The sequence below is a fragment of the Peromyscus californicus genome, unplaced genomic scaffold, assembly GCF_007827085.1.
Source record: "Peromyscus californicus insignis strain IS unplaced genomic scaffold, ASM782708v3 Scaffold_3__1_contigs__length_106647218, whole genome shotgun sequence".
In the NCBI taxonomy this organism is placed as follows: domain Eukaryota; kingdom Metazoa; phylum Chordata; class Mammalia; order Rodentia; family Cricetidae; genus Peromyscus; species Peromyscus californicus.
In genome coordinates, this window is record NW_026294551.1 from 58,408,659 (window position 1) to 58,552,837 (window position 144,179).

The window sequence follows — 144,179 nt, forward strand, 5'->3', positions numbered from 1 at the left end:
CTACTTGGAAGTTCTTTAAAAAGTCAGAGTCACCACATGATCCAGCAAATTTCACTCATAGCGTGTGCTCAGAAAAACTGAAGCCAGACTGTCCAGTAGGTAACTATGTACCATGTTCACAGAAGCCTTACTCATAATAGTCAAAGAGTAGAAGCAGGCCTACTGTGTGCTGGTCGATGAATGAACAAATAAGATGTGGTATATTTGCTTCTCTTTGTGTTTGTGTTATGAAATATTATTCTTCTGTAAAGAGCAAAGGAATCCTGAGATGAGTCACAATGTGAATAAAGCTTAAAATGGCTGTACTAGGGAAATAAACCAGTTATAAAACATTGCCTATCACAACACTCTACTTGTACAAGTGTTTCGAGTTGCCGTTCATAGAGACTTAGAGTAGGATATGGTCACCAGGGAAAGACAGTGGGGAAAGTGGAAAGTTAATATTTAATGAGTAAGGAGTTTCTGTTTGGGGTAATAGGTTCAGACTAGAAGTGAATGGAAATGATGGTTCTAAGACAACCTAGTCAGTGCAGATAGCACACTGAATTATATACTTAGTGGTTAAGACAGTGAGGTTTTTTTTTTTTTTTGTGTGTGTGTGTGTGTGTGTGTGTGTGTGTGTGTGTGTGTGTATGTTCATTAAATTTTTTTGATGGAGATGAAAGGGAATTGAGAAAACGCCCCCAGAATCAGAATGAATTCCCACAATCCCAGACTGATCTGGTTTCCTGCTCAGAAAGCAGCCTTTCCTGCCCTCCCCACCACCTGTCAGCAAACCCTAGATTCAAAAGGCACAGGAGCGGCTGATCACAGGCAAGAAGCACAGTCCCCCTTCCTGAATGGCTGCAAGTTCTTTGTGGCCTGCGAACATGGCTGCTTCTGGCCTCCTTCTTCTGTAAAAGTAGGAAGAGCACAAGAGGCAGAAGATTGGGAGCTTGAGAAGTTACAGAAAACAGCACGTCAAAGCAGCCTGTCTGGACCAGTTCAAAGAGAGGGGAGAGCAGTGACAGTTAACACAGGAAGGAGGGAGTTTCCTTATTGCTATATTTTACTATCCAAGGTGGGAGGCAGCCTGTAAATTAAAGGGACTGAATGAATGGATCAGGAGAGCCTCCGTTTAAAGCTAGTATTAAGAGCTTCCTTGCTGAGTCTTTCTTGCAAAACTATTCCAGAAGCAGGGAAAGAAAAATACAAGATAACGGCCCCAGAGCTCAGGGCTGGGGGACTGTCAGGACATCCGGGAACAAGGGAAGAGACACACAGTGGCACAATTCAAAGGCAGGAGCATTTCCTCCTACACTGACAACTGTGACTGCTTTGGAGAAGAAAGAAGGATTTGGTGACCATGTGGCATAGACAATTTGGTGACCTTGGGGGTGAAGGAGTAGATTTGCTGTTTCTCCTGAGACGGGTTCTTACTTTGCAGCCTAGGCTGGCTTTGAATTTGTGGTTGTTTCTGCTCTGGTCTCACAAGTTCGGTGATCACAGCTGTGCATGGCAATGCCTGGCACCGGTATCCATGAATAACTGCAATCTCTGGCCATAGTCTCCAGTGTCTATGAGGAACAAAGTGAGAGACTGAATGGTGATCATTTTTTAAAGTTGACTCCAAGTAGTACTGCTGACAGCCCCATTCAAATGGCTCCAGAAGCTAGATTGATGGCTCAGCCACTCAGAGCACTGACTGCTCTGATATAGGGCCCTGGTTTGATTCTCAGCACCCACAAGCCCGCTTCTGGCACCCTGGGTACACACATGATGCACCTTTATGCATATAGGCAAAACACCCACACATATAAGATTAAAAATTATTGAAAAGCAAAGGAACATGCAATGTCTCCAGACATGTCTTGGGGATGGAAAAGACCCTGACAGTAGTGTTGGTCATCATTGTTGCTTTGATTCATAAGTAAGAAATGGAGACTCTACATACTGAGTTGACTTCACCATCAATGGCTAACCAAATGTACTATAAAGATTGTTCACAGGGCACAGGGTTTCATCATTAGGGTAGAAGGTGCTGGAAGAGTCTACACCACATCATTAAAAAGAAGTGGGAGCAGGCATGGCATGCATGCTCAAAATCTTAGCTCTTGTAAGGCTGAGACAGGTGGATTGCTGCAAGTTTAAGGGCATTCTAGGCTACAGCGTGAAACTCTACCTGAGTGACACTTCTTTACCCAAAGAGGTATAATCAAAACATGATTCTCAGATAAGCAATGCCACATAAGTTAAGGGATATAGTTACATTGTTCACAATCATTCTCATCCCGAGACTCGAACAGCACACGGGAAGCAATATCTCTGGTGGAGATGATGGACTGACAGGGACACACAGACCCAGAGCAGCTTCGGCTTCCTAGAAAACATCATAGGAGCAGCAGCTTAGACAAAGGATTGAGAAGTAAAACTGACAAAGCAGATTGGGTGGGAGAAAATGGGCCCAGAGCAGAGCAGTTAAGAGGGACGTCATAGACACAGTGGGGAGAACCGGGGGAGAGCAGTTTGGTAAGACACTGAGGGGTAAACACTGAAAACGTGGTGAGGGAAACTGACAGTGGGTACCATGACTGTGTGGTGGAGATTTGCAACCTCGGTGGGAAAAACCCAGATAAGGCCGGACATCCACAACACCCAGATGAGGCTAATGGAAGAGACACACTTCCAATTCTCTGTGCACTCACTGCATGTAGCTAGGGCTAATCAACCATTATCCTCTTGATATTGAGCTTTTAATTAACCACCTCATCAAGTGACAGGGGACAAGGACTCTGAAAGGGATCAGGATTTATGTGTAGATGCAGAAGGGCCAGCTCTGCTCTTGGCAGACCCTATACAGTTAAGGCCAAGGCTGTTCAGTATTCTTGGATTTTGCATTAACAGAAGGAAGCTTCAAACCAACCCAATTGAAGGTTGGCGGGAAGGGGATTTCTTCCTTGAGAAAACTTACCTGTGAATGAAGATTCACATTCTTAGAGAGGTAAGGAAGCCCCGAATGTACAAGATAAAGGCTGAGCAGTTTGAATGAAAAGTGAAGTATGATATTGGAGCAAAACCATTACCTGAAGGGGGAGATGATAACGGGGAGTCTTGTTGAAAAGAAAAGAGGAATACAAATATATGCACAAACTTTGACAGAACAGTTTCAACACAACACTTTAAGACTGAAGTGTATAAGAGAAGTGGAATGAAATCAAGATAGTTTCTGTAAAAGATTCTGTAAATAATTTGGTTGTGGGCAGGAGTGTACTGTGGGATGTCATTCTGTATGCTGTGAACATGTGTTGCTCTGATTGGTTGATAAATAAAATGCTGATTGACCAGTAGCCAGACAGAAAGTATAGGCAGGGCAAGCAGAGAGGAGAATTTTAGGAAGAGGAGGTCTGAGTCAGGAGTTGCCTGCCAGACACAGAGGAAGTAAGATGACAAGGCAGAACTGAGAAAAGGTACCAAGCCACATGGCTAAACATAGATAAGAATTATGGGTTAATTTAAGTGTAAGAGCTAGTCAGTAATAAGCCTGAGCAAATGGCCAAGCAGTTATAATTAATACAAGTTTCTGGGTGATTATTGTATAAGCGGGCCACAGGACAGCAGGGGCTTGGCGGGACCCAGAGAAAACTTCAGGCTACATTTGGCATACCAAGGCAGGGCTCTTGAATTTCCATAAAGCCTAAAGTAGTTTAAAAAGGGCTTCTAAACACACAAAAATGGAGCCAAAAACAGCTTTCTACTTCATGTCTCATGCAGGTCAAGATATAGAGATGCCAAGGTACAGAGACACTGTGGCACTCAGATGTAAGCTACAGTATATCGGCTTGATTGCAGCATGGCAGATTCCTGCCACTGTACACAGAGGCATCTGCAAGCTGTGCAGCATAGTGCGTGATGGATATAGCTTTTATTAGTACAGCTACACTCCACCATTCAGGATATTGCAAGGTCTCCTAATTTCCCCGGATCCATCTTTTGACAGGTCTTAAAAGGTAGGCCTGCCATCCCAGCCCTCCATTATCTAAGGAACAGGTCCATAATTTCTCTATTCATGTTCTCCTCCCACAGGACTGAGGCTTCATACACATGCGTCTGCATGTTGATGACAATGTTTCAAGGGCCAGGGATACTGCAGTAACACTGATGTTTCCAAAAGGGGCTCCAGGTTCAGAATGGCGAAGTCCTTTGTTTTCTTTGATGCTACAGAATTTGAGTGAATTTTTACAGAGCGGTTTGCATGGAATTGAGTATCAGTGACACTTGCCCTAGGTTTAGAGCCACGGCTGCTTTCCCCTCATTCTACAAGAAGAAAACACAAGGGTTTCTGTACTTTGGAGCAACAGGAATTTCTTCACCTTTGCTACTCTTTAGCAGCCTGAGGACATTGGTAACTGTACCACATCCATCTGAATTGAGTCATCTAGGAGAAACGGAGGTATTTACTTCTCTCTAGTCACACTGTTTTGTCATATGACAAGAAATACTATCATGGTATTATGGTCACAAATTGAAACTTCAATATTTGACCTTGAGAGTGCCTGTTTTGTTGGGTCATTATTTTCCCACCTAAAGTTTACTGATCCTGCTTCACAGAAATGTGCTTATCCATCCATTAGGAGCTGCTCCCGAAACTGTAACTAGAAAAGCCTGATACTTTTCTCTTTAGTACTTCTCTTGGCACAGGACATCAAATGTGGATGTCTTCACTACAAGTTCCAACGGAAATGTTGGAATGGTGGCTGAGAGGATATTAGCCAAGCGTCAATACAAGTGTACCTTTTATTCGTAGATACACACTGGCCTTACGACTGATTGATTTCATTTTAAGCCAGGAACTTCAGCATGATCGACATCTTGACTGACACTATTTTTTGTCTTGGAGGTTCATCTGGGTAGTACAGAATATTTGGTAGCAGACGGGGCATTGGCCTTTAAGATATCATAGCTCTTATCACTGGGGACACCAAAAAGGGCGTCTCGACATTTCCGTGAGATGGAAAGTTATCTTTTATTAAGGACCACACTCTTAAATCTTAACTTCCTCCACCTGTAAGGCAATGTGAATGGGAGTGGAAAGCTGCTATTGACGTGAGATGGTAGGTTACCTTATTTTGTAAAAATTTTTTCAATCGTGTGTGTGTGTGTGTGTGTGTGTGTGTGTGTGCACGTGCATGTGCACTTGTAGTGCTTCCAAAGGCTAGAAGAAATCATTGGATCACCAGGACTGGATTCATGGGCAGTTATGATTTTCCAATGTGAGTGCTAAGAACTGAGCTCGGTTCCTCGGGAAGAGCAGTGATTGATCTCAACTGCTGACGGGGGAGTCTGCTCTGTGACTATAAAGCATGACTATTTTACAGACCCATTTGTGGGTGACAGGTTTGGTATGGCTCAGCTGGCAGAACAGACGAGGATGCTAGTAGAAACTCCCCCCATTTGCAGCTGTAAAATGGGGGGTTGGGCCTTTACCGGCGTGTCTATGTTTTTAAGCCCTCCAGTGGAATGCAAGCTGGAGATTCAAGCCACACTGTCATTGAAGTTTATTTTATAGTTGAAGATGCTACAAACATAAGAAAATTAGAGTGGGATTAATCCTTGTAAAATAATAGACATCTATTTTCTAGAAGCCTATTAATGCCCAGATACTGGAATAAGATCAATGGATCTCAGGTGCTGAGTGATACTCTCAGATGCTGTACCCATGGTCCAGAAGCTAAGGGTTCATCCTGAAGCTGCTGTCCCTGATAATGTCCCAGCCCAAAGAAAAGCACAGGGGTGGTGAACATGGCTTCACAGAAGACAGCTTAAGGAAGGAGGGCCCTCCTGTTCCACCTGAGATCAAAGCCTATTGTTTGGTGTAGCTAAATGGACAGCATAAATGGGAGCCAATTCCATTCACAGCAGGAGTGCGCTCTCCACTGAAGGCAGAAGCATTCTGCCCCATGTCTTCAGTGAAACTGAGAGAACCCCAGTCTTGTTCATCATCCATTAGCCCAAGATTCAAAACTTCAGACACCTTTAGGGACACTCACAAGTTTGAAAGTTTGCCTGGACGACTCTTTTTTCATTGATTCCTATCTTAAATTATCCGAACAAAACCAGCTACAAGCCAGAGATCCTTCACACTCAGATTTTGTTCTTTTATTATCCCTTCCCTGGGAAAAGAGGAAGGTTACTGAGTGCAGCTGTTAGATACAATTCTGGTTTTGTGCAAGCCGCTTTTGCATAATGGCAGGCAGGGAGAGGAATACAAAAGATTCAGAAGCACAAACATAACAAATTCAAAGATGAGCAGAGCTTAACATGAGTCTCTTGTGGCTGCTGGTGAGGACGCACGTCCACTGAAAATAGACTGTGCCACTGAAGGCTGAGGGCACTGAAGTGAAGGAGACCAAGCGGAAAAAGTGACCTGAGTTTGGGGCTTACATCCCATAAACGGGACATTAACAAATGAACCTGAAGATGACAAAACACGTAGAAAGTTAAAAGAACGTCCTCACTTCCTTTCAACCCCATATTCCTTTTCTTAAGAGACATGGACATCCCTGATGGGGCACTATGACAAACTTACAGTCACCCAGCGTATTGTAAAACAACTTAGCTTCTCTTGATTGACAGCAGAGAAGAGCAGACTATTGCTTTCGTAGACTAGAGTATCCGGCCCTTTAAATTTTAGTAGATGAAATATTGATAGAACAGCAGGTATTTTCTTCTTGATCTTAAACCTGTAATAGGATGCTGCTGACGGAGTAATTATGAATGCTTTATATGTTCAGTGTGTATGTGCTCCTCGCTAAAGCAATTTAATTCCCATTAATGCTAATCTCGTTAATACCCACTCAGAGAGCAAGGAGTCCTCTCAATACACTATTGATTCATTTGAGCCATTTAGACAGGGGGTGGGCAAGAAGGGGTGGGGTCGCGTCCGCAACTGTGTTTCTTAGAATGTTTTCCAATCATGAATGAGCATTAGGTTATAACCCATGTGAGTAGGAAATGAGGAGGCGGGTAAAGTGACTGAGTGACAGGTCTCAGTCTGTGAAAACTGGGGGAAGCCAGAAAGGCTTCTTAACCGAGGTCGGAGATGAGATACTACAAAGACAGGGAGATTTTCTTTCAAAAACAAGGAGAGTGGCACTCTGCTACCCTCCTAGTTGTTTCTGCCCCTCTTCCCTCAATAGAAGAATTCGGTGATTTCTCTGGAACTCAGATGACCACCCATGGGTCAGATTTCCTTGTCTCAGCATGCTTTGATCAGCCAAGAGGCAAGAGGGGCTCCCCAGAGGGCTTGTGTCCCCATCTCAGTGACTTCCATGAATACAGCTATGTAATGAGGCTGTGTGTTCCATAGGGCAGCCTGGAACTCAGATGGCAGTAACAAACCCTCTCTGCCCTTTTGGGGTCACCCCAGAGCTTCTAAAGCCCCAGGTGTCTCAACCCCACCCCCTACCCCAGTCATAAAATAGAGAAAAAGTGGCAGACAGGATCCACCATCCGGCTGGCTTTAAGATAAGTCATTCAACCTCCCTGAGACTGTTTCCCTTACCTCTAAAATAGAAAATGGTGATCTCTATAAATGCACCACAAGCTTGCCACAGTAGTGTAAGGATCAAAGCTACAATTGAAAACTGCCCTGTGCATACACAGAGTGTCATTAACTGAGAAATGACTTATGAGAAAAAGTGGCACAGGAGAAAGAGAGAGAAATGGAAAGCCAGGTCTCAATTCTGTCAGGTTTCTGTACCTAACAGAAGGGAGGTTTACCCTGGGGATTTTCTTAAAAGGTTTAGTGGGGATCGGTGCTTATCCTTTGCGAATGAGTGAGTGTTCAGAACATAAACAAACTGAAGATGGGAGGGGCTTAGATACATGAAATCTCCTTTTCTGCCATGCGCAAGTTTGATGCAGGTTATCCATGGGGACAGGAGAAAAAAAAACTACTGCAACACAAACTTAACACACAAATATTAAAATGTCTTTCCTCTACCGAATGGTAAAAAAATATATTATATTTTGATATTTTTTTTTCTTTTTAAATTATATCTGCTATCCATCCCAGCCGAAGTCGCGGCCGGTCATCTGGTAGAACTTGCGGTTGAAGGGCCGGTAAAAGTCACGCAGCTGCCGCAGCACCTCGCGCGCGATGGCGGGGTGCGCGCGACCCTTGGTCTTGCCCAGGCAGTGCGGCTTGCCGCTGCCCTCCGCCTTCTTGAGGCACGGGAAGCCCTTGGTCTGGTTGAAGTAGAAGTGCTTGTCGGTGATGATGCGCTTGAGGCCCAGGAAATCCTGCACGCGGCGCAGCTCCCCAGCCGGGTCGCTGACCAGCCGCTCCCCGCTCACGAAGAGCATCTGGCCGAGCGGGAAGTGGCGCAGCCAGGGCTCCAGGTGCTTGGCGTACAGGCCGATCTGGATGGCGCTCCAGGACGTGTCGATGAGGCCCGCGCTGCGGTTGCGGAAAGTCAGGCTCTCGAAGCTGGGGATGTCCGGCCGCTTGGACAGCGTCTGCGTGTAGTCCGAGATGGCCCTGGTCACCGGGTCGCGCACCACCACGATGAGCTTGGTGTCCTTGGACATGGCCGAGATGCGCGCGGGTGCCTCCCGGGTCACAAAGTAGCTGGGCGTCTTCTCCATGGTAATCTGTCCCTCCAGGGTTCTGGGCATCAGGTCCCTGCGGAAAGCAGAAATTGTTGAATCTGGGGAGAGTAAAGAAGCCAGGTCCCCTTCTGGACCCCAAGAACTGAAGAAGCACCCAATCAGGGTTCTGACTTCCCTGGCTGGTTGCAGTTCCAGCTCCCTGACTTCCGGAAAGCCTGTTGGCAGTTGCATTCCTTGAGTATGGACCTCAGAATAATCATTGCCCCTGTCATACAGTTTTTGTGGCAATTAACACACCTCAAGAGCTCTGAAATGCTCCCAACACAAAATAAAGGCTCTGTTAGCTACTGTCATCCATCTACACTACTCAACATCAGTGGTAGTTGGAGCTCCTGGAACTGGAGTTAAAGATGACTGTGAGCCTCCTGAGGATGGAAGCGATGGGAACTGAACTCTGGTCCTCTGAAAGAGCAGCAAGTACTCAGAACCACTTAGCCATCTCTCCAGCCCCTCCTTCTAAGTGTAATCTCAAAATGTACAATTGTTCCTCCCCTTTCGGTGATTGACTTCACCCTAGTTTTGGTTACTTGTCTCCAACAACAGCCCCAAAAATAATGCACAAACCTTTCAGGAACAAACAATCCGACACTTTTACATTGCATGCCATCCCAAACAGCACAGTGGAATCTCCCAGAGTCCCTTCTGTCTCTCCAGGACCCGAATCAGCATATCCATGTTGTATAGCCTGCCTGTCCATTAGTCACTGAATCAAACTGGTTGGTACATTATCAAAGGTCCTGTGCAATGGAGGCCCCCAAAGGAAAAACACAGCGACAAGGACACCAGAGCCCGGCACACAGAAGCACACTTTAATGCTGTAGCTGCATGCACAGGTACAGGGCATGGGGGGAAACAAAGGCAGCATGGTGGGTCTGGTATTAGCCTGGATTTCAGACTCCCCACTGGGGGTCTTTGTAGGGCAGGGTAGGCCTCCTGAGTACAGAGAAAATGACTTTATATAACACAAAATGCTTGTCTTCACAACTCCTCAGGGTTCCATCTTGTATGTAATGGTTTGAAAAGTCCTGATTGTCGTGTTCTAAATACCTTAGTTTCTTTTCTATTCCTTTGGCATTTGATGGGAGTCACTTCCATTCAGGGCTGATAATGCATGTGCAGGGGGCAAGAAGGAGCATGTGATCTCTGGGTGTTTTCTCTTTCCTGGATAGGCACTGGCTTGCTCTAATACTCTATCTTGTCTTCTGTAGGTTTGGGACAATTAAATTTTTCTAAAAAACCATCTAATGAGTACTCACAGCTCTATCTCCATTCTCGGCCATAGTTTGTGTATTCTGCCTTTCTTTATTCCTTCTTGGCTAGGACCCCCACCCCTTTCTAATTCACTCATTTGCATTTTACCTTTTTAAAAATTGCTCCCTCTGTTTTTTAAGCTGTGCTTTGTTGGCCTCTTCCTATGGGTTTAACTACATGCTTCCCCCCCCCCCATCTGTCTTTTCAGGTCATAAAGGCACTTTATTTTTCAAATGGGGACTTGATCAACTTTCTTAAGTACCAGCATTCTAGTCATTACCTGTCAATACCTATCAGTTAAACAGAAGAGTTCTGAGTTCCCACTTGAAGCAAGTACCATCCATGGCAGCTATATTTAGGTTCTAATTCTAATGATTGTTTTGCTCTCGAAATTCTGTAATATCTAGTTTGCTTTTGTACTAAAAGCATCTGCTTTGTGCTGGGTGCTTCTCTTTGCTGTTATCTTATCACCTTCCCCACCCACAATGTTTGCTCCATATACACGACTTGGAAAATGTCAAAGGTAAAAAGTGAAAACACATCCCGTGAATCTCATTCACCTTGCATCTCCTTCAAGACCTCATCACGATGGCCAAGTTCATTTATGAGCTCCTCCACCTCTATCCTGCCCCATCTACTCACTAACCATGCCAACTGAATTGTCTTAAGGCCAATTGGCAGACGTCCTCTCAATTACTTTGCAAGTATTCGTTCTCCCCTGTGGGTTATTTCTGGCACACATTGCTCAGCCTTTGTGGTGTCTAGTGCTAACAATGCCTCGGCTTATACGATGGAGACTTCAGCCTTATATTTGTTACTTTGGCAATTTTAATCAAGTGATTCTCTTCTTCTGTGAGGGAGAGTGCTAGTTGTATGTTTGACTGAGGGTACTCAACTTTTATTTTTAATTTTAGAAGAATTTTGTAATTTATTTTATAAAATGATACATCACATGAACCATTTCTTAAATATACCTCAAGGGCTGGGTATAGGTGAGCACAGCCTGAAGTACATGACACAAAACTGAGATGCCCCCCCATTGCCCTTCCTCATCTGTGCATGACAAATTCCTTGTGGAGTCAGCTAGACTAAGCTGCTTCCGGGACTGAGGATGCCCTTGTAGATGACAAGCCGGGAAATCTGTCCTGAGATGGTGGAATTTCCCAGTGAAAGACATTTGATCAAACTTATGGAAAAGTGTTGGGCTCTAAGCAAACACCAAATACTCTGGAAGGGAAAGGGATGTGGGGTGACTTAAGGACACAGAAGCGGATCCTTGCCTCCTTGTCTAGTCTTTGAGTTATAACTACTTTACTTCACATTTTGCCCCGAATCTTTTTTTTTTCATTTTTATTTCTTTATTTATTTTTCTATTATCAGCTTGATACGGTATAAATTCTTATCTTAATAGTGAAATGTTTCATTGAGGCTTGCCCAGTAATTGAGTAAAACCACAACTTACTATAAGCCACAGTTATCCTAGAGTCCCCCCTGCTATATAGCCTCCCTGGCTCCCTACCCTACACTAACTGGGAACAGGTAAGCCCCCATCTCTGGACCGGCAGATCAGGTCTCTAGCCCCTAGGCCCTACCCATTGGAGTCCCAGGGACCAAACAGCTACCTTTCCCTGCTCCCCCACCAAAAAACAAAACAACAACAACCAGAACCCGAATCTTAAAGAGAGAACAAACTACTAGCAGGAGTTCCTGGCTGGCTTGTTTCTAGGAGCAGAGAGACCCCTGGGAACCTTTCTCAGAGACTGAAGCTGCAGACTGCTTGGCCAAAACAAATGCTACTAAACCTCAGAAAATGATCCATGTTTTAAAAAGCCTCTCCCAAATAGGTGCTTGAAAAGAGACAGCCCAAACAGGACTTCCCAAGACAGTTAGCCTCATCAGCTCTTGTCGCTCATAGGATGGGAAAACACAACTGGTCAGAGTGGGAGTAGAGAATTGCTGCATCATGGAGAGCAGTTCAAAGCCATCAAGCTTTCTGGAGACTGACTGCACTATGCGTATGTGGTTAACACTCCTGGACCTGAGGACACAGAGACAGTAAACTTCATGCTAAGCAGAGTTCACAATAAGCTTTTTTAAGCACTCAAGAAGGAACACAGGCTTTGAAGGATGGATCTAGCTAGATTACATCTTTCAGCTTAAAGATTACTAAACACAGGGGCTATGTACTCAAAGGGTCTGTGGTTTTGTTTCCATCTTGCTAGAACAAAGGGAAATAAAATAATTTTTGACAGTTTGTCAAGTTGATCTGAAATCAGAAAATGGGTTTTGTGGCTTATCCATTCTAAGGGCTGACAGGGCTCAGGGGAGACACGCTGTGACTTAACTTGCCTAAGCTGAGCTTATGCATCTCAACAGAAAAGCCAAGCCTAATGCCTCAGGAATCTGGCCCATAGAGGACTGCCAGTGTGACTGTTGTAGAGATCATACCAAGTATCACTCTGAAGGGGGTGATGACCCTGATTCTCTCAGTCCAGATAACAGGACTCCAGATAAAACCAGAAATGCCTTCTCTGCCATGGCCCTGGGATATCTAGCATTGGCACAGACATTGGAGGTCATGAGCTGGTCACCATCTTTGGAGAGACAGAAGTGGACTGGTTGTGTTGGAGAGGTGAGTACATTCTGTAAGCAGATTCAGTTATCTCCCACAAGGGGCCATCATACCAGAAAGAACTGTTGTTCATTAGAGCTTAGGTCTGCTTCAGAGATCACTCCACCCTCACTTTGGAGCTGGTCCGTTACTGGGTAATCTCTATGGGACTAGGATTGTGCCTGTAGCTGTCTACAGTGTAGGAAACGTTGGAGCCAAGCAGGCACCATGGCAGACAGGCTAAGTCGATTGTTCTTTTCTACCAAAGCCAGAGGTCAAGACAGTAGTGGATGGCAGGAGTACTAGAATGACCTGGAGGGCTTTCCCTCTCCACACTGGGCAGGGGACACAGCCACCTTTGTGGTTGGGCCTCATAGACAGTCTGAGCAGGATGCCCCTAGGATTGGGTGACCAGTGCTTCATCATAGTCTGCATACAGACACCTCAGTTACCATGAGAACCATCTAAAAAGAGCCATCCAGGCCACTCAGCAACTTCATTTGGTATGCATCTAATATCCACAAGATGATACAAAAGGGACCCATGTGTTCAGTCATTCTTAGCAATTTGGGCCCTTTCTTCTGTGTAGCATGAAACTTAAAAGATCTTATTAACAAGAACAAATCCGGAGCCAGGTATTGGGGTGAATGCTGAAAGATCAGAGAGACAGAACAAGCCACAGCCACCTTACCTTGCCAACTTCTCAGCCGATCTTGCTTCCTCAAACTGGAAGCCTCTAAGTCCTCACCTGAATAAATCTCAGCTGAATTGCTGCTAAAAGCCTAAAAGATTAACCAGGCTAGTTCCTGGTTTTCACACCTTATATATCTTTCTGCTTTCTGCCATCACTTCCTGGGATTAAAGGCGTGAGTCACCAGGCCTGGCTGTTTCCAGTGTGGCTTTGAACTCACAGAGATCCAGATGGATCTCTGCCTTTGGAATGCTAGGATTAAAGGTGTGTGTGCCACCATTTTCTGGCCTCTGTATCTAGTGGCTGTTCTGTTCTCTGACCCCAGATGAGTTCATTAGGGTGCACAATATTTTGGGGAACACAATATTACCACACTCCTGGATTCCCAAGGCCCTCACACTGTCTTCTCAACCCCTACCTTCCCTGTATAATTGCTACCAGCCATCTTTGGAAGTAGCTTTAAATGAATAAATAAATGGATGGATGGATGAATGAATGGACAAATAGATGGATAAATATTCCATTCTAATTTGTTTTTAATAATTTCATTTAATCAATCAACCTCTTATCAAACATGAAAATCAATTCCATATTGCTTATAGATATACGTAGGACAGAAATTTATAAGAGCAGTTTCATGATTCGGATGGAGGGAAAATGTTTAGAATGAATTGAAGAAATAAATGTAATAAAATGATAAGTTGAAATAAATGAAAAGCAAAGATGTTTATTCATCAAATGATACCATCAAGTGGGTAAAGAGGCAAACCTCAGAATGAAAGAAAATGTTTACACAATGTGTATCTGTCACAAGCCATATCTGTAAAATATAAAGGAGTCAATAAGTTAAAGAAAAATAAACAGATTGAAAGAAAAATGAGAAAAAACCTTGAGTAACCATTTTATACAAAACACAATATCCAAATGTTCAATTAATTTCTGAGAAGTCATTGGATTAGGGAAGTGGAAATTAAAATCCTGTATCAATACCATAACATGACTCATCCACTCAGACAACTGGAATAGAAGCGATGAGGTTTCCAAGTGTGTGTGAGGATGAGCAATAACTGGCATCTTGCTGGTGGAGAGCAAGCTGACACAGTGATTCTAGAGCTGCTTAGCACCATTTACCAAAGCTGAGCACATGTCCCCGGCAATTCCGTGCCTAGTGATTTTGCACAGCTGTTCATCCATGTTCACATAACAATGATGGTCCCACATTCAAGGGTCCCAAATGCTCATCAAAACCCAGAAGTAAATATATACCCAACACAGGGCCTCAGAACACAGGGCAGTCAGGATGGATGACTTCACTTCCGCCAGACACACCTGCTTGTTGATGAGTTTCACAAACAACGCTAATAAACACAGCCAGTCCACACAGGCAGTCCTGCAATGCATCTGCTGTATGACTGTTGTGGTGGTTTGAATGACATGTCATCAGAGTCTCTGGCATTTGAATACTTGGTCCTCAGCTGGTGTTCCTACTTGGGGGGCAGGGGTTGGAGGTGTGGCTTGGTGGAGGAAGTATGTCACAAGGGTGGGTTTTGAGAGTTTAAAGACCTGCTTCCATTTCAAGTTTGGTCTCTCTGTTCCCTGACGGTTTGAGATGTGAGCTCTCAGCTGTTCCTGCCACCATGCACAGTGCTTGTGGCCCTGCTTCCTCTCTGTGATGGTGGTGATGGACTCTTATCTATCCCTATGGATCTGTCAGCCCAGAATTACACCCCCCCCCTTTTTTCTATAAATTGCCTTGGCCATGGCATTTTATCACAGCAACAGAAAAGGAGCTAATATGACTTCCTCCATGAAAACTTGATGATCAGAGCTGGGAAGAAGGCTCAAGTGGTAAAGTGCTTGCTATGTAGGCATGACAACCTGAGCTCAGATTCCCAGAACATATATAAAAAGTCAGACACAGCACTGTGTGTCTGTAATCCTGGCACTGGGGCTCGATGGCTAGCCTGGTTGGCCAAATCAGTGAACTCCAAGTTCAGTGAGAGACTCTGTCTCAAAATAATAATAATAATAATAATAATAATAATAATGAGGTGGAGAAGCAATTGGAGACAACAGAAGATACCTGACAGTACCTCTGGTGTCCACATGCATGAGTGTGCCTCCCCCATGACTGCTCACATGCACACACACACACACACACACACACACACACACACACACACACACACACCCCTATAAAACACAAAACAAAACAAACAAGAAACTCCTGAACTGACTAGATGTCGAAACAGTTGTTGCCCATGGGGGAATCCATGTGGGGAAGGAAGAAGAAAAGCTTTCAAAGTGATGGAGCACACCTGTCTGGACACTCCTCACACAACATATCCACTTTGTGGAAATCGGCAGTGGAGCTGTACTTTCTGATTTGTGTGTCTTTATGTATTTAAGTTAAAGCTGGATAAATATTTTACTATGCTCATAAAAAATAGATGACCAGTTTCCCATAAGGCTCCAAGAAAAACACATAGTTCGTAAAACCCAAACAAAACAAACAAAAAAAAAAAATCACATTTGCCAAAACAGGCACATCTCCAATTTGTGGAAATGTAGATGACAGAGGGAAAGGAGTGGACTTGGCTACCTAGGCCACGCAGGACCACTTCTCTTTCCCCAGATAAACCAGAAGAACAGGAACTGCATAACATCTGTCCTACACATGGATGCCTATTCCCACAGCTGGGGCAAAGCGGTGGGCATCGCCATAGAGAAGACGCTCAAGAATCTGGCCTGAAGGAAGGAATTATCTGAAGACAACTTTGCAAGTGGTCCTTGCAAGATATTTTGGAAATAACATTCTCAGTTTATTGTTGCAACTCTGTAAGAGAGATTTAATGGGCCTAGGATCTCCTCATATACATATGAATTAATAATAATATAATAAAAATATAATATATATAATATATTTATATTTTAAATGTATATTATATATTTAGTTTATATATATAATATATATAAAAATATATAATAATTAATATCACCTAATACAGCAGTTCTCAACCTGTGTGCTGCAATCCCTTTGGGGGTCACATATCAGATACCCTGCATATCAAATATTTACATTACAATTCATAACAGTCATAAAATTATAGTTATGAAGTAGCAACAAAAATAATTTTTTGGCTGGGGGTTGCCACACCATGAGGCCCCACAAAAAGAGTCAGAGCATTAGGAAGGTTGAGAAGCGCTAACCCAGACAGTCATTGGTGCTCTCCCCTGCGCTTTTGACTTGATTATAATGCATCCGATTGTGGTGATATTGTGTTCCCCAAAATATTGTGCACACTAATAAACTTATCTGGGGTCAGAGAACAGAACAGCCACTAGATATAGAGGCCAGAAAATGGTGGTACACACGCCTTTAATCCTCTCACTTGGGAGGCAGAGATCCATCTGGATCTCTGTGAGTTCAAAGCCACACTGGAAACAGCCAGGCATGGTGACTCACGCCTTTAACCCCAGGAAGTGAGCCTTTAATCCCAGGAAGTGATGGCAAAAAGCAGAAAGGTATATAAGGCGTGAGGACCAGGAACTAGATAGAGCTGGTTAAGCATTCAGGCTTTCAAGAAACAGTTCAGCTGAGATCTATTTGGATAAGGACTCAGCGGCTTCCAGTCTGAGAAAACAGGATCAGCTGAGGATTTCGCAAGGTGAGGTGGATGTGGCTTGTTCTGCTTCTCTGATCTTCCAGCATTCACCCCAATACCTGGCTCCAGGTTTGTTTTTTATTAATAAGACCATTTAAGATTCCTGCTACATCCGATAAGAAGCCATCAATTATAGGGGCTGAGAAAAGGAATCCACAAACACGGAACCTAAAACAAGAGCTTGGCCAACTGCTGGAGAAAATGAGAACCCGAGAGAGTGACTCAGACCATGGAAGATGCAGAAAGGCCTGGACTCTGGACTGAAGACAGATGGGGTGAAGGACTCGGCTGCGTACAGGAACGGGGGAGTCATGTGTCTGGAGACTGGCAGAGGAGTACATAATCAGACATGGAAATGACTGGAAGCATGTGCAGGTTAGACAAGAACGTTGGTGGCTGAGTGCTTTAGAAAGCTCTCCCAATGTAATCCACGTGTGTGGAACTTGGTGTTGATGGTGGGAATGACAGAGGAGAGGGAGAATAAGAGTCATGTGTAGAGCAGGGAGATGAGGATGCCCTGGGTGGTTTATATAGGGGTGGCAGAGGTATTCCCAAAGAGGATTACAAAGGTGTAATGGAAGAAAATGATGAATACTTTACAAACTAGTAAGTTGTTTGGGGTAAGGGTATTCCTGTTCCCACCACAAAATAGAAACACGTGTGTAGTTTTCTGTTCACTAGGGTTAGAATTACTTGCAAAAAAGGAGTTATTTCTTCCCAACAACCCAGAAGGAGACACAGCATTGGTGTTGTTCTAAAATATGGCTGTTTCACAGCCCTGTGAAGTCCGGCAGAAAGTCCAGCTTCTGAGGAAACTCAGAACTGAGAGAAATAATACAGATGTCAGCCACTTTCTGCTATTAATAAGCTGTATGACCTTAGGCAAGTCACTGTGGTACTTTGGGCCTCCATTTCCTCATCAGCAAAACACGATTGATTCCGTGTATGGTTTGGGACACTAATGTGTCCAATTCTCTGAAGAGTGGCAACAGAAAGACCAGGGTGTCTGGAGCTGAGTACCTGACTGCATTTGATAAAAGCAAGTTCCTGACAGAGGAGACCAGCATCTACCCCTTACTTCCTTGAAATAGGATGACATGGTTACAAGATGAACTTCAGAGACCAGGCTTTCTTAAAAGTAATAGATCCAGGGGAGTCAGGAGTTCAAGCCCAGGCCTTGGGAAGAACCTTGTAAGAAAGTAGACAATAGACACTTGGGAAGCATTTACCACAGACTGAGGCACACGAATAATGTCCTCTGGTCTCACCACTACCAGAGAAGCTACTGAGAATTTGAATTTTAGTTTCAGAAGACAGAGGGATAACATGGTTTGCCCTAGCGACAGTTGTGACTAATAGGAACAGAATAAAATTCTAGGTCTTTCTCATGTTAGAGTGCATGTTCTTTCAACCCTTCCAAATGCCCAGGCAATGTCAGTGTGACGACTCCTATCAGCATCACTCGCCATCTTGGACATTGTGACTAAACGTTTAACTGTTAAATGTATTCCTTGCCCCATTCATCTTGGCATGTAGATTGCCTGTCCCTGAATCTTGAAGCAGGAAGTAGCCTGTTATCCTGTTTTCCAAAAGCTCTCTTCTCCAAGGGAAACATGGCTGCAAGGGGAAATCCTGGGTTGCAGCACAAGGACGATTTACCTTGAGGGATCGATAAATCTTGCCAATTTGCATGTGCATACTCTCGGTCTGTCATCTCTGCAAGCCTCCAGCTACAGCTTGCGCCAGGAAGGACTTTCTCTCTGGATGGCCAATGTCGGCAGGTAGTCCCTGGAGAACCCTAAGCGTGTGTGTCTGAGAAGGGAGGAAACCACACTGAGTCAGGAGCTGTCAGCTTACTGTCCCTGGGGCCAAGGCGCACTCAGGCTAATATTTCTTTTCCTGCTGTTGTGATGTGAGACCCCACTCAAAACGTGACTTGTGAAGCTGGAAAAGAAACTCCCTTCTGCTGATGTTTGAGTTGGCTTCTGAGGGAGAAGGAGACTGATGTTACAAACCAGCTCCCACACTGAGCAAACTTGTATGGGCCATTCTAATAATCGTACCATCAGTGGGAGAAGTTAAATGTTAGATTGAGTGGCTGGAATGCTTTCCCATGCTGTGGACGGTCACTGCCTTCCAAGATTCTAAATGGTCAAGGAGCAGGAGGGAATGGAAGCCATTCTGACTGTTCCAGGATCCAGGATTCAACACGTACCAAGGTTTATTTCAACAATGAAACCCCAGGGGAGTACAGAAAGTCAAGGATTCTTGATTGCTCATTGAGAAACTTAGGAAAGGCAGAAAATACATCTGTGGTCATTGAATACTGAAGAGCCACCTTGAACAGGGAGGACAAGAGGTATCTTTGATCCCAAGTGTAGAGTGGCCATGCCTGTGGATGCTGAGAGTCTCCCAGTCAGCCCCCTTCATCACATCATTCACTGATGAGCTAAAGCAATGGTTCTCAACCTGTGGGTCATGACCCTCACAGGGGTCACATATCAGATACTTACACTGTGATTCACAACAGTAGCAAAATTGCAGTTATGAAGTAGCATAGCAACAGAATAATTTGATGGTTGGGGGTCACCACAACATGAGGTTGCAGCGTTAGGAAGGTTGTAAACAAATGGTCTAAACTACAGCCGTGTCCCACAAGTTTTGCTGTCCCCTCTGAACTTCAGTCTCCTTCACCCAGGAACTGATATAGTCATAAGCTTAAGGTGACATTTCCACATCTGACTGTGTTGTCTCAAAGTCTGCTCCAAGGTGGGATCACGTGCTCCCTTGTTTGTCTGGCAGACAATCAGAACCAGAGAAACCACTCTGGGGTTAGGGCTATCCTAGGCCCCTCCACAGAGGGTTGAGGCTATCTCTGGGACTAAGAGGTTCCTTCCACTGCTCTATGCTGTCTGCAGGCCCTGCTCCTTGCCATTGGCACTCACCCCTAGCACAGATCCACATGGGCAAGTGCCAGCGAGGGTGATAGGGCTTGGGAACAGAGAGTCTCACAGGCATGCACACAGAAAAGTAACATAATACAGTTGGGCTACCACAGAGGGAGAGATCGGGGAATGTAGCCTTAGACTTTATTTAGTGTAAGTGCCCAATGGTAGCAAAAGTTTAAAAGAAAAAAAAAACACCTTTATACCTAACTAAGCTTTATTTCATCTGATGTAGTATCTCAAAGTGCGGAAGTGCAAAGAGTCAGGAAAATTCACACCCGCCCCTGTCTTTGGAAAGAAACTTGCATGTTCCTTTTAGCCAAATGACTGAACAAGCAAAGTGAAATGGTCTTGAATGAGTCTGTGTATTTCTTGAATGAAGTCTGTGTGTTTTAAAAAAAAAAGTTAGGAACATCTAAAATCAGAACAGCATAAAAGTCTTACAAAACCGCATTTAATGTAGTTAGAAAGGCCACATGTAGCAGAAATAAAACAGCACCACATTACATGGTCTCTAGAACCAAAGCTGGGAATTCACAAGCCCTGAGGGGTGTGAGTATTTACAGACAACTAACAGACAGACAGACTGACCAACAGACAGACAGACAGGGAAACAAACTAGGAGATTATAGATAGACCTCAGAGACTACAGATAGACCATAAAAATAAGGGTGTGGTGGACAAATTGTTCAAAGATGGGAACATTCCTCACTGCTGTTCCCTGAGAAGCTCCCTGGTATTGTAGGCCTGGGGTGGGGGAGAAGTCTCCTGAGCCCTCCAGTGCCTTCCTGTCAACACCCAGTTCTTCAGTTTCCATGACACAGGGCTGGCTGAGATCCTGTGTCTCTCAACCCATAGTCCACTACTCTATCTTACTTCATTTGGCCTTATTTCTAAAATTTACTGTGCCCAGAGTACACATGGCTACTCTGATGTTGGTTCCTGAAGAGTAAAATTTGTGGTTATGTGCCACCAGCATATGCCAGCATAAGATAACTATAAATAAAGCACAGCCCAACCACAGAGGAGACATACCCTGAATGACTTGGAACCAGGAAGACTCTGTTAAACGTGGGCCCTCAGTTAAGGTAAAAGCTGCTTTCTTCTGCTTACCTGGTGCTTTAACCACGTCTTAAGCCACCTATTTAGAAGAGAGAAGTAGAATTTTTAATGAAAACGTGGAGACCATAGGCCAAGGGCAGGTGAGCTCTTGGGTCCTCAGCGGCGGCCTCATCAAGTCCCCACCTGAGCTCACCCTGGCTCCTGACAGGAGTTTCACGAAGGATGGGTTTGAGAACCTCTATGGGAGCTGTGTTACTGTGGGCAGGGGCGTCAGCGAGGCGCTGTCTCAGCAGCCTGAAATTATCGGGCCTGAGCACGTATACAGCTGGAGATAAGGCAGACTGTGCTCCCTGACTTGGCAAGCAACACGCAAAGATTGTAGGAAAAAAAAAAAAAAAAGCTGTGAGGACAGGAGCCGAGTAAATCTGAGACTGCAGGGCGAATTTGCTCCATTTTGGCGGTGCTGGGCTTTGGTTCCGTCACTCCTCCCCTTCCACTCCCTGCATTTTGTTTTCCTTCTTCCTGTTTCTTGGTCCTAAACACAGAGTAGGAACAAAATCAAAGGCCTTTTCAGTTTGGGACGGAAGAAGAGCTTGAAGCTTCAGTGGCAGCAGTGGTTGGAAGCCCGGATGCTCTGGATGTTCTTTTTCAAATTTATCTTCAGCATCCTGGGCGAGTCTTGAGACTTCCCAGCAGTAGAAAACCATACTAATGTAATACCGAAACCATACCAAAAATAATGCCAGACATTCATCATAAGCCTCACTCTACAACATGACAGGGCGAAGTGGTAGCATAATAACATCCTGAAATGAAGCTGCCATCAAACTTCAGGAATGCAAGGAGTGAGTGTCCATCAGCACGGCAGGCCTCTTGCCGCTGGGAAGGGGTAAGGTCATTTATAGAAAGGGACACTGACAGAGGGCTCTGGTGTTCGCCCCTACAGTTCAGAAAGGCCCATGAACTGCACATTCACATGCACACACACACACACACACACACACACACACACACACACACACACACACTTACTATAGCAGCCATCTCGCCAGTAAGCAATATAGTGCAACCCATAGACCTGAGCACACTCTCTTCGCAAACCTCATCCAGGCTCCAGGAAAATGCTTCTCCAAATCTCTTTCTCTAATGTTTTGAAACAAAATCCCTGGATGCTAAGAGCACACAAGGGATGCTCTGGTGCCAACACTGGAGATGAACATGCTTCACTAATTTGGGGAAGGATTTGAGTAAGAGAAGAAGTCAGCTAAGAGAAAGGACTAACTCAGTACTAAGCAAAGGCTTCCTGTTCGTTAACACCAAAGAGCTTTCTCCTGGTAATGCTCTGTGTGCGTGCGTGCGAGCCTCGTGCATGCGTGCCTGAGTGCGTGCGTGCATCTCCTTTGCCTCTCCTGATCCAGTCCAAGACTGAAGGAGATCCCACACACTGAACTCACCGCAGTGCTACTCTGAACAGGTATCTACTGTAGCAAAGCAGGGCCCTCATGACATGGACTCTAGGAGCAAGTAGGAGGTGTCCTAAGCGGGTTCTGAGAACTCATTAACCCAAACAGGGCTTGATAAAACTAAATTACACATTTTTTTAAATGAATGCGTCAACTTTAAAGAAGTTGCATTTTCAAAGTTTTACTGAGATTAACGCAATCGTCTGGCACATGCCCAACTGAGCTATTAATAACTTGATTTCTTAAGTTTCACGTTTGATCTTAATTTACATTTTTTATCAGAGTATCTTACAATTTCCACATCTCAAAATTCTTTATATCTGTGATCACCAAACGCAATTCTGTACTCCAAGCCTGTGTTATTTTCTTTAACTTTCTGGTTCTACCTGTATGCAACACTAATAAGAAGCATCCCCCCCCCCCCAAAAAAAAAAGCATCCCACAGTGCCAGGGGCTGAGTGGAGAGAGTGGTAAGTGATTGCTTAACCGATACGGGGTTTCCTTCTGAGGAATTCCTTCACGGAATCAGAGGATGCTGATAATTAGCTTTTTTTTTTTTTTCTAATCCACAAACGTTTGTGGAAATGTCCATACCTATTTGCTTGCACACTGTCTATTCAGCTTTTGAACTGTAAGTACACAAAAAGGGGGAGGAACAGAAGACATATGGCATGCAGGTCTAAACTATTTACGATCTGGATCTTTTCAGAAAACATTTCTCAGTCTGTGATTGAGACCATCACTGTCAATAGAATAAAATTAATATGAGGAATATTGATTGCAACATAATTAGTATTTACTGAAAGTTTAGGGCTGAAAAATAAATCTTACTGTGTGAGTGCCATAGGTCATGATTTGTGTATATCTTTATTTTATGGCTCATCCAAACACTGCTGGCCCATCTACAGAAAATCCCAAATGAGAAATAATAATTAAATTGAGTCATCTTTGGTGTTTTGCCAACTTTCAGACATACAAAAACAATAGATTTAAGCTTATTTTTCTGTTTTATTGTTACCAAGGAATATCTGTCAAAGCGAGACATTTCATCTAACAGTGTATTGGCTTGATTTATAACTTTTAAAATGTTTAGACACATGGTATGTGAGCCTTCAGCGGTACCCTTGTCCAGGGACTTGGAAATGTGAAGGGTGGGCCCAGAGAACGTGCAGAGGACCCGGGGAAGTCATTAGGAAGAAAAACGAGGCAGCCAGACAGGACCCTTGGTGCCAAATAAACCCGAGGGCTGTCAGGCACAGACCCTGCAGACGAAGCGGCTCACATGTGATAGGTGTCTCCACCACAGCAGAGATGTGGCAGATGCCTTGCATCTGTGCACTGGACCTGGACCCTTCCTTCTGCACAGAAACAAAGCCTCATAGGTGCTGTGCTGAGGTCGTGGGAACACAACTGCTTCCCAAGTGGCCTTTTAAACATTTCTCAACGTTATTGATTTTTATTTAATTTTTGATGATTTTATACATGCAAACAATATATTATGAACATACTTCATCTCTGATTTCCCTCTCATATAATGCACCCACTCTGAAGACTCCTGCTACCTCTCAATTAGACTACCTCCTACTTCCATGTCTTAATACTTTTCTTTTAAAAATTTTACATGTAAGATTGTTTTGTTGCATGTGTATGTATCTATGTGCATGCCTAGTGCCTGCAAAGGCCAGAAGAGGGTGTCAGATACCCCTGGGACGGTAGTTGTAAATGGTTGTGGGCTACTATGTGGGTGCTGGGAACCAAACTTCCATCCTCTTTACGAGAAACTAGCGATCTCAAAAGTTGAGCTATCTCTCCAACCCTTGACGCCCGCCCCCCCCCCGTGTGTGTGTGTGTGTGTGTGTGTGTGTGTGTGTGTGTGTGTGTGTGTGTGTACATGCACTTGCACAGGTAGCCACAGCTGGTGTGTGTTCTTGATTACATGGGCCATGCCACTTCTAAAAGTGTTTCACAGCAGTCCTCCACATCTCTTACAATCTTTCTGGCCCTCTTTCCGTGGTTGAATAAAGATTCGAAATCTTTTTTTTTTTTTAATTTTTAAATTAAGCAGGCAACTATTTTACCCAGCCCCTATGTGCCATTGGAGTCATATACCGAATTGCTCTCTAATCCTTTTCAGTCTGTCAGATTTCTTCTATTTTACATTTACTCTGTTCCCTGCAGAGTGTTGTTATTATTTCCATAGTCTCACATCTCACATGAATTTTCCTACTTATTTTACTCTTGCACATACTCTATTGAGTGTGGTCTCCTCCACACGGACTGGAGAATTGGAAAAATATTTATATAAAATACATTTCCCCTCTTCCTGGACAATGACACTAGGATTTCATAAAATGCAGTGATGGGTTTAGAAAGCAAAGCCATCCTCTCCACCCTAAGTCCACCAATCTGGAGAAATGCAGCAGCTTTCACCTATACAAATTTTCTTTTATGTCCCCAAGCAAAGTTTTGTTTTATATTAAACTCATGCATAAGAGAATCAACTTTGTGGGGAGGGTTCAACTCTTTGTGCATGCTATGGTATAGGTTTGCATAACTACCTGTGATCAGAACATAAGACTGTCTCATCATTCCATTCTCATGAATTGCTTTATAGCCCTACTCTCCCCTCACCCTGCAACCATTTGTCTAGATCTGGTCTCTGTTGCTGTTGTTTGTCCTTTTAAGAATGACACACAACTGGGATCACGTGGCCTACGGCTCTCTGTGATTGGCTCATTTCACACTGCCTCCATGTGGTGGAGATCCAGTTCAAGCTGCCATGGGCACGAATAGCTCAGTCCTTTTTACGGCTGAGTAGTGTTCTGTTGTATAGATGCAGGGCAGTATGTTTGTCTATTGACCTGTCAGAGGACATCTGACTTGGTTCCAGTTTTTAGCAATCACAAACATAACAGCCCCAAACTTTTGTTTCCAGTTATCGTGAACACAAACTTTTTTTTTCTCTAAGTAGCAAGGAGGAAGAATGCCGGTTCACTGAACAGTTCTATGTTTAACATTATGAAATTGCTGGGGTCCTGTGGAGTGTGTTGCTTTCCCCAGTGCAGTGTGTGAGTCTTTCCATTTGCCCCTCATTTCAGCACTCATCTTTACCAGAGGCTTCTCAGTCTTGTGGATGGCTGGGAGCTGTGGTCCAGGGCTCATGCCGCCCAGCATCATCAGAGTGCTTTATGAACATCTCTAGACCAGGAAAAATACCAAAACTCCAAATTCAAAATACAGTTTTTACTGAAAAAGTCTTTCTTTCCAATCACCATAAAGTCAGAAACTCTTAAGTAGGACCAATGTAAGTTGGGGAGTGTGTTATGTAATTTGCTGTACATGTCTAACAGGTACATTCTGAATGACTAAGAAGGTCAATATGTGTTGAATTATTACTGTTTGAACAATGACAGGTTTGTTCTCAACCAAGATCTTGACTTAGCAAACATTCATGGAGTGTCTACTTGGGCCAAATATCCTATTAGAAAATAGAGCTGCTTGGATTACAATGTTCTTGCCTTCAAAGAGCTTGCCACCTAGAGGGGGTAGGCATTGGGATCAACACATTTCAGTAGCAGAACCACCATACTGAGCAGGTTTTTACATTCAAAGAATGTTGATCCTGACTAAGGGGTTTAGAGAAGGCTGACCAAACCAAGCTGTGCGAGCAGAGAGTGAGGGGCTGATGCCAAAGGCACCACAAGTGGCCTTCACATGATCTGCATGGACAACAAAGTGGAGGGGCTGCAGACACAAGCAAGGTGCCCTCTTCAGCTACTTTATATGCAAATTCATTTTATCACGGTGGCTCATTAGAATCAAGTGAGAAATGGAGGATTTTGAAGAAAGTATTTGAAAACATGGAGGTGGAAGAGAACAAAGCATTCCCTGCTGGGGGATGAATAATTTAAAGAAATACAAGTTCAAATACACTCATCTTCCTCGTGTAGCAGACCATCCAAAATAGCATCAGTACTACTACATTCCCTAACACAGGAAACATACTAATCCTTACTAAGACTACAGTTAAGAAATCGGCTTTAAAAAAAATCAACACATTATAGTAAATATATATAAAAGAACATTTCCGGTGATAAAAAGATGGAGCTCCATCTATTTACAATGACTTAGACAGACCTACAGATAATACCAGGTTACTTCTTGGGCGTTTAATTTGTGTAGTTCTTTGTACATTCTGGATATTAGCTCCCTGTCTAAAGTATAGCTGACAGAGATTTCCCCTCACTCTGTGACCCATCTGTTTTCTCTGCTAAGACTTTCTTTGCTGTGCAGAATTTTAAAAAAAAAAAAGCTATATATTTTATGTAGTCCAGTTGGAGTCTTGTTTAGAAAGTTCTTGCAAATAGTTACATATTAGTGTGTGCCCCCTTAGTTTGTCTCTAGAAGTTTCAATGTTTCAGCGTCTAAGTTAAGGTCTTCAATCCACTTTGGCTTCATTTTGTGCAGGGTGACAGATGGGGATCTGATTTCATCTTTCTGTGGTTGCTACCTAGGTTTGCCAACACCATTTGTTGACTCCACGTCTTTTGTTCAGTGCGTGTTTTTGATACCTTTACCAGAAATTAGGTGGTCCTAGCTGTGTAGGTTTATTCCACTTCTATGTCTTCTATTCTCTTCTATTGGTCTGTAAGCCTGTTGTTGTTGTTGTTGTTTGTTGATGGGTTTGTTTGTTTGTTTGTACCCAGACTGTCTTTGTCACTATAGTCCTGTAGTATAATTTGAGGTCAGATATTGTAAAATCTCCAAGTATTGCTCTTTCTTCTTAGGATTGCTTAGGCTATTCATGGCCTGTTGTTTTCTATTTGAATTCTTGGAATCTTTTTTTCTAGTTCTGTGAGGAATAGTATGCTGGGAAAGAGACCCTCAACTGAGGAATTGCCTTCATAAGATTGGCCTATAAGCATATCTGTGGGCATTTTCTTAATTAATGATTGATGTGGGAGGGCTCAGCCCGCTGTGGACAGTGCCACCTCTGGGCAGGTAGTCCTGGGTTGTATAAAAAAGCAGACTGAGTAAGCTAGTAAACAGTTTTCTCTGTATGGTCTCTGCTTCAGTCCTTGCCTTGAGCTCCTGTGCTGGCCTCCCCTGATGATGAACTATAACTTATAAGCTAAATAAACTTTCTCTTCCCAAGTTGCCTTTTGGTCATAGTGTTTACCATAACAACAGAAAATCAAACTAAGACAAATGTATTTGGAACTTTCCTAGGGATTGTCTTGAATCTGTAGATTACTTCTGGTAGCATAGACATTTCTACAATAAACAAAACTGCCTATCAACACATAGGCTAATGAAATGAAGAACTACCAATGACCAACAAACATTTTAAAAGTGTTCAACACCTCTAGTCACCAGCAAATTGCAAATTAAAATCAGAGATACCACCTTACGCCAGTCACAAAGGCTATCATCAAGGAATATGACAACAAATGTTGGAGAGGGTGTGGAAATAGCCGAACACCTGCTAGTTGGGGCACAAATAAATACAACAATTATGGAAATCCCTTTGGAGTTTCTTCAAAATATTAAAAATAGACCCAGCTATACCACTCCTGGGGGTATGCCCCAAGAGTAAGGCTCTGAATTCTACTACAAAGATAGTCGCAGATCCATGTTTATTGCTATACTATTCACAATAGTAAGGAAATAGAATCAGCCTAGTTGCACACAAAAACTTCGAAGAAGCATGTAGTACTTTCCAGCTCTACCCCATTTCCCTGCAAATTCCTGTGCTCTGCCATCACTGTTAGGGCATGCCTAGACTAGCTTCTTAGAGGATGAAAGATGAAGTGAAGTTGAGTGAACTCTGCTACATCAGCCAAAGCCTCTTTAGATCATCCTTTAGCAGTTAATGCCCCAGACATGTAAGCGAGTGCAACCCAACTCATTCAAGTCATCTGGTTGACCCATCAGTGACCACATGAGCCAGACTAGTTAAGATTCCAAGGTAACATGCATCAGCTAAATGCTGCAGATCTGCTTAATGAGTAGCTGCTGCATGCCTGAGGTTTTTGATGATACTAGGAAGCATTGTTTTAGCCATAGGTAATGATATACTGAGTTTTTATTAATATAAGCTTAACAAAATATGGGCAGAGGCATCCCGCACTACTAACAATGTGTGCCTCTAGAGACTGCAACTGCTGGCCAACACTCTACCTCCAAAGAATGTAAGCACTGAGAAACAGAATTGCTTCTACCTCTGGCTTGATCCATTCTTTTTCCTTAACTCTTTTTAAAATGCCAAAAATATGTAAGATAAGATAAGAAAATAAGTCCTAATCCTTGTGGCTACCCTGGTTGTAAAAGAGTCTGAAGGAGCATAGTACTGATATTGTTTGTCAAAAGCTTTAGAGTAGCCAGGTTTTACTCTTGTCTCAACTCTGATAGGCTAACTATTCATCAACGAGCCACTGCATCACTATTTTATTCCAGTTCTCCTTTGTGGAGGTACAAGTGGCTCCAGCTGGGAGCAGAGTCAGTTAGTTCCTGACTATGCCTGTTACAAACGGGAAAAGCCATGGTGAGAAACTGTGACAATACCAAGCTCGTCCAAACAAAAGTTAGCAGGGTTTCAGATAGTGAAGACGATGGTGGTGGTGGTATTAGTAATGGTGCTGAAGATGAAGACAGTGAGTTTAGCCACAGTAACAGCAGGTTGTCATAAGGTCCGTAAACGCCTTGATGCTGGCCTTTCAGATGACTCAGACAGATGAGCCATGCTACACACCCCCAAGTACCAATATGGACAGCTATCCCATTCACTCATGCCAACTGTCTGAGAGAAGATATGGCTATTGTTCAACTCTTGCCAAGAACAGAAGTATAATGAAAATTATTGGTTTACCTGATTTGGTTGGTTGCCCTACATAAAATTTTAACAAATACTTTTAACCAGCTGGAAGCCATTTAAAATGAGGGTACACATATAAAGTGTCTCAGGGCCATATCCTGGTGTAGGGCACAGGGAGCTTTAGGGGGAGTAGGATGGGGACACAGCAGGAAAACAGGTAAGATCAGACGAGCTTCACTGTGGACAGCTCCAGCATTCCCAGTGCTCTTAAATATGTGATGTGTTTGGGGGGAAAACAAATCTAGGGGTTCTACTAGCCCTACCGCACATTGACATATTAGAAGACCAGAGCTGAGTAATGTAAAATAGCTGGCCTGCTGTGCTGGGTAGTGTTCTGTCAACTTGACACACGTTAAGTCTTCAGAGGAGAGAACCTCAATTAAGAAAATATCTTCAGATTGATAGCACGCCTGTAAGGCATTTTCCTAATTAGTAATTGGTGGGGGAGGGTCCAGCCCGTGGTGGGTGGTCCCATCCCTGGGCTGGTGGCCTGGGGTTCTCTAAGAAAGCACGCTGAGCAAGCCATGGGGAGCAAGCCAGTAAGCAGCATCCCTCCATGACCTCTGCATCAGCTCCTGCCTCCAAGTTTCTGCCCTGTTTGAGTTTCTGTCCTGACTTCCTTTAGTGATGAACGACAATGTGGAAGTGTAAGCCAAATAAACCCTTTCCTCCTCAACTTACTTTTTGTCATGGTGTTTCATCACAGCAACAGAAACTCTACTTAAGAAGCCTGCCATTAAGCCAATCAAACGGGATCACAAATCTATGACCCTACCCACTAGGTTACTACAGACTTTGAAATTTTTCCTAACTTGTACAAGTCTGGAGAACCAACCTATAGTGACTACTGCCAACATCATGGAAGATGACACATATATACATGTGTCCACCTGGCTTAAAAAAAAAAAAAAAAAAAAAAAAAAAACCTCTCTTGCTCATAAAACCAGCCCATCATTGCCATTGCTACATGCCATTGTGATGATCTCAAACCTTGCATCTCAAAGCAGATTCGCCCATTGCAAGATCTTTATCACTTAGGAGAGTTGTCAGTGACCCACTCTTGGCCTTTCTTTTCACATGGCATGCCCCCAACTCCTGCCTCTCCATTTTACTCAGAACCTGCCTCTTGGCTGGCCTGACCTACAGATGGCCTTAGAAGTCCTTCCATTGTGTAGTCTGCTTTCCCGTTCTTTCTAATAGCCCATTTCTTTTGAGGCATACAAAAGCAGCCTGCACTTCTCTGCCCCAGTGAGCAGGATGTTCTGTGCTTTCTGATGCCCCAGCCGTTCCCAATATAGACTTCATCTTGGGAAAATAAGTAATTAGCCTGATGGGAACTAAACAGCCATTTCAGCAGTTTCCTCACTGCTGGGTTTTGAAGCAACAGAGGTCCAGGCAGGTCAGAAAGAAGTTGAGTGTGCTGGAGTCTCAATGCCCCACTAAGCTCAAATACCAGCCACTGGCACCCGAAGCTCATTAGTTCTGACCAACACTGCTAATCACCCAAGTGATGAATCAGCTTTCATGAGCACCCAGGGAAGCAGTCACTAATGTTTTAACCTCAAAATACCCTGGATGGCCTGGAAGACCCAAGTCTCAAGCACTGTTATAACTTTGAAAAACCGTGGATCAAGTTCTGTGATGTGGAAAACCAAGTTCACTTGGTAAAGTCCTTATAAATACTAATACTGCTCCTGGAAGAACCTTGGCATGCCATTATAGGCAAGGTTCCGTGCTTCTTGGTAATCAAGAGAAGTGTTTTATGATTTGTGCATGCCACCATTCTGATCCGTTTCTCTACTTCAACACAGCTGGCATTACGGCATGGATGACTTCTTATTGTAGGGCTGTCCTGTGCATTGTGGGGCTTGAGCGGATGTTTATATCTACCCTATGGATGTTAGCTGCACCCTCTCTTCCCTAGTCCTCCTCCAAAGTGTGACAAGATCCAGAAATGTCTCCAGACATGGCCAAAGGTCCTCAGGAGTCAAAATTGCCTCTTGGTTGAGAATAACTGCTTTAAAACATTGTAACCAACCATTTCACAAGACTAGACATGCTGGACATGGTGATGCATACTTTTAATCCCTGTACTCATAAGACAGAGGCAGGGTGGATCTCTGTGAGTAAAACCCTATCTCAAAAAGAAAAAAAAGTTGAGACTATAATAAAATAGGACAAGATATAAAATAGACACCACCAGGCAAGACAAGAGAAAGCATTGTTCATAACCATTTGTTTATGCTTATTGGTTCTTTTGTACATTTGCATATAAGTGATACTGATAAGAGCATCTAATCTCTAAAAGGCTGATGGTTTGTGTATATTATTACTAAGGTGCTGACTTTGTTACCCACTTAGAAATTGCTATTTTGGATTAGTTTTAATTTGATGTAGTTTTCCTTCAAAATGCTGGGCAAGTGGATTATTGATTTACTTTACCTCATTGAGGCAAGTATGACATTTAACATCTACCTTAGATATTATAAGATTGTCAAAACAGAACACCTTGGGTCATCTAGGAAATCAATGAGTCTTTACCACACACTGAAGGAAAGAATAAAACAAAACTCCATATCAGGCCTTGGTGCCTATTTCAAGACACACTATATTGAACAATGTCTATTTAAGTTTTACTTTAATGGACAGATGACACAAGGTTAGTTGATGGACACCAGGTGCCCTTGGTTAGTTTTTACTCTCAATTTAACACGATCTAGAGTCACTCAGAAAAGGGGTACCTCTGTAGAATTGTCTTGGTCAGATCAGCCTGTGTCTGTATCTGTGAGAGATTTTCTTGATTGGTTATTAATGCAGAAAGGCCCAGCCCATTGTGGGTAGCACCATCCCTAGGCAGGTGGGTCTGGACTATGTGAGAAAGCTAGCTGAGGGAGTCAGAGAGGGATCTAGTCAGCAGTGTTCCTCCATGGTTTCAATTTCAGTTCTTACTGGAGCTCCTGCCCTGACTGCCCTCAGTGATGGACTGTGTGGGACCAGGAAGTGAAACCATATAAACTCTTTCCTCCCCCTAAATTGCTTTCTGTTATGATGTTTAGCACAGCCACAGAAAAGGAAGTGGAACTCTGGTCACATGAGGAATGGCATCTCTTGTCAGTTGAGAACATGTGACATAAACATATTGAAAATTTGAGCAAATATGTAGTGGTAAGATAAAGTATGTTAGTTAGCATTCCAGCAATGAGATAAAATATCTGGGGCAAAGAGCATATGAGAAGAAAGCTTTGTGGTTTCAGAAGTTTAGAGCCATGGTCAGTCGACCCACTGATTTGGAGCTTGTCCATCAAATGGGCAGTGCCTGGAAGAAAACCAATAGCTTCATCATATCTGAGAAGTGAAAAGGATAAGAAATAAAACAGAAATGACCACCATAAGAACCAGGGGCAGACTCCGGCCAGAAAGGCTCTCACCAAGAAAATAGACAACAATAAATGCTGGCGAGGATGTGGGGAGAGGGAAGCCCTTACTCACTGCTAGCAGTACTGTGGGCTGACAGTTATGGAAATTAGTGTGACAATTCCTCAAAAAATTAAAAACAGAATTCCCATACTACCCAGCTATACCACTCCCCAGCATAAGGACTCTCGCAAAGACACCTGTTCATACATCCATATTCACTGCCACTCTGTTCACAGCAGCAAGGAAATGGAACCAGTCTAGATGTCCATCAACAGAAGGATGGGTAATAATGAAATTTCATTCAGCTATAAAAGTATGAAATGTACAGGAAAAACGGATGCATTTGTAAAGTATTGCATTAGATGAAGGTGACCCAGAAAGACGAGAATAACTTATTCTCTCTCATGTACATAGGTCAGCATCATGTCTAACCATATGTACATCAGTGGGGGTGAGGGCAGGTCGAAGTCACAGGACAGGAAGGAGACAACGGAGCGGAAAGAGAAGTGCTGGGGAGGGGGGCTATGGGACGGACACACACACACACACACACACACACACACACACACACACACACACACGACATGAATCAGAAAGGAGGATGGGAGGGTGAGGAGGGAGAGTAGGGAGAGGTCAGGGGAATAGGGGGATGGAAAAGGAAAATCAACAAAAATAAACTTTGTTTGAGAAACATCTCAATGAAACCTAGTGTTGTATGTGCTTATGTTGAAAGTTTTTAGATTAAAAATGAAAGGATCAGAAGTAGGAAGAACAGCCAAAGAGGAGCAGTCATACCAACTAGGACATTCACAAAAGGCAGAAGGAACTAGAGCCCGAGTCCAGCACCTAAGGCTCAAGAGCCTTTCAAAAGACCAAATGAAGCCGAACCCATATTCTTCTTACATTATTTCCTTTCTGTAAATAAAGTGACCTAGCCTTCTGTCCCTGTGGTTCTGTGGACCGCGGTGAAATAGTAAGAAAGACATAAAATAATTTGGTTCGTGTAGTTTATTCCTCAAGAAGGAAACAGGATCAGTTAACTAAGACAGAACAAAGGCTGGACAAGGGCTGCACACTGGGGCTCCCACATAACCGTTGAGCTTAAGAACAAAGAAAATGAAGAACGAGAAGGGGACACACAGACAAACCCAACGGACACAGGGAATCATTGTAAGAACTGTCCACAAAGGACAACGTCAAATCTCTAAGTCTGCAAAGACAGAAATAAAGACCCTGAGCCATCAGAAGACATGGTCACTGGCAAGCAAAGACCAAATTCCCAGATCTACGCCCATACCCCAAAGATGAGGCTTCATCTTCACTGGAATATTTTAACTGTCTTCACCACGATCATTTGAGATACTCTGTGCATGCACACATGCGTGGAAGCCAGAGGTCCAGATTGGGTCTCTTCCTCGAGCGCTTTCTGCCTTGCCTTTGGAGACAGTCCCTCACTAGACCTGGAGCTCCTAGATTGGTCTAGACTGCCTGACAGCAAGCACAGAAACGCCTCTTTCTCCCCATCACGCTGTGCTGGCGTTACGGGAGTGCACCACCATCCCTGGCTTTTACATGACTGAGGTCTGGACACGGGGTCCTCATGTTTGCCCCCCCGAAAGCACTCTGCCCACTGAACTGTCTCCCCAACACTGGGGATGATGCTTAAGAACCCCCAAGTCACCAACGTGTCTTCCTTGAGACCATTCTCTGAGGCCAGTGTTTTCTCGTGTATTATTTGTGGGAAGACATGTACTGCCTACTTCCTGTTTCTTCTTTGAGGCAGCCTGTTTGCCCTCTAGACCACTGTGGGGGTGGGTTCTGGTTTCTGCTTATTTGTTTCCTCTATGTCTTTTGATTAAATGTTTCCTTTTCGAACCAGGAGACTTGCAGGTCATTTTCATTATTTCTCCCCTATGTTCAGTAAGTCTTTCAAATTGCCGCTTGAACTCTAGAGAAAACAAATTGGATATTTTCTCACTCATTTTATGCTTTAATTGTACATCAGAGGAGGATGGAAGAGGAGGATGTTCTCACTCTGTCTCCTCCAACTGAGCCTGTCCTTTTAATGACACAGCCTTATGTCTGATCAGGTTTCTCCCTGCTGACCCCGAAGATCATCAGAGGTGAATTTGTATTTGCCAGTATTTAGGGCTAAACAGTCTTATTTTCCCCTTGAGTTCTTGTAGAAATCTGTCCAGGGATGAAGAAAAGAGAAATACTATTTTCTTCTCAGTGATTTCCTTTGTCAAGGTGAAAGTCAAATAAATATCCCTTGGGGAGGAAGCAGGGAGTGGGTGCAGGAAATAGCATGCCATGAAGGATGTTAGAGCAGAGAAGGCTGTGCTGAGCTTGCCTGGCCCCATTGTGACCTCCATCAAGGGCCTAAGGTTGTGGACCCTGACCTTGCCATCTGCAGGCCTGAATGCTGCTGACTTGCCCTGGCCCTTCTGTCTCCACAGGGTCATCACAGATCTGTCCTGGTCACTGCACTGCAGTCTGCTGTCCCTTGGGCCCTGGTGTGTGAGTTCCTGATGGCTCCTCACCTTCCTTCCTAGGACAGGCTTCGCATTCTTGGCTCCCGGTTTGATTGAGATGTCTCAGGACAGCCTTCCCTGAATGCTGACATAGGGGGGTCTTTGGCATGTGGACAGTGACAGGCCTTGCTTCATCAGTACATTTTTCTTCGTTGCTAACCATTGGATCAGCCTTTACCCTGGGATCTTAGAGAAGACCAGACACACAGACTGTAAAGTTCAAAGTAGTACACTGAGCTGGGAGGCATCACCAATTCTCATATTTTTCATATTTGAGGTTGAATCATGCTATAGATTGGAAGTGTTTACGCCCAGTTATTCACACACTAGCAGCTTGATCCCCAGTGTGGTGGCTTCGGTAAGAGGTGGGGCCTAATGAGTGGTTAAGGTGTCTCGAATCTTAGGACTGCATCCGTGTTGGTCAAATGGAGTCTTAAAGAAGTGAGAGTTCTTTCTAGAAGAGTTGCTGTAAAGCCAGGTCACCCATGTGGTTGGCTTCTTCCGCACATGGCAGTTTCTCTGCCATGTTGTGAAACAACCTGTATAGCCCTTACCACAAAGCCAGGCTTGCTGATTGCATCTGAAGCCCCCAGAACCACCCAAATAAAACTCTCGGTTTACAAACCCAGCCTCTGGGATTCTGTGATAGCAGCAAAAAAAACAGGCTAAGACAACTCGCAACTAATTTTCCTTTCCTTTAGCTTGAAATAAAAAAACAAAACAAAACAAAAAAAAAAAAACAAAAAAAAAAAAAAAAAAAAAAAAAAAAAAACGGATTTTCTCCAGCAGAGGGTACAGATAAGTTCTGGGAAGTGGGTGGGAGAGGCTCACATATCTTTGTCCTGTGGTCTTCCTTCAGGAACTCACACATTGTATTTGGCACCATCCCAGGGACAGAGAACCCTAGGCCAGAGACCCCTTGACCCACTGCAGGTGCCAGCACCATAGACACCCCCATGTCCCTTCTTGTACCCCACGAACAGAGGTTGTTTGTCTGTGTGTCAGAAACAGCATGTCAAGGACAGAAAGCAGATGGTCTGGGTCCGTCCTTATCTTCCGTTCCTTGCCTTCATGCTTGTAAATGGACTTTCCCCCTGTCCCAGTGGGCTTTAAAGATTCAAAGCAGAGGCCTGCTAGATCCCCCAAATGATGCTTTAAAGAAAGGCGAGCGAGGGAGAGCGGGCAGGAAACATGATGAAGGGAGGGAATGCTCCGGGGACACAGAGTTGATTCTGCCTAATTATACTTTTTAAATTGCCTTAATTGTTCTGTTTAATTATTGATGTGGAAAGTGTTTCCTTGTAGAGGGGGAGCTGAGTAATCAAGAGCCCTGAGGACCGGCAGCCAGACATCACCTGCTCTGGGCTTGGTAATTAAAGCATTATCAGTCGCCACTCAAGTGGGCCAGGCCCCTGTGGGGCAGCTCCCTCCCCCCATGAGCAAGAAGATGGCTCCAGCACAGGGCACACACAGGGACTTGGGAAATGCCCCGAAGTTTCCTCGCCGAGAGCAGAGAGGGAGACAAACTTTTTGATTTCCTTCCATTCTGCTCACCGATTTTCTTTCTTTTACCAAAACATCTTCAGAGAACACCACCTACTTGCTGCAGATGAGCTGGGTCGTAGGTTCCAGTTCCCTTTCGCTATCTATAACTGTGTGAAGATTTCAAGTGACAAAAGCCAAATCGTTCCTGTCAATAAATACTGCTTTTAGGATCTAATAGAACCTCAATGACCTAGCACAGGTTTTAATGGTTTTTCTCACTTTCTTACCAGTACCTATGTGCCTTGGTCTCCCTGGAAGAGGCAGCACCTCTGTGGTAGTTAGAAAAGTGGACACTGATATATGCTATTGGTAACAAAGTAGACATGGAGATGGTTGGGTCAGCTGCTGGACTCTGATTTGAGCTTCCGTTTAGTCTGGATCAGATACTACAAAACAAGGAGCTTATGTCCCAGCGCAAAGTCTCTGTTTCCACATCTGCAAAACAAGGAACCTCCCGGACAACAGTGCAGCCAAATCCCTTCTTCATCTAACATTCTGAACCTGTGGACCACAAAATCAATGAGGAAGACCTAGTGATACACCCATTCTGCTCATCCTTTGAGAAAGCACTTGCTGTATTCCTGGTTGAAAGGTGGTCAGTTGACAGGCCCCTGCCATTGGAGCCCTTGGGGTCATCTCAGCAAATGCTTGACTCCAGGTGGGTGTTGATCAAGGCTGCGGCATCCAAGATGAGCACAATGCTAATCTATGACGAGGCATCTTTACTGCAGAGCATTCCACGTGGGGCTGGCAGGAACTGTCTGAGTGGCAATGGGTCAGACCTGTCCATCTTACCTTCCTCCTTTATGAATGCCCCTCTCTGAGTCACATTTTGTTCTTGCTCTATCACGAGATTTGTTTCTCAGAGAAAACCAAATAGTAAAAGAATGAGTTGAGAGGTGGGGATGAATCCAACCACTGGGAAAACAGGAATCAAGATCATGAATAAAGTGGTGTGGAGTTTAGCTTTGAAGGATGAATGAGAGTTTGAGAGCAGAAAACCCGAAGCAGGCATTTCAAGCACAAAGACGTGCACAAAAGAGTGGTCATGGGGAGAAACAGGCTGGGGGCCATGGTAGAGGGTCGACACAGGGCTTCATCATGGAGGTGGCCTGGGAGGAAAGCTGCAAAGTACAGGATCCAGTATAAACAGCCACAGCCATCGTAGATGCCCCACCTGTACACTCCTATTGGCTTGCACACTCCAATAAAGAAAAATGGTAATCCTGAGAGAATCACGAGTTACCCAGAGCAATAAAGTATATAGAATTCCATAACACAGTACTCTTGACAGCCCCTCTAAAAGATATTTTACTTCTATGTAGGTGGTTTCCTTGAGCAAGTAGCACCTGCTATTTGTTAGGCAGAGAATGAATTGCTTGTCCCATGGTACGGCAAAATCAATCATATCATAACGTCAATCTATCACGTAAAATTCACTCTCTAGGCTTGCGTTTTCAGGAGAGAAATTGGCAGCCTTCTCATTCAGGATAGAAAAAAAGCTTGCTCATGGGGCCCTAAAATAATTTCCTTAAGACCAAATTCTAACAATAAGGACCACCCATCCTAAAGGAGACCTCATTTTATAGACAGCAATTTACATGAATTAGACAAACAACAATAGCCAAAGTCCATCTTCAGCCAGACTTCAAGCCTATGGACACTGTGCTGTGACTTTTCTTGATAAATGCTCTCTAGCCACTGCAGTGTGGGAAATGCTGTAGGTCATACAGCCTGCTTGGCTCTGCACGATGATCTCTAGAAACACAGCCCTTGAAAGACCACTGCAAAATTCCATTGACATTTGTTGAATTCAGTTCCCATTTGTACTTGATCACAAAAACCTCTTGCTTTCTTCCCACTCCCATGGACACCGTGCAAAAAAAAAAAACACTCCGGGGAATATATTTCGTGAGCCAACTTTTAGCAGGTCAGAAGCATTTCACATCGAACTTTGAGGGTAGGAAAGGAAGGAGTTGCCTTCTAGCTTTATCTCTTGCTCTTGAACATGATGTGTCTGTCCTGGAACACAGGGTTAAAGATAGAGTTTGGTCCCAATCCAGCACATAAACAGTCTTAGCAAACTAATTATGGAATAGAGATTCCCATTAACAGTGGGAGCTGAGAATACTCAGTCCACTGTTTGGGAGGGAAAAGCTCCCAGTTGGAAACACACATTTGACTATATAAATAGGAAGTTCAAAGTTTACAGTTTTCCAGATTGCCAAACAATTATACACCAAAGAGTGGAGTTGAAAGAATCTGGTATAGAATATTCTTACTATGTGTGGCCATAATACAATATTCTATTCTTTTTTCTTGTTTTTTTCAAGACAGGATTTTTCTGTGTAGCCCTGGCTGTCCTGGAACTTGCTCTGTAGATCAGGCTAGCCTCAAAGTCATAAAAAAAAATCTGCCTGCCTCTGCCTCCCAAGTGCTGAGATTAAAGGTATGCACCACCACTGCCTGGCTACAATATTCTATTCTTAACTACCTTTGACCTTAATGCCATATTCTTTTTTGAAGTTTTCAGAAAGAAACTAAAGTTGTTCATAAGAAAAGTTACTCAAACTCATCCAACATAGCTAGAGGAAAATGCAATCTAGCAACATCTGCTTTTCAATGAGGCTGAACTAAATTGTAGCGGTTCCTTGGAACTGTTTGAGAGTCACTCAGGAGGTAAGAGGGTGTCTAAGCAGGTGGGTGCTAGAGGGCCAGCCTCATCTTGTCTGCATTGATTGTCTACTATATCGAGTTGACAGTAGACATGCTTTTGAGAAGGAGTTGTAGTAGTACAGACATTTGAATTCACTCCTTTATCTACCTATTTATCAGTCAGTCATCTCTACACGTGCACCGAGGGCAGAAAACCAGCCATCAGGACAGAGGGTAGGACCAGGAGCTTGTTCTCAAAAAAAAAAAAAAAAAAAAAAAAAAAACACCTACCGTCTCTCACTCTGGATAGATGCAACATGAAGTCCCACAAAGACCCTCATGCTCAGACTTACATAGTCCCAGCTGAAATCTACTTCTGACTTTTAGCTTTAAATCAAATGGAGAAGAAACTCCAGGGATCACTGTCTCTAACCATGGCTTTGGGTAAAGGATATCTACAGATATCAAGTCCAAAGCAGATGACTTCAAGAAGTCATGGGTTGAGGACAAAATTCTCCAAAACAATGTAGCTTACATATACCGTCTCCAACTGTGACAAACGTCAAACAAGAATGTCATTGTTATCTCTACTTTCCAGACAACAAAACAGAGTCAATCTGTCCAGAGTTGCTTCAACAGTAAGGAAAAGTGGTGGAACTTGAATTCACGACAGATTTCTGAGACAGTGCCATTAGAAGGGCAATGGGTCACAGTAGTTTTTATAATACTGTTCAGACAACCTGCTGGGATGTGGGATAAAGCAGGCTGTTCTCAGTGCTTTGTACAGTAGCTTCTACTGTAGAAATCAGAGAGACTTGCTATCCCACAAAATTAAAATTAAATTATCTTCCTAAATCATGGGCTTTCTCTGCCTAATCCCCTCCACCAGTCAGAGTCGGTAAAATATGCAGTCAGAACAAGTGTAGGCCACTGAGTTGTTCCATTTGTTTGCATGGCTTTCACTTTGGGCATGACAACCAGCACAAGGCAGGCATTTTCCCTGGACTGGTCAGTGGTTTCATAGCGTCAACTCAACTCCCTGCTAACCCCAGCTCTGAGAACTCATTTGGGTGGGCAAGTGAGAGTCCTGCTTGTTCCACTCCTTCTGGGAATGAACCCAATGGATTTCACATTCTGAGAAGCAGAGTCAAGACGCTTCTCAGTTTCCAGCTGGCCAGCTAAGATGACCATCCTCAGGGTCATCCCCAAATCATCCAGAATCCAAGAGGATTTATCTTGTGCAAGTGCCTGGCTTCTTGATTAATTTCACCCAATGCTTGAAGAATAAAACACCAAGTGAGTTCAGTGTCAACCGTGGATTGAGTTCGTTCCAGGAGCTGCTGATTCTTTAGACAAACTCATGGGTAAAGAGCTCACTCTTCAACATCCAGGACTTCGGGTGAGATGGAACACTTTTTCTTGCAGAGCAATCTCTGGGTGACCAGCCATCCTGGCATGTCACCTCCCCTCACATCAGAGCAGGGGTTGTAAATGGCTGTTGTATTTGTGGGAGATGTGAGGGGCACTGATTCTAGTTCCATCCCAATATCTGCAAAAACAAAACTGACTCGGTTTTATCCCCTTTAAAAGTGTTGCAGCCAGGGAAGAGCTCCTTGCATGTTAGAAGCTTGAATAGAGAAAAATGTCCACGCCTCTTCCCCACCCCCACCCCGTTCCCAGCATCTTTGTTTGAACGAGTCTCAAAAAACATGTAAATCTTGGGCCAGACTAAGCAAATCACCTTAAAAAGGAAGGTTAGAGAACTGTTTATTATTTGAAATGTCTCTCCCCAGACCTTGTTTTTGATGAATTGCCTTCAGCTTCATTACTTCATGATATATCTCCCTTGACATTTAATTATACTTACTCCAAACACATTAAGCGAATCAGTCTGAACAGCTTCTTATTAATATGCAAATTTCTCCTTTGAAAACCCATGAATCTGTGAAAAATCTCTTTAGGCTTCCATTAAACCCACTCAGGAAGTTGTATACCTCACACAGACACTTGCCCCATTCACTGACTCAATGATTCAGCATTTACTAATTGTCCAAGTTAACTATTCTGGCCACATCAAGGGGAGGAGGTAGGGATGCGAGGGAGGACAGGGAACCAAATGGGATTCAGAAGCAGAACACTTAAAAGATGAATGATCAGAAGACCAGCCTTGAATTAGAGGCTGGTAATTAGAGTCGAAAAATCAAGCTGCTTTGGAGACTCTGTCAGCCAGATGAGCTGAAGCAGCCTGCTCGCGCAGGGAGAGAGTCCCGATGCCTCTTGTCACTGACTTCTCTGGCAATTGGTGTTAAAGCTTCAGAGGGGGCTGTAAAGGAGGATGAGGGGTTCCCTGCACACGGAGAGATTGCCGGAGCCCTCCAGAGTGCTGGCCCCACACATGCTTATTTCTGCTTGCATTTTACAAATGGTCTGATTGTTATCTGCAGCACGTGGGGATGCAGATAGAGGCATTCTAGTTAGCACCGGCGCAGGGAGATAACCGGGGAAAGAGCTTGGAGTTCAGATTGGTGAACAGCATCCTGAGGCTGACAAGGGTCAGAAGCACATTAGAAAGAAGAAAGGGGAGTTTCAGCCACTGGGAAATGGAGCCCAGCACTTCAGGGGCAAGCTGAGTGCTTGGCAACAGGGAGATCAAGGCAATAGGGTGAAAAAACCGATTTTCCAAGAGACTCCAAGAGCTGAAAGAAAGGCGAACACAGTGGATACCAAGACAGAAAGGGGGTCTGGGCTTAGGAGTGTGTGAGAAAAGCAGTTCTTCAATCTCTTTGACAGGACTCTGAAGATGGGGTTGGAAGGCAACCATTCCACACAGGGCAGCAGAGGGAAGCTTGAGCCGGAGACTTCTGGGCAGAAGGAGGGAGAGGCATCTGAGGACCGCGTGTAGCAGGCAGAACCTGCTGAGATTTTAGGAAGTCTGTGGGGTAGTTCCAGTACACATGAAACCAGTAATCAGTATAGCACTTTGTAGATGCTTTTATATGTATATAAGGTAATATAAACATATATATGTCACTGTGTCATTGAAAATAATACAATATATTCCTCTTACTTTAGTGAGTCAAAGTACACATGTATTCCTTATATACAGCACATATAAAATCTTTATGCTTCATATTAGAGCATATATATGTTTATATATAGCATGCTACTTTGTATTTCATTGTATCTGTATAAACATGTGTTTGCGTGTGCATGTACACATGCACACACACACACACACACACACACACACACACACACACACACCAAGGATTCAAGAGAATCCATCCAGTGCATGTAATAGCCTTTTTTTGTAGTTCTGAGGCTCAAATCCAGGGCCTCACACATGCTAGGCAAATCTTCCACTGAGCTTGTTCCTGGTCCCAAAGTGCAGCCCAAGCTGACCTCAAATTCACAATCCTGCTTTATCCCTTTCATTTCCACCATAGCCTGCTTGACTTCTTGATTAATTATTAAATAATCACACCTTCTCTAGACCCCAGTCTCATCATTCCACCTTTAGGGGTTAGTAGCATGTGCTCAGGAGGGCTAAAACTGAGTATGAGAGGTGGAGTCAAGGAAGGCACTGAGTAAACAACAAGGAATTCCACGCATGCGTAGTAACACCTGAGAAAACTTTCTTGTTCACATGCCAAGTGTATAAATGCCCTCAAATGCCTCACGGAAACGAAGCTCCTAAGTAATGCTCATGTCTATGACTTGCTCTTATCCAGATATAGCAGAAGGTGATTTTATATTATCTCATTTCTGTCCTCACAGCTCCCAGAAGGAACGGAGGAACAAGAGAGCATTGTACTGAGTTCTCTCTGAAAGAAAATGGTCTAAGACACAGATCCTGCTTTAGAAGACTCCCCAGACCTTTGAAGAGAAGACAAGATCAGCAACAAGCGCAAAGAGTTGTCATAGTGTGGTTATTTTTACATTAACCTTGTGTGTGTGTGTGTCATTTAAGAGAGGCAGCATCCTTGGCAAAGAGTTCAGATCACAATAACAAAAACTAAGAGAAATCTGAATGGGCCAGGATAGAAGATGTTACTTCCATGGCTATCACTATGGCAACCACTTCCTTGAGCTCTGGGCAGGGTTGCAGGTTGATCAAATGGAATAGCAATAGCCCAAAGGGAAAAAACAAATGAAAACGGAAGTGGCGTTTACTACAGTTCAGGATGGCAATCTGCAGGTTTTTCAAGCTCCACCCCCGTGTTCCAGGGACCTGGAGGCAAGTACAGTCTTTTGTTTGGTGATAAAGTGACTGACTCAAGGTTCCCCCTTAACGCTGTAGACAGAAGAGCATGAGAGGAGGGTGGTGATGGAGAATTCAGGGATTGAGTTCCAATCCTGACCGTTCTATTCAGCAGCTATGCTGACCTGAATCTTTCTTTCTGCAGGTGGATTTAATGACTACCTTCAGTGTTGTTGGGAGAAGTAGAGAAGACACAGTAAGAAGGTGTTGGGGTAACTACAAGAGCAGCTACTGCTGTTAAACACACTTGGCAGAACTTGCCTCTTCGGTGCCTTTGACCTGCAGAGCCTTAGAACACACAGTCAGTACTTCTTGATCCAGGAGGCTCATCTGTAATGCCACTACAAAACTTGAGTTATTCAATACTGATCCATTGCTCCCAGAACAAATACATGGAGTTCCTGGTCTTAATATTAAGGCTATCCAATTCACAACCTTTTCAATTCATAGACGTTGAGCAGTAACCCCTAGCATTGTAACATAGGCCTGCAGAATGCTGAGGCAGCACATGCATTTTCTCCATAAGACACTAGACACTGGAGAGCACTTCAGCTGTGTGCATGGAGCCATTTTCAATGGTGAGATCACCGAGAAAGAGTGTGAAAATGTGAAAAGTAGCCCCTGCACAGATATCCTAGGACAATCTGCCACGTGCAATCTGAAGCACGAGGCTAAAGTCGCTTGGTTCAGCACAGCTGTAATGTTTAGGGACTCAAAAGCTTAGCAGATGTGTGCATGTACAGGTTCCTAGAACATGGTTCAAGCTTTGATTCTGGAGTTGGGGATATATTTTAGTGAGTGGTGCCAATCTGTAAATCAGAGATTAGATTGTACTTAATGAGTGGATAGATGGAAAGGGTAAGTGCTGTGGGATGTTCTGTATGGCAAATGTGTTGCTAATTAGTCAATAAATAAAGCACTGATTGGCCATTGGCTAGGCAGGAAGTGTAGGCGGGACAAGGAGGAGAATAAAGCTGGGAAGTGGAAGGCTGAGTCAGAGAGACACTGCCAGCCGCCATGATGAGAGACAGCATGTGAAGATGCCGGTAAGCCACGAGCCATGTGGCAAGGTATAGATTAATGGAGATGGATTAATTTAAGCTGAAAGAACAGTTAGCAAGAAGCCTGCCATGGCCATACAGTTTGAAACCAATACAAGTCTCTGTGTTTACTTGGTCAGGTCTGACGGCTGTGGGACTGGCAGGTGAGAGAGATTTGCCCTGACTGTGGGCCAGGCAGGAAAACTCTACCTACAAATGGCGTCCAACGTGGTGGCAAGAGTTTCCACCTAAAAACCTGAGAAAAGATTCTAAAACAGAGCTAAAAACAGTTCCTAATTGTCTCTCTCAAATGAGTGGCAGCTGCTGGTTTGAGCTACTGGTGGGTTCCTAGCGTGCGTGCTCGACCTGCCTATGGCGGGAATGAGGCCTTTGCAAGTGGCACTTTGAGCTGCATAGTGGATTTAGCCTTTGCTGGTGCAGAGCAAAAGGGGAGGTTTCTGGGCTACACGCTGCTTGGCTAAAAGCATAGACCCCCGATAGCTCCCAGAGCTGGCGGTAAACCATGGCCATGTTGGGAAGCTGAGGTGGGTGGATCCAGCAGCCACAGCTGCTGCAGTTTAAGGCAATAGATTCACAATAAGACAGATTCAGATGTAATAGTTTACAATGTGTGTAAAAGATACGTAGGCTTGAAAGAGACAAAAAAGATGATATATAGAGTTATAGAAATAAATACATAGTTTTAAAAAATAAAGTCTTTAAAGAGACAGTAAAGGTAGTATAAAAAATAAGCCACGTAAAAATGGATATTACACAGAGAATCTGCATTGTGTTGTCTTTGGGACTTTTAACTGCAGAAAAATATTTGATTGTAAAAGCTGTTGAGTTATGCCAAAATGTATATTTTAAAGGTGCCTTGACTTCAAAATTTGGATATAAGGATATGTTACTTTGGAAAGGAGACTCTGCTTTTGTTCCCACAGAAAGCCAAAGGCTATGGATTTGTTCCAGATTAAGATACATCAGGTTTGACCAGCCAAGACCCCCTGAAAGGTCTCCGATGACACCATGGCCCAGATGATCCAACATCCAGAATGGTTTGAAGGCAACTGGCTCAGACGATACACCCTCATGGACTTTTCCATAATCCTAAAATTTCCTTTGTATCCCCATAAGATACAGCGCCCCCCTCCAGCAGGAAGTAGTAAGAGAAGCTACGCCCAAATTCCCAAATTATATGTAATTTTACTTTGTTAAGGTTAAAACCTTCCTTTTTTTTTTTTAAAAAAAAGGGGGGAAGTGCTGTGGGATGTTCTGTATGGCAAATGTGTTGCTAATTAGTCAATAAATAAAGCACTGATTGGCCATTGGCTAGGCAGGAAGTGTAGGCGGGACAAGGAGGAGAATAAAGCTGGGAAGTGGAAGGCTGAGTCAGAGAGACACTGCCAGCCGCCATGATGAGAGACAGCATGTGAAGATGCCGGTAAGCCACGAGCCATGTGGCAAGGTATAGATTAATGGAGATGGATTAATTTAAGCTGAAAGAACAGTTAGCAAGAAGCCTGCCATGGCCATACAGTTTGAAACCAATACAAGTCTCTGTGTTTACTTGGTCAGGTCTGACGGCTGTGGGACTGGCAGGTGAGAGAGATTTGCCCTGACTGTGGGCCAGGCAGGAAAACTCTACCTACAGGTAAGATTTAAAACCTGTAAAAGATGGCTAGCTAAACTGTGGTATGTCTGTACTCCTAGGGGTGTGTGTGTGTGTGTGTGTGTGTGTGTGTGTGTGTGTGTGTGTGTGCAAAGCTTGCCCAGTTCGATGAAGAATGGAAAATTGATGTCAAATTGCTTTGACTGTGCCAGTCTATAGCATCTAGACTTTTCCTGACCAGGAAAAAAGAACACCCACAGAATTATTCCAGATTCTCTCATGGGTACCAGATCAGCAAGTTTTTCTGGTGACTTCAGGATCTTGGGGAATGGCTCAGAAGCTCCTCTTCAAATGAAGGCTATTTCTCAGCATTCACTTGGCTTCAGGGATACTGTCATCGTTTACATAGGAGACCTTACTATTCATCTTACCCCCATTCATTCTCTCAGCTGTTTAACTTGAAAGATACTTAGGTTTCAAAGTTTCTTTTAAAATAAGTGTGAGCCACCACACCCACCCACAACTAATTTTTAATTCACTAATTGGACTTGATTTTCTTTCACAAATAGGATGGAATATGTTCTTTTTGTTAAAATAAATCTCCCTTTGTTCTTTTTGTTAAAAGAAATCTTCCTTTGCATAAAACAGAAGCCACTACCTCTCTCCTCCCTACTTCCTGCATACCGGAGAAGGCACGGTAGCCTTCTCATATCTCTGTACAAATGCATGAGGTTACACACATAAGCGGAGAAGTTCTTTGGAATTCAGACTCAAATTCCCTAAAGTAAACTCCACCTTTACCAATAACATAGCTGTCTGGACCCGCTCATACCCTCAGGGTGAGGTGACACCCAGAGAGCTAGCCTTAACACAGGGGAGAGATCTTGTTGTATAGTCATGAAGTCAGGATCTTCACGGTCATGGTCACATGACCCACACCCACACAGACAAGGGCCCTTGCTGAGAATGGCTTTGCCCTGGCTGGTGTGATCTAGTGTTACAGTCTTGAGTCTCCCATTTACTGTGAGTGTCCCTCTTTGTGTATGTCTGCACATGTCTCTGTGTGTTCCATCTAGGCACGTATGTGTGTTCCTATGGAGACCAAGGAACAACCTGAGGTATCACTCCTTTGGCATAATTCACCATTTTTTTTCCCAATTTGAGACAGAGCCACTCCCTGGCTTGGAACTCACCCCGTAGGCTAGGCTGGCCGGCAGGCTTTCCGCAGGAACTTGCCTGTTTCCCGCGGCCCACTGGTGGGATGACAAGTGCAGATCAGCATGCTGGCTTTCTTAGGTGAATTCTAGGGATCAAACCCAGCTCTTCACGCTTGCGAGACAAGGAGTTTACCAACTGAGCCATCTGCCCAGCCCTCTTATATAATCACCTGTATTTCCCCAGCTAGCTTTTCCAACCATCTAACCAGAACTCCTAATTTCCCCTTGTACTGATCTTACAATGAGCTTCTTAACCATATGAGAGTGACTACACAGAATTCTGGCCCAGAGCTTTTCAGCCTGTCACTCATCAATCTGGCTGTAAACCTTCAAGGGACAGGAGCTTCCCTGGAACTATGACAACTCATATACACAGACTTCTGTGTGGCATCATCATCCTGCCTCCACACCTAGCTGTCTGCCCAAGTGGGCCATGAGCCAATCTCTCTCGTTACCAGAACCTAGCACACAGGAGTCACAGCTACAGATCCACTCTTCACAGGCTCAGTTTACCTTTACTGACAGAATTAGCTAGCAAACACGGCGGTGATGGATGTTGCCCTTTCCTGAGTGACACAAGGTTCTTCACTCATCCTGGCTGCAACATGTCACATTTTTATGCATGTGCATCTTTATACAGCAGCTAGAGACACAGAAGCATCTTATATCATCGAAGGCCAACAGTCTGACTTGGAGTCTGGCAGGTCCTGCAATCCATCCTTCCACAGTTCCTTCATCTCCCCCCATCCCCACCCCTGGGCAGTTTCCGCCTGCCCCCATTACATAGCACAAAGGTGAATAAATCAACATGAATCTCTTATTATCTTATTTTCTCTCTGTTCCCTCCTACCTTGCCCTCCCAATCCTGAATGGGCTGAGAGAAATTAATGCCCGTGTCTCCAGCAAATGGATTGCACCTATAATTCAGTTTTAAAACAAGCCGACTAGCAGGGGCTAAACCTTGGGTAGAAGGTTCATTTTTCACATGTGTAATTGAATCCTTCCATTCAATTTTCCTCTCGGTATTAAAGACAACTGATGCCTCGCTGAGAACTCTTATAAAATATCTACCAGACACTTGTCAGTGGAGGGCAGAGTAGGATGTGAGATGGAAGTGGCCAAGTGTTAGCCTGTGGCGCATAGGTCAAAGGTCACTGTGAAGTTCTGAAAGTCATAAGAATGTTGTACTTCCCCAGTGCCCATTTAATGCCATCAACATTTGTGTGATCTGGGATTAGGTATCATTATCAGGGAATTTAACTGACTTTTTTAAACTCATACAGCAAGCATTCTAGCAGACTGCTTTGCCCTGCCAAGGTTTTAGAGATGCTTTCTATGAACAAAAAGGCTAAAGTCTTTCTGTTCCATTCCACACTTGGAATGACACACTGTGTTTCAATCCAACAGAAGTGGGTGTAATCCAGCAACTGCCCAGGGATGATGATCACAGTGGTCCTGGGTGGATAAGACACTTCTGGTGTTTACACATAATTATTTATTTTTCAGGATAAATCCATTTTGTATTTGACTTACATCATTCTATTACTAACTGACTTTCGGCCACATCTCAGAAAGTCCCTGATGTTTTATCTGGGGGTTTGATTTCTTTTCCCACTAACTGTCTATGTAACATCAGGGTGTGCCGAGACAGAGGTACCTCTGTGCAGGAAGGAAAATGACCCAGGGGGAGTGCACAGAAAAAAATCTATCATGTTTTTCTTGTTGAATGGCAGTTATATCTCGCTCTACAAGAAAGCACCACAGAAAATAGGGCTTAAAAGAATCCAGAAGCAATCATTTGCTCCTGACTCTGAAATGTTGGGAGAATGTGGCTGAACATCTGAAGTTCAGTCAATCATTCACTTTAACTTGGCTGAGCGCTAGCATGGCCGCCATGGCTTGACTTCACACCTGGGTCCTAGGCTGAAGAGCTGAGGACAGGTGAGGCCTCTCTCTGTGGCAGGACTGTGGCCTCCGTATTTGCCAAGTGAGTCAGAAAGGAAGCTGCCTGGACCCTGCACAGCATTGTTTCTGCCAAACGGCAATGCAATCATAAGACTAGTTCAATACAACTCAAGATGAAATAATTAGATTCCAGGTCCTGATGGGAAAGCTGGAATGCATGGTAGATCTTGGAGACAGTTAACTAAACTAGTCCTTGGGGTTCTTCTACACTTATATTCTAGGAAGAATAGGGCTTAAAGGTCACGGGTACTAAAGACCCCTGGCAGTTAGCATCCCCTCCAAAACTTTTACTTCACAGCTTGGGGCATTGCAAAGAACATCTTTTTCTTTTAATGTCACCTAATAATTGCCCTTCCATCCTTACTTTAATTTTGTTGGGGACTGAAGCCCACTAGTTGATCTGTGGCCAAAACGGTAAACTTGTATAGGAATTTGATCACATGCAATTTCTTAACAAAGTCAATCACTCAGAGTAGAGAATTCCTCCTTTATTTATGATGCTTTCTTGATACAGAAGGGATCTTAGCTTCTAGTATCACAGGAGAACAAACATGTCAGTGAGATTTTCACTTATAAACAATGGGCAATTTCTCATTGAGCTTCTAGGAGTCTGAAGAACTCTTGGGAGAATTGTAATGTTGTACAAGCTTAACTGTCCATTTGATTTTAAAGTCAGTACCAACTATGCAGAATTAGATTACCTTAGAGGGTTACAAATTTGGCATTGTAGGCCTATAAGGAGATTGTGGCCACTGTTCCCCAGTTTGAACTTAGTAAACTAATCTAATTACTCTTCATTCAACATGTCTGAGACTTAAAATACAGCCTGAGAGTCACAGCCTTTGTGCCAAGAAAAGCTAGTTCACCAGGATCTACCCTAGGTATAAATGAAATGTCTTTGCATATGAAAAAGTAAAGTATTACTTTTTATTTTTAAGTGACTGTACTGTCATAACTTATCACAATGTCCTTGGGTGACAATCTTGAATGATCTAGTGCTTTGTGTCCCTAAGTGCTTACTACTAAACAGGAGAACCTTTTCTGAGTTCCCATTGAGGATTCAAGGTTGAATGGGGAAGGAGAATTCAATAGAGTCTAGTTGGCAGAGGGGGTTGAGTAGCATGACTAAAAGCAGTTATGCTTGCAAAATGTTCACCATCAAATAACCCAGTTCCCCAAACTTGCATTTTTTAGTATCATCCTATGGTTTGGCACACCTGTAAAAAGAAAAAATATGCTCAATTGATAAAAATATATTTATTTCTTCAGCAACTCTCTGAAGGTAGTCTGAGTTTCAAAATTCCCTGTAATGAGGGAAGCCTACCTCCTTCCATCTCTGCCTTTATTCTGGAAGACCATGTATCATTTTTCAAACTTGAGAGATGTAACTTCCTACTTAAGGGTCAATTTCATTCATGCATTTCTATGGCTCACTGAGATAGTTTCACAGTAGAAGGTCACACTCCCACAGACAAAATCTTCAGTCTGTCCTCTCGGACAGTCTCAGCACTCATCCCCCAAGGGTTGCTCAGAAGAGATAAATAGGAAGAAAGGGGTCTGAGGCCCGACATTCTTATTTAAACAGAGATTTAAAAAATCCACTTTTATCGGATGTGTTCATTTTCCGTTAAGTATGAAATTCCACTTGAACTAAGAGTTCTCAGGTCATCAAGTGTTTGAACGCAACCAAGAAAGGGAACACGTGTGGGTTTGTAAATCCTGGTAAATCCATTTATTCGTTGTGATACGATTCTCCCTACTGCTGCTATGAAAGACTTTTTTAAACTGAAAGCTATGATGTAAGCTCCGGACTGACCTGTGTATCCCCAAAGGCCTCCTTGAAGGTTCTACCCTGTGGTTTGAATGAGTTTTGAGTGGATGCCAAAGATTTCCAATCTTCTCAGTTCAAGGGGCTAAGAAGCCAGGCCAAGGGGGAAATCCCAGCTGTAAAATTTGAAAAAGTCTCAGATGTTAATTCCGTCCAATGTGCCAGCATGCTTGCCTGGCAGGTGACGCCAAGTAATCTTGCTTTAGACTTCTTAATCCATGTTCTACTAATGGATTTTATCCATAGCTCCAAAGGTTACAAATTAAAGACCCCATTTCCACCTCTTTTCATTAAATTATTCTAACCTCATCCTGGGCAATTCATCACTGTCTCACCAGCTCTTGGTGGAACATGTTGGGCCTGGAAGGACCAGCCTACATACTCATCGTCGTCTCCACCTTCCATACACATCCTAAGAACATAGGCCTTGAGTCCAGCTTCTCAGAGGAGAGTGGGGTTTCTCCTGGTGTTTTATCCTGTGCTGCAACGGTCAGTTCCCAGAGTCCTGTGGCCCATGAGAACTCCCTTTTTAATGGCATTGGACACCTTGCTTTTTTCTTGACAGTTTTCCATGTCGTTTGAGGTTGTACCTTTGGACGTCTCGGCCAGAGGATCATCTGTTGGTTGTTTACATAGCATTCTCTCTGTGCACACAAATCCTGACTGGCTACTCAGAGAAAGGAAATGGAGGCCAGAAAGTTCACCTGGCCGTAAACTCTCTGCACCTGTGAATGGTGTTGACTTCTCTGGTTTCTGTGCATTTAATAAACTCTGCTGATGAAATGGAGGACTTGACTTCACTGATACTTGCCATGAACCCAGGTTTGTCCCTAAGAAAATGGAAGCATTGAAACCCTAACTCCCAATGTGACTATATTTGATATAGGACTTTAATAGAGAGTTAGCAGAACAATGAAAACATAAGAATGAGGTCCAGTCCAAGGGAATCTCGGTCTTTATACAGGAATGGTCACCAGAAGCAGGCTTACATAAGGTGAAGGAATAAAAAGCCACGCCCAGATACCAAATGGAAGATTCAGGAGAGATTGACCCTGCCAATACCTTGATCTAGACTTCCTGCCCTGAGAATTAGATCAAAATAAATTTCTATTGTGTGGACCAAGAATGAGGCTCAACAGTAAAGGTATTTGTTATACAAGTCCAATGACATGAGTTCCTTTGATTCCCATAACCTGTGGTAGGAGAAAATAGAGTCCAAAGAGCTGTCCTATGACCTCCACATGCACACTGTGGCAACACACGTGCGCGCGCGCACACACACACACACACACACCCATCACCACCACCATCATCAACAACAACAACAAAAAGGCTAACAAAAATGCTAATAATAATAACAATAATACTAGCCACCAAGCCTACAGTACTTTGTTATTGAAACACATAGTTTGCCTTCTTCTTGAAACACTCACAAGATGACTGATGGCTGGTGCTCCATGGCAGATAGGAACTGGCTACCAGGGCAGCACTCTGGTAGCATTAGAATTTTCATCCTCCTCTGAGCACTTGGCACACTAGGGAGTTGAGATAGGACAAAGATGCGGTGGTTCACTAATGGGTGGTAATGGAATCAGTCACACTTATCTATAAAGAAGCATCCATGAACCTCCAAAGGAATCACTGGAGAGAGCTCCTAGAGAGCTGAGCACACAGGACGCCCAGGGGTGCTGCTGGTGACAGTATCTTCCCACATGCCTTGACCTGTGCATCTTAACCCACTTCTTGTCTTAACATCTTTAGTAACAACCTTCCCAGCAATGAGTAAATATAAGCAAAGATTTGCTGATATTCCATGAGCAAATAATTGAATTCCGGGGGGAAACTGCTCTAGCTTTTTGACAGGAGTGTAGGTGACATCCTCCCACTTAAGTCTAACATCTGAAGTAAGTAGCCATCTAGTGATACTAAGCCTGTGACCTGTGGGGTCTTTCACTATCTCTAGGCTCATAGTGTGGAAACCGAAGTTCATGGTCAGCTGGTATCTGTTGGAGAATCCACTGCCAGGAGTGCTGTGCTCAGTGATGTGTGAAAACGGAGAGAGAAAAGTTTGTTTTCCCTTCTGCCGTAGCCAGAGTAGACGAATGAAGGGTCATGTGGCTTGTACCCCTGAGATCAGCCTGGACAGACACTTTCCTAGGGCATGCTATCCTTATCTGAAGATGAGGCTTCAATGTAGACAATCACAAAGAAATCTAGGAATGTTTGGAAATTTTAAGAACAAAAGCTTGGGGGCTGGAGGAATGACTCAGTGGTTAAGTGTGTGTAATTCTCTTGAAGAGGATCTGCATTTGGTTCCTAGCACCTACATCAGGCAACTTACAACTGCTTATAAGTCCAACTCTGGGGAATCTGATGCACCCTCCTGGACTTGGTGGGCATTTGCACTCACATGTAGAAATCCACAGACATACACACATACACATAATTAAAATAAAGTCAATCATCATCATTAACTCCACCAGTATCGCCATCCTCATCATCAACATCTCTGTCATCGCCTTCATAATCATCACCGACACCATCATCATGACCATTTGTGGAATCAGATGAAAATAATTTAAGGAGGGGACACACACACACACACACATGCATATTTAAAATAGGATGCATTCCATCTATACAATGAAAATACACAAATAATATTTTCTTCACTCAGATTTGCTTAAGAAAACATAAATGTGAATGTGTGCCCACTGAAAAGGCAATGAAACAAAACCATTTACAAATCCCAGTGCTCGAAGTCTGTGTGACATCAAAAGGACGACAACAAAAAGCTGAAGTGACGGTGGACAGAGGGTTCCCCGTTCTAAAACAGGTAAGACACGTCGGGACAAGTTATGGGAATAGAGAAAAACGAACTAAACCAGTCTCCAATGGTAAGAGTCTGAGATGCTCCTTCTAAATTAAAGCAAAACTGCCTTTTCTGTGTGTCACCAGTTGAAGGTCCTCTATTTGGAACAATGAGTGAAGCCCCCTATTAATCTTTTAACCATCACCCAGAACTGTCTGGACCAGCCCAGCCTCTCTGTGTGGGCAGTTGACTCACGTTGCTACGGGGAAGTGATGTCTGGAGGTTGTGGCTCAGGTGAGCAATAAGGACCAGATGGTGATAACACAGATGAAGCAACTCCTACACCCTGGTCCTTGGAACAAGTATAATTATTATAAATGGGAGGATGATGGCATGAGCAGGGACCCAGGGTTTCCAGGGGGACCTGCAAAGCAGCATCCTCGACGCAGGGATGCAGCCGAGCCTCAGATAACACAAAGGTACCCAGATTGGTTATTGTTTACGAACACGGCACTCACTCAATGGGTCATTGTCCTAATCTGATTAATGAAATGATGATGCTAACAGGGGTGTTCAGCTTGCTCCATCCTGTGGCTGACCCACGTCGTGCCAAGTACCCCCAGAACATCAATTCTCAGTGCCCTTGTCAGATAATTGTTTATGAAAAGACAAATGCATGTGGCAATCTTGGCTGAAGGGGGCTGATGTATGTGTTGCTAAGGATTGAAATAATCAGCCTGGCAATAAATGGCCTGTGTGTTTGTCAAATGACAAGCCAGGATGCATTAGCATTCCTCAGGCACTTCCTCTCTAGGCTGGTGTCTGATGACTACCAAAGATCACCCATGAGTAAGTGCCAAGCTTTACCCAGACATAATTACTTGGCGAATGCAGACATACCTCAAACAAAATTGATATCTTAATGATACCAGTTAGTGTCAAGTAATAAAAAGCCTGGAGAGAAAGACCTGGAGAGTGAATGAAGCCATCTACACTGTTTTACAAGGAAGACCTTCCCAACAATGTGCAGCAGCACTTATTTAGGGTCATGGAAAAGCTTGGGTTTCTGGCCTTCTGTCTTCTGTTGAGTTCCGCATCCCACCCAGAAGCCCCGTCCCCCCATGATCTCCTTATACCTGGCAGCTAAACATCTTTATGCATAGAAGAGGGTTTGGAGTTTTGTTGTTGTTGTTGTTATGTTTTCTCACACTCTACAAGCTTGTTATAGCCGTGTGATCTCTGAAGGAAGGCAGTAAAGATTGGGTCTGGATGCTGGTAGGCCCTAGAAACTGAGCTGGAATCGTCTCTTTCCGAAAAGCCACGGTAGAAACCTCTGTTGCTTGTGCCCACATACCCAGATCACCCTGCATCCAGAGCATCCTAAACAGTGCTCAAAAACTCACATGTGGATCTTCATCTCCCACTACTTTTGCTAGCTATAGGCATTGCTTGAATATGGGAGACGTATGCACATTGCTTCATTTCCAGCAAACATGCTGTTCCAGCATCATAAAATTCTAGGCAGCCCCTCTGCTCATTACTAAGACACATGCATGTTTGACCTGTCCTTCATAGATCATCTCCCAGAACAAAAGAATAACGCTGCCTCGACAACCCCTTTACTTACCAGCTCAGCCCCAGCTCACTCGTCTAGTTTTATCTTCCAGTGGCTTTAAGCCCTGACCGCCCAATGGAACTCACACCCCCCTTCCTTTGAGTCTCTTTTCAACCTCCTTCCTTTACTGAAGCCCAGTGATTCATAACCTTAATCTCCTCACCTAGAAAGGAAGAGGGGTGACATCACTTTCAAAGTGTGTCCTCTACAACACCAACCTTTCCTCCTACAGCTCTATAGATTAGGTGTTCAATAAATATTTGTTGAATGAATGAAATATGTGGAGCATGAAAGATGGATTCTGAAGACAGATAAGTTTGGGGGGAGTCGAGATTAAGTGTGTTTAGTCTTTAGTCTAAGATCCCTCAGATCTCTTAATGCACTAATAAGCTGGGTGAAGCTCCAAGATTATATGGAATGTGACATTGAGCAGACTTATGGAATTCATGTTTTTCAGGTTGCCTAGGAACCTCTCACAGAATTACATTAGACTTAATGATTACCAAATTTCCTTCTGGTTATTCAGTTCTATGCCAAGTCTCTCTCACAGAGACCTGCCCCTCACCCTCATCCATCTTAGGGGAAAGGGGGAGTCTTCAACTTTATCTCCTCCCAAGCATTCAACAGTACATCTTACCTTTAAAATTCCAATCATCACACACACACACACACACACACACACACACACACACACACACACACACACACACACACACAATTGGTCTCTGTTTTTTGCCTTCCATACCCTTAGAATCCCTGGAGAGATAGATTATTGCCTTTTGCAGGATAACGAAATGACCAGTGGCTGGGGACCACTTCAGAATGTGGACTCCTGCCAGAAAGTCCAAGCCAGGCTTTGAGGACTGAAACCTATGGTTCCATCCATCAACTTCTGAGGAGGGCAAATCAAGCTAGAGATCAAGTTAAACACCAAGGGCCAATGATTTACTGAATCTCACTTATATACAAGTGTCCATAGAAACCTCAAGCCAGAGTCAGGAAGATTCTGGGCTAGTGAGCGCTGTAAGATACAGGGAATGAGATGTAACCCAAGGAGGTACAGACGCTCCCATCTCCATGCCCCGTGCCTCATCCTAAACATCTCTCATCTTGCCCAGTCCTAGTAAATCAAGTGTTTGCCAGACTCTGCAAGTTGTTATTGCCTATTAATCTGAGAAGAGGTTCACAGAATCCCTAATTTATATTCTAGGAGAATAGGAGGCTGTGACTTATGGAGGAAGTGTCTGAAATGGGGACATTCTTATGAGATCGAACTCTCAACCTGATACTAATCTAGGGCAAAACTTAAAGTTTTGGTGGGGAAATAACAAACACATTTGTGTCAGATGTGATATTAGTAGGTGTAAATGCCCAAGTCTCCAAACTTAAAAGACAAAGTCCAAATCCACACTGCCCTAACTCAATGCATTACAATGATCACACCATTAGCACTAATGGCTTTGTGGCAACATACTCTTTCTATATTTTAGTATCATATAGTTGTTTGAGTTTAGATTACTGCAGCAAGATACCATAGAGACTGTGACTTAAACAACACTATGATTCTCATAGTTGTGGAGTCTAGAAATCTCAGAGTCAAAATGTGCCCAAATTCATTGTCATTTCTTGATTTTCAAATGTCCATGAGCTTGCGTGGCAGAGGTAGAGAGGACTTTGGTCTCCTTCTGGGTCAATGCAAACACTAATCTCATCACAAGAGCTCCAGCCTGATGTCCTCACCTAATCCTCGTGTCTTTCCAAAGGCTACACCTCTGCTCATGATCACCATGGAGACTAGGGTGCCAACAAAGGAACTGTGGAAAGAGAGATTTATCCCATAATATACATCCAGTATTTCTTCCTTTCTTCTTTCTCCCTCTCTCTTCCTCCTTTCTCCTCCTCCTGTTCTTCTCCCTTCTCCTCTTCCTACTATACTTTCCTCCCCTCTTATTTCTCTGAAATGGGTGTCCATGCAACCTAGGCTGGCCCCAAATTTGCTATGAAGCCAAGGATGACCTTGGACTCCTGATCTTCCTGTCTCCAACAACTGGAGTGGCAGTTGTGAAAGCCCATGCTAGGCTCCACTAAATTTCTTTAAAATTTGGATAATATTCATATTAACAAAACACTTGCAATTTGATGCCAAGTCTATCATAGTCCTAGATTTCATTGACAGTCTGCAACTGAGTTATTTAGTTGAATTCTTCATTCTACTCCCAAGACTATCCGTTCATTTCTTATTGATGGTCATAAAACTTCTTGTCCCCCTGGATCCAGCCTCCCCCTAAATGCCCACAGGATGCGGATGGATGGTCTTGAAAAAGAAAACTCCTGGTGACAAGGTTAAATTCAAGTAAACATGTTGTCTGTTCTCAGAGCTCTAACTTGCTGGCATATATTTTGAATCTGCTAGAAAGGTAGGGCATATAGAGCATTTACAATTTTATTTTAGTTCATAACTGGCTCTAAACTTTGAGATCACATGAGCCAAACTGAGTAATATTGAAGTGTTATCTTTAGGAGTGTTGATGAAATGGTCTGTAGCCTTCATACCTCCACCTACCACCAACCCTACACACACTCCTGTTTTCTTCTGGAGAAAACAGCAAATGTCGTCTTCCAACCTCCTTTCCAGTGTAGGTGGAGCACAGCAAGAGGAATAAGAATAAAGATGTGTATCACCTCCCAGCCTGGGCTCTATAAATAGCCCCTCCATTCTTCCCCTCTGCCTGCTGGCACACAGAAGAGTCCAGAGCAAACTTGTCATACTCAGTAATATTCACAGCCCAGGACCCACAGCACCTCTTGGTTCTTTGAGTATGGAGTTGGAACAGTTTCTCCAGCCAGCAGTGAGTAGTGTGTGTAGTAAGTTCACACACAGGAAGCCATGCTGACACCTGGACAGATGTTGCACTGACGATAGCCAAGGAGACCACCCTGACAGACTGTCGGAGAAGCTGCTTGCAGAAAATGACTTACCTCAGCTGCACAATACAGTTCCTATGCTCAGTGACATGGCTGCTCCAATCAGTGGCCCCTAAAGAAACTGGAAAATGCCTTTGGTGGTGTGAGCACGCATTATCTCTTAGTTAGAAAACAAAAACTAAGTCTCTAGCCTTGCATCCTTTGTGGAGAATTTTACAATCTTAAGTACACATCCTAAAATATTTCTGGATTTTTATTTTGTTTTTCATTTTATTTTATGTGTACGGATGTTTTGACTGCATGCATATGTGTGCAACATATGCTATGGTAACTACAGGTGCCAGAAGAGAGTGCCAGATCCCCTGGAGCTGAGGTACACATGGTTGTGAGCATACATATGGGTGCTGAGGATGGCTGAGTCATCTCTCCAATCCCCACCTCTCCAGAATTTCATTGAAGTGACTCCTCAGAAACTGCCTGTGCACATCACTCCTTCCTTAAAAAGCTATTCTTCTGAGGTGTCCCTAGGCCCTAGAACTGACTTCTTCCTTTCTGCTCCTAGAATTTCTTCTGCATACATGGAACAATGCTAATTATCTGTTATTCATATAACTGTTTCTTAACTCTTGACTTTTTTTTGCTAGCCCTTCCCCATGTTTATTTACTTCTATTTATGTGTCTATTTTTCATATGCTACAAAAGCATGCATCTCCACGGATCTCGAGTCTTAACCCTCTCTCTACACTCCTTCTCCTCTTGAGTATTTCCTTTCAAAACTGGAATTGGGCTCTTGACACAAATATGCATGTTTTCACTAAACTTTCCCAAAGGGTTATCCAGAAGGAACACTTCCTTTGACTCCCCTCAAGGTGCGAGCTTCAGGTGCGAGCAATGGGTGACCTAGGTATATTCCTAGCAACATCTGAGGAGGAATCTGCAAAGCAAGCCAGGTCCACGCTAAGTGAACAGAACCACTCATATCATCCTCAGGGTGCACAGAATGCCAATATTATATCACAGAGTCAAAGGGAAGAAGAATCTCCAGGCTCTTTCATCAACACATCCCCATAGCCCCTAAAGCTGAGTGACCAGGCTGTGCTACTGAAAGGGAAGAGATCCTGCAATTCCACCAGGCTTGCAGCAAAGATCAAGGTCAGAGTCTAGTTGTTTGAGCTGTTTGGAGCCCTCCACACACTCCAGAGAGGCAGCAGGGAACTTCACAGCACTTAAGAGGTAATTACTAGTTACTGCTCTACTGGTCCCAATTTTAGTAGCAAATGAGCAATGTATAATATATCAAGCTTATTAAAAATAAAAACCAAAAGTGCCCACAAGGGGAATAAAAAAGTCACAGAGTTTACCAAGATACAGTCATCATCAGAGCTGAGGTCTGACAGTCCCAAGCCCTGCACAGTGTCAGTGCATGCTGGTATCTCTGCATGCTGTTGGGAGCTCAAAGGCTCTGAGCTCTGTGCCTCTCCCCCTACACAATGATGCTCGGCAGATTACCCTGTACCTCCCCAGGGAGGCTGCCCAGTCCATGACCTGCCAGGGCAACAAGATGCTCAAACTTAAGGCTAAGGTTTGATTTTTTTTTCAAACAGGAAAGTTTTCCAAACTTGCTTGGCAAGGATAAGAGCCATCCCTGAGCTTCTAACAGAGACCATCTCTGTCACCTCCCCAACCCTCCTCTAACATCCCCTCACACACCATCCCCCACTGGAGTCCATCCTGTATCCCAGCGTGCTTAGGCCTATCCCAGACACACAAGTGTGGCATTACTGAAAATCATTCAGAGGCACCTAGTTGACTGGCAAAGAATTTGCCAGCATTCACAGCTGAAGTACCCAGTTGTCCCCCAGTCATCCACACAGCCTTCCATCCTTGTCTCTGGACTGTTCTGGGGCATCACACCCCAGTTCATGGTCTGCATTCCTGCTGATGCAAAGCACATGAGCCTCCCTGTACCCAGACTGAACCCCATATCTCTCAGCTAGGTAACTGTCTGCCCGGGTACAGCCTCCATCTCATTCCAGAAAACCTTTCCAAAATGTTTGCTGTGCTAACCTACAACAGGGTTCACACCGTAGAAACAAGGCACTGATGGAACGGAACCTTAGCCACCCTGGTTTAAAGGGGTATGTGAGCTCCAGGAAAGGCGCAAAGCTACACAGAGAAACCCTGTCTCGAAAAACCAAAAATAAATAAATAAAATAAAGGGGGTATGTCAACATTACCCATTTCACTCACACAGATTCTGTTTGGCAACTGGGAGAAATGGCACCATGGAGAAGCGTGAACTAACTAACCAGAAGAACTTCAATCTCCCAGGGTTCAGTGGGGTTAATAAATAGGAGAACTTGGAGAACTCAGAAAACTCAAGATGCAGCAATGCAGGCAATCACCAGAGAACCCTCTGAGCAGGAAAATATCTCCTTGAAAGAGCAGGTCACAGCAGAGCGAGCAAAGCACAAAGTCAAACCCCCAAAGCAAGCTCATCCAAAAGGAGACAAACGCCAGCAGAAGAAAGCTCCCGTCAGACAGGAGCACGGAGCGCGGAGGAAGCCATCTACCGGAAGCTGTGAACAGAGGTGCTGGGATGCCACCCAGGCTCCCTCTCCTGTGGGTGGATGTGCCCAAAGCCTCCTGGCAGCTCGGAATCACTTAATTAGAATGAGTTTTTCATTAGCTGGACCTCCTGTTGTGTGAGGCAAATCATGCACTCCTCTCTCCGAAGGAATTAAAAGGCAGAATCTAATGTTGAACAGAGGTCGATAGATAGCACCCCACAACAGCTGGAGGAAGAGAGGCCACAAGAGTGAGGGGAGGGAAGAGACCCTAAATTAGAAGGGGAAATGCAGCAGACAGGACCCGAGGAGAGGCTTCAGCGATGCTGCCCAAGCTTTCACAGAACCAAACATGTTCCTTCCAGAAGCAGAGAGATGAACCGGGGCTTGCACAAGGATGGGCTTGGAGGTAGCCCTTTGAGAGGAAGGCAAAACCGAAATGGGCAAGGGTGCCTCGGGAAGAGAAACTGAAACAGAAAAGTTAAAAAACAACAACAGCAAAACCCAGCAAACCACGAAATCTTAAATACCACCGAGGAAGCTTGGAAGACAGAAGGGAGAGAGGCAGAGAAAGTAGAGGATGCCCCGGGCAGCCCCATGAGGTGAACAGCTGTTGTGAGATCTCAAGGTCACAGACTGAAAACACTCGCCAAGCACTGAGTTAACTGAGAAGGGACAAACACGTGACTGGCAGACACTTCGGTATTTTAAAAAGAGGGAGAGACTCCTACAAATTGTCCAACCTCCTACCAAGAAACAAAAAAATAAATAAAAACTCACAAATGATTAAGGCCGTCACACCATATCTTAAATGCAGGTGTAAGGGAAAAATGCCTGGCTCGTATATTCGTTTTTTATAGATATTTTATTTGGAAAAAAAAGATTTTTAGAAACAATTGGTCATACAAAGAATCTTAATTAAATGATAAAAATTATGCCTTAGTGTTTAAGCAGTTCAAAGCAGAGTCAGGTCAGTGGTAACAGCAAAGAATTTCCCTGTGACTAGACTAATAGACTAGTTTATTCCTCTAAAAACTATGTCTGTAGCTGTCTGAGCCAGTAAATCCCGCTTCTAGTGGTGAGAAGTTGTCTATAAAGCTAGTATCCTTCACACATTGTCTATTATTTTAAGAGCCAGAGAATGCAGAGATCAGAGAATAAAAAATTTGACCATTCAAAGCCTAAATAAATATAAATAATTAACATAAAATTGTTTAGAAAATGTCAGTGTCAAAAATAGCTCTTGAGGAAAAGAAACCACGTATTATTTATTGAAAATTAATAATAAAGAAAGTAATAATAAAGTGTCCAGTGGTGTAATATGATAGCTTAAGGTTTGAACTTGGTGTAGTGGTTTGAGTGAAAATGGCCCCCAAAGGCTCATAGAGAGTGGCACTATTAGGAGGTGAGGCCTTGTTGGAGTAGGCATGTCACTGGGGTGGGCTTTGAGGTTTCAGATGCTCAAGCAAGGCCCAGTCTCTCTCTCTCTCTTCCTGATGCTTGATGATCCAGAGTAGAACTCTTGGCTCCTTCTCCAGCACGATATCTACCTGCATGCCACCACGCTTCCCACCATGATGATAATACTTTAAACCTCTGAACTGTAAGCCAGCCCCAATTAAATGTTTTCTTTTATAAGAGTTGCCATGATCATGGTGTCTCTTCACAGCAATAGAAACCTTAACTAAGACACTTGGTTAATAACACTGTTGTATGTCCAGATTCAACTGCAGGTCCTAGGAGCTGTTTACCACGGTAGGTATTACAAAGCCTCTTGACTCATTCTACTCCTTCTGTACAAGGACCCATAACGGCACTTATCTCATGGGGTAATGATAACAACTATATAAATTAATGAATAAAAATCAGCCCAGAGCCTGGTATACATGGGTATCTAATTAATATTAAATATGGGTGTTAATTTTGCAGCAAAAAGTAATGAGATTGCATGAACTAAGTGTCACGAATATCAAAGCTGGACAACTGGTTTATTTTACAGAGGGTGAATAGATACTTTCCATACCATAAACATGAAAGGATTATATTTTTCACTTAAAAAAATAAAGATAAAATTAGAAGAATTAAGATTACCAAAAAAATATTATTCAGAATTAGTGGAAATCATAGTCCATGTAGAAAAGAAAATGGTAACAGCAAATAATAACAACAGAGTCAGGAAATGTTGCCTGGTAACCGTGCTCCTTGATGACAGGGCACAGATGAAGGAAGGTGGCAGGAGCCCAGCAGGTCACATGTGCATTTTAAGTGATCAACAATGCTGTCCTGAAGAGACAGCATGCAGCGGAGTTTGGCTGTTATGGGTGAAATGATAGCAAAGATGTCAGGTAATCAAACGCTAACAGAGCAGAACTCCAGAGTAACACCAGCCAAGAGTTGACCAAGGGAACTTAGGGCAAATGAGCAGCAACCCCTCTTACTCCTGATGGGACTATGGCTCTCCTGGTAGAGCATCTACTCAAAGTGCAGAAGGATTCCATCCCAGCACTGGATGCTAGGTATGTTTCAACTCCTACGTCCTTGTTTGGACAAAGTCACTTGGGATAAATCTGACACAGGGCACTTCATATTATAGGATGATATTTTCCCTTAATCACTGAGAAAGTCACACATGTAAATGTCCAAACATCACGCTTTATATGTATATAAAACATATATATAAATATACACATATATATGTGTATATATATTTGTAACTGTAAGTGACATTCAAAAAAATTAGAGTTTATTAGTTGTTACACATTAGTATGTTATATGTAAAATTTATAATCTATCGTTTTATAAGTTATGAACATATAACTATTTTTATTGTATATTTAGAAAATTTAGTTCTTCAGCCACATTATTGTCTTTAAAGGACTCTTCACTTTGTAAAATGCAAGCAATGAGTTTTGGGTGATTGGGTTCAATGCTGCTGACAACAGTGAGCCCTGAAGGACATGCTAAGTTAAAGTAACTGAAGAGGTTGAAAGGCAACATGAAAATAGAAACTTTTATGAGGCTATTTTTTTGTTTAAGCCACACAATTACTGATAGTAGCTTTATTTTTTAAACAACTCATTTAATTTAGGGTTCTTTGTTTATGTTACTTTTAGAGGACTTATTTTCATTTTTAATTTTGCATATGTGTATCTGTCTGTCTGTGAGCACATATGAGTGTACCAGGCCTTAAAAGTCCATAAGAGGGCATTGGCTCCCCTGGAGGAGTTATAGGCAGTTGTGAGCTACTGGGATGCTGGGAACAGAACCTGGGTCCTCTGGAAGAGCAGCAAGAGATGGTAGATGCCGAGCTGTTTCTCTGGCTTCTGTTGCTTGGTTTGCACGAGTTACCCACCAGCATTTTTGTTGATAATTCTTTGCATGCATGTATTTTTCTTTTGGAAATTTCCAAATTGTAGAAAAATCACATTAGAAGCACACCCTTCACCAGTCACGTGACCAGTGTATGAGCATGAACACGCCCTCTTGCTGACCCGTAAGAGGACATGTTGAGAACTCACCCCTGAACGTTTCCACATGTATTTCTAAGAACAACATTCCCTTAAGTGTCATGATGCCATCCCACTCTTGGGGAGGACAATGTGGACACCAAATGTGTCTGTCAGAACATGTATCCAGACTTCAGGTTGCAGTACAGGACTCTCCTCCATCCAACTAGCTCACTGGTTATGCCCTGATGAAGTGAGCAAATTTCCTTCAAGATGAAACAGTGTTAGGAAACATCATGGATAAGAGCCATCTATAATTACTACATATTAGAATGTTATTTTACTTGAAGTACACATTAAAAAGGGTGCCCAACACAAAATCTGGCTTTAAAGTAAAAAGTACTTAGCCCTTCGGGAAAACCTTCTAAAACACTTTGTTTTAAAAGGAAACCAAATGTGGGAAAATTGAAGTGAAAAATCCTCAAGTTTACACACATGAAAGTTGGTGGCATTCAAACTTCAGATGGTGCACAGCTGTAATCGCAGCCGAGTCAGGAGGCAGGGACAGGGGCTCGTCTTAAGTTTGAGGTCACCTAGAGCTACATAAGGAGATGCTATCTTGAAGGGAAAAAAAAAGAACAAATAACAAAAGAAAAAAATTTAAACTTCAGTTCCAGTAGAGTAAAGTGCATACAAAACTTTAAAGTACCTGGTTCCTGGGGAGTGCTAGCATAAAAATCACATTGAGTGACCAGAGAGGAAATGGTCCACCTCCCACTCTGCTCACCACACACTGCAGGCAGGAGGCCCCATTCTTCCAAATACCACAGAATCACCCCAGAGCTTTTAAATCTGCATTAAGGCCCACCTAAGACCAATAAGATACAAGTCTCTGGGGATGAAACTGAGTCCACAGTGTTTATAAGCTTCCAGGTGATTCTAATCAACAACCAGCCCTGGGTGGGAACCACTGTCCTAGGATGAGGACTGCTCATGTTGAGTGTGGCTGTGTACTTCTGCCCACCACTCTCAACTCTCTCATCTTGGGAAGGAACGCTAGACTGTATTTTCCCCACCCTTTGCTACTGATTTCCTTAAAATCCTTCCCTCTGAGATACAGCAAGGCCTGGACCATTTCTAAATGCTTTGGCTACCTGGCATCAGATATCCCACAAGGCTGGAAACACAGGGGAATTCCAGTGGGAGATAAAAAACAAACAAACTAACAACAACAAAAAAAAAAGCCCACCCTAAATGCAGGCAGTTCACTGCCATCAAAAAGTGAAGATTATGAATTTAGGCAAGGCCAGCATCCCAGACATGAGGTTTGGAAAGGATGTGTGCACAGTAGTATGAGGGTATGGTTTGTCTGGACTGGGTATCACTAAAGGCAGACGTTCCTGGCAGGCCAAAGAGCTTAGCCCCTAGTGAGGGACAGAATGAGGCTGCAAATGTCTTTTCCAGACAGCAAAGCCCCAGGCAAGGATCGATATTCAGATCCTTTCCAATCCCTATCCTGAAGAAATAGCAGATAGGATTCCACCCTTTTTTTCTCCCATCCCATCACGATTACCACCCTGTGTGTGGAGGAATGTTTGGGCAGTAACTTCAGCTCTGTCTCTAGTCAAAAGCAGCTTGGGCAGTCTGGGAGATTTTATTAAGCTCTCACCTCATGCCAGGAGATGAGTCAGACACAGCCATAGCCAGAACAAGCCATGAGGAGCAGGGACAAACGTGTCTCCTGCAGACAGACACCCCAGTCCATTCTGCAAACATTTCGCATCCTGTCACTAACGTGGCTGCCGGGGCACACACATGAGGGACAGAGCACAGAGGGGATGTAACCCTATCCAGTTCCTGACACTGCGGCCCCCTCCCTCCTGGCTCTGATCACCATTACATCCTGGGATTGAATGACTCTATAAAAATGTCCAGCGTGAAAGACAGATTCAAAAACTGAGGAAACATTATCCTGATGGCCAGCCTTTAACATCCTCCATGCTCTGTCTTCGGCCCTTCCCCCCACCCCCAGGCCCTACCACCCCCACCCCATCCCCATGTCTGGCCAGGCAGAGAATTTATGGGCTGTAAGTTCTGTTTTTCTACATTGATGGAAATCACTGGCAGGCATTTCCACCAGGCCAAACCCCATCCAAAGAGTCAAATATCTAGGCATCCAGCTGAGCTCCAGAGGTCTGCTTTTATGAAGCTGATCAATGTGCCCTGTGACCATAAACCATCCTATATTTACCTATGACAGCATAGTATTTGAGTTCATAAAAGGATGATTTTTTCCCCTAACTTCCTATGCCTGGAAGGCCCCAGCTTCTTTTTACAAGAGTCTCCATGTATCAGGTGCATGCAACGCTTAAACAACCAAAGCCTCTCACTCTTGGGGTGAAGGAATCAAAAGAGACCTAAAAGGACCTTATCCAGAATTCTACAGATTCCCAGAGGTGCCATGCAAAGTGGAAAAATACATATACCTAGAATCCTGTGTAGTACAGATGGCAGAGGAGAGAGGGCACCTGAAACCCCCGTACAGGTTCTTCATGGATTCACAGACAGCGCCTGAGAGAGGAGGCAGTGCCAGTTTAATCAGCATCACCAAATTCCCTAGAAAGGATGCAAACACATCTTTCAGGCTGCCCATCGTACTGAAGGAGGCTGAGGTTTGAGTGCAAGGGAAGTGGGGGGATTCGAACCCACAGAGGGAGGAGAGGTCTTTGCTCTTTCAGGAAGGGTCCCTGTGTGGGTTGGGACCGAGTTTACCTCACTGAAAGCCTCACACACACAGATCCTCCTTAGCTGAGATTAGGGGAAGCAGAGTCAGGTTTCTGTAGACAAACTAGGAGTAGCAATACAGGCAAACTGAGAAGATCCTGGCAGCATCCAGAAAATGTACTGCTGCAAACTGCTGACCAGGGCATGCATCAGAAAGACAGCATCCAGTTGCTTTCCTCTCCCCAGCAGCTCAGTGGGTTGGAGATCTGGCAGGTTCTTTCGTTCTGACACTCACTGATTCTAGGAACCACTAAAGGGATGGAATCCAGAGGAGAGAAAAATCAAGCAAAGCACTAAGGCCTGCCCTAGGATCACAGAGCCCCAGTACTGGACTAAAGGCTATTCCTCCCTTCCTGTGTATGGAAGTGTGCCCTAAACAGCATGGCTGTCCTTTCTCTTATTCCTCCAGTGCTTGCTCGCTCTCTGTCTCTGTCTCTCTCTGTGTCTGCCTCTCTCTGTCTCTCTCTCTGTGTCTCTGTCTCTGTGTCTCTGTCTTTCTCTGTCTCTCTCTGTCTCTCTCTCTCACTGTGTTACTGCATTGGCATCCAGAGATCCTCCTGGCTCAGCCTCCTGCACTGTACATTTTTAAGATATTATCAACCAGCAGTAAGAGTGTGTCTTAAATATCACAGAACCGTACCTGTGTGTATTGGTGCCAAGTACATTGTTTTTTATTATTAATTACGGTTCAATGCCTGGACCAACCTACTATTACACAATAAACCACTTGGATTCATGCCCTGCACCAAAAATCTGAAGTGCCTAGAGAAAAGCCTGCATTACTTTTAGCAATCTTTCTTCCCCACATTTCATCAGTCCTCAGGAATGCCTCATTCTGTAAGCTTCCTTCTACCTTTTCTTAGTAATGTACACTTTTGCTAGCAGTGTGGAACCAAGCACCTTAAACTGTGGGTCACAGCCTCATATGGGATCTTACAAGTGAATATGGTGGGTCACAAAACATTCACAACAGGTTTGTGAACAAGCAAGGATCAAACATGAATTCACAAACAGTGGATTCGAGCCAATTGGGGCAGCACTGGCCTGTACTGTGTCACAGGACTTCACTGCAGCCTAGGTTTATCGCTCACACAACATGATCACACATTACATGTGCCCCACGCCAGGCTACACCAATGAATGCCCCCTAAAACACCACGGCTCAGATTCAAGACTACTGTTCATTTTGAAACGTGATGTTTTTACTGCACCTGAAAGTTTCTGCTCTTACAGAAACATAACAAATTAATTACAGAAAACAGGCTCTTAATAATTTCCTACCATTAAACCTCAGCATTTAGGTGTCAAATTAGTATAGCTTTGGGATGTACTGTGTGTCAGAGTGTTTGATTTTGAAAACTGCTGTCTGAGTCACTGCCTTGAGCTTCATAAAAAAAAAAGTTGTTAAAGGAATTTTGGCTTAGGAGTAGAACAGAATTTCCAACGATTTCTGAAATGGCACTAAGCGTACCTCTGGTCCTTTGTATTATGCATCTATATGAAGCAGCTTTCTCAGCACTGACTATCATAAGGCAGAAGCAGCGATCAGGTATGAAAAACATTGAAGATGCTGCACATCCTGCAGGATCAAGCATTCAGACAAGACGCACATCTTCATGTAAAGCAAGCACACACATCCACCTCATTAGTGGACAACTTTGCTTCCATCTTTAATAAATGGTAAAATTATGTTTATCAAAGAACTGTTTAAAACACAGTTCTTTGTGGTTTATTATCAGTAAATATTTCATTCATGTGCCACTTTAATAGGTGCAGGGTTGTGCGGTTGACTAACATTTTACTTTGTATTTGTCTGGTGGTCTCTGCCTTTTTACAGCCTCCTGGCTCCTTGATTATTGCCTTGGCTCTTCTGCATACACTCTTCCTTACATAGCATGGCATGAGGTAGCTGCTCAGCACAGGTCTGTTTATCAAATGATCTTTCACAGTCCATCTCCTGGAGTCTTATCAAACATACCTCGGACCCAGGTAATTTATTCTCTGTCTCCAAATCCCCCTGCTCTAGCTCCCACTTCTATGTGTCTTAAGTAAATTTCTCCAATCTTTCCAGTATAAATAGCCTTTAGCTGCTCAGCTCTTGTAGCAAATGGATCATTTCCTTTTCATTCTTACTAGATTTTCTGAGATTTTAATCTTCAAGTTGTCCTCTACATTATGTTTTTAAATGTTAGTGCCCCATATTTTAAAGAAGTTATGTGTATAGGCGTGCAGGTATGTGTGAGTGATTATAGGTGCTCACAGGAACCAGAAGAGGCTGATAGACCCTCTGAAGCTGTAGACATGGGCAATTATGAGATGCCCAATGTCTTGTAATTTTTGTTCACATTTGATTTGGTTCCTTCCCAAATCTGATTTATGCTGTCATCTTATTTTTGCATTATGAGCTTTGCATGTTATTTGTGCAGTGTGAAGCAGGCATGAGTGTGTCTTTCTCCTGAGTTTCTATGGGTTTCTGAGGTCTGCCCAGACCTGCTGGATCCATTGGCTTCCTTCATTATGGGTTTCTTTCCTCATGTAATTGAAGTTCCTCACTGTGGGGTAATCTTCATCCTAGATTGCGGTGGGCAGCACAGGAAGTCTCCTGAGAATCGAGTTGTGAAAATCACCCAGAACAGTTTGTGTTTTTTTTATACCAAAGACACTAAGGGCATCAGTGATCCTGAGACAAATTCTTAGATTTGTGTCTTAAATTGTGGCTTCCACACTTCACAGGTATCATAAACCCAAGCTGCATGGAAACACACGGTTCAGACCTTCAGTTTCCAACTCCTTAGTCTCCATTTGTTTTGTTTAGTCTAAAAGCTTAGAGAAAAAGTCAGCTTCCTCAAAACTTTTTCTCAGCCCAGGAAATGTGGTGTTTCCTAATCAATGGAGTTAGGCATGGAGCTTGTCAAGGCAGCTGGCTTTTATAGAGGGCACAGTTTTCTCTCTCTCTCAGGTCAAACACAAACTCCTGTCAATCCGAGAACCCCAGGCCCATCCCTGAAGCCCTTCGGTGATTTACCCTCCCTCAGCTCCTACAGCATCATCACCACACCTGCTCTCCCGGCAGAATTCCCCTCCCGAACTTTGGCTGCAGGAATTGATTTTTGTTGGGGCAGCTGGAGTGTTTTGCCCAGCATTTTCATGTTTATCATTGAGTGGGAGAAAGGAAAGGATAGCATCTCTCCTCAGTTTAGTCCATCTCATGCTGGAAGCACCGTCAAGGTAAATGAAGTACCACTAAAGCAAACGGCCACAGCTATGGCAGTGCCACGTCTCAGGGAGAAAGGTGATGTTCAGCATCCACATGCCTCTCTGAGACACGGCAGACACACGTGGCACATGGTATGTGCACAGTATGCCAGATGGTGCCTCAAACCTGGGTAAGTCAGCTGACTCGCGCCTACTGAGGCTCTGAGGCCATGCTCTGTCAGCCCTTCTTTTTTGATCTCTCCACGCAACCAATACTGATCTTAAGAGGTTGGTGTTTCACAGTCATCAATAGCTGAGACTTTGATGTAGGAAAGCAAGCCGGGGAGGCAAAGGCTGATGTGAATTTAGTGCATGCACAAGGGAGTGGATCATAATAGAATAAGACAGAGCCAAGCAGCACAGCTGAAGAACCTCAAGGCTGTGTCCTCTTTGGAGCTGTCACCTCCCTGTAGCCACGTTCTCTAACCATCTCCATCTCAAACAGGTCTCTGGCCATTCCTGCCTCCGCCCACCTTCCTGCTCCCAGGAGCTGGGTCCTACATGTGTAGGCTGGAAGCTTTATTCTGAGAGACACTCTTAATCCCTCCTGGAGATCAGCACCACCCAGAAGAGGGAAGTTAGCAGGTCAGTGAACAGTCATTTCAACCTCCTGAGATCCTCTGTGGCTCTAAGGTGACAGCATTCTCAAACCGCTGACATTCAGATGTTCTCACTACCCTTGAGAAACTCCAGCCACAGCCAGGGATGCCAGGCCATGGAACAAGCGTAGGATCGAGGTGGAGTGCAGCCAGCAGTGCTCAGATTACTTTAAAGTCTCCCCACTGTGGTGTTTCAGTGTCTTTCCTGAGTGGCTGGCTGTGTCCTGCTCAGGCCAAGAACTCTGAAACTCAGTTCTCATTCTTTTTTTTGTACTAAAATGAATAGAACATCAGACTATGGCTTCTGACACATCGTTGATACTGAAGATAATGTTGCCTTATAAACGACTTGGGAAACAAGACCTCATGACCTTTCTTTGAACATAATTGAAATGATGACACTATGTGTTTTCTCACACACTTACAGAGCTTTGGATTTCTGAACACCTTGTTTAAAAAAAAACACAACAATTCTAATTAAAGCAAAGGAAAAGTTTAGTCATATTAAAAGTCTTTGCAGAAGAAACTGAGGCACAGACATGGGACAGTAAGTCCCTGAGTATTGCAGAGGCAGGAAAAGCGTGTGTGTGCACACACGCTTCTTAGCCACACCAGCCTAGGGAATCCACACATGTTATCAAGGTCCATATAAGCTCACATCAGTGGCAACTAGAGCCATAGAAAGAATCAAAGGCTAGGATGGAAGGTAGCCATGAGAATCAGAGGCTGTGAGGTCATGGGAGTGTCGCCTGTTGAGAAGCAATGAGGCCCATTCTCTGGTGAGATGCAGCTCTGAGGGGAACCCTAGAAGAAAACTATCCACCAACTACTCCAAGATGACAGTAGGGGACTGAATATAGTCCCTGCTGGGTCTGTTGGACCAACGTCACTTATCTGAGGCTACAATTTCTTTTCCCTCTTTAGCTCCTACCTGTCTAGCTTGACGTTTGTGCATCCTTTAGCTGGCGAGTCTTTCAGCAAAGGCTCTATTCTTGGCCTGGTGGGAAGAACTTACTCAGAGCTCACCCAAGGCCCAGTGAGCTACCTGTTTGCTACTCCTGCCCTGCATCCATGGCTCACTCAACTCCACCTACCCTTTTTGCAGACCTGTGGTGTCTGAGGGGAATGGCAGCGCCCGTACTGGGAGGCAAAGAGAGATATGCACCAGATGGGAAACAGAGCTGGACAGGGATTGACATAGCGGCTGGGTAAATACTACCAACAGAATCCAGGCAAGAGGTAGGTGGGTCTTCATACGAAAGTCTTTAAGCTTTGCTCGGTATTTCAGATTTTCATAATAAAATGGTTTGTTTTGGTGTTTGTTTGTTTGTTTTTAGAAAAAATTCAACAGGGAGAGAAGGGAGAAGAGATGTTATAGGAAATATTTTTTTCTGAATGACAAAATGCCTCTAGATATTTTCCTCTGTTGCCCTTCCTATGTATCTTAGCCTCTAGAATCCCTTAGAGACATTTCTTTCAATATACCTAAGTATTTTCAGAAAGTTTTGAGCCAAGTCCCTTTTTGAAAGGCAAAACCAAGTCCTATGAAGGAAGCTGATTTGTTCCAAGCCACCAAATGTCCTGAAGCATTCCTCAATTCCACACCAGTCTGACTTCTGTTCACAGAAGTGGGCTCCCTGGAGGAAGGATTCTGGATGGGTCCAGTTTGCTAGGGTCATTTGATCTGTGCTATCTTCAGACCCAAGTTCTTACTGTGCAGGATTAAAGAGATGGAAAGTCAACAATGACTTCTAGGATTCTTCCATGCAAGTGTGCTGTGCAAAACCACATAAAATAAAATAAAAATAAATGAGCGAAACACAGATTCAAGGAGTAAGAATCCTGTTAGGGATACCGGAAGTGTGAAAAGAGTAAGTTAACAGTTGCCTATGCTGGAGAGAACAGACCATCTTTGTGCACCATGTGATTGTGTGATTTACAGCCTAACCCCAAATGGCAGAAAGGGATTTTTCTCTTATATATAGCCTTGGAGTGCAAGAGGATGTGAAAAAATATTATACCCAACTCCACTACAGTTTAACTATCAAATATTAACCATCCATGAGATTGTTCACCCTGCCCTCCCAGCTGCCATCCCCATTCCGTCTTTAGTATTCTTGGTTCTCGGCAGCCTCCTCCTTGCCCACAGCCCTTATCTCATGGCATCATTGTGGCCCGGTGTCTCATTCATTTAAGTATCTTTTCATGGCCCCATGATACCCCTGAGGTCTTTCCCAAGGCCTCTTGTTCCCCTCTTGGAACTTGCCCCAACCATGGCTTCTCTTCTCTTCAAGCAGACCACCCCAACCATGGCTTCTCTTCTCCATAATCAGAGGACTCTGAGGAGACCACAGTTGTAGTCTATGCCTGTGTCTGGAAGGCTCCAAGCAGAACTCACCATCTCCCATCCCCTCTGCCTATTCAGGACCACTACTCATTTCCCTTCACTTTCACCACACCACATTGAAGTCTTTCCATTCTCCCCAGTTCTGCAGATGCCAGAATAGGATAACTCTTCCTCTTCAGTCTCACCCAGGCCTTCATTGTCTTTAGCTAAAAGAGTTGTAGTCCTCTGCTTGGAGGAGTGTCTACCTCTCGTACTTCGAGCCTACATGGACCCCGTAACTATGGGTTTATTGTTTTGTTTCCTCTAAAATTCCTGAGTGAAAACGCTAATCTCAAGTGTGATGGGGTTGGCACTGGGTTTCTGAAAGTGTTGGATGTAGATGAGGTCATGGGACACAATGGAATCAACACCCTCTAAAGAATATGAGTGTTTGTTTCCTTTTCTCTGTCCACTCGACTATGGGAAAATTCATCAAGAACATAACAATGTACAAACAAGGAGAGTTTCTCTTTTAGGTATAGTATCTAGTGGTGTATTGACCTGGGGCTTCCCGGCATCACCAACAGAAAGCAGTTTGTCATTTAAGTAATTCAAGTTATAGTGATTTTGTTCTACCAACTCAAATAGACAGACAGACTTCTTGGTGGAGTTTGACTCCCGTTGTTCATCAGACGCACATCCAGAATCCCCTCCACTGGCTTAGTCTACCCCTACTTTAGCGACATCAACTTCCCTAAACATTTAAATGCCCGTGCCATGACCCTGCTCAAAAATGTTGCTATTTTCATAGAAAAATCACATCCATTTTTAAAACTGACTTCCACGATGAGGTTCTATTTTTTTCTTTCTGGTTTTAACTTGAAACACTCCTCATAGACAAAATATCCACTCCAGTCACATCAATTTTCTCTGCACCTCCTCCTCCGTGTGCAGTTATCTCAAGTGCAGTTTCTTTGCAATGTCTCACCGTTGATGTAATTCTTACCCATTTTTTAAAGTACTGTCTCATGCAGGAGGCTTTCTCCCCAATACTGTCTCATTACAGAGGCTTTCCCCTCAAATACTGTCTCATTAGAAGGCTTTCCCCCAAACACTGTCTCATTCTGAAGGTTCGCCTCTCATTCTGAAATTCACTATGCAGATCTATACATTTCACTTAGCATCACACATGCTACCACTTAGGGTCCTTATGACTCCTCTGTAAACTGCACTCCACACTAAGGTAGGATAAAACTTGCCTTTAAAAAGCTTTTTTTTTTAAAGTTGCATAAAGATGTTTGAGGTAAAAGAGCAATGAAATTCCAAGCCTCTATTTTGATTACACAATTTTCCAAATTGATTGGGCTTTGTTGGTGAGATGTGCCAGCCAGGTAAGAGCAGGGTCATTTTCTGAGGAAGAAGAAGGGGTGACTAGGCCCCCTAGTCTGCATCTCTTCCATTTCTCATCCCAACGAAGATCTTCTCTTCCAATTGTGACCCAAAACAACCTTTCAAATCATGTGGAACCTGGGGCATTCCATCTTAATTTGTACCCCTCCCTCAGGTGATCAAGAGACATCTTAAGATTTAGTTCATTACTCCAAAAGCAAACAGCATTATCCTAAAATTTGCATTTTGTTTTATTATTTTATTTTATTTTGCCAGTAAATTGACTGATACAATTAGTCACAATTTTCATGTTTGGTGCTGATGGCAAAGCAGGTATTTGTTTGGTAAGATGACCTACCTACCATGCTGTTGATGGATGGAGCTAAAGTTTCCATCAATACCGATTCTAACTGTCCTGGACTACATCCCCAGTCCTCCAAGGTGCTGTCACGTCCCAGTCCCCAGCTGTACCCATGAAGTTTCTTCCTAGCTACCTCACTGGAGGGTTACCTTCCTGAATGCTTCTGTCCTACACAGACTTTTCAGCTCTAGAGAAAAAGCAGAAAACAGAAACTTTAAGGACCCTGCTCTGAGTTTGCCTCTGCCATTGTAGTAAAACACCGACCAAATCCAAGGTGGAGAGAAAACAATTTGTTTGGCTTCCAGGCTACAACCCATTACAAGGAAAAGCCAAGACAGGAACTCAAGGTAGGAACCTGGAGGCAGGAACTGAAAGAGAGGCCCTGAAGGAGAGCTGCTTACTGGTTTGCTCCTCATGGCTTTCTTAGCCTGCCTTTTTGCACAACCCAGGACCACCTTCCCAGGGTTGGCACCTGCCACAGTGGGCTGTCTCCTCCCATGTAAAACATTAATCAAGGAAATGCACCACAGACTTGCCTAAAGGCCAATATGATCGGGACATTTTCTCCATTGAGACAACCTTGGCTTGTTTCAAGTGAACCAATTTAACCAGCACAGTTCTTGTGGGAAGAGGAAGTATGAGTGGCAGAGTTTACTCAGCTCTATAATGATACCACCCACTTTCTATGTCATATTCACTCATCACAGAATGCACAGAACGGGACAACTTCTGGCTTAGAGGGAATGGATAGGAAGGACTGGGTTAGACATTCTTACGAAAAACTTCCAAGACTGTCACCTCATGTGATCTCACTAATTTATGATAAAGCCAGGTCTAGATCTTACTGTAGAGTTCTTTACCATCACAGTAGATTTGACTGCCATTTACACAGTGCTCAGGCATGTTCCTTTCATGGCTCAGCCTAAGGAGGCCAGGCACTAAGAATAGACTTTGGCATATAAGAAAGCATGCTTATATGTATGTGTAAAAAAAATAACATACAGATGATCTGAGGGGCCATTCATAAGTTGAAAATATAAACCTAATGTGGTTTTAATGTAGCTCACCCACTAGGCATTCCCAGCTTGGCCTAATGTACCCTCAAAACGAGATGCCCATGGCAGCCTCAGCTGAGTTACTCATTTAACACCAAGGCCATTTTGTAGTAAGAGTGCTGAGTATCTAACAGACACACCGATGAGCATACTGTCCGCCGGACAAACTTTGAAAACACGAAACAAATCCCCAAACCACTCCAGAGTCTTGGCTACTACTCCACATGACAGCAGGAAATGGCAGGCTGTGGCTGGTTACCGCCAACCAACACCAGTGACAAGTGGTTGTCCTGTGCGCCCCCAGTCCGGAAACAAACGCAAAGGCACAGTTCAAAATGTTCTTTCTCCCGAGTGGGCATTGATTGTTGGGTTACTGGACAGACAGACCAGAGGGCTGGGATTGTCTATACACATAGGCATTCTGAGAAACCTTACTTCAGACACACGTGTGGGTACGTGGAGAGAGGTGTTGCAGAAAGGCTGTCAGTCAATCTAGAACCCTATCAATTATGCATTCTCTCACAAGACCAGTGAGAATCTGACATAAGTTTCCCAAAGGACAGCTTTGCAGAATCCATCAAGAGGCTTAAAAAATGCTCACACCGTTTGCTCTGCTGTTCTTTCTTCTAAGATGTCTTCCTACAAAAGTAACCGTGACTGAGCAGTGGTGATTTGGTCCCGGAGAGTCCAGTACAGTTATGTATGTGGAAGTGAAATACGGAAATGTTGGTAAACATTGAACAACAGGGTGGCTAGCTCAGGTGACTTACAGTAACCCAGAGAGCAGAATCTCTGAAACTTTTAATTTCATTTTTGTAAGTCTTTAAGTCCATTTACAAGCCAGGCCTTCTGCAGTGGACTCTGATTTGCTTCTTCAGCCCTTTATGGAGGCTGGGCCTCTTGCCCTCTGTCCCCATCTGCATGTATCACAGGTCTGAGCTGATGAGTGGAAGTGTAAAATGTTATTCACACTCCTAGCGTTACTCTCTTTTTAAAAAATATTACTTCATGTGTGCGGCTGTTTTGCCTGTATGTATGTCTGTGCACCACAAGCATGCAGTGCTGGAGAAAGTCAGAATTCCCTGGAAGTGGAGTTACAGACAGTGGTTAGGTTCCATGTGGGGGTGCTGGGAATCGAACCTGGACCCTCTGGAAGAGTAGCCAGTGCTCTTAACTGTTGAGCCATCCCTCCAGCCCTGGATGGGCCCTCTTACCTGAGTAAGAGAAAAGACAAAGGCCATGCAATAGAAACAAGGGTGGCAGTTGCTTGAATTTGAATGTTTTCCTGAGTCAAAAATAGATGTTGATTGTCCACTATCAGTGGTACCCATGCAACTTGTAACAACTCACCATCTAAACACCAAGAAAAACATCACACTGTTAGATAAGCAGGACGCTTTTGAGCCTATCACACAGTTGCACATTCACAACTATCCAGATATCAGCCCTGAATCTTTTTTTGTAAAGAAATCAAACATTCCACTAACAGGAAATTTTGCATCTTTCTTGCTCGGTCAAATTTCCATCTGCAAGAGCCGGCTCAGAGTGTGAATTCACATAGCCTGTTGGAAATCTATTTAGCTCTATGTTTTGAATGTGCTTAGCCTTTGACCCATGATTCTCTTCCTGGAAAATACATTCTCAACGACTCCTACTGGACATGAGAAACAGCATGACAAATGAGGATCCCATCAAGTAGACTGTTTATAAGAACCTCAAGCTTGAAAATGCCCTGGAGGCAAAGCCAGTAAATCATAATATACTCTTAAGGGGACTTCAATGTCACTGAAACTTGTATAAAATACTCAACATTATAGTTAGGGAATATGTGTATATGCTCCCAAATGATAACAGCAGCATAAGAAATACCCTGGTGCACACAAGTGATGCATAGGTAATGACTGACAAGATATGTATCAAACTGGTTGCAAGGACTGTGCTTTTGAATTTTGTTTGTTTGTTTCCAGGTTTTCTGTAATGGATGAGCAAAGGCAATCAGCTCTGCATTCATGTGGGAATGTCAATCCATGCCACATAAACTTGGACCAATGAAAAAGAAAACCAGCAACAATGGTAGCAATGTTTTACAAATGGTAAACAGTCAATCCTTCTGTAATACTACAACCAACACAGCACTTCACTGCTGGAAAGTCTCTAAGAAAGTGGTTCTCAACCTTCCTCATGCTTCGATCCCTTAATACAGTTCCTCACGTTGTGGTGACCCCCACCACCATAAAATTATTTTTGTTGCTACTTCATAACTGTATTTTGCTACTTTTATGAATCATAATGCAAATATCTGTGTTTTCTGATGGTCTTAGGTGAGCCTTGTGAAAGGGTCGGTCAAGCCCCAAAGGGGTCGCGACCCATGGGTTGAGAACCACTGCTCTAAGGTCTTCTCCAGGAAGCAGACCCTGGCAGGTTTGCAGCTTGTGAAGCGCTGGCATAGGAGTGCTCTAAGGTGGGCTCAGCCATGCAGCAGATGTGGGCAGCTGTTGTCCCTGTCTGGCTATGCTCAGTGGAGTAGTTTTCTACATTCTTCTAGTGTTTGGTTTTTTTTTTTTTTTTTTTTTTTTTGTGTGTGTGTGTGTATGAATTTATGCATAAGAAAATATAAAATTCACATTATGTTCCAATGGATTCAAAAATATATTACTCTCACTGGGAAAAAAAGTCAAATATAATGAATGACACCGTGTTCCTAATAAATAAACAAACTTGAGTATGAGCTAACAAAATAACACTCCTGAAGTTGTCCACAAGAACTATAGTGTATCAAACAAAACCGCCCACCCCAGGGACAGCAATGCTGTAATGATGGAGTTTACTCCCCAAACAAGTTATGCTACGCCAGTGTATGAGGATGTATCTTAGGATAGTATCTGGATGGATCGCAGTCAAGAGTGCTTAATATTCTTCAGAGCATCTGTCTTCAGTCCCCAGCACCAACTCGGCAGCTCACAACTTCAGTACCAGGAGATCCAATGCCATGTTCTGGCATCTGTGGACCCTGCGCACATGTGGTACACAGACATGCATGCAGGCAAAACACTCACACAAATGAAATAAATAATAATAGTTTAAAATATATTGTCTGATGACTGTAATTATAATCGCTTCAGAAATGTTTTTAAAAATGTTAATCAGATAACTGGGCTAAATGACCCTGAGGTCAGTTCTAATCCCAGTAATGGAATTTAGTGAGAGTCTGCTTTTTTTCTTAATAAGGCATTTTTTTTGGTAAGGTTTAAATTAATAAGCTCGATTCCCGGAGGGCTGAGCTTTAGTGCAAACTCCACCATTTTCCAATAGAAATTGAGTATTATAAACATACATTCAGTCACACATTTTGGGTGGATGTGTTTCTAATTTATATTAAAAGTTTAATGCACTTTACATTTTGCCATAGTTATATCTCAAAAATCTGCAAGAGCATGAAGCATCCCTCCTTTTTACCATCCTTTCTGCAAGTGTGTGCTGTTGCACAGTTTAAATTGCTTGCTTCCGGTTAGAGAGACACCTATTTTCTTGGACTGCTGTCTTGGCATTTCTCTGCCAATAAGATACAGCCCACAGACTCATCCATTTTCTCGGAGTGTTACCTGAGAACAGCGTGATGCCTTCCCCTCATTTGAAAACTTCTTTGACTTAAACAAACAAATATAAAGGGCTTCCCTGGGAAAGAGTTTGTCCAACTAACCACTTCCTTTTTTCCCTGATGGATATTAGGGGAGAGAAACTACCCTGGAGAAGCATGGGACATCATCACTCAAATGTGAGTTCAACAGTTCAGACTCCTGAAGGCCTTGGGGAGGAGAAAATGGGGCTTCCCGTGTGCTGAGAAAACGGCTTTACCTGAGCTTCCAGACGGAGCCAGTCTGTCCCCCGGAATTCTGATAGTAGTTCTGTATGAAAGTCAGATGTCTACATCACTACCCTGGAGTTGCTTAAATATCCAGCTGTTAATTTATGTGTTTGAATTTCCTACTTTGAAGGGTGATGATTTGTCCAAAGTTTTGAAGCCTGGCTTGTGTAACCCATTAATAAGGCATAGCCAGGGGGGGTGCAGGGGGAGTAGGCTAAGCCAAAAGCGCTTCCTACTTTCTGTTTCTCTGCTGTTTCAAAATTTTTAAATTGCATTGTGTGTGTGTGTGTGTGTGTGTGTGTGTGTGTGTGTGTGTGTGTGTGTGGTGTATATGCATGCATGCTTTCACGTGTACAGATGCACATGTGTGCTACGGTGTACATGCGTGTGTGTGCATGTTGGCCTGAGGTTAACATCAGGAGTCTTCCTTGATTGCTCTCTACCTTATCATTGAGCAGAGTCTCGCGGGAGTTCAATGCCAAGCTCACAATACAGCTAGCTGGTCTGTTTAGACAGATTACTATGGGGATCCTCTGTCTCCGCCTCCAAAGGCTGCAATTGGAGGTGGGCCACCATGCTCCTTTGATATTTATGTAGGTCCTAGGGATCCAAGCTCTACTTGCTGCTCCCACAGCAAGCACCTCAGGGGCTAAGCTGTGTCTCTAGCCCAAAATGCTGCTTTTAAACCTTGCTTTCCTTCCTGCTGGCCACTTTGTCCCGCCAGAGCAAATGCAATGCTGGCCCTTAACGTACCTCACCTGGGATGCCTGCTCCCCTCTGCTGTCTGCCTTTTCCTGTTCTGTGGAGTTTCTGCTTGCACAGTGAAACAATTACAATGCCCTCACTCCTGTTCAGAGGGTCACACAAAGGCTGACTTTACTTCTGTCAGGGTGTCAGAGGAGTAAAGACTTAGGAGCCCCTTTGAGCTTGAGCCAAGAGGATTCTGCTTCTTCCTCCTCCGGCTTTCTGGATCTTCCAGCCTTGCCCCTTAGCCCACCTCTCTCATTCCCTCTGAAAATCCTTCTTCATGAGTCACTCGCTACAGAGCCCTGGTGGATCTGTGAGTAGACCAGAAGGACAGTCATGGTAAATAAATGATTTGCAATGTTCTAAAGTTAAACTTAAATAGACACCACAGGAATAATTGCTGAACTACCTACAACTCTGTTTAGGCTCATCTAGAAATTTCCAGGTCAAAGTCTATGAGTTGGAAAAATAAAATCACTATCAATTAAATGGGCAATCAAACATTGTAACCGTGTATTTTAGGGCTGCAAGCAACAAATCTGTGACTCAGATGACCATGAATGAGCTGACTTTATTTTCTCATGTTGGAGCGTTTTTAATTTTATTTCGTTTTTAGTGTTTTCTCATCTACCCCAAATGTCCAGAGAAGAGAAGAAAGATCCAGAATCACATCTGAAAGTGTGCGAATGTTGACTGTGATTCAATGTTTGCAGTGAAGAATTGAGAACCCACAAGAATACATGTAAGTAGCCCAGTGTTGGGGTGGGCAGGGTAAGGTTAAATTTCTTCATTGGTTCATGGGACTTTCAGGCAGGTGTTCAAAGTTGGTTTGGGTTCTCACACGTATGGAATTTAGAAGAGACTGATGAGTTGCCACTTTCAGAATCAGCCACCACTCTATGCCCAAAATGTTCAAGAAAACCGAACAAGCATATTGAATGTCATGCGTGTTCTACAATTAACACTGAAAGCCCTTTGCATCCACGCAAAGACACAATAACTGATTCAGCAGTTCAGAGCACTTACTGCTGGTCCACAGAACCCAAGTTCGGTTCCCAGAACTTATGCCAGATGGCTCATTACCTGTAGCTCTAGCTCTAGGAGATCCAACACCTTCTTCTGGCCTCCACAGGCACGTGAGAACATACACACACACACACACACACACACACACACACACATACACACACACACACACACACACACACACACACACACACACGCACACTTGAAGCCCCATCTTCCTCTCAGAAAGATTTGTTTCTGTGAATGACTAGGCAGAGTGGTCACAAAGCAATTGTGAAGACCCACTGGTCCATTCAAGTCCAGGACAGAAGGGAGGATATGGAAGGTCAGATGCACGCATGATAGAGTCCTGGAATCTTACCTCCTCTGAGGAATTCTCACTCACCCATCAACCCTTTGCTGTCTTCTGGTGTCTTCACACCACAGAACCCATAGGGTCTCAAAATCACTAAAGACTTTCTAACTGGCAAGGCAAACACTCTCAGCCTTCTAAAAGAAAAACCTTCCACAGCACTGAACTTGGGACCATCCTTCACCCCACACCAACATGTTATGAAATTTTTAAATACAGCCGTTTCAAAAGAATTTTACAATAAACACCCACCTACCGGTGGACTCAATTCTAAATATACATTCTGATATTTTACTGACACATATTTCACTATTCTTCTATTCAATTTCTAAAGAAACCCATCTATCGATTCAGCTTTTCAAATGTCACTCAAAAGTGAATCATACACATCTGTACAGATCCTCCTAAATGTGTTTGCATGCTCAACATGAAGTGCAGAACCTATTCCTGTCAGACCAAACTGTGAGCTCGTTCCATCCCCTGCTTAGTTCTGCCCCACACTCAGTGGACTCATGATTGGCATGCCATGCTCTGCTAAGGCAGCAGTTTCTCAACCTGTGGGTCACGACCACACGGGCCGACTGACCCTTTCACAGGGGTCACATATCACATATCTATGTAACAATTCATAACAGTAGCAACATGAGGAACTGTATTAAAGGGTCACGGCATTAGGAAAGTTGAGAACCAGTCTCTCAAGGCCATGGGTGCTTGTGGGACTCTGACACACTCATGCACTCTGGCAGGCGGCAGCACTTCCTTTTCCAGTGTCTTTGGAGAGGGGTTCTTCCTCCCTCTGCCCTCACTGCCACCACTGCCATTACTACTAAATACAATAAACTCACGATAAAATACTCAACTGTTCTGTGGTGTCTGTCCATTCCTTCATCACCAGTAGCATCCCTCGAAGGTTTATAATCCCTGCAGACAAAGGATGGAGCAAATCCCTCCCCACCAGCCTTACCCACTGGATTACTTTAGCCCATCCTCACTCAGTCCTTCACCATTCTCCGGATCCCTCAACAGCCATCTAAGTGCTATGAATCCACATGCCACCAAGGAGGACTAGGTTTCCAAAGTCAAACCAGAGGCAGTGTGCAATGCCAGACTTCTGCCAGCCAGTCCATTCCTTTTCACAGGATCCTACCCGAGAGCTGCATGGAACCATGATGGCCGTCATTTCCTGGGATTATGGACCTTCGAAAGAGCAGCCAGGAAGAATTGAGTTATGCGTCAGTGTGAAACGCATGCAAGCTAGCTTATTAGTTTTATTGCGATTATATACTTCACTATATTGTACACATCTTGTTTTTAATTATAATATTGTTAAAATTCTTTTTCCTCCTTATCCATGCCATTTAAATGGTGTACTGGATAGAATGCTTGACTTGCAGAGATAGTTTCCATTACATTGCTTTAAAAATTATTTTAATGATGTAGCAACTGTGCCTATTTATAAAATATAACGTGATAATCCAATATATTATACAATGTGTGCTAACCAAACAGTATAATTAGTATTTCCATCTCCCCAAGGGTTCCCATTACTTTATGTTAGGGATGTTTGGATGACATGTCTACTTTCCTGTTAGATAGAGCTCGTCTAAAATAAAGTCCAAACTCTTTAAATGTATCACCTGCTGATCCTAGAAAAATCTTTGCCCAGCCTTCATTTCCAACTTGGCACCTCTTCACGCACACAGACAGAATGGCAAACTCATCCACCCTGGGAGATTGCTGCTCAGATCGTAGGTCTGGTGGTAATGAGCCAGACTTCCTTCACTGTGTCCCCACTTACTGGTGCACAAATACACAAAAGGCAGAAGGAAGAAGGGGGTGTGACCAGAGAAGAGCTGTAAACCAAACACACTCAAGTTCAAAGCCTAGGAAACATCAAAATGGACGATCAAGCTTTAAAAATAAAGAAACAAGTGGCAGCTACTTTGGTGTTTGCGTGTCCCTTCCAAGACAGAATGTTTGTAGCCGGGCCAATAATTACATTTCTACAAAATGGCCTCATCTGGAGCCGTTCTTCACAGCTCCAGTTCCCCTGGGCTACTGCCATGCTGTCGCAAGGCAGGATGCTGGAGCAACTGCCGCCACAGCAGGGTGGGGACAGGGTTTTAATGTCCTGCCCTGTGCATCGGTCACATGTCCCCCAAATGTCCCTGGTGGGTGCTCTGCAGAGAGTAGCAAAAGGTAAGGGAAAAAGGAAGAGCCATGGTCATGTAAAGACATCACCTTAACTCCAAAGTCCGCAAGCCACAGCTAGGGGCAGTGTCACGTTGTCAGTGACAGCTGAGGAGCTAACGACAGGGAGAGGCATCCAGAGACCACATTGCACGGTCCACATGGCCAGAAGTGTGAGTTGTCTGGCTCTTACCAGTAAAACAAAACAAAGCAAACTTCTGGGTCTTGACCTGGTTGTAGGGACAGGGGAATCATTATTTTTTTTATTATTATTATTATAAAATGGTGTACCAATCCCCAGGCCCTGGACATTCTTGCCTGTCTCCCTTCAGCTACACTTCCCATTATGCTAGCTGGTGTTTTCCAATTTTCTTTTAAGTCACCATGCACGGTAACAGTCAGATTTTACACCTAAAGCCTTTGCATGCACTGCCTTATGTAGCAAATGACAAAAATGAAATGTGTCCAAGTGATACGGCTCTCCCTGGCATGTGGGACCCGCTCTTACTTGCTCCGTTATATTCCATTATAGCTGTAGAGTACCTCCATGGTTTTTTTTTTTTGAAGGTTGTTTTTATTATACACTCCTGAGAGTCACGTGCCACATCACCCACCACATTTCCTTTATCTAACTCTGGTCCTCAATACCGATCAGTCTGTGAGGCAGCATCAGCCTCCTCAGATGGGGTGGCTGATCAGTTTCAGTTTGCCCATGGATTTCCAAGAGGTACATTCTCTCCCAGGGTACTCAGGCATGAGTATTCCTATGTTCTTCTGACCTGTCGGAAGACATGGAAATCATGAGCCTGCTTTGCTTCCCACCAAGGTCAGAAGGAGCAGAGAAATCATTCCTTCAACTCTAGCTTTCTTACTGCCACCCATTGCCATGGGGCAAACACACCTGAAAATCCCAAGAATTTTCATCTCAAGCCTTAGGTCCCTATGACCTCCCCCCATACAAATATAAACCAGATCCAATTTGTTTTCTTTCCATCATTAAACCCTCCCAGGGCATTCTAAGGGAACCTCTGGCTTCAGGAAAAGCCTTTTAAACAGATACTGTTGCAATCCCAAGACCTCCTACACCAAGAAGAAAGAGCAAGGCCCCATTAGGAAGAAAAACAAACCAACTTTATTTCTTAAAGAGAGAAAAAAGAAGCTAGCCCACATTTGATGATGAAAGAAATGAGAATAATGACAGTCCAGCGGGAAAGTTTTCCAAAAGAAAGAAAAAATAAGCACGAGTTTTTGTTTACTTAAAATCATTGTTTGTGACATGAAATCACAGTATTTGGGGACCATTTCTCTCCCTCTCCCAGAACTTTTCAAAACCTGAAGTCAGGGCAAGCATGGCTTCAGTTAAGCAAGGTTCTGCTGGGAGCGCTCTCTCTCTCTCTCTCTCTCTCTCTCTCTCTCTCTCTCTCTCTCTCTCTCTCTCTCTCTCTCTCGTGTGTGTGTGTGTGTGTGTGTGTGTGTGTGTGTGTGTGTGAGAGAGAGATAGAGAAAGAGAGACAGAGACAGAGACAGAGAGAGAGAGAGAGAGAGAGAGAGAGAGAGAGAGAGAGAGAGAGAGAGAGAACTATGTTTAATCCGGATCTCTTTATTAAATACTTGAACTCACTGAGAATCTGCAAGAATTTATGACAATAACAAACACATCATTTCTGAGTTTGTCATTAAACTCACCCTGGCCACTTTGATATTTCCTAGTGAGAAAAGAAATCTAACCCAAGTAAGAATGCTGAATATGACAAAGGAATTTTATTTCCATAATTTGATTGATTGCTTCCTATTCTGAACACTCAAGAGGGTAAAAAACAAAACAAAACAAAACAAAGCCTTCCCTGGTTGGACTCAGGTTTCTCCTGCTGATCTTTTACAAGCAGGCAACACCATAAAACACAAATGAATTACAAGGATCCAAGGGCCAGGAAGGCTAGAGGGGCCCCAAACCAACATGAGTCAAAATGCTGAGGAAAGCATCTAAAACCAGGTAGAAGAAGAGTGACCAGATTCAATCCAAGTCAAGGTGTTAGTTAACCAGTACTGGGACAACGGAAGGTTCCGCTTCAACTGGTCCCAGCCCAGCGGAGTTTCTGTCACGTTGCACATACTTAGAGGGGGCACGGTTGTCAATGGTTAGGGCGTATGTGGCTGTGGCCTGGGCACTGTGGACAGGCTCTATGTTCATGATGACCAGAAGGCAGGGCTACAATAATGATGGAAGAGTACTGGGTTAACAGTGGGCTGTGTTCTGACTTGGAGTACTAACATACCTTAAGAATAAAAAAAAAAAAATGTTAGTCCAAAGGTGCGTAGAGACTCAGTAGCATAGAAGGAGAAGGCCTGGTGGGGTTCCTTACACTGCAAAGGAGACCTCAGGGCCATCTGGTGACTCCAGACACTGGGCACAGCTACCACCCGACGTGGGCCCTATTATAGGAGGAGTGCAAGAACCCCTCCCATCACATTCCTGTCTTGTTTTAGCTTCTGTGTGTAGCGGCTCAGAAGCTCCACGCTCAGCTCACTCAAGAGGTTGTTTATTGAATATTGCTATTTTTTAATGGATGTGGAAAGAGCCAATTGGCTGGTTCACTATTATGAATATACTCAACAGGAAGAATTAGTTGCCCAGTTAACTAATGGTCCCTGATCAGAATCAAATAGTGTTGCCCAGTTTTATAACTAATAGGTCCCTGAATCAAATCGAACCAAAACTACATGGGCTGCTTTCAGTAGCCAGCATCTCTGGGACCCTGATGGCTGAATAGTTAGGCAGGAGATATATATGGGCATTTCTGTCAGAGAGTATCCCGGGATGCCCAGGAGGCGGAGGGCACTGGAGGGCTAGATGTGGGTCAGCCTGGAGTCACATCACTCTATCATGTTGGGTGAGTTACTTTCCTTTTCCAACCCTACGGTTTTTTTTGTATGTAGAATGCAGGAAATATCAAGATGTAATTAGAATATTGACCCTACTAAGGTCAATTGGACTACCATCCATCTCACTCAGCACATAGTGAGGGCGCAACACAATTGATTTCGCCCACTTTACACATGGAATAACGGGCTTTGTCAAATACACCTTACAAGGCTCACATATTTTGTTTGCTGTTTTGAAAAAAAAAATAGTTTTAAAGGGCACATTTTCCCCCACGAAAGTGGAAAAGAATGCCAAAAGTAAAGAATGGTATTAAATCACTATTTGCACAAGCATCTCTATCCATCCCTGGCACAAGAGGTGCCTAAAACAGATCCACTAAAGACAGAACAATCAACCATTGAAGTGAAGCTGAGGCTTCCTGGGGGCTCTGGGAGCTGGTGTCACTTTGCTTTCCTTAAAAACAAGAGGGGGAGGATGTGGAATTTTAGTATTTATAAATAGTTCTAGGTTTACTTATTTAATACATATATATGATACGTAAAAATAAATAAGTTATTTTTACACTTGTTATAAATATCAAAGGGGAAATATTTGGAGGGAGATTTTCATCACTCTGATAAATGAGAAGCCCCGATTGGCAACTGTGTGGTTAAAAACAGCACAAAAATGACGGCATGCCACCTAGACAGGGACTTCAATCTGACGATGCTGGCAGAGAAGAGAGGCGAGAGAAGCCACTCCGCTATAGGACGCCCCATCCTTGGCTCTCCCGCACTCCGCTATAGGACGCCCCATCCTTGGCTCTCCTGCACTCCGCTATAGGACGCCCCATCCTTGGCTCTCCGGCACTCCGCTATAGGACGCCCCATCCTTGGCTCTCCTGCACTCCGCTATAGGACGCCCCATCCTTGGCTCTCCCGCACTCCGCTATAGGACGCCCCATCCTTGGCTCTCCCGCACTCCGCTATAGGACGCCCCATCCTTGGCTCTCCCGCACTCCGCTATAGGACGCCCCATCCTTGGCTCTCCTGCACTCCGCTATAGGACGCCCCATCCTTGGCTCTCCTGCACTCCGCTATAGGACGCCCCATCCTTGGCTCTCCTGCACTCCACTATAGGACGCCCCATCCTTGGCTCTCCGGCACTCTGCTATAGGACGCCCCATCCTTGGCTCTCTCGCACTCTGCTATGGGACTTTCTCTCCACCTCTTCCAATCTGGAATGTAACAATGGCTTCAGGTGTTCTGGGAGCATCTATACCATAGCAGAGACATTGAATCCAGTCAGTGTGTGATCTATGTAAGCTGGCCTGAACAGCTCAAGCCATGTTGTCAGCACAGCCCACATCCGTACCCTAGAACTAGCTCCCCCAGCTCTGAGACCTACTCTTCCTATGTGTGTAGTTAAAAATGGAAAAAAATAATAGGGGATCTGGAGAGATGGCTCAGCAGGTAAGAGCGCTTGTTGGTTCACTTGCAGAGAAATTGGGCTTGGTTCCCAGCACCCACATGGTGATTCCCAACCATGTGTCACTCCAGTTCCAGAGGATCCAACACCCTCTTCTGACATCTGCAGGCACCAGGCATGCTTGTGGTACACAGATGTACGTGCGGGCAAAACACCCATATGCCATACACATAATACACATGCCAAACACCATCCACGTAAATAAATGAACCTTTTTTAAAAAACTGTTTTTAAAAAGCCTTGTGTCTCATTTGTCTGACTCCTAGTTTGGCTCTTTCTGTTTCTCAAGGCCTGTCACTTGAGTAAAGGCTCCTCTGTCCCTAGAGGGAGTTTCGGGGTGGGGACTTTTCATCCCTGCTCACTTTGCACCTGCCATCTAGAAGAGCAAGAAGGGAAGAATACTCTCGCTGTGGGCGAGCCAGGAGGGAGCATTGCTCTGAAAGGAGGGGAGGCTCATCCTGCCCGGAAGCAACAGGTGCTGTGAGGATGGGAAGCAAGCAGCCCACTCGGGCCTTCCGAAGTAAAGGAGCATGGGACACACAGAATGTGTATAGAGTACTTAAGCACAAGCTGCCTCAGCTGTCCCATGAGCTCTTCTTGATTTCTTTGCTGTCTTCATGTGGGGTTTTAGGATAATTGTAGGTATTTAAATTACACAAAATAGCACAAAGAAATTCTCAGTATATAAACTTTGCCACCCCCTGGGGGGTATCATTCTACAGGTACAGGTCAAGTATAACACACTGATAAAAACCAAGACACTCATCTCGGTCAACCAGACTGGATGAGGTAGCACGTGCCTATAATCCCAGCACATGGGAAACTGAGGCAGCCAGCCTGGGCTACATGCAGAGATGGCATCTCCAAACAAGAAACAAAGCATACAAACCTCAGAAAGTAACCCCTCTTGCTCTTCACCCTGGAATTCTTCCAAGAACCCCAGAGAGTGCCTGACAGGGCACAGCACTAAATGCAAACCATTTATATGTGCTCACACACAAACCTAATGGTACACAAATGTACCGCTCCACTAAGCACTTATGCGTTATGACCACAGCTTCTGCAGTTTGGGGCACGCCAGCAAAACTTGTCTAGCTTTCTCTTTCCTTCAAAATTCTGCAGACAGAAGATTCGTTTTTTACCATAGACCTCCGCAAGTCAGCGTTCAATAGAAATTCTCTTTCTTGACTGAGGTTTGGACTTTTCACTTAAGGGAAGCACTTTGTGCCCCTTCTTCATCTTGTCCAAGTGGCCAGCATACCTTCTCCTGTGCTTCTTTCATTATTAAGTAAAATAAGGATTAGTTGCAACATCGGAGCGTAGGGATACTTGGTGAGAGGAATTGAGAAGGGAGACGGCTGCTAAGTGGGTAACAGGTAGGTGTTATATGCTGTGGGATAATGCTTTTGTACACTGGTTTAATAAAATGCTCATTGGCCAGTAGCCAGGCAGGAAATATAGGCGGGATAAGCAGACAAGGAGAATCCTGGGAAGAGGAAGGCTGAGTGAGGAGATGCCAGCCCACCGTTCAGGGAGCAGCATGTAATGGCACACAGGTAAAGTCACAGAACACATGGCGACATATAGATGAACAGAAATGGGCTGAGTTTAAGTGTAAGAGCTAGTCAGTAGTTAGCCTGAGCTAATGGCTGAGCAGTTTTTAATTAATATAAGCCTCAGTGTGTTTACTTGGGTCTGAGTGGCTGTGGGCCTGGCGGGACACAGGAAAACTTCCAGCTACAAATGGCCCCCAGACATTCAGCTACAGTTATATACAATGGAATACACTGGACAGAGGGGCGACTCACACGCTATGTGGAGAAGCAAGAGATTTCATCCTGCTCTTTGGGGAGAGGCATGAAATTTAAGACGCATGAATTCTTTGTTTCCGGGATTCTCCATTAGTATTTTCAGACTGTGACTGAGCACTGGTAAGTGAAGCCTCAAGTCCATAGAAGCTACTACCAAATGCCATTCACTCAACCACCCATATCATTCACACGTGCCTAGTTTATTCCCAAAACACTTATTCTTCTGTTCTAGGCTGAACCAGTGTGCTGTAGAGTGCTGCTCAATTTGGGTTTTCTTGAAGTATCATATTTACATATGGGGTTCTGGATGCAGGAAAAATTACCCCACAGATGAAAGATATGTTCCGTGATTAGTATCAGGTAAATGGACAAGAACTCAGCCAAGGGCGTGTTGACCTCAGCCGCTGAGTTACTTGGTTAAAGTCTCTTCTGCCGGTTTTCCAATAATAACATTCCTATGCCTCCCTCTTCCACTGTTTGAACCTGACTCCACCTGCCCTTAGGCACAGGAACGCATCTCTGACTCCTGTGCTGTCTCATGAGTTGTCCTGCATTGGATGAGCACAAGGCAGGTACTCCAAGGGTTAAGCTGGCTTCTGTATGCCTCTTTTTCTGTTAAGAACCACAGGACCCTCCTCCAGAGCCGGCACCACACAGGGGAAGGAATAAGCCTGCAATAAAGTCATCTGGAAGCATTTTCATCTGAAGCCAACTTTCAGAAACAGAGGCAAAAACGCACTAACAAAAGTAATCTGGGGCATATGGCATTCCTTCCTCATACACATTTCTAATATAAATCCTCTAATCATTTGTATCTTGCTTTTCAGGTTTATTGTCAAGTCAAGTCTCCTTTATTTCTCTCCAAAGAATAAACTGCCTGCCTAAAATAAGGGAACTGTCTCTACCTATAAGAGGCAAAATGCAGCAGCTGTCCTAGGTGAATGGTACCTGTTATATAAGTGTTACACAGTTCGTTATTCTCTCGCCCCCTCCCCACTTCCTCTCTCCCCTCTCCCCTCTCCCCCTCTCCCACCCCCCACCTCAATTTTCTCTTCTACAAGACTACACAAACACAACCTGATCACAACCTTACCTTAGAGCTCTGGCAGGGAGATTTACCGACTGCTCATTTGATCACTAGGTGGCGCTACACATCACATTCAAACTAGGCTGCTCTCAGGCGAGAAGGAATTTTGTTTATACCCTTTCAAAGAATCTCTCTTGCATTCCTAATGGCAAGTACTTAACTGCATTATTAATAAACACTCCCCCTTTCCTGCCACACATCTGCCATCATCTGACAACTCCTGAGACCGGCTAAAACTGTATTCTGCAGTACAGAACTCAAGTGACCCAAGGGCGATCTTGTGTGTTAGGCACCCGAGAAATGCCAACTATTCAAGGGTTGTATCATTGGAAGCAGGAATTAGGAGGGAACCGAGCACTGGCTTAGTTTCTAAAGTTTGGCTTCACGTATGTTTTCTTAGTAGTTGTATGCATGTAGCCCACAGAGATTTTTAAACTGTATCGAATGAACACGCATCCTGAAGTGTTGAGCATCTGATTAAGGAGAAGGGCAGAGGGCAAGCGTTGCTTCGGCCCAGTCTCTCTCCTTTGTGCATACATGAAAGGCACATATCTGGTAGGAAACTTTACTTCCACAATTTCAGCACACTGCTTAAGGATAACAAAATCCCCAGACATTCAGGATTTAATACTATTGGGAAACACAGACCAAGAAGCTACACTTGATTATTGAGTTTTGTCTCCTGTTTTTTTGATGTAGTGCCTCACTAGGGAGCTGGGCTAGATTCAAACATGTGGTCTTCCCCGTTCAGCCTCCAAAGTGCTGGGGTTACAAGGTGGGGTACTGTGCCTGGCAAAACCCGTTCTCTTTATTGGCCATACCTCTGTGAGGTGGGGGTGGAAGGTGTCTCCCCCTCAGGAAAAGAGCTACTCACACAGGGTTCTTGCCTGGACCCAGCAATAGAACTGATGGGGACCACAATTTACAGTTGTTCAAATGTGTCCCATAGAGAGATGACCAGTTCTTATAGTTGTTTATATCAAGGAGGTTTGTTTGCTTTGTGACCAACATTCTTCATGATGGGAACATCTGGTCTATGTAAGGTTAGCCCCTGTTGTCATTAATTGCACAGGCTTACTTTATTCCCATGACCCCTCTAAAATACAGACTTGGCACTTATTCTTCCCTGGCCAATCAACCGGTTTATTTATATGAGACAAATATTTGGGCCAGAGTGTTTTCTTTTAAGGGAAGGTGGGGCAGGAGATCACAATGCTGTGGGGGATTTCCACCCAGAGACTGTCTTTGCATTCTCGTACAAAGTGTGTCAGCACTTTGCACCTCTCAGATTATAAAGGGGTGCATACACAAGGAAGTGCAGACTCAAGGTATTTCAACTCCGGGATAATCAATGCCTCCTCCATACCCGGCATCTAAGTCATTCCCTAACCATTTAATGAAGTTCTTCATACAAATTCTATCCCTTTCCCATCTTTACATATCGACTTCTACACACATATACACATACACCACGCACACACACATACAACACACACACACACACACACACACACACACACACGGCTGGTTAAATTACCATTGACATCTCCAGGGGTAGAACCCAGAATTCAGACAATGACAGCAGGTGGGACATATGCAGTCACTCAGAGCTCCTGGGAACTATATTAATGGAAGAAATAGCTCCGTTTTTCTCCACAGACATGGTTCCCCTGGGCTCAGAGTCCTCCTCAGCCCTTGTTCTTCGCTTACTCAAGGACACAGTTTCTGGACTTCAGGCCATATGACCTTGCATGGGTGGCCAGGATCTGCACCTCCTTTGGCTTAAATTTCAAGCTCTTTGTGCAGAAGGGGATGGTTGTGCAGAGGGTGGGAATGGTTCCTGGAGGTACTCTGCAGCTGCTCCCAGCTGCCACAAAATGCCGAATTCTTCCAGAAGCCAGAAGTTCCTCTGCTCAAGTTGACTCTCTAGTGGCCTTGAAAAATAAGGCCATGATCATGAAAGGTTAAAATTTTCACATTTTGATGAAGTCAGGAGAACACTAGTTCCAAAACTCCAAGCTGAGGAATTTTATCTTTACTGTATGCTATAATGTGATATTCTTCTTTGATTAAATGGTCCAGACTTGCTAATGAAGGAAGTTAAAATATGGAACACGCTAGCACCAAAGACAGCATAATGAATGCTATCTATCACGAGCCAAATAAAGATATAGAGTGTTACAGGGGCCATGTACAAGCGTATGTGTTTATGTGGATATGTGGATGGAGAGAGGAGAGACAGATGCATAGCAGACCCTCTGTATCCACAGGTTGTACATCCAGAGACTCAGCCAACTGCATATGAAAACATGCAGAAAAAAATTACATCTGTGTTGAACATGTCCTGACTTTGTTCTGTTATTATTCCCTAGACAACACTGTAGCAGCTCTTTACATAAAATTTACATTGTATCACGCATTATAAATAATGCACACATGATTTAAAGTGCAGAGGAGGATGCTTTAAGTTATGTGCAAATACTGTACCATTTCATAAGAGGGACTTGAGCATCTGAGAAGTCTGATACTTACAGGGGGATGGGACCAATGCCCCACAGATACTAAAGGAGGAGTGTATACATGCATGAATATGGACATGTGTAGCTTATTTAAATGGTTTACAAATAGATGTCCTTTGTCTCTGTAGGGAAATGAATTACCTCTGCAGGGGTAATAAACAAGCAGGGAGAGGGCCCTTCCCATGCAGTTAAAGCTCACCTGCCCTTGAACTACAACAGAGGCCACTGGTCTAGACTTCCAGTAAAGCTCTCCACATTGTGAAGAGAGTGAAACGATTTCCACTTTCCTTTGTGACCACACCACTCAGGCAATGGAAATGGATGCTTTTCACTTCCAACGACTGCTGTCACGTGACACAAAAGCTACAGGTGTTTGCTGTCTTCATAGCATGTCCTGCTAAACGAAGTCATGAGGAATGAGTTTTCAAACCCCACAGGCTGGAGTTTCGTACCCAGAAACCTCCACTGGAGTGTCCTGAGTGATTAGGAACAAGTCTCCACACACACCAACATTGGCAGGAAACTTGTTGAGACATCAAATACTCTAAATCAGTGAGAGGAACATCCTGTTCAGAGGCTGAATAACACATTCATTTTCATTTTACTATAGAGTTTTTCCAAGAGGGATTTTATACTCTGCTCTGGAAACATATCTCATATTGTATTTTTTTTCTCGGTGGTGGAAATATAGAGAAGTGACTCAGCAACAGGAGTTTCTAACTCTCAAACTCCTTCTCCAAAAGACTTTTTCAAACTTCCTAAAAGCAAGCGTTTTCTCCCTTTGTGAGGACAGTAGGGGGCAGTGCTACAGCAAACTGTTGTTGGGACAAACAGTTAAAAGAAAGAAGAAAGAGAGGGTGGGGGGAGAAAAAAGGGTGGGGGTGGAGGGAGGGAAGAAAGAAGCAGAGGCTAGACTTTTTTTTTTAATTTCCCTCATGTCAACAAGCATCTAAAAATACTACCCATATTTTTCTCTTCCCTAATTTTCTTCTCTTCAAATTTTCAATAGAAAGTTTGTTTTTTGTTCTCTCTCTCTCTCTCTCTCTCTCTCTCTCTCTCTCTCTCTCTCTCTCTCTCTGTGTGTGTGTGTGTGTGTGTGTGTGTGTGTGTGTGTGTGTGTGGTCTTAAATGTGTGGTAGAAATTCTCTATTGCAAATTTGGGGCAATATAGGAAGGTCTGCCCAGATCCTTGTTCTGAATATTAGGTAAATATAAGTAGCCCAAATGCACAGTAGCTTCAAGGCATTCTGTGTGGGGTTTTCTCTCAGAGAGAGTTAAGTCTTCAGTCTTTCTCACAAACATCAAACCCCAGTTTCAGAGTCAAGATGAAAAAGAACTGTGGGGGAAATTTCATTAAATAATCCCATAATCCAGGCTCCACAGGTGTTTTTTTTTTTTTTAAGGAGTTTTTCATATAATTCAGTGAGCTTAAATTTATGTATTCAATTTAAAAAAAACCACTCACTGTGAATGTTAAAACAAAGACATTGTTCTGACACTTGGAAAATTAAATTCACCAAACCATGAAGTCTACTGTGCAGTTATTTTTGTAACCACCATAAACTGCTTTATAGAACTCCTCTGCCGGGGTAAACAACCCAAGATTTCCTTCATAGCATGCATCCAGTTTCCAAAGGGCAGGGTGGCCTCCAAGTTTATGACTTTTTCTTTTTCTTTTTATCCCTGCCTTTTTTTTTTTAAAGTAGTTGTGTTTCTAGTTACCCCGAAACCTTCCTGCTTTTACATGATTTCAGAAAGTTCCACAGAAAATCAGATCCAGGTCTATAGGTATACTGTGCCCTCAAATAGACGTTGTTGGAATAAGAAGAAACAATCCTACCTTGTGGAAATAAGGTTTATAGAGCAAAACGAAAATAAAGGAGGTTAGCACTAAATATTTCACCATATTTAATAGTTCCTCAGAGCCCACGGCTGGCCTAGATGTTTCAGACTGATGGTTTGAAATGTGTCCCTCCAGCTCTGTACGAGGCCGAATTCAATTCGGTCGGCTATAGATAAGAGTTTTAGGGTGTTTAATCACTTCTTTCTTGTGTCCTTGAGGAATAGCACAGAACCGCCTTTGTGTTGAGAAGAAGGACCTGTTGTCCAGATTCAACAGGTCAGTTTATAAGCGCTTCCCAGAGGGAACACCGTAAATGACGGAAACATGGGGAGGGGGAGGTTTTTAAGTGGCTGATGATTTTTAAATGATATATATTCTGTATCGGGGAAGACTGATTGTTTTTCTTTCCAATGAATGGAAAGTTACTGTTTTTAGAAGTGTTTAACGTTTGAATCAGATTTTTTTTTAAGACCAAACTATAAATTCAGCTCCTAAAATCAATCTGAACATGTTCTTGACCCTACACGTGAATACACTCGTCACATCATGACCATCTCTGTTTTATGAATGGTTCCTTCAGTGTATCTCAATTGTGTCATAACTTTTCTAATATTGTTTCAGTTATAATGAGAATGAATATTTTATGAACAGGCTGAACTTTATAAAATGGGAAAATTCTAACCATATGATTTTTCCTTGAACTTGGAAGGGGGGTGGGAATCAGTAATTTCTTTTTTTTTTAACCACAAACCAAATCCAGGCCACGCTAGAATTTATTAGAGTTTGGCTAACTCTTATAGTATAGGTAATCTGAATTTGACACTGGCAAATAAGCTTACCTTGTAAGTGAGATTTACTTCCATGCTTTTTTCCACGATTCTTTCTTTTCTTTTTTTTTTTTAAGCCTCTTTTCCCTTTTAAAATTAGCTATCTTATTTGTAAAGATAATCGTTCAGAGCTCTTTAGAAAAGTTTCTGTCAGGCCAATGGTATTACCAAGGAAATGTCCTTTAAAATCCAGCGACTGACTGCTGGCACTTGCTGGGACATAGATTATCCAAACTACATGGACTCCCCCTGCACTTGACACTTTTACTAAGTCTCTATATGACTTACCACCTTGGACAACTATCTGGCAAAGGGTCAAGGCCAATAAATACCAGAGCAAATACCGTGTTAACCACAGGGAATTACCCCAAAGATAAAGGAATAGAAACAAGCTTCCTTTGGTGAGATAACCTAGTAATGACGAGCAGGTTTCTAATTTTAAAGGAAACTCATTTTCTTTTCCTGTATCTAAATACAAGGGTGACTTCAGGCTCTTTGGGGGGAAAAGGGAGTCCTGAGGATTAAAATCAAGACAACCCCCTTTCCTCTTTCAATCTGGCCCTCCCCAAAAGAGAAGAAGGGAGGAATGAAAGCCCTAGTTGGGGACAGCTACTGCTTCCCCTTTGCCACCCCTCCCAAGTCTCCCCCTCTGCGCGGCCTGCGCTCAGAAACACCCGTGGGGGTCCCCGCGCTCACCGGTACCAGGCGAGGCCCTTGTGGTAGCTGCGGTCGAAGAAGTGGGGCTCGGCGCCCACGGCGCGCACGTCGGGGTGCACGCGCAGGAACTCCAGCAGCGCCCTCGTGCCGCCCTTCTTCACGCCGATGATGATGGCCTGCGGCAGCTGCTTGCTGCCCTCGTCCAAGAGAAGGGCCAGGGTCCCCGACTGGGCCTCCACCACGCTGCTTCCCGCCCCGGAGCCTCCTGGAGCCGCGGCCAGCCCGGGGTTCTGCTCGTCCTGGTCGCCGCTGTCGCCTGGCCCGGGCCGCCCGCGCCTCCGCCGCTGCCGCAGCTGCAGGAGGCGCTTCCTTTGCGCCCCCGCGGGCCACGCCGCCAGCTCCCTCGGTCCTGCAGGGACGCCGCGCCCCGGGACCCCCGCGACGGGGCCTGACCCGGGCTGGCAGCGCTCAGCCAGGCAGTAGAAGACGTAGAGGGAAGTGAGTAGCGAGCAGAGCATCAGCAAGAACTTCCTGAAGATGCTGCGCGACAGTGGCTCAGCCGGGCTGGGCTGGGCGCCGGCGGGGCCCGAGGGGGCCATCCTAGCCGGAGGCGACTGGCGACGCTCGGGCCATGCTAGGCCGGGACTGCTCAGGGAGCCCTGCCATCCCGCGCCCTGCCCTGCGGCCACATCGCCCGAGCGCCCCTGCGTGCAGGAGAGCTGCCCCGCGGGGAGGCTGCCAGAGCTGGAGCAGGGACCAGAAGCCAGGACCTTCTCGGGGTCCCGGGCTCCGGACGAAGGGACAGGAAGGGGTTCGGGGCCGTGCTTAAGAAACCATCGTCTCGAGTCTGAAGTGCTCCCGAGTCCGTCCTGAGCCTAGCTGGGCAGAGCTCGGCGCCCCGGGCCCCCAAGAGTCGCCGGACAAGGCAGTCTCTGCGGCGGTGGTGGCGAAGGCGCTGGGCTCAGCCGGGTCCTGAGCAGCCACTCGGTGAGGATCTGGGCTCAGCGACCGTGCATCCTTGGCTGGGTTCCTGTGGAGGGGACGCGGGGCTCCCGGACCGCAGAGCTGTGTGCGCTCCGGACAAAGCGAGTGACCCTTTTCCCAGCCGCTGGCTGCTCTGCTGTCCTGGCCCTCCCAGGAGCGCGCTCGGAGTCCTGGCTCAAATCGTCTCAGCACAGAGCAAGGTCCCCCTTAGCCCCTCTGTCTGAGTGGAACTCGAGCCTTCTGGCCTCTTGGGGCGCTCCGGAAGTCTACCCACTCCTCTGGGGCCCCAGCTGGGAGCCGCCTGGAGTGGACCCTCTGCTCGGGACCTGTCATCGGTCGCTGCCACTGTGCTCCGAGACGCTCCCCGCAGCCTCCTTGGCCGCTACCGCCACACGTGGGACGCGAAGGACAGCAAACTTGGTGGTGACGTCAACGGCCCAGGCCAGACCAACCCAGGGATCCGCGCCGGGGTGCCGAGCAGAGGCGCAGGGGCCGGGCTAGAGGGGCCAGAGGGGTGGGACCGAAATAAGAAAAAAAACCAAAAACGGTGGCCAGGCACAGCCCAACACACTGGAGAGGGTGGTGGCGACAGAGATGACGCCCCTTCCCTACAGTCACCCCACCCCCAGGTCTCTGGGCCGCTGTCAGACTGACAGCTAGGGCCTGTACTTGATTGCCTACCCCGTCAGCCCCTCATCGGATTAGGGGTTCCTAAGCCTTTCCAGCTCAGTTTAGCCCTTCGTGGCCTTGACACTCCCCAGATCCCAGTCCCCTGCTTCCTCTTGCCCCAGCTTCGGGCAGCGGCGTCCCTACCCTTCTCCAACCCACCCTTCCCATCCCCTCCTTTTCATCCCAGAGACTTCTGAAGTTTTGTTTTCAGGAGTTCCTGGCGGCCAAGGCAGGCCACACCCCGATTTGTCTGGGCAAAGAGAATTCTTGAGGGTAGATTTGACTCCTACTTCTCTATCCACGGAGAGGGCTCTTGACAAATCTTCTCTTGCTTTTTCCCTTGGACTTGCTTAAAAGGATTAAGAGTCATGTCACGCAGGACCTAGTAAGGAACCCCTTAGGAAGTAGATCAATAAATAAATCAAAAGTAGAAATTAAGGTTTTAGAAAACGTGGGTCCGATTCCAAACCCATATAGCCAAGTCGTTGGTAAAATTCAATACTTTGCGTGTGTGCGCGTCAAAGTTCAATACTTTGCGTGTGTGCGCGCCATGCAGCCATGTGGTATGTGAGGATGTGTTTGCACTGTTCTGGGGTCAAGAGTCCTTTCATAAACAGTCGTTTCCTCTTCCTGTTACTTCCCCTGACCCTAGATGTCCTTCCTGTGGCCCCAGAGCAGGTCACAAAGGGGCAAAAATCTGCCTGTTGCTGGCTTCTGGGGAAATGGCCAGCAGTATCTACAGTAGAATAGATTTGATTGTTTTCTCTGAGGTCACTTCGTGGGGGTTTTGTTTTTCAATTTTATTCATTTATTTTTGTTTTATGTGTATGGCTGTTTAGCCTGCATGTGTGTCTATGTACCACCTGGGTGCCTGGTGCCAGCTGGGGTGGTGGTGGATCTCTTTGAACTGGAGTTACTTACAGTTGTGAACCTAGATGTGGGTGCTGGGAATCTCACCCAGGTCCTCTAGAAGAGCAGCCAGGGCTCTTCACTGCTGAGCCATCTCTTTAGCCCCCAGATATTTCGTTTTTGTTCTAATTTTATTGTTTCCTTATTTCTGACTGTCTCCTCAAAAAAGGCTGGCAGTGGGGGCTGTGCCCTGGTCACTTTATCCCAATCCCTGTGTGAGGTAGACATTTTCCTGCCCCACCCCCACCCCCAACTGGCATGCTAACAGGGGCTCAGCAGACACCTCACTTTGGAATCCTGGCTGCCCAGCCTTGACATTCAGATTTTCTCTCCTCCTCCTGACTGTACCCTATTTGACCAGGAAGTAGAAGTTAGGGGGTTGTCTTTTAGCCTCCCCAGGGTCCTACCGATTCTATGTTTGCTTGGATAGAAGTGGATCGTGTCTGGCCTGCTGGCTAAGAACTCACTGATGGGTATAGTCTTGTGTTCATAAACTACCAATCACAGTTGATTCTACAACCAATGAAGAGCTGGTTAGATTCAAGGGCCGGAAAACGCTGGCCTTTGCCCAGGATGAGCAGCATACCCTGCCAAGTTTCCATGTCCTATTATGTCTGAAAATTGGATATTGACAAACCACTTTGAAGTTTAATACTGACTTAAGGTTTAATATATTTTGAAACTTTCCTCAGTGTGTTTCAGTCTGGTTTGGAGAAGGAAGACAACAAAAACAGAGGCCGTTTAAAATTGTTCTAAAAGCAAAGAGTCGCACAGTCACCAGAACATCTGTTTTCTCATCTAGAAAGTGCTGGGCTCCAAGTTCACCTGTAGCTCATCATGAGGTGATTTTGTACCTGTGTATCCCTCTGAGGATTACTGATGTGGCCCCAAACCCCCAGACTTCCCAGCATCCAGAATCGTAAGCTGAATAAACATCTATTGGCCCAGTTTGTGGGACTGTTTGGGCAGCAGGAAATGAACTAGCAACCCTTCTTTCTTCTTCTTTTTATTTTAATCCAAGTTTTTGGAGGTAGTCTGTATTTTTCTCTTCTTACACACCTTAATTGGAGCCACATTTCAGATGCTCGGTACCCACAGGTAGCTTGTCACCACTGCAGTGGCAGCTTAGATGACAATGTTGTTTCAGAGGAGGAAGGCTATCCTATCCCTACAGGGTCTCAACAGGAGTCAGACACCCGCATTCAAATACAGATAATTCAAGGACACTTTAGCAACCCAAGATTTGCTTACTGAGAAGCAGCGGTGACAGCGCCCAAGTCTATCACGGGACTCCTGGGGTAGCTGCCTCCGAGCAACTAACTTTAGTTAAAAAGTCAGACAGATCATAGTAGAGAGGGTATCATAGCTAGAAGGAACAGTTGCAGAGCAAAGCACTACACCTTGGTGTTTGGACAAAGCTGGCCCAAGTTGACCTCCTAGGGAAGGAATCAGAAAAAGAAGTGTGTGGTGTGTGTGTATGTGTGTGTGTGTGTGTGTGTAAATAAACAGACAACAGATAGCATTGCTGCAGACTTTTTTTTTAACCTCCCCTTCCCCAGAAAGCAAGCATACGTAAAAAACAATTCTTACGGCTCTCTGCTGCCCCTTGTTTGCCCCCATCCATATCCCCACCTGGGACATCTGGAGTCAGCACACCCTACTGGACCAACCAACATAGAAGTCAGCGAGCTCAGGAGCTGGCTGGTGTCATGTATCCAGGCCAGGCTCTGAGGCAAGAACAAGAGACAGTGCAAAGAGATTGTGTCCCACCTGTGGGGAAACATGGATTTGATGAGCCTGCACTCTTAACAAGACAAAATACTTACCTATGTTCATCAGAATGTAACATTGTACTACTCAACAAACTATCAGATTGTATGTTCCACATTCAGTCCTGATTGATCCTTTTTCTTGTTCTCTCAGGGCATACAGTGTTCACTTCTAATCTATCCTGCAGAATCCAACTCAAAAGTCATCTTCCAGATTGCCTCTGGTTTGATGGAAGCTCCTGGTTCAGAATCTCAGAAAGGACCATAGCTACACAGAGGTCTGGCCACCTCTGTCTTCTGGCCACCTACTTACTATAAGTACCTGTAGACTATTTGTTTGTTTGTTTTTGGTTTTTGTTGTTTTTTTTAATTATTTACTTATCTTTATGTGCATTGATCTTTTGCCTGTGTATATGCCTGTGCAAGGGTGTCAGGTCCCCTGGAACTGTAGTTACAGACAGTTGTGAGCTGCCATGTGGGTGCTGGGCATTGAACCCGGATCCTCTGGAAGAGCAGTCAGTGCTCTTAACCTCTGAGCTGTCTCTCCAGCCCCTAGATGAATTTCTAAATGGTCTTATTAAATAAAAAACACGGAGCCAGATACAGGGGTGAAAACCTGAGAGATCAGGGAAATAGGGAAAGCCACAGCTAACCTCACCTCACCAACTCCGCAGCTTCCAAAGAGACCTGCTCCTGTATAACCATGCCTATATGCCTTTCTGTTCTGTTTTCTCATTTGCTCTCTCAGCCCAGCTACATCTCTTCCTCTTCCTGCCAAGCTCTGTCACTTCCTATCTGTCTGTACAGACCTCCAGACCTCTATGATTAGTGCTTGGATTAAAAGCATGTATCCCCATGCCTGGCTCTGTTCCCCAGTGTGGCCTTGAACTCACAGAGATCCAGACAGATCCTTGCCTGCCAAGTGATAGAATTAAAGGTGTGTGCTACCATTGCCTGACTTCTATGTTAATATAGTAGCTGGGTTTTTCTCTGATACTGAGGTAAACTTTATTGGGAGACATAGTATATTGGGGGACACAACACACCACCACAATTACCTCTAGGAAATCACAATCACTGCTCACTGGCACACCTAGAAGATCAACATATTACCTGATGCAAGGATGTGTCCTGGAGAGATGTGCTGAATGAGCCAATGAATCAAGAGAAGAGCTGGAAGATGGGGTCAGGGGTGTTTCAATGAGAGAAAGAAAGGCTAAGGGACCAGAGGGCAGTACTGTGTTGTGAAGAGTCCATGTTTCAGTTGGAATAAACTACGTGACTGGCCTGGGGAAGGAAGGTGTCGATGGGAGCTAGAGACCGCGAGAAATGGGGGGGGGGGGGAGTAAAAAGCAGAAGCCAGATCTTGAATACCTTGTATGATTTTTATGAGTCTTCATTGCGGTGGGGTATCTGTGAACATAGGCATGGCTGCTTTTGCCTTTGTAGTGAGCTTTTCCTTTTACCACGTCAAGACAGGGGAGTATGCCAATGGAGTGGTCATCCTTATTACAGACAGCAAATGTGACATCCGAGTGGTCATCCTTATTGCAGACAGCAAATGTGACATCCAGTGATTTACTGGAAATGGAAGGAGGGTGGAGAGGTCATAGATTTCAAAACAAGTGTCAGAGGAATTCGGGTGGGAGCACTGTATTTTGAGGGACAGCAGTAAGTATAGTGCCACCGAGGCAGTCAATAAATATCTATCGATGACGATCCATAACCAGAACCTTTCTTGTTTGCTGGTTTTTTTGCTTTATGGAAACATTTCTATGACCTATAAACTTCAGAAAGTTTCCCAGAAGCAGAAATTTCTCTCTATCAGCCTCCTGCCTTGTCCTGCCGTCTCTTTTCTCTCCCTCTGGTTTACACCTCACTCCTAAGCATACAGTGATGAAACTGCATTCCTTTTTTTCTGGGTACTTTCACCCAAGAGTTCTGCCTCTGTCATTTCTACCTTTAAAAACTTGCATTAGGACTTGATTTCCAGAAATCATCCTTTAGAGCAAACGGGAAGACTACAGTCAAGAAATTACTGAGGACCTTACAAAATTTCCCTCCTCACCTGCAGTATGAGAAGGCAGGGAAAACCCAACTTTAGGCATTGTTGGTCTGTGTGAGCTGTGAACAAATTTACGTTCCTTTATTCACATGGATGCTCTGTTCTCTTGCTCTAACTGAATACCTGAGTCTGGGTAATTTGTAAGAGAAGTTTTGGTTGCCCAAAGTCCCAGAGTCTGGGAGGTCCAAGGGATGAACCCTTTAGTGAAAGTCTTATTCACTGGTGAAGACTCTATGTCAAATCCCTAGGCTAGACTGGACAAGGAATCACTTGGTGAGGAGCTCATAAGAAATTGCCAAACTGTCTTTTATAACGTGCTCTCTCTTTGATAACCAACCCACTCCCTTGATAACCATCCATTCAGTCAATGTCCTTATGATGTAGTCACCTGCCAAAGGCTCTACCTTGAAGTGTCATTAGCACATGACTTTGGGGGGAGTGTATTTTTAGCCCATGAACTCTGGGGTTGATAAAAGTTCAAATCATAGCAGAACTCTCTTAAGATTTGTGAATTGCAATGAGAGTTTCCTCTCAGATGGAGTAGCATGCTTTGAGTAGCAGCATCCTACTGATCTAGTTTGTGAAGTGAGATCAAGCCAGGCCACATGGGTTCTAGTACCTTCCCAGACCAGTTTTGCCTTGGCCCATGTGAGACACATGGGAAGGTCTTTCCCATTATTTGCATGGAGAGCTACTACAAGGCTTCTGGTGAGCATCTGCCTTCCCTTCTTACAGCAGCACCCAGACTTTCTCCAGGGCAAACACTTTTTCCAAACCCCAAATAAAGCTGGTCTCACTCCTGGGCTGTAGGCATGATTGTTCTTTTTCCTGTATAGGGTGGGTTGGTGTAAATGATACAAGTATGTCAAGAAAGGGCTTAAGAAAGACCTGCCATTTCCCGAGTCTTTCCATATTAGAAGGATACAGCCTGAGCTGCTGAGGCCCAGTTTTCCTTTATGCTAAGCAGAGGTGAGCAAGAGACCAGAAAACTTGGTCCGAGGCACTGGTTTCATCTCTGCCTGGGAGCATGTAATTTAACTACACATGCTGATGCACTCTGGAGTTGATGATGGTATTGTTTTCAACAGTCACTGGGCTGTTAGAGCATCATGTCTCCCTTAATTGCACCAGATATCCCTGTGGTGGTCTAATCAATGACCCCAGCTGGAGCTGCTTATGTTCACCAGCTGAGGCCAGTCAGGACACACCTACTCTCACCTGTCCGTCTGGACCTGCTCTCCTACCCCTAGGCTGCTGATCTAACTTGAATAGTGGCCAGGTCACCTAACTCCAGAGAGCCTAGGACAAACAAAAGGAGAAAATTCACCACTAAAATTACAGATTGTTGACTCTGTGAGGGGTTTAACAAACTAGTTTTTGTTTGCTTGTTTGCTATAAACTAGACTCTGTGCTTTGACAGTTCAGTTGATTATTCTCATGCAGCAAATCCACCTGCTTTGGTTTGTATGTGCACATCTCCCCAGTGCAGGTTCTGAAACGTCTATTATTCATGGGTAGAAGCTATTTCACTCTGAACTGACTTTAGTCCCAACATTATTAGGAGACTAGGAGTTTGACCCAGCCCTTTTCAGAACCTAAAGCTACTTGGTCTAAAAACATCAGATATATGTATAGTTAAAAACAAACAAAAACAAAAAAACAAAAACAAGGAGACAAATAGTTAGGTCCAAGATCTTCAGACCTCCAACTCAAGTGCCTGGTTCCTTGTTCTTAGACTCAGAGCTAACAAAGAAAAACCGTAAAAGCAATTACTCTGAGATATGGGTGCTGGGTAAATTGGAAAAGTTGAAAGTCAACTGCACATTATTAAGTGTTCCTTCGGGGCCGGCCATGAAGTCACATAATAAAAATGTTAGCAAAGAGTAAAACAGAAGGATAAAAAAATCTAAGCTAGCCGACAAAGAAGAATAAGTAAAGTTTTGTGATAGAGGAGCCACAGAAGGTGAGGAAAAGGAAGTCCAAAGCTCCCTAATGCACTACAGCAGAACCGAGCCTTTCATAGTTAGCCTGGCGAATTTGCTAGTCTGTTTTAGCATCTGTATTTGCAGCTGGGCCTGCATGTCCCCTGACTTGGGGACATGCGAAGGGGACAGGCAGGTGGAATAATTGGGCAGCAGACAATGGCCAAGGAAATGTCTGAGTAAAGTCACTCTCAGACATGGCTGGGGCTACAAGCTGTCCCTCAGGGCACAGGAATCTGAAATGACATTTCACTATTTCCACCACTGTCTAAATCATACACAGTTCTTCTTAATCTCATGCTGTAGGCGAAATCATTTTCAATCTCAAGATGAGATGATGACTAAAACCAGATTTGATGTTCAGCTATGAGGTCTGGAAAGTGGACCCCAGTGAAGTGTGAGTCCCTGGGAATTTAGGGAGTGCTCTGTAGACATTTGCAATGGAGGTAAGCAGGTAGTTGCTCCAGACTGAAAATCATAGGAAATAAAAGGTTTGCTTAGAGTGTAGTTGTCAGAAGTGTTCTTAGTTCTGTGGCTGAAAAGAAAGGAAGGAAAGTGTGAGAGACAACGGGGTGGTGGTCAGGGAGGGCTGGCCGTCATGACTGGCACCGGAACTTGCTCCTAGCAAGAGTGTCTTTTTGGATAATCAGTTCTTTTCTTGTTGTTTGCAATATTAGAAGAGGCCAGTGTGTCCCCAAATGTGACCATGATCCTGGGAATCCTTCCATAAGATAATCAATCAATCTTTGATAGAAATACATCTGGGAAATGGTATCCTTTCTGGAATATTCGCGATACACATTAGCATATCATCATCTCTGAGATGACTTTGCAGAAAGGGCCCCCACTAAATGTTCTTTACTGCCTCTGTATTCTAAGCCTTTTGGACCACAGACTCCCCTTCCCTGTCCCTTACCCAGTAATATCCATTGTTCCGAAGAGCATGCATCAAGAAATCTGAACCAGTACTTTGCAGGGCACCTGGGAGGATGGATGCTTTCTGAACATACTGGGGCCTCAGCTGCATGGAGTCAGGGCTTGGTTTAGCTTGAGACCAGGTGGAGGATATTTCACCAAGTCTCTGGGATTTCCTTTGTTCTATCATTTCTCCCGGGGACCACATTCCTCAAGGGATGGGTTTTAACTAAGGTCTTGACAAATGGTAATTTTCATGAATTATTGATTTGGCCAAAAATAATTGGAAAGGTTGATAATTACATAGACAGCGCACACTCCTTGCTTTTGTTCCTACTCTATTCTTTCTTGTGCTGTGACACATGAAAGAAATGGGTGCAGGTTTTGAAAGACACCTTATCAAGCATGCATCAGACAGCAAGAGCGTCAGAGAGATTTTTTTGAATACACATTTCCAGGTTTTCAAAATTGGCTGAAGTAAAAATTATGCATCAAGAGAAACAGAACTCTCAGTTGGAAAACAGACATTTAAATCTGCCACATAGTGCTGAAAGGTGGTTCAATGATATGGTTATTTTATGTGTTTCTCAGTTGACTTTTCAAAAACAAAGAACACAGGCCGTGGTTGCCTTTATTTTAGTATTAATATTTGCATTTTTGTTTTAAAAACATCATATGCTTTCATAGTAAAATTAGTTTTAAATTAATCTTTTTATTAAATTTTAAAAATTTTTAATTTTTATTTAAAAAATTAAACTCATCTTTTCCGTGGCTATGCAAAGGATATGGGACATAAACGGCGTATCTGGGTAGTAAGAGGGTCTGCGGGCGTGTCATGGTTTCCTACCTTTCAGGAGAGTTGGAAACAAGCACTGAACTGTAGGCAAGGAAGGCAAGTGAGAGACAGGAGAGGGTAGTTCTGCAGGAGCTGAGCAGGAGGGGTTTTTCCCAAGTCACGAGTCCTGCAGGAGCTGGAGCAGAGACAAGGATCCTTAGGTAAGCCACAGGAATGAAACAGCAATGGAGGGAGGCTGGGGCCTTGACCTCCAGGAAGGGCCCAGAGGAGAAGCCTCAAAGAGGCACCCACCACAGAGCTGCAGGAGAGGAGAAGGGCTAGGATGCTCTCCAGCAGGAGGCACCTCTCCAAAGCCTTCCTCAAAGGCCCAATGGCATGAAAGAGGGGCCCCAGACAAGACTGAGAGGTATAAGGTGTCTACAGAAACTAGAGGGTCTACAGAGGATATTGCCAGGAGAGATGTGGACTGGTGACCAAGAACCAGGCCATGCCAAGTACCTCACCCTAGCTCTTGGTGAATGGGACAGGGGCAGCATCAGCCCCCTGGGTGTCTTAGTGCTCTCTAAAACCACTCAGGAGACTTGGAAACAACCAAGGAAGAATTATGGTATAGGGTGAGGGATTCTGAAACCCTCTGTGGTTTGACTGTGGCTTATACCTACCTAAACCCACGTTGAGGCTTCATTCCCCCATGTGAGATTATGGAGGTGGTAGGCTCTTGAAAAGGGTGAGTAGGTCTGTAAGGGGGTTCACACTTTCCTCACAGTGACTGAATGAGGAATGGGAGAGACGGGTCTCCAAGTGAAGTTGTTGTTCCATCATGTCTATCTTTATCTACCACTGCCTCTCACACAAACCTCTATCATGGCATCATCCCCTATCACCCCATTACCCCGAGACTGTGCTAACAAGATCATCATCACAGTCTTTAACCCTGGACTACAACCTGAGAGGAAAGAAATCCCTTTTCATTAGAAATCATCTAGTCTTTGATATTGTGCTCTGCGGAGCAGAAGATGGGTTCAGAGCCCTCTAAATAAGGCACGTGTCAAAAAGCAAATGGAAGATGCTCTTGGCACACTGACTTCAGACTGAGATTTTTGTGTCTGCAGCACTCACCGAGGGAAGTTAGTTCCTCTCTGTGTTTGATAAGAAGAATGAGCGCAGGTGGCAGGACCGAAAACACCTGCCTACCTCACTTCTTAACAAAAGGTTTAAAGTTTTTTTTTTTTTTTTTTAGTTTTAAATATTTTTTGTGTGTGCATGACAACATAGGTTTTTCCAGCCATAATATTAAACATGAAAAGTAACGCACTCCTTATGGCTGAATGTTTACACGCACTGCCTTGGATACAATTAAGTACAGTTTTAAAGTTTGGATGGTTTAATCTCCTTCTATCTAAATAGTGCTTATTTGATTACAGTATTAGATGTCCATGAGCTTTCAAGAACTGAGGTACAGGGGCTGGAGAGATGACTCAGAGACTAAGAGCTAGTGTGGATCCTGTAGAGGGCTCAAGGTTGGTTCCAAGAACCCACCCAGCTCCAGGGCTCTCTTTGATACCTCTTTCCTCCTCCATGGGCACTTAAACTCATGTGAGTAGACACATACACATGATTTTTAAAAGTAAGACAATTTTTTTAAAAAAAATGAGATATTTTCAAATGAGATATTGCCTCTATTTCTTTGGCCAAACGCATCTCTTCTGTTGTTCTCTGGAGGGCAGGGCTGCATCTCGATAAGGATCCAGACATACATAAACAAACTGTTTCATATTTGCTGCAAGAAGTTTTCACCGATTGTCCTCTCAGGACTCCTCTTATTTTCCCTCTTTGTAATCAATTTTTAAAAAATGAATGTATCTGAGTATGAATATTAACTGGAAGGAGAATACTCCTTGCATAGACCCCTCAGTTATTCAGTAATTCATTTAAGTGAATTTACCTTGGATTAGTCAACTTTCCAAAAATGTGACAAAATACAGGAAGCAAATTGACTTAAAAGGGGAAAAGACTTATTTTGGTAAATGGTTCCAGCCGTATATAGCCACTCGGCCTTATTGCTTTGGGCCTGTAGAGGCACAATACTCCCTGGTATAGACATATGGTGGAAGACTCCTGTTCACCTCATGATGCAAGGATGCAGGGTAGGGGAGGAACTGGGGTACATTGTCCTCCTTCACAGGCATGCCCTCAATGACCCAATTTCTCCTGCCAGGCTGCACCTCTTAGAGCTTCTATTACCTTCCAACAGTGTATTAAGTCTAGCAGCAAAGCCTTGAAAACATGAGCCTTTATGTGACACTCAAGACATAAACTGTATAACCTATAATGTGTATATGTATCTATACAAACAGGCATAAATACAGGTATAATCTAAAATTCCAAAAGGAAACTGAGCAAGGTTTGCATGAGTTGATGAGGAAGGACAATATCTAGGCAACAGGATACATGAGTTATGAAAGGAGACATAAAACTAATTTTTTTCTAATTAAAAAAAGGAAATGATATTGGATAATTTTAAGTAGTTATTGGATGTTTCTACATTCCTTGGAGGAAGGTATATTCAAATCCACTTTGACTTGGTTGTCTGCTACTATTTAGTTTTGTATTCTTGATGAATTCTGAACATTAATCGCCTACCAGATGTGTGACTCGCAAGCATTTCCACCTGCTCCGTGAACTGGCGAATTGCTGCTCTTTGTGAGTTACTTCATTGATCCCAAAAATGTAGCGGAACTTTCTGTATGGATGGGGTATTGCTTTCAGGCTCCTCAACCTTACACGAAATGTTTTTATGTTAGGAGACATGACTTTTCTTTATTATCACTTAAAAATAAAACGCAGTTGAATTTTAAAATACATAAACTATAACATATCCTCAGCAAGTTTTCAAGGCGTGTCAAACAAATGGAAAGGAGAGTCGTTTTCACAAAGCCTGCAAAATTGTAAAAAACCCTTGATGCACGCACTCAGGCGGCTGAAAAGGAAGCGAGCGCTGGCCAGAGCAGGAGAGTTCCCGCTTTCCTCCCTCTGGCGTCTTGTTCCAGCCACTGCTGTGAACCCCACTTCCTCCTCTGCCTTCCTTCCCTTACATGTTTGCCAGTGAAGCTGCGGGTCCACGAGCGTCTGCCTTTTCCCTTGTCAATTTGTGGTAAGTCATCCCAAACCTTTTGGGACAAATGTTTGCATTGATTTATTTATTTTTAAAACTAAAGACGAAGAATGTAGCAGTAAAGCAAAGGCACACATTTAGTCATAATTATTGATTCTTACACCACAATCAAGCTTTGAAGGCATGCTATGAACCAATTAAAAGACACACTGTGTTCATCCCCCAGGACTGCTGTGATAGATGACCACAAACCAGGTGACTTAAAACAGTATTAATTTATATTCCCATAGTTCAAGGCTTAAAGTCCAAGTTCAAGATTCGAGACGGGTCTACTCCCCTGGAAGACTCTACAAAGGTATTTCCTTCTCTTCACTAAGCTCCTAATGGCTGCTGACATTCCCTCATGCCCCCGCTCCATGGCCTCATGGCCCTCTTCCCTCTGTGTGTCCACATCTATGTCCTTTCTTGTAAGGGTACCAGGGATCGACTTAGTGTTTATTCCATCCAGTATGATCTCATTTTCAGTTACATCTCGATTTGCAAAGACACCGTAGTGGCTCAGTCTGATTCTGGAATATACTACACAGCCTTAGGTTTTGAGCACGTGCTCCCTAGCCTTGGCACTGTTTTGAAGGCTGTGGGGCCTTCGAGAGGTGATGTCTGTTTGGTAGAAGTGGGTTGGTCATTAGTGGTGTGTTTTCCACATGTCCAATCCCTGAAGCTGTCTTCTCTTTGCTACCTGGTCTGTCACCACAGGCTCCTGCTGTCATGAACTCTGCCCCGCCTTCCCAGGCTGAACCCAAATATGTCTTACCTACCTCAGGTTGTTTCTGTCAGGCATTTTATTACATCAAAGCCCAATGTAACTAAGACGCAGCATTACCAAACAAGATTGCTTCTGTAGGTGGTGAGGGCTAGCACTTGAACACGCCACTGGCGAATACACGGCTAGTGTGTCTTAGCTTTTACTGTATGTGGACATTATGACCAGTGCCTGGCATCCTTGGTGTCAGTTCTCATGTGGCTGGCCCACTGAGAGGGCACTCCATTTGACAGACGGAGAAACTGAGGTTTCAAACAAGATGGATAACCACAGGCCTGAATTGACTAGCCAGTGAGTGGTAGGGCCAGGCTTGCAGTCACCACTTTCTGACTCCAAAGGAGGTGACCTCCACCGTGAGGCTGGGCGTCTCCCTAGCCAAACAGTTGCCTTTTTAAGGTGCTTACAGCATCCGGGACTACAGTAAATACTCCCTAGTACAGCCTCCAGCTCCTGCTGATCGCGTTCACATTTGCAGGTCTAAGACGATCACCCGATTTTAAAGCCCTGGTGATTTTGTCATTTGTAATTTTGTCAGTTCTCAGGAAAGACCGCAAATTTGTTTTTTCACAGAGTCTTCGTTCTCAGGTACTTCCTATAGCTCAAGAGGAGAAGAGGAGAGAAGAGGGACAGGAGGGAGGAGAGGGAGGGGAGGGGAAAGAGGGAGGGAGGGAGGGAGGGAGAGAGAGAGAGAGAGAGAGAGAGAGAGAGAGAGAGAGAGAGAGAGAGAGAGAGAGAGAGAGAGAGAGCTGGTTTGAGTTCTCTGAAGGTGTGTTTAACGTCCAGCTTTAAAATAGGATCGCTTCACACTTCACCCGTCTGACTGACCTGGCTGCCACAGCTCTCTCGCCCCCAACTCTTTAACTGTTGGAATAATATTAGCTGAGCCTGCAAAGATAATACATAACTTTGCTAATTAAACACTAAAGGTTCAAGTTTGCCTTTGAGCTTTTTATAGGGTGACCTCTAACACAGGGCTCCTTCTTTTTAAGGACTGAGAATAACTCAAACCTTCAACCGTGTCGACCACGTGAGTATGTGGCTTTTAGAGAGCCATGTCGCTGAAAGCATAACACTTTTAGAACAAGACTACATTGTGATGATGTGAGTCCTTCCATTGAGTGCACACGGTCGGTCGGGTCTTTTTCCTCAGATGGTGGCAAACAGACACTTCTGTGATGAATAGCCCCGGAAAGAACAGAAGGTGAGTGCCCGATGCTGGAAAATGGTCCCTAGCAGGGCTTCTCATGTCTCTTAGTCTGGTTTTTGGTTGCTATAACAGAACACTGGAGGCTGGGTCATTTGTAAAGGAAAAGGGTTTCTTCTGACTCACTGCCCTCAAAGTCCGAGGACAGAGTGTCACAGCCATCTGGATCCTGGTGATGGCTTCGTGTCCCACCAACTCCTGGCAGAAGATGGAGGGGCAAGCAGGCAGAAGCAGAGTGTGTGTGTGTGTGTGTGTGTGTGTGTGTGTGTGTGTGTGTGTGTGTTATATGGTATGGAGGACAGGTGCCTTAGAGCACACTGCTTTCACAGAGGTCCACTCTTGTAGGAGCTATATTAACCCCTCATCAGGACAAGTACCCCCGGGGGATGCCACACCTCTCAATGGTCCCACTAATCTCAGTCATTACTTTACAAGTAAATCCCACTGAGAATTTTGGTGGGACAAACCTTGTTCAAGCTGTAGCACGCACGTACCTCATCGGTTTCTCTGTGGTGTGGAAGCAATCGAACGCCCTCCCTGCCCCTAGTGATGAGCCAATTTCTGACCACCTCTTGCAACATCCCTCTAAACTATATGTCTGTCTCGTACCTAACATGAAACACTGGAATCCATCTTGAGACATTTTATTTTGTTGTTGTTGTTGGACAGAACCACATACTATTATCACAGAATTATGAACTCATCTTTACGACCCCCCCCCCCCGACAAATGACTATGGATGAAATGTCAGTGTCTCTCTTAGACTCTGCGTTAAAGAATTAATCTCCAGGCAAGGAGGTAGAATATTTGGAGATCATGAGAGTGGACGCTCCATGGATGGGATTAATGTCTTTGTCAGAAAAAGATGGGATGGAGGGAAGGTGTCATCATCGCCCTACAGACTGAAAGTACAGCAAGAAGGTCCCTGAGAGTAAAGGACAATGAGTGTCCTCACCAGCTACCCCTCCAGCCCCGTCCCAGACTGTGACCTGACCTTAGACTCCTGGCTTTACAAGCATGAGGAATAAATGTTCGCCATTGAAGCCCACACTGACTAAGACACCATCCTGATAAGGTAGATTAATCAGTTATGTGTATTTATTTCTCCCCAAGTATTTAGTATTTCTTTTCATTTACTGGTGGCATGTTTATAATGTAACCTTGCCCAAGACTACCTTGGTCCTATTTCTTCCTTCAATGAACTCACCATTCAGGAAATATTTTTGTCTGTATAGAAATCCCCATATCACTTACTGTATATGTGCCCAAATGGTTTAGATGCTTGTTTGGTGAATGAATCTCTATCCCTTGATATTTTTCATGGTTGTGAGCAGATGTGTATGAAAGGTACTAACCTTCCCATGCATGTCTTCAGTAAATGCCATCTGTGTAGGGCACCTCTCATAGTTACATTACTTCTCAGTAAATAGTCACCTGGCCTGCAGATAATTCAATGGAAAATCCTCTTTCCAAAAGACATATCATTCATTGCCTTTGCCGCATTGAGTTGGATAGATAGACTAGAGAGGCTAATGCCCGGTCCAGGGACAGCAATGTCGTGGGTGTTCTGTGAGTGTTACCCATGAGGATGCTTCTGAAGAATCATCATTCAGCATGTTCTTGGTTATTTTTTTCCACAGTGAAGCAAACCTCAGAAGGAGTCGTCTACATTTCTTTCTAGTATTCAAAGTACACACTTAGGGGAAGTGACTGCCGGACTTCAATACATTTTACAAATAGTAAAATACTTCCCTGTCATCGTCCCCTTCTGAGATCTAATGACATTTCATCTCACATCAATTTATTTGAATTTTTAGGTACTTTCATTCATCTGTCTGGTTATGTGATGATATTATTATTTATCTTGCTTTTTATATGAGTTTTTACTAAGGTTTTATCTAGGAGCTTGTTCCTATGGTCTTTGGAAAAGCCAGGCTATAATAAAATACTTTTTTAAGATTATAATATAATCACATCATTTCCAGCCTTCTGTCAGATTCAAGCTTTGGTTTTGACAATGACATGAAGAAAAGGATGGTCTGTATGTCAAATGTGTTGCTGATTGGTCAATTAATAAATCACTGATTGGCCCGTGGCCAGGCAGGAAGTATAGGCGGGACAAGGAGGAGAATAGAGCTGGGAAGTGGAAGGCTGAGTCAGAGAGACACTGCCAGCCACCATGATGAGAAACAGCATGTGAAGATACCGGTAAGCCACGAGCCATGTGGCAAGGTATAGATTAATAGAAATGGATTAATTTAAGCTGTAAGAACAGTTAGCAAGAAGCCTGCCACGGCCATACAGTTTGTAACCAATATAAGTCTCTGTGTTTACTTGATCAGGTTTGAGCGGCTTGGGACTGGCGGGTGAGAGAGATTTGTCCTGACTGTGGGCCAGGCAGGAAAACTCTACCTACAGAGTCGTCTACATTTCTTTCTAGTATTCAAAGTACACACTTAGGGGAAGTGACTGCCGGACTTCAATACATTTTACAAATAGTAAAATACTTCCCTGTCATTGTCCCCTTCTGAGATCTAATGACATTTCATCTCACATCAATTTATTTGAATTTTTAGGTACTTTCATTCATCTGTCTGGTTATGTGGTGATATTATTATTTATCTTGCTTTTTATATGAGTTTTTACTAAGGTTTTATCTAGGAGCTTGTTCCTATGGTCTTTGGAAAAGCCAGGCTATAATAAAATATTTTTTTAAGATTATAATATAATCACATCATTTCCAGCCTTCTGTCAGATTCAAGCTTCGGTTTTGACAATGACATGAAGAAAAGTTCCCCTTTTTTGCTGTTTTCACTGCTGTTCATATTTTTACACGTTCAAAGTCATTAAAGTTGTTTCCATTTTCATTATATTCAGACTGCCTATATTTTTTGGGTCTAAGTATTCTTCAGACCACTCACAGGAAATAAGAACAACGTGGTAAAGTGACCATAGTCACACAGACCCTTACCCACTCAAAACGAATCAATGAAATTATGGATAGAAAGGAAAAATAGGCTCACTTAACTGGACACGTTGCATAATGCATGGATGCAAGATGGGGTGGCGGGTAGGGAGACGGGATCCACCTACAGTTGACAGACATCCGAATTCATTCAGTTTCAAGGCCTTGGAGTGCTGCCCAGGAGGCTGTCTGTTTCACTACTTAACACGTCTCTGTTGATGGATATTTAGGAACGCACTAGTTTTGCTATGACAAGGACATGGAAATCAGATGTAGCCAAGCATATGGTTTTGGCACAAGTGCAAGTTTTCCTTCGGCCTTGAGCACATTGGAGAAAAGCATTTGGGAGACAAGAGTGGCCCTGGGTGGTTCCAAGGCCAGAGGCAGCAGGTGGGCTGTGGTGAATAGACAGGACAGGAAGTGAAGTGCGGCTCTTTGGCTCTTCCCCCCTCCCACCTCATTGCTTGTTTCATGGCACAGTGGTGGAAATTCTCAGAGGTTGTTGTCCACAGAGCTCTGCCAGACACAGTTTCTGCCTTTGCCACAGTGACCAAATCCCATGGAAAAGCTGAGGTGAGGATATAAGGACACTTGATAGACTAGCCAAACATTAGGTAGATTCTAATACGAAACTGCTGTTTTTGTCATTGACAAAACAAACATAAGTTGTGACATTTGGTTACACCAGGTTTGAAGCACTAAGAAAGGACAGAAACTAAGTGGACCAAGACAGAAAGAACACTGGGGATGTAAAATGGCTGTCACACAAACAACAGCAGAACCACTTTCCAGAAGCAAAATTAGGATCAGTGAACATGAAGGGAATTTTGTTCTTAGGACCCTCATTATAGAAGGTGAACTTCCACAGGTTGTGCTCTGACATCCGCATGTAGACACACATTCACGTGTGCACACACATGCACACACACACACACACACACACACACACACACACACACACACTAATGTAATACAAAAAATTTAGAGAAAACATTTAAGTAGACTTTTGTCATATGACTGTAATATCTTCATAGAAAATATCTTTCTCAATATGACAAAATGGGGAAAATTACAAAACCATTCATTTCATTCCCATTGTGAAATCTATCAACTTATTACAATAAATGAAAGAGAATTCAATTCAAGGCAGAATAGTGGAATAAGACTTAATTCTGGGTCAGTACCTTCATTTACTCACCAAAAGCTATTCTGAGAATTTATAAGGATTGTACTAAGATCTCTGAGTCTAGAGAGAAGAAAACTGAGGCAGGGTCTTAATTTTTGTTTTTGTGGCCAATGAATAGTAGGGTTTCCTCTACTGGGGAGCCTCAAAATTTGTGAGTGAATTCCCAGGTGGACCCCAAAACTTCAGACTAAAACCACTGGAAACAGAAAATGTTTCCAAGAACAAGGAGAAAATGGAAAATCTAAGAATTATGGGGAAAGTATTGACTTGGAGAAAGGCAAAGTCCCACGCCCAATCAATAGAGAAATGATAGCCCCTCTGGGGATTTATGCTGAAGGAATGCTTGCAGGGGTGTCTGAGACTGTATTTACTGACATGCTGGATTGGTGACATCTGTGGATAAAGTAGCTACGTAGTTAAAAGCGAGCCTTCCTGGGGAATGTACTAGGATTGTAAAAGTGGGTGAATTAGACACTCATGCCACTGGCAGGATTATCATCAACTCCTTTGGTGCATGGTAAAGCAAGTTCCAAAGCAAATTGGACATGATGTGTGATACATTCCCAAGTGATGAGAAGACTAGGTAAGTACCCCTGTAAATGCCTGTCTTAGTTAGAATTTTATGGCTTTGAAGAGACACTATCATTGTGGAATATTTGTTTAACTAGTTAAAGATGTGTTACATTTGTTTCTGCTGCAAAATAGTACTTTAACTGTGCAAAGGTGTGTTGCATTAGTTTATGCTGTATTTGTTTAATGATGTAAGGATGTGTGTTTATTTATGTAAAGATGTGTTGCATTTGTTTCACCTTGCCTGCCTAAGGCACTTGATTGGTCTAATAAAGAGATGAAGGGCCAATAGCTAGGTAGGAAAAGGATAGGCAAGGCTGGCAGGCAGAGAGAATAAATAGGAGGAGAAATCTGGGCTCAAGAAAAAAGAATGAGAGAAGAAGGAGGAGAGAATGAGGGTTACGCCTGGGACAAGAAGCCAAGCAAAAGCCAGGCAGACGCCAGCCAGACATAGAGAAGCAGTGAAAGTAAGAAAATTAATAAGCTGGAGACAAAATGTAGATAAAGAGAAGCAAGTTAATTTAAGTTAAAAGAGCTAGCCAAAAATGTGCTTAAGCTAGGCTGAGCCTTCAAAACTAATAAGTCTCTGTGTCAATATTTGGGAGCTGGTTGATGGCCCAAAAGAAAAAAACCTGGTACACACTATGACCACTGCAGTTTTTTTGTTTGTTTGTTTTTCAAGACAGGTCTTCTCTGTGTAACAGCCCTGGTTGTCCTGGAACTTCCTTTGTAGACCAGGCTGGTCTTGAACTCTCAGAGATCCACCTGTCTCTGTGTCCCTTGTGCTGGGATTAAAGACCTATGCAACTACCACCTGGCTACCAAGGTGACTCATAAAGGAAACATTTAATTGGAGCTGGCTTACAGTTCAGAGGTTTAGTCCATTATCATCATGGCAGGAAACATGGCAGCCTGCAGGCAGACATGGTGCTGGAGAAGGGACTAAGAGTTCTACATCTTGATCCACATGCAGCAAGGAGAGACTATGACACTAGGCATGGCTTAAGGATATATGAGACCTCAAAGCCCACTTCCATAGTGCACACTTCCTCCAACAAGGCCCCACCTGCTAATAGTGCCATTCTCTATGGGCCAGGCATTTAAACACATGAATCTATGGGGACCATTCCTATTCAACCTACCATATGCACCAACAGGAAATAAAGGAATAGACACTCCCCTTTCTTTGCAGTGGCTGGAACTGAACCGAGGGCTTTGTGCTCACAAGGCTAATATTTTGTCACTCACCTATGTCCCCACGCAAACACCCAACTCTTAGCAAGCACAAGGGAGAGATATGTAAAAGGGAATAATCTTTATGTATACTTTAGTTCTTTGGCATCCTTCTGTGATAATACACTTACTGAAGTGCAATAACATGACAGGCATATGTACCCTTCAAGTCCCATGTATGGAGTGCAAAGCTTTTCAGAGCTGTGCCTTTTTTTTTTTTAAACTCACTAACATCCTTATTTTCCAATTCATTGTGGGTTTTTGTTTTTTGGGTTTTTTTTGCATGTAACATTATTTCCTTTCACTTTTTTTCCATTGTGTTTGTTGCACAACTCTAGAATCTTGAGCAAGAACAGATAATGTGTTTTGTCTGTTTTTATTTTTTTCTTACTCGCCAATAGATGTGTTTAGGGTGAGAGGTTTTATCTGAGTAGAACATCTCCCATCTCCAAACATTTGGTTTCATGTTGTTTGTGTTGTACCCAGTTAACACTAACGGACGACTTGCTGTGCACACTGTGCCTGTGAGCCTTTCATAACAACTCTGGGTGCTAATGGTCTCTTCAGAGGTGCCCCTGTGTTCAGTCCTTGGAAGCTGTGGGTCCAAAGTAACTAGAGGAGCAAGTAAACAGATAAACTGGGAACAATCATGCGTTAGCCACAGTGCTTAGTGTAAGACCAAGCAAGTGACCCACACTCAAGTGAATGGTGGTTGTTGCCTGAGCTTGAAGAAAAACACAAGGGGACTTGTGGCAGTTTATGGGTAATATGAGAGAAATCCTACAACCAGAGCCTCCAAAGCTGTACAGGAAGGGAAGATCTTGTTTCACAAGTTCCTTTTAGTTTAGGCAAGTCAGAATGGTTTTCTATCACCCGACACCCAAACAGTCCTTAAAGAGTTAAATCCTCAAGATCCCTTAACTTTTAATTGGTGAATCCAAAATGTGTTTACAGGAAAACAGTACCAGCATTTATAACCTTTAAGAATCACTGCTTTATTCATCCATCATTCATGTGTTCTTTCATTGAACACACGTGACATTGGAGACACAGGCTAGATCATTTAGTCTCTCGAGTCAAGGGAAAGAATTAGTTATGTTGGTTAAATATGGAGGTATTTTGAACAAGATCAGCAGATGTGATTTATTGTTTGAAGGGTTACTCTAGCGTTGTCTGGAGAACAAGCACAGCCGTGGAATAGCAGCTCCCATGAGGGCACTGGTGCCACACTGTGCATGGCATCTTGCTAGCTTCAACTATGTTTTGGTAAAGATTCTGGTAAGAGGGGACATGGGACATGGAGTGTTTAGCAAGATCTGCTTGTAGATTGGTGTGAAGAATGAAGAAGAGGGTGGGAGAGGGTGAGAAATGGGGAATGGGTAGGGGTGAGAAATGGGGGCAAGCGTGAGAAATGGGGGAGAGTGGGCAAGGGTGAGACATGGAGGAGAGTGAACAAGGGTGAGAAATGAAGGGAGGTTAGGTCAGGATGAGAAGTGGGGGTGTGAACATGAACGGGGAGATGATAGGCAAGGGGGATTTCTACAGCTTTGATCTAAAAACTCAGAATGATTGTGCAATTACACAAATATTTAGAGAAACGGATGGCTTACTGTGGCTAATGAACGAATGACTTGGAGTAGAATACTTCAGAGCAGGAATCGAAGAAGAATTGGCTCATCCTGAGTTGGAGATGGTGACCAGCCCTCCATAGGGAGATGTCAAGTAGACAGATGTGTCTGATGATAGAGGAGAAACTGAGATTAGAGATGTAAATGTGGAGCCCCAGCTTGCTGAATGGAGTCAAAGCTGTGAGAATAAACAAGACCTCATCAGAGAGCAGATAGAAGTGTGAAGAAAGATCGAGTTTTGAGACAGTTTTATACTAACATTAGAAATACAGGGAATACCATCATGTGTTTTCGCTGCATAACAAAATGAATAGTAGACTCTAGAGAACTTGTAAAGAAGAGAAATTTCTCTTCTCAGAGTTTTGGAGACTAGGAAATTTGAGTGAGGGCGCAGTGAAACCACTAAAGTGGACCACTCCATGAGTAGAAAGAGGTTTATTTGAGGAAATTCAAAACTGCCATGGATATCTCTCAGGGGGTGGGGGCTGAGAGAATAGGAGACTGGAGGTGGGGGAGTCGTGCCAGTTTTAGAGAGACAGGTGATTCAGCAGGAGGAAGAGTCTGGATGATAGAGCAGCAGTGGGGGAGGTCTGCATGCCGGAAGAGCCTAGGGGATAGCACGGGGGACTTTGATATGTGTTTTGGGTTGTGTGTTAATAGGGAACTAGATGACCCACTTGCCAGAGGTAGTTAGCTGTAGGGGCACAGAGGGGAAGCGTGGCTCTTCTTGACAGACAGAAACCTGACTTGGGACTCCTGTTGACCCTGTCAGAGTCCAGCCTGAACTGAGCCCAGACTGTAATTTATGGCACTATCAGTGGCACTGTCATTTGGGGGGTCCACTTTGGACCTAACAGAAAATTCAAGGTGAAAGCATGGGTCCCAAGGCAGCTAATTGATTCTCCATTTCTAAGATGCTGTCTTGCACACTCATGCTTTTGGGGGGCAAGAGAACTGTATCCTTGTCTGACAGAAGGGGAGGAAGGGGAGAAAAGCTGGATCAAGTCTCTCTTATAAGGACCTTAATCCCACTCAGGAAGGAGCCTTCACGACCTAGTCCTCTGTTAATATGTCACACCGACAGCACACAGAATTTGAAGTGGGCCGTTGAAACAACGGGAAGGGGCAGAAAACCCAGAAGCAACAGTCAGTTGGTAGATGGAAATTGAGCTGAGGACACTGAGGTAGAGAAAGAACCCGTTTCCATCACCCACGTCAAATAGTGCTATCTGTCTACCAGGTAGAATCGGGTGCGCGAACTCACCGAGGATGGAAGTCGTCATCTATTCCTGAACTCGGTGTGGATGGTTTTATCAACTTAGTAAGGCCTAGGAATGAGCTCATCTTCTCCAGGTGGGGAACGCTATCCAAGGGAGATGTTTGTATTTAATGAAGATAATTTAACAGAGGAGATAATTGCAGGTAACTGCGGAGAAAGTGAAGGAAAGCTGAGAAGTGGGCGGGGCACTGGAGAGAGACGTGGGGAAGAGTTGAGGAATGGGCAGATGCGCTATATTGTATGTTGATGGAAAGGACTTGGTCCAGAGGGGACAGGGGAAACTATAGGAATCAATTACTTGGGAAGACAACAAGTAAGGGGTGGGGGAGTTGGTACCCAGGTGTAGGAAGAACCAGAAGTAGCCTGGTAGGCTAAGCACCTGGGCGCAGGTGTGGAGTAATATGGCCTTTCATGCAAGAGGATGGGGAGTTGGCCCTTTTTTCAGGCATCTCACACACCGACCACTCACACAGGAAATCCTGACTCACACTGACACCTCTTCCAGGACTCCAGTAAGCTTTTCATTTACCTATTTTAAACTAACCATTTCTGCTTTCTCAAGGCAGAGAGAAGGTGTTAGTGGAGGAGGCCCCAGATGGGGAGCAAAGGTGTGAAATTTAGTTCTCTAATAGTGGGAGGGTGTATCTGACAGAAGATAAAGCATAGACAGCTCACTCATCTTAAAAAAAAAATAAATAACCTTTCAAATTAACATAGGGACATTTCCTTGTGTCTGCCTAGATGTCCAAGCTCACGTAAGTCCCAGGAGGGATTCTTAATACAAACAGGATGAGGAAGGAAGAAAGGAGAATTTTAGAGGGTGCAGTGGAGAGAGTGGATGAAAGTTCTCGGACTCTAAGCTGGGAGAAGAAAGGAAAGGTGTCAACAAGAATGTAAAAGTCAATGTGCAGGGGACAGTGACCAGACGTGATGATTACAGGACTCTGGAAATGACATAGTTATGGCCGTGAGAAAATCTAAGGTGCCGTCTTGAAGACTGACTGATCTTAGCCTACAGTTAAAGCACATTAGAGCCCAGTATACACCCCTGCAGACGGAGTCAACACACTTCCCAAGTTTCTAATCATGTTGAGCCTTCTGACTGAGACGCACTAAGATGATACCGGAAATACTCTGGCCCTTTCCAGCCAGTTCCATCACAAAGTGTGGACTGTGATCTACTCTATCCAACTCACAACATAGGAATGAATCACGGTGTAGCTTGGAAAGCATCAGGGTTGGGTGTGACTGTGGAAGTGGGTGTCTTAGAAGGGATGAAGGGGGAAACTGGAAAGGAGGATGAGGGTGTTAAACAATTCAGAGAGCAAAATTCAGGATGCGTCTTAAATGTGGATTCTGAAGTCCCCACAATGCCTGGTGAACCAGCCTGGCTTTTGTTTTGTTTTTTCTAGACTGCATCTGTGCAATCAAATGAAAACTTTAAAAATTACTGGTTTTATTTTTTTATTTATGCATATATGTGTGTGCACACGTGCTCACTCACATACATACCTACATGTTTGTGGGTACCCCCAGAGGCCAGAAGAGGGCGTCAGATCACCTAGAGCTGGAGCCACAGGCAGTTATGAGCCACCCAACATGGAACCTGGAAACCAAGCTTGGATCCTCTGCAAGAGAAGCAATTACTCTAAACTGCTGAGCCATATGGAGCTGTAACCGGCACACACATATTGAAAATGTACCTGTTTATAGCTTTCGACACACAAATATGCCCAGGATCACAATCAAGATAAGAAATCTCTGTGACCCCCTTTCTGTATCTTCCTGCTCCATCTCTGCCATAGCCCTCTTCCTGGCTCCGTATTGTCTTTGCATCGTCCAGAATTCCATGTAAATAGGACAAAGCCCTGTGTGACCCCTGCAGTGGGACTTCTCTAAGGATGTTCACTTAATGATTCATTTGGGTTCTTAAGACCATCAGTAGTTGATTACTTCCAGTCCTACAGGAGTGTCCTGTTATAGGGTACATTACAGTTTGCTTCTCTGTTTACATGCTATGGACATATGGGTATGTGTTTTCCAGTTTGGGGCTGTTCATGTAAGTTGCCATGCACATTCATGCCTAAGACTTTTAATAGACATGTGCTTGCATGTCCCTTGGTAAATACCTAAGAGTGCTTGCTATGAATTTTGCTTTACTCCTATTTTTTTTTAATTTGAATAGAAATTGCCATGTCCTGCTCTTCAAGGAAGAATCAATACACAGATAAGCCTAGCCTGTGTAAGTCAACTGTGAAGACTTTGTAATCACACCTTTGATGGTGGCTTCTATCGATAAGTGAAAATTTGTAATGTCTCCACTTTCCAGTGGTACTGATAAATATTTACCAAAGAGCTACAATTTAAATCCAGTCCATTCTCATCCCAATATCACTATAGGAATTCTACTTTAAATCCCATTTGCCTCTCATTAAGGTGGTTGCTACTCTCTTTTCTATGATGTTCTAGCTCTTATTGTGACTAAGAGATCAGCTCTGTGATGAGTAAGGCTGGTCCAGCCACAGGGATTTATCTGAGAGCATAGAACTAAAAAAATTCACGTATTAATAGATCATTAGCAAAAGTACATTTTAATGAAAGCCACCTGTAGCAGAGGACGAGATAGCAGAAGGTCTTAACACTAGTTTGCTTTCTGTTGCTGTGATAAACACCATGATCAAAAGCCACCAAAAGGAAAGGGTTTATTGTGCTTACAGGTATAGTCCTTCAGGAAGAGAAGTCAAGGCAGGAACCTTGGGCAAGATCCTGGAGGCCAGAACTGAAGCATAGAGGAATCATATAAAAGTCCTGGAGGAATGCTACTTACTGATTTGCTCCCCGTGGCTTTCTCAGCCAGCTTTCTTATGTAGCTCAGGACCACATGCCCAGGGGTGGCACTGCCCAAGTGGACCAGGCCCTCCCTCATGCATCATTAATCAAGAAAATGTCCCACAGACTTGCTTATAGGCCAACATGATGGAGGCATTTTCTCCATTGAAAACCCTCTTCCCAGATGATCCTAGCTGTGTCGTGTTGACAAAAAACTAACCAGCACAGACACTCTGCCTTTGGAGCTCATAAACTATGGACCACTGGCCCCACCCACAGGATGTCTAACTGGCTGAGGCTAAGGTGTAGCAGTTTGCATTCCTAACTAGAGTTTACTATGGTTGTTTCTTGAAGGCCAGTTTGAGGACTCTTGTGAGAGCAGGTACAACTGTAGACTCATCTGAGTTCAAGTCACAGCCTAATTATTCAGCAGCTGTGGGACCCTGGCCATGCTACTCTAATCCTCATCTTAATTTTTTTTTTAAGATTTATTTTTTTCTTTGATGTGTATAGATGTTTTCCCTTCATGTATGTCTGTGTATCATATTCATGTCTGGTGCCCTTGGAGGCAAGAAAAGTGCATTGGATCCCTTGAGACTAGAGTTACAGATGGTTGTGAGCTACCATGTGGGTGCTGGGAATTGAACCCAGGTCTTCTAGACAAGCAATCAGTGTCATTGGCATTGGTTGTACAATGGATACTTTCTTTATACTAATTCTAAATCTGATACTACTCAAATGGGATGCTGCGATATTGGACCAGGTACAGGATGCTTAAAAAGGTATAAGTTATATGAATATGGACCTATCTGCCTGGTTCGTCCCTCTCTTCTGTGCTTGAGGTTGCTTGATGCCTGAAGGTATGTACACTTAAGAAGACTGGAGTATGGAGGTATGTGACTATCACCCTAGCTCTCAGAAGGTGGGGCCAGCAGTAATGAGAAAGGCCAGTCTGCCTACACAGTGAGACCTCATCTGAAAAATACAACCATAAAACAAAATAAGCAAACCCGAAAGACTCTTTAGTAAATGGCCTTTGACAATTTGGCCAATATGAATGACTCCACAGGGCAATAAGCATTTATTGGTAGCCCATAGTTTCCATTGACTAACTTTGCCAGGTTCCCTATCAGAATGCTTAGGCAAGTATCAATCATAGCTGAAGTACAATGCCATTACTTATGGAATTTTGAGCTGCTGAAGTTTAATGGCATTAAATTTATATCACGAAACTGATGTAATGAAAGATTACCAGCAGAAGGAAAATAGGCATAAATTATAATTTCATGCATACTTGAATCATGGCTGAGTCATAATCTAATATTTAATCACTAAGTGATGACTCTCTCAATTCAATAAAGTTATTATTTAATACTTGTTTGGAAACTTAGGCACAGATGAAATTCTGACCAGAAATGTAACTGCACAGAAATGTAACATCCCCATAAGCCCATCATAAGCTGAGTATATTCTGAGTTGAAATTCATGTAATAAACAAACCTAGCTACTTGACAGCCAAGCTCAGCAACACAGTGCACCTCAAATGGGCTATTCCCTGGGGTGACAATGGGGTGGCTGCTGAGCACTGTCACTGCTGCTGAGCATTGCATGGTATCTATCTAAAAAAGGATCAAAATTCAGATTTCTGAGTAGAGTGTATCACCTTTGTACTGTTGTAGAATGAAAAATAAAAGCAAGCCTACTCTAACATGACATCTAACATGTGATGTCATTTTATGCACAAGGACCTGGGAGCTAAGAGATGGTGACATACACGTGTTTCTTCACACATTTTTCACCCTTAGTTGCCCCTCACTAACAACCCTGCAAAGTAATTCTCATCCCCACTTTTGGGAAACTGAGGTAAGAAGATGAAATGCAGTAAGAGGATTTGAATTGCACAGAAAGGTTCACACCCCTCCCCAAGAGCACTCAATGATGCCGCATGTAAGACCATGGCTGGGAATCAACATTAATGTCAGAGTCGCTGGCCTTGGTAAGCCTTTCTCTCCATTGCCCCCATTCCACCACATTTTCTTTCTCTACTCACTCCAGACTTCCTTCCATGAACCTCTCTTCAAACAAGGAATGGAAAAATGCAGGAAGAAATTATAGCATTGCTGAGGTAGAAAGTCACTTTCTAAGAAAAATGTCTTTGGGGGCTATTGAGGTGGCTAAGCAGGTAAAGAGTGCTTTCTGGGAAGCTTAAGGACAAAAGTTCGATCCTTGGGACCAACATGGAGGAAAACCTACTCATATAAATTGTCCTATGATAGCCACATGGGTGCTGCAAAATGTGCATAACCACTCTCCCATGCACATACATACACACAAATAAATAAATATACATAAATAAAGGTTATACTATAATATGATATGATATAATGTAATATATAATATAAAAGAAAAATACTTTGGAAATGTAAGCATCTCTCTGCCTTCTGCAGTCAATTCTTCTAGATTTGATGGAAGGAAATCTTACTTCCAAATCAATACTCTGGGCATTTAAAAAAGATAGGAGCAGATTTTTGTAATGAGAAAAATATGAAGAAGAAACTTACCTTGTATGTTTATGAAAGCTGTGAAATTTTAAACCTTTAAGCTCGTTTTAATGATTAATTTATAGTTCAGTGCCAGTCAGTGATGTTTAAAACTAGTCTTCAAAGGGAGGCATGAGAGCAATATACCCTAATGTAAATTATATGAATATGCTTTATTTTTCTCAAAAAAGCTTATGTGCTGAGTTCAGCCTTCTTAGGATGATGTGAGATGAGCATCCTGAGGCTCCTCTTTGGAGCATTCATATTTCTAAAACCACTTCTCTCATGCTTGGAGTCTGTGGTGGTTTGAATGAAAAGTATCCCCCATAGGCACATGCACTTTTACCACTTGTCACCAGGTGGCGACACTGCTTGCAAGAGAGTTTATGGGACTTCCAGGAGGTGCAGCCTTGCTGGAGGAAGTACATCCTAGGGGTGAGCTTTCAAGATATATAGCCTTACCCCATTTCCTGTTTTGTTGCTCTGCTTCCTGTGTATGGATTAAAATGTGATCATCTGCTTCCTGCTCCTGCCGCCACGGTGTGGCTTCCTCACCATGATAGACACTATCCCTCTGGAACATTAAGCCAAAATAAATCCTTTCTTCCTTTAGGAGTTAGTAACAGAAAAGTCACCAATGCAAAGCCCATATTAATGAAGATAAGGATGATTTGAACACAAACATAGAAACATAATGACAGTCAGCTAGTAACCAAGATGGCGCCTAAGTGACTCCTCATGGAAGGTAACATACAGAGAGTGAGAACACAGAACAAAGGGTGGGATTTAAGCATACTGTTTTGAATGTCTCCTAGTAAAACTTAGGAGTCCTCTTGTCCTAGAATTTTCCTTCCATTTTTATATTTGTAGACTGTGGTTGACTATTGGTAATTGAAACCTTGGAAAATGAAACCGTGGATAAAGGGGACTTCTACAGCCTTTTCTAAATAAAATGGTCTCAGTGTGGGATAAAATACAATTATACAAATTCCTAGGCACAGATGGGGGCAATCAAAGTATCTGGTGACAGGGACTGACAAAGACAAAGGTTGGGAGGACCTCTCATTTCTTCACCGTGGATGGAATATATTCACATCCTGCTTGGGAATCACAGATCCTAACACTGGCTGAATCAGCATATTCCCTGCCTTCTCCAGGAGCTTCCAGAAGCATGCCATGTAGAAGAAGTTAAGAAGTTATTTAAAGGGAGGCAGTAGGAGTTCAGTTTTTTGGACTTGCTTTGAATGAAAATTAAAACGGAAGGTCTTGCTGACTCTGTTTGCAACTTTACAATAATGTGGTAAGATTCGAGGTTCCAACATGAACATTTTGTTTTAGTACCCAAAGCCTTGATACCCATGTAACAGCCAGGGACTACTTGAGCCTACCCAATACTGGAAGAAGATACATGCTCAATAATTCCCACACAACTCAGCACACTTGATCTTTAGATATTCCTCATAGCCCCAGGGTCAGTAAGTCCTTTAACTATTTAATAAAAACGGAGTTTGAAATGAATTCATTTGCCTTGTTTTTCTTTATGCGACAGACTCTGTTTCATGTCTCCCATACCCTTGTCTGTGAGTTCACTGGGGTTACAATACAAAACACAGAAAAGTTCAAAGTAATGCAGAAAGAACCAAGTCAAAGAACACAGTTCCTAGACAGAAGCTTGCACACAGATGGATAATGGGTAATGGAAGGACATCAGACCTCAGGAAAACTAGAAGTTTCTAGCTAGCACTTGCACATAGACTCTCGAGTGCATTTGCTTGGTTCTCAGTGAAATAAAATAAAGGATGCATTGCACATTGAAGCAAGAAATAAGAATGAGAAGGCAAATAGATGAAAAGGAAGCTGGAGAGTACAAGACAAAACAGAAGAGAAGATGGATGGCATGAGAAGGGACCCATTAAAATTCATCAGAAGTAAAATCAAAATCTGCAGGCAAGGAGACGGGAGACAGAAAGTAACTGGCGGAAGTCTTCCTTGGGTGGAGGAAAAGTTGTTCACTTCTAGAATTTTTCATTTGATATGTGTAGACTATGGATGACTATTGGTAAATGGAGCCTTGGAAAGTGAAACTGTGGAGGGAAACAGCAACCATGAGAAAGGAGATAACAGAAATAGAGAACAAAGAAATAAAATTGCGTATATAAATCTTTAGTGTTCAGAGATACAGCCCAGAAAAAATGGGCCAAAGCAGGAGCTGATTTCAAATGCAGGAGGAAGGCAAATTGTCTTGAGGAAGGCAAACACAGAAAGTCTTTGTCCTGTGAGGGGAAGTTCATAAAGACAGGACGCCCAGGAACCTCAGAAACAAAGGCTACCCAAGCAGGGCAAGCTACCAGCCTCGGCCCTTGCTATAACTTCAAGTGCTCATAAACAGCAGAGTGATGCATATATAATCTTAATGAACAATTGCCTTAAGTAAAGTACTGTAGACCTATAATATAAACTATAAAGGTACTGAAAAAAAGCTACCTCTCAGAAAAACAATGTCAAGATTATATTCAGAGGTATAGAAATTACTGTCTCTTTTTATACATACAGGAAAAATCTTTTTGAACTACTAGTGCTTCAAAAAAGCTAAATAGCAATAAAAATTTAAACTGATAATATTAATTTTGTAACGATGAAGCTCTTTATAGGTAGTCTGGGAATTGAATTTAAATAAGAAAATTAAATCTGAAAATGTACTAATTTAAAAATACAAACAAGCTAGGCATGGTGGTGCATGCCTTTAATCCCAGTGCTCAGGAGGCAGTGGCAGGTGGATCTCTGTGAGCTCGGGGCCAGCCTGGTCATCATAGTGAATTCTAGGACAGCTAGGGCTACATGGTAAGACCCTGTCTCAAACTCCAAAGAAAAGAAAGAAAGAAAGAAAGAGAGAGAGAGAGAGAGAGAGAGAGAGAGAGAGAGAGGGAGGAAGGAAGGAAGGAAGAAAGAAAGAAAGAAAGAAAGAAAGAAAGAAAGAAAGAAAGAAAGAAAGAAAGAAAGAGAAAGAAAGAAAGAAAGAAAGAGAGAGAAAAGAAAATCCTAAAAGTACAAAAGAGATTTGCAACGTCATATAATAACAGTTCCAGAAACAGGGTCTCCGTGCTGAGGAATCTGAGTCTTGGAGCCGAGATAGCTGGATTGGAGCCTGGCTCTCTCATCTTGAAGCTGTCTCATCTGGGCAAGCCATTTGCCTCTCCTTGCTCTAGTCTCCTGGTCAGCCGAGGCGCAGTAATGGTTCCTCAAGAGATGGTCAGAGTTGACTTGTGCACAGGGATTGTGTTCATAGCATAGAAGGGCCCACTAAGTGTCCAGCCAGAAAAAGCTCTCAGTTAATGGTAACTATTGTCATTATTACATTTGACTGATTTTAGCAGGAAGGTGGGAATAGTGTGAAGCCAAACTCATGTGTTTTGTGCTGTCATTTGAAGGCATCTCAGCAATGGCAATAAAAGACATTAGCATATGTGATTGTCTTAGGGGAAATAAATATGGCCCCTGTTTGGAGGCAACTGGAAGTCCCAGACTTGTTGGTGACAGCTAGTCTGGTTTGCTAATGAGGGTCTTCAGCACAAGGGTGGCATCCAGCCAGCCTTTTCTAGCTGACCCACTAATTGAGGAACATGGGATAGACAGTGAAAAGCATATTAGCTGTGAAAGGAAGAAATTAAAGATCCGTCACAGACATAAAATTTGGTCAATGGAATGCCAAACAGAGAGCTAATGGCGCATCTGAATGATGCTTAATGATACAGATAACACCGTTAAATTCAAAACTGTGTTGCAAATAGTAGAAAATCAGGAACGTGGGGCCCTGAAGAGGCCCTGGGGACTTGGGAGGTTGTCTGGAAGGTGCTTTCTTCAGAGGTTATGGTTTTATAGGCAGAAGAAAAGGGAAGAGACCATCCAAGCAAGAGGGCTGCAGTGAATGGGACATCCAGACAGGAAGAGGGACAGGCTGGGTGGATTGAATGTGACTAGGGGAAGGGCTAACCCTTCTACAGGATGTAATCAAACTATCTCTGCTAAGTTTTACAGGGCTGTGATGTTGATCGACACCATTCTGTGAGGTCTCTCTTAGATTCAGGAGGCAGAGAAGTTTGTATATGGATACTTAGGGTCATCTGAACAGTAGCTCATTCCATCTTTGATTCAGAAGAGTGGAGTATACACCTGAAAAGATGGGTGGACCTGGCACATAGGTAGAAGCAGACATTTGAAAAGGTGTGTGAGGATTTTAAAATGTTTGTGTGAATGTGCATGTATACATATTCACATATTCATCTGACTCTGTGTGTGTGTGTGTGTGTGTGTGTGTGTGTGTGTGTGTGTGTGTGTGTGTGTGTGTGTATGCCTGTGTGTCAGGCTTATAGTTAGATGAGAAGACCACTGAGAGGAACTACCATGCAAGAAGGACTCCCATGTGCCCATCTCAGGACAGGCCATCATGGAGTGGTGATCTCGAGAATAGAGGCCCCTCCGTAGCCCCCTGCCCTCTTCACTGGGTCTCAATCCACTGTTTTGGGAATATTTTTTTCCTAGGGTATTGGGAGGCAAAGCCTGATGAACTCCATCCCTCCCCTGGGCATAGGAAGATGATGAGCAAGAAAGCCTTGCAGGGGAGTGAGGGTGAGGCAGCTGCAGACAAATGGCTAGAAATAGCACAGAGACTAGTGAATGGAGAAGACGTGGCCTGAGGTATTTAGGCTCAGAAATGGTCCCTCCAAACAGCTAACCTGCAGAGGAACACAGACAGCATTGTGACAGAAGGAGAAGGGCCAGGCCAGGCAGAGGGTGCCTTGCTCAGTTTACACGGAAGGCCCCCACTCACCCCATGAACAACTCACATCTTTTAGCTGAGTGACCCAAATGTTTCTGTTGTCCATACTCACCTGGGGTTGTAATGGTCCTGCCTTAGTCATGGAATGAGACTCTCTAAGGGAGCTGACGGGAAGTTCCATGTTTAAGAAGCCGTCAGTCCATTCTTGTGACGCGGGACATCTAAACCACTGTCTGAAGAGAGCTTAGGGACCTGCCAACTTAGCATGCAGAAGTTCTTGGTGCAGCAGACCTGTTAAAGTGAGTGATGTGAGCTGGTAGGACACAGTGGACATTTAGATGAAAGGTGTAAACCATCCTGAGTTGGCATGCCTTGCAGATGTCAACCTCTGTCTGTGGCGTGCATTAAACGGCCCACAAATCCTGGACAAGGGGGACCGCATGCCATCAGCAAATGCATCGCAAGTCTGTCTCCCCGTGAATTTTCTTGATGACAGTGTGGAAAACAAATCTAGATATTCGAATGAATCAACGTTGTCATTAACAGAATTACCATTTCATCAATAATATAGGCGCTTCGATCAAACAAGCCACAGCAGAGTAACAGTATTAAATGCCTGACAGCTTCCAAAGTTATTTATCTGTCTCCCTCTCTCTCCATCAATAAGAAGGGAAATACGGACTGAAACGGAGGTAGATCCTTTGGACAACTACCGGCTTCCAATTAAGCTAACCTCAATTCTAACAATATTTTAAATATAAAGTAATTAAAACATGACTTGTGTTTCTCAAGCAAATCTTTGGAGGCCAAAGTCTAGATTTCGTGCCTCTTAGGATGAAACTATTGCACAGTGAAGAGAGGAAAACATTTTCCCACTGGTAAGTGCCTCCTGTGTCTTTTGGCCTTTATATTATATAAATGTTGTCCGCATTATAAGCTGAGCATATCTCCCCACCATAATATTCCTTTACATTTCTTGGGTCACATTGGTTTGGCTGAAGTTCACATAACCTGCAGCACTCAGGCCCACCAAAAAGAAAGTCATTGAAGTGGACTTCCATTTCTCTCTGGAATTCATTCCAGGCCCCTCCTTGCCCTCCCCCTTCACCTTCGCCCCTCTCCCAGCCCAACTCTGCCCTGCCCGTTCAAAAAAAGTTGCATTAGTTCTTTACAAGTGAGCAAGAACAGAGCCAAACGTTTCACATCTGCTCTGGGAGTTCACGGATTAGCATGAGAATGAGTAACCAGTGTTTCAATGATGCACAGTCCAGTGGATGAGAAAGGGGGCTCCAGCCTGGTATCAGGGAGCTCCCCGCTCTTGCCAGATGTCCTAGGCTTGGGACACAAAGGCATGAACCCAGGGTTTTAACAAATCACCTTTCTCCGGGGCTAATCACTCAAGAAAAGGTTTTGTTGAGGGCTGGAGAGGGTCAGGTTGGTATTTCCCCAGTGATCTGTAGCCTTGCCCAACCCCTCACGCCTTGGCCCTTCCAGGCTTTCTAAAGAGACCTCTTATTTCTTTCCTCTAAATGCAGGGCTTGGAGGGCAAAAGCTGCATGCCAGTGAGTCCTGAAGGCACGAGGGCAGCAGGGGGCTCATTTATCAATGGTGGCCATGTTGCTGGTCTATCACTCACCCTCCTTCTCTGAACAATCAAGACTTTAGAAGAATAAAATAGCTCAATGGGCATGTACAAGGTCAGGCTTAGTGGCAAGAAGGTTCTGGTGTCATCACAGTTGGGGGAATCTGGCACTTTCTGCAGGAAGCGCCCTCAGAGGTGGAGCATGCGTCTTGGACTGTGGACCTGTGTAAGCAGCACACTATCGTTCAGCGGTCTTTCAGGAGCACACCCTCTCTGTGCAGCCCTGACCTAGGGAATCAGGGAACCCTGGTGGGCTCTGCCATCTGTGTGTCTCACACACCCTCTACAAAGGCCCTGAGCTACATACAGAAAGTCTCCTTGCTTCAAGGTAAAGGAAGTCTGGGCAGAGGGCTCCTGATGTTCCACCGATTCATTATCCAGGCCTCAACTGTTGTTTTCCAGTTTCATCTCGTTAGGTTGGTGTCATCTGCCACCCGATCTGTCCAAGACTTAGTGGTATCTCAGGGTGCTAGGCTTAAGCTCTCATATAAAAATATTCAGGACAAGCAAGGGCAGCTGGCCACTTTAGCTGAGAATCAAAGCCAGTTCTCATATCCCTGAGCTTAGCTGTAGACCTGCTTAGCTATCTGTTGGGACCTACTGTTCCATCACAGACTGAGGTCACAGAAGACCGAGAAGGAGACACTCCAAAGAGCTCCAGGTAAGCATGGTCCAGTGGTACAGGTGCAGAAAGGGGTTCAACAAGGCAGGATAAAAGCCCAAGATCTATAAGCTCACAGGACCCAGGATACACATGAGGGAGGGGCTAGTCCCACTATGGGTTTGGAGGAGTGCTCCTAGGAAAGGTGTGCAGATGTCTCAGCAGCAAAGCCACTAGCCTTGTCCTTGAAATCATGTGTCATGGGGAGTGATGCCATTTGGCCAAACCAGGAAGTGAGGCAAATGTTTTGCTTTGTTTTATTTTTCCCTAAGATAAACAGAGGTTTGGTAGCGATTGTGAAGAGTATGTTAATAATGGCATAGCATATAATGTGTTTGAGAATGTTTGTTAAACTACAGGAAGAAGTTAAGGAGATCATTTATTTAAAGATTTATTTTAAAATTGTGTGTGTGTGTGTGTGTGTGTGTGTGTGTGTGTGTGTGTGTGTGTACTTGATGTGAGTGCTGGGAATAGAACTGGGGACCTCTTAAGCACTGATCCATCGCTCTAGCCACATTTTTTTAAAAGATAGAAATATGATGATACTATGTAGAAAGAGCATAGATTGGTTACAAATGGTACAAAATCAAACTCAAATTTTGTTGTATTGCTAATTGTAAAACTTTACTAAGTTACTAAAGACTCATTTTACCATAAAGTAGAACAAACAATGGCTACCTCAAAAGGACTCTCAGAAGGTGAAATAAGGTGGTATATGCATTGTACCTTGCAAACTACTTGGTATGCTGTGGGTGCTCCATAAATGATGAAAAGCAATGTAATACAGAAAAAAAAAAATGACTTTTTGTTTCAAATCAGTCTCCAATTCCACCCTTGCTGTGACCTTTTTGAGCGCATGATTTAAGTCCCATGTGTGAAATGGCTTAAATTGCATTCATCTCTCGGACAATGTGCTTAAGAGTCGGATGGGTTTCGTACCTGAAGTGCTCAGCACCTGATTGGGTACCATCCCACTTCCTCATCAGCCCCATCCTTCTGTGACTTCCATCAGCCTGGCATTTAAACTTGTGCTATCCTCTACCAAGCTGTTTGTCTGAAAATGTCTTTTGTGTATCTCTAACATGACATCTGGCAATGAACTCTGAACACTGGGTCATCATGAAGGTTGAACATCTTGGGAAGGCAGGCCCAGGAACACTGCAGATGGCCTCTCCCCTCTCTGAGCATAAAGCCTGTGCATGATGAACATGGAGAGAGCCTCAGGCTTCACCCTCCTAGGGAACATTTTTTCACTGTCCACATTTCTTCTTGCTGGTACCTACTCCACATCTCTGAGGACATGGGATAGAACTTAGAATTCTGTGTGCAGCATGGAATCTGTGTTGGATTTCATGGACCTCTGGCCTATGTGCAAGCTTTGGTTCCCATCAGGCAATAGACAGTCAAAAAAGCCATGGAGTTAGCCATTGGGACCAGAACCCTGGGCTGGGCCACTTCGGTTGCGTGCTGCAACTGAGCTCCATCCTGGGTGGTCCTCACCATAATTTTGTGAAGCAGATATGACAGGTGAGACTTCAGGATGTGGGATCACACTAAAATGTGACTTAGAAAGGCTAGGGTGTGAGATGTCATTAGCTGGTGTGACACAGTGACAACGCTCAGCAAATTCCCTTTGATTTTCAAACTTCTATACCAAACTCACTCTTGGAAGTCACTTTACCCTTAGCTTCCTCCCCTGGAAGGTGGAATAGTTCATTCAGGTCTAGCAGGGAGCTCTACATAGTCAAATCAGACCTCTGGGGTCATCAGACTGTCCCTTCATGTAATGCTGGGGGACAGATACCGTCGCCATTATGAGTCCATTGTACTAATTAACTGAATATCACAGTGACAAAATAACCCAAGAGAATCATCTAATAAGGAGGGAAGGTTTATTCTGGCATATAGTTTGGGAAATTTCAATCCATAGTCAGTGGCCTTTGTGACTATGTAGTCTGTGGAGAGTTATAATCTGGTGTGTGTGGAGTATGTGTGACAAGAAGCCAGGCTACCTACTTCATGATGCCTAACAGAGAGAGAGAGAGAGAGAGAGAGAGAGAGAGAGAGAGAGAGAGAGAGAGAGAGATGTAGTTGGAGTTTTCCTGCCTGGCCCACAGTCAGGACAAATCTCTGTCACCCGCCAGTCCCACAGCCACTCAGACCCGACCAAGTAAACACAGAGACTTATATTGGTTACAAACTGTATGGCCGTGGCAGGCTTCTTGCTAACTGTTCTTACAGCTTAAATTAATCCATTTCCATTAATCTATATCTTGCCACATGGCTCGTGGCTTACCGGTATCTTCACATTCTGTTTCTCATCGTGGCGGCTGGCAGTGTCTCTCTGACTCAGCCTTCCACTTCCCAGCTTTATTCTCCTCCTTGTCCCGCCTACACTTCCTGCCTAGCCAATGGCCAATCAGTGTTTTATTTATTGACTAATTAGCAACACATTTGCCATACAGAACACCCCACAGCAGAGAGAGGAGAGAGAAAAGACCAAGATCCCAACATCCCCATCTAAGTCCTATCTCCAGTGTCCTAAATTCCTTCTGCTAGTTCCCATCTATGAAAGATCCCACCTGCTCCCAACAGTGTGAAAGGGAGGCCAAAGCCATTCCCTCACAGGCCACTGAGAACATTCCAGATCCAAAGTACAATAATCCACACCAGCATTAGGATTCCAGTGTTCAGCTGTGTGAGTACAGAGTAATTGCATGTCTATAGGCCTCACGTTTTCCCATGTGAGAGATGGTGATAATAAAACTAGTAACGACCTCACGAAATTGTAAAATTTGGAAGGAGTTAATGTACGGAAGTGACATGGGACTGTGGCCTGAACTTCTGTTCTCAGGTGTGAGCTACCATCCTTACCCTGTGGAGTGGATGCACTCATACTCAGGGTGACATGTCTGTCTTTGTTTGACCCCACACATCTAGACTGGTTCACTAAAGACGGTGTGAGTGAAATATGGCAGTGGTCACACTCATGTTTGCCGAGACTCACTCGGGGCCGGGTACCGGCTAAACCATCCTCATGCCATACCCAATATCCCTAAGTAATGCTAATGAGAAGATGAGAAACAGGGATGCTGGGATGGGAGCTATGCCAAAGTAGCCAGTCAGTGACTGAGTTTGACTTGAGACCACGGAGGCAAAGGTGCAGCAGCAATTTACTGAACACCAAGTCTCTGGAAGTGGCGAAGTCAGGGGCAGAGATGGATGAAGCCCAGAAGCCTAGACTTGGTGACCAGAATTAGTCAGCAAATCTAGCCACTCCCAGAGGGCTTCCTGCAGCCACAGTGATCCTATAAGAGGAGAAGAAGGAGAGGTGGGGGCTTAAGAGCTGATCTCTTAGCAGCAGTTGCCTAACAACCATTTCCCCTTGTGTTTGGAAATGGTCACTGGAAGATGAAGCCGCCGTAATCCCAGCGGTGATGTCTGTGGGCCAGCCGCTGCCTCTGCATCTTGTTTAGGATGATGCTAGTGAGCAAAACATCCTTGGCTGGCTGATCCCATTTCCAGTTCAGGATATAGCTAGCAGCTGCAGGCAGGGGGGGAAAAAAAAAGATGGGCTGCTTGCATGTCCCTGTCACAGCATCACAAGCAGATGGCAGCCTGCGCCTTGCTGTGGTGGGGACAAATTGACGAGTATCCAGCCCCAGTGTGCCGGAGGTCCTCTTCATGCTGTAAATCAGGGCATAAGCAGCCTGTGGGCTCTGCAAACTGAACAAGGGCCAGCCAGCCCCACCACCCGGCTAATTGCCCCTGAGCACAGGGGCCAAGAGGAAATGAAACAAAAGGCAAGCCCTATGCAGAGTGGAATCATGAAGAAGAGCCCAGCCTGCCTTCCATAGGCTGCTCTGAATCTGTAGTTGGGATTCAAGTGCTATTTAGCACTGGTGAATTGGGACTTGAAGCAGAATTAATTGCCTCCAAATTGTATCTTTCCTCCCAGCCATCCATTAGTTTGCTGTGGCAGAAGGATAATGACACTTCATGAAATATAGCTACAAAGTCAAGCCTTGTTCACCGCAACCCTGGAAAGACAGAAGGAAAGTCAGAACTGTCAAATGATAGAGTTTCCCTGGGTGAAAATGCACATAAATATTAGGTCACCACAGCTGCCCTTGAAAAAAAAATAAAAAGCATTTGTTTTCAAATACCAGAATTCCAGAACTTTCCAAATAAAATCTTATAGAGGGAAGTGTTTATTTAAAATCATAGCTGGGAGGAGAATCTGGTCTTTGTTTTGGTTAAAGCTATTTCACTCTTCAGAGCCCCTCTCTGGTGAAGATCACAGCTCCAGATCACTGAGGACCACTGAGGCAGAGTGGGTGCTGGAATACAGCTCTCCTTTAAAAGTCTTGCCAGAGGCTTTGGGGAAAGTCAGGGCCAAGGTGTGAATTCCAATGGATGCTCAAGCGAGGCACATGATGCTTGCAGCACCATTCGAGAAAGAGCTATTTCAAAGAAGACCATCAAGGACGCTAAGTGTCCAGTGTAAGCAGCGAGAGGGTGTCAATGATCTGCTTCTACCCTGTCTTAACAAAAATGACAATATTCTGAAAAGACACTTGTGCCTTCTCCATGTCTTTCAGATTATTGAAACAACCATCAACCAAACTATTAAAAACAATTGGAGTCTCCCCAGAAATCTCATGCTGGGAGAAAAAGGTTGAAGCCTGGGGGATCCTGCCACTGAGGAAGTGATTTCACGTCGTTCTGACAACTTGTCAAGCCACCTTGCAGAAGAGACCGTAGACCAGAAAATGATGGATCCGTGATGGGCAGGACCAGGATGGTTAGTTATGTGCAGTTTTTCCCTCTGTCTAAAGCTAAACTTCATGTCTAGATGATGGACTTGGGAGTGGGCAGGGCACTGTGCCTTTGCTGTGGGATGTCCTGTATGTTGTGAATATATGTTGCTATGATTGATTGATAAGTAAAACTGCTGATTGGCCAGTAGCCAGGCAGGAAGTATAGGCGGGACAAGTAGAGAAGAGAATTCTGGGAAGTGGAAGCAAAGGCAGGGAGACGCTGCCAGCTGCCGCCATGAAAAGTGAGATGTAAGGTACCGGTAAGCCACGAGCCACGTGGCAACTTATAGATTAATAGAAATGGGTTAATTTAAGATATAAGAACAGTTAGCAAGAAGCCTGACACGGCCATACAGTTTATAAGAAATTTAAGTCTCTGTGTATTTACTTGGTTGGGTCTGAGCAGCTGTGGGACTGGTGGGTGAGAGAGATTTGTCCTGACCATGGGCCAGGCAGGACCAGGAAGACTCTAGCTATACCTCTTTTTTTCTTTTGCAGCATTTCAGGAATCTCCTTTTTCTGATTTCCACTATTACCATGTCTCTATTTGTTATCACGATTGTGTTCCTTCTGCCTATCCCTCTCCCTCCTGTGTATAGTATATGCATACTCTGTGCACGGGCATGAAGACCAGAGGAGGATGGTTCATGTTCTGCTCTATTATTCCCCCACCTTATCCAGCCGATTCACTGAATCTAGAATTAGACTGGCAGCCAGAAATCCCCAGGGATTCTCCTGTCTCTCCCCACCCATACACACAATCCACAGCACCAAGATTATGAGCTTGCATGAGATCATGCCCAGTTATGTGAATGCTAAAAATTCTAACTCAGATTCTCATGCTTGTACAGCAATCAGTCTTATCCACTGTCTTCTCCTCAGTTCCTACTTTGTCTATTTAAATAGTCTACTAAGGGACAGGTTGTCTATCAGACTCTGACTCTGTTAACTTCAGTAACTCTGACATCTAATTGAACAGAAACACTCAAGGATGAAGGGTATCAGCCCGCAGCTAAAAATAGCCAATCCATAGTGTGGGCACTGTATTACTCAGGTTAAGCTTCTGTAACAAAAAGACCATAGACTAGGTAGCTTAACAAATGAAATTTACTTTTTCATAGTCCTGGAGGCTGAGAGTCAAAAATCAAAGTGCCAGCATGGTTGGACGTAATGAGAAAATTTCTGACTTGTAGATAGCCGCTTTCTTCTTTACTGTCATGGGGCAGTACCCTGGTCCATGTGCATGGAAGGTATGATCATGTTGGAGTCTCCCCTTATAAAGATGTTCATCCTACCAGAGCAAGGGTGTACTATTGTTGTATTATTTAGTATGAATTACCTCCTGTGGTGGTTTGAATGAGAATGGCCCCAATAGACTCATGTTTGACTACTTGGTTCCCGGTTGTTGGAACTATTTAGAAAGGAATATGTTGTATGGCCTTGTTGGAGGAGGTGTGTCATTAAGGGTAGGCTTTAAGGTTTCAAAAGACCCATGCCAATCCCAGTGCATTCTGTTCCCTGCTTGCACATCAAGATGTGAGCTCTCAGCTGTTCCTGCTATCTTGCCTTTGCTCCTGCATCATAGACTCTAACCCTCTGGAACCAGAAGCTCAATTACATGCTTTCTTTTATAAGTTGCCTGGGTCATAATATTTCATCATAGCAATAGGAAAGTAACTAAGACAGAAGTTGGTACCAGGAAGTGGGCTACTGCTGTGACAGGCCTGACCCTGTTAGTTTTTGGAGGGCTGTGGAAGACGTTGGGACTTGGGACCAGGAAAGCTGTTGAATGCTGTAAACAGAACTTAAAGGGCCATCACAGTAGGATCTTGGAAGACAGTAGTTCTGAGAGCTATGTGGATTGTGGAGGCCCAGCTCAAGAAGTCTCAGAGGAAAACAAAATTAGCAACTGGGCTAGAGACCATTCTTGTGATATTTGGAAAAGAATGTGGCTGCTTTATTCCTTTGTCCTAAGAATTTGCCTGAGGCTAAATTGAAAAGTAATTCACTAAATTCTTCAGTGGAGGAGATTTTATGACTCTATTATTCACTATGTTGTGGGGTTGTTAGTAATCATCCACATGCAGGTCTACAATGAAAAAAAGGCAAGTGGTATAAAAATAAATACAAAATATATAGTTTGAAGAGAAAAAGAGCACCAGGACATTTAAAGTTGTATCCAAGGCTATGCTGAAAGAAATAAAGAGACTAAAAAGTGATCCTCACTTGAATAAAATGAAGGATGCTCTTGGGGCATGACTCTATCCAGTTAAGCTTTCAACCTGTGAAAATAAATAGCCTCAGGAATTTTCTGATCCTAAAATATAAGGAATGAAAGTTTCGATAAATGTGATTCAAAGGGTCAAGTCTCCATCTCAAACAGACAGCTGAACTTGGCAACACTGTCCATGTGGTTCTGGCTTTAAAGTCATGAAGAAAACAAAAGTAAAGGGATTGTGGAATCTTCCTCCATGGTTAAGGAGAGCCTCTAAGGCACAGAAGTCCTTTCATTGTGTAAAATTATGAAATTGAAGCCTGAATTACATTGAAGACATTGGAGATGCCAGAGCCATGAGACATCTTCCAAGGAGATCTTTGTGCAGAAAGTGGAACCAGCCCAAGAGAGAAAATTGTATTACTGTCTGTTGTTGCTGAGAGGTCTGAACTTCCTCCATTTTACAAGCTGGGTCTAAGTTTCACTTCCTTAAACAAAGGATTTTTAATCAACAACACCCATGACAACAAGGACAAGAGAGAGAACACATACAAAGCCTGGGTCAGCCCCACAGTATCTCAAAGCAATGACCAAAAAATGACAGTTCCTGTAACCTCCTGAAGCAGGCCTGGACTTGCCCAAGGATGCCCAAATATGGAAAAACAGAAATCAAGGTTGTATTAATGTGACTACTGCTCATTTGACCAATCATGTTAGAAATGACATAGATGTTCCTGGAATTTCCCTAGCTATACTTAAAAAGACCTGTGGGACTTTGTTCCAGATTGCCATTTTGTACAAGTGGTCAACCCCACATGCTGGAAGAAATGCTCTTTGTCTTTGCAAACTATTTGAGTCTGGGATCTTCCTTCAGTGATTCTCCGACCCTCACATTGGCCAAGCCAGAAGGGTGGAGCCATCTAAGCCCTCTGACATCAGACATGGAGTTTGCCCTGCTGGGTTTTGTCTTAGTCCAGTGTTTCCTCAAGATGCCGTCATTCCTCCCTTTTGGAATGGTAATGGATAGTCTGTATCATTGTAGGTTGGAAGTACATGATTTGTGATTTATTTTATAGGAGGGGCCAGTGAGTGGAATGTGGTGATTTGAATAAAAATGGCCCCCATAGGTTCTTATGTTTGAATACTTGGCCCTTAATTAGTGGAATTATTTGGGAAGAATTAGTGGGCGTGGCCTTATTGGAGGAGGTATGTCCCTGGGGGCAGGTTTTGACGTTTCAAAGTAGTGACACCATTCTCAATGTTCTCTGTTGCCTCCTGCTTACAGGTCAAGATGTGAGTTCTCAGCTATTCCTGTATCCATACCTTGGCTCCTCCACTACTGACTCTGAGCCCCTGAAATCACAAGCCCAATTAGACACTTTAGTAAAGGAGTCACCTTGCAGAAAAGTAACTAATCTACTTTCTTACAGATTTTTGTCTCTCTATATAGGGTTAGGGCTTCAGCATCCTTATCTATGGGAGGGTTACATAATTCAGTTTACTGTGCTTAATTACATCCTTCTATCTCTTCTGTCTGTCTGTTTCTGTTTCTTCCTCTGTCTCTGTGTCTCTGTCTCTGTCTCTGTCTGTCTGTCTGTCTGTCTCTGTGTGTGTGTGTGTGTGTGTGTGTGTGTGTGTGTGTGTGTGTGTGTGTGTATAAGGGCATAATTTGGTTTTAAGAAGAAAATAATGCCATCTCACTTATGTGATAGTTAAACCAGGGCTCCAAATCTGATCCCACTGAGGGAAAATAGGTGATAGAAATGACAGACATTGGAGGAAAGAAGGCAAACTTGTCCAGCTTAAACACATCATTTGTCAGGTCAAAAAGGAAGCGTGGTACTGTCATGATAGACTAATTTTTTTTTTAAGAAAGCCCAGAGAGTCGATTTCATTTTTAATGTAAAAACGGTTCACTAGGTTGTTTGCTAGTGACTCCGTATATTGCCCTCCTCCCCTCCCAGGCCCCCCAACTTGCAATCTCTGATCTAAAGACCTGGTTTTTTCCTCAGGAAGAGAGGGAGGCAGAGCTGCTGCTGTCCCTAGCACTCATGGAGCCCCTTCCCCGGGCCTTGGACAGGGGAGCAGGGCTCACAAGCTAGCACACGCTGCCTGGAAGGAATGACAAGTCCACTTGCAGTGATCTTCAGTGCACAAGCCTGTGTGTGAGGGCAGTGTCACCCAAGGTCAGTAGTTTTGATTCCTCTACCTTTCCCGCACCTCTTCTCCGCATCTAAGTTCATTGTCTTTTAATTTCTTGCTGATTGCCTTTCACTAATGCAACAGGGATATTAATTGCATAGCCCTTTTGTCTACTCAGTGAGTTCACAGTGAAGCAGTCTGACAGTTGACATGTGAGGTCTTTAAAAAGAGCTCGTGGACTTTTTAGAAGGCTTTGAAACGTGAGGGAGGTCTCTGTGATGTATTAGAGGCCAGACAGTGGCTACCTGGGTGTAGATATGAGAACACCCTTGACTGATACAGTCAGATTTGTAGACTTACTTTCTCTGACCTTTCAATTCAAAAATATAAGTCATGGTTTTTAACTCACACTTTGGGATGATCCAGGGTCACCATCAAAGCTTAGTATTGGGCTGGGAAGGAGCTCAGTGGATAAAAATCATTGGTGTGTCAGCCCAACAGAGTTTAGATTCCCAAAACCTTCACAAAAACTGGGTGCGGTAGGTAGCCCAGACATTTGTAGTCCCTCTGTGCCTTTGGGGAATGAGAGACAGAGGCAGTAAGTCTCCAGATGCTCACAGGCCAGCAAGCCTGGCTGACACAGTGGCAAGGACACTTTGTGTCAAACAAGCTGCAGGTGAGAGGATTGGCACCCAGAGGTTGTCCTCTGACTCCCACATGGGTGCGGTGGCACATGCGCATCTGTGCATGCATGGACGCACCACACA

General features: G+C 44.0%; 1 protein-coding gene across 1 annotated transcript; it reads right to left on the minus strand.

The window, feature by feature from the left end:
* Positions 1-5,640: 5,640 nt before the first annotated feature.
* Hs3st3a1 (heparan sulfate-glucosamine 3-sulfotransferase 3A1) lies at positions 5,641-103,346 on the minus strand. The gene is made up of 2 exons (XM_052758602.1): positions 97,734-103,346; positions 5,641-8,662 (listed from the first exon to the last, which is right to left on the minus strand). Exons 1-2 carry the CDS (start codon positions 98,291-98,293, stop codon positions 8,041-8,043), a joined length of 1,182 nt encoding a protein of 393 aa, XP_052614562.1. The 5' UTR covers positions 98,294-103,346; the 3' UTR covers positions 5,641-8,040.
* Between the last annotated feature and the right edge of the window lie 40,833 nt (positions 103,347-144,179).

What these genes read in the sequence shown, in the direction of transcription:
- Hs3st3a1 (XM_052758602.1), bottom strand. Translation starts at nt 98,293, where the DNA reads ATGGCCCCCTCGGGCCCCGCCGGCGCCCAGCCCAGCCCGGCTGAGCCA. An exon ending in AAGGGCCTCGCCTGGTACCG is followed by an intron (nt 8,663 to 97,733) that starts GTGAGCGCGGGG and finishes TGCTTTCCGCAG; the next exon opens with GGACCTGATGCCCAGAACCC.